The 144179-nt window shown below is 46.7% G+C and overlaps 1 protein-coding gene across 9 annotated transcripts; it reads left to right on the forward strand.

The window, feature by feature from the left end:
• The first annotated feature begins 28442 nt into the window (after positions 1 to 28442).
• Positions 28443 to 98708, forward strand: lmo3 (LIM domain only 3). 9 transcript variants are annotated; one of them, XM_038811119.1, is made up of 4 exons: positions 28443 to 28817; positions 33557 to 33770; positions 84806 to 84931; positions 97897 to 98708. In XM_038811119.1, the coding sequence occupies exons 2-4, from the start codon at positions 33565 to 33567 to the stop codon at positions 98000 to 98002; spliced, it is 438 nt and encodes a 145-aa protein (XP_038667047.1). In that variant the 5' UTR covers positions 28443 to 28817; positions 33557 to 33564; the 3' UTR covers positions 98003 to 98708. The 9 variants fall into 9 exon arrangements, with proteins under 9 accessions (XP_038667047.1, XP_038667050.1, XP_038667045.1 ...); XM_038811122.1 differs by lacking the exon at positions 28443 to 28817 and adding an exon at positions 30010 to 30336; XM_038811117.1 differs by lacking the exon at positions 28443 to 28817 and adding an exon at positions 30011 to 30306.
• The last annotated feature ends 45471 nt before the right edge of the window (positions 98709 to 144179 follow it).

A 144179-nucleotide genomic window follows, 5' to 3' on the forward strand; every position in this document is an offset into this window, starting at 1 on the left:
CCTCTTAATGTTGAAAGATATGGCAAGGGAGTGAGGGCAGGGAATCTTCTTTGGGGTGCCCCTGTGCTCATTGGAGGCACTTCCCAAAAGATGATGCTTCCACTTAGCCTAGATCTCAAGCCCATCTCCCCACCATCCCCTTCACTAAATCCTGCCAGCCAGGTTCTGCCAATACCCCAGAGGGAGGTTTGGGGGGGGGGGGGGGGGGGGGTTGGGGAGGAGGCAGGGAACACAGTTGTCATGAGAATGTCGCTTTAAGAAATGTTCGGCTGCTCATGTTACTGCAGTGATGTCAGAGTGTGGGTGGAGCTGAGCTCTGGCTCTGCTTTTTAGTTTCACTTTGAGTAAAGCTTGGGTGTGTCTGTGTTTTTTTGGTTTCGTTTTCAGTGTTGGAGCTGAAGCCAGTCAAAGCAGTTCTACTGCTTTTCTCTCTGCCATGAAAAGACTGATCATTTGGCGAATTCAGAATTATAAATGTTCTGAGTAGTGACTTTAACCTGATGTGCTTCTGTTAAAGGTTATGTTTTTTGTAAGTCTTTTGGATGTTAAAAGGACAGCGTATGCATTACTTAGTGTTGTATTCTTTGGGTGTTGTATTTGAATTAATGGTTGCTAAAATGTTCACTGTTTGTTTTAAAAAGGTTAACTTAGTTAATAGTATAAACATTGTTTTGCTTTAAAAAATACTTTTCCATTTCTGCTGTACCATACCTGTAGAGTTGGCCGTGTGCTCCCTATACCACAATCTATTAAAAGTTGTGGGTCAGGTGAACTCCATGATACACTTTGTGGATCTCTAAACCATGGCCTATAACACAGTGCCCTGTAAACCTCACCCCAAGGAATCAGAAAAGGCAATCTGCCATATCCAGAATGGTGCATCCACATATACCAAAGGTTTGTGCCCCAATCATGTGCAAAAAATGCTTGTTCCTCAAGGGTCCATCCAATTTCACCCTGAGACTTTTGTTCATTTTAAATCATTTTTGATCATTTAAAAATCCCCAGGAAAAAAATAACATCCACAGGCATTGATGCCTCTCCAAGGTTTCCAACAGTCTTCCACCAAAACAATGGCAGGAGATCAGGAACTTCCAAGAGAAATTTTATTCACAGGTTCTAACCATTGGAGTTCTTATTGCAACCAACCAGATGGATTGAAGAGACTTTGCTGGTCCTGTACTTTCCAATGTTCTGGTTTAATATGCAGATCAATGGTTATGTCTCTGTATAGCACCTCATATGGAGGTGGTGCTGGGGATACAATGCTTTGTGTTTATTTCTCTTACTTTTTGCAATCTTGTTAGTCCCATCCTGCTTCAACTACGAGGTTAGAAAGGTGGGGCATTTTGGGATGTGTTTCTTGATTGCACAAAAGCAGTACAAGTCAAGTGTCAGCCTTGCCCTTCCAATCTTGTTCATCCACAATCTTAGGTTGTTTCCTAAAGTAAATTTGTACAATTCCCCTATATTGGCACTGCTCGGGAAAAAGTATACAGGGTGGGATTCTCTCATCCCGGGGCCGGGCCGGAGAATCCCGCAACCGGCGCGAATCGCGCCATGCTGCCCCGGCGCCGGCACACGATCCTCCACAGAGCAGAGAATCGGCGCCATTGGCGGCGGCGTGGTTGGCGCGGCTCCAGTCGGGGGCCGCTCCACGCGGCCGGCCCGCCAATTCTCGGACCGGGATGGGCCGAGCAGCCATCGTAAAAACGGTGAGTCCCCCGGCGCCATCCACACCAGCTCTCAGCCGGCGGAACCTCGGCATTGCAGGGTCCGGGGGAGGCCTGTGGGGCGAAGAGGGGGTCTGACCCCGGGGGGGGCCTCCGATGTGGCCTGGCCAGCGATTATGGCCCACCGATCGGCGGGCCGGCCTCTCTGGCTGGAGGCCTCGTTTCTTCCGCGCGGCCCCTGCAGTCCTGTTCCATGTTGCATCGTGTCGGCTCATTGAAGGAAGCCACTGCGCGTGCGCACGTTGGCGCCGGTGCCCCTGCGCATGTGCGGATCCTGAGACACCCATTTGACACCAGGATCAGCAGCTGGAGCAGCTTAACTGCTCTAGTGCCGAATTGCTGACCCTGAGGCCGTGTTGACGCCGTCGGGAAACGTGACGGCGTTTCCGACGGTGTCAACATTTAGCCTGAGGGTCACAGAATCCCGCCTAGTGTCCCAGTGGTGCCCATTTAAGGAGAATGAAAATGTTGCATTTTATCACTCGTCTAGACATATGTCAATATTTTAGAGATATTTTGAAGTGGGTGGGGACATGCATTTGCAATTGATTTTCAAATACCCCCAAAATGTTTTTTTTAAATAAGGCTTACTTTGATTCAACACTTTTACCCCCATTAATTAGGTCAGCCTGAGTCACTCAGTATAAGCACCCAACTTGCCCTGAAACCACCCTCACGAGGTAAAAAAAAATGGCTATTAAGGTAATCGGCAAGCCACATGGAAAAAGATAAAGAAAGATGGGCCAAGACGCTCACAAATATTCCTAGGAACGATTTCAGGATGAAAAAAGGCTAGCAATATGGGGAAATTAAGCTCCGACTTCTGCACACACAATCCCAGCGTTACAATTCGATTGTCACAGACAACAATAAATACTCTTTTTCACTATCCAAAATAACTTGCAGGTGTAAAAGTCATAGAGTTGCAAAACAAAACTGTAGCATATGCACTGGAGCAAAAGGGGGGAGTTGGCGGGGGTGTGGTGGCGGGGGGGTGGCTGGGGGGAGTTGAGGTCACTGTAATTTAATGAAAACACTTCTTTTTAGCCTTGGAGCATAGGTTAAATCAGACAAATATAATAAAATTATTACAAAGGAAAGTCACGGGTACAGTACAATACCTGAACGTAGTGCAATTCTGTAATCTTTGAATAATAATGAGGTACTTTATCTGTGTTGAAGTAGAATACCTAAAGAACAATAATTCTTCAAATATCCAGCTGAAGCTCCATAGAAATCTTCTTGTCCTTGGTCATTTTTGATAAAAGAGCCCCTGAGAAATCTGCCTTCCTCCTTCTTCATTTGCAGCCCTGTAAAATATTAAAGGGAAGGATTGTGCATTCGACTAGTACCTACTGCTAGGGGACATTGCTAAATTGTCCTATGTCTAGTGGGGGGGGGGGGGGGAGGGGGGGGGGGGGGGGGGAGAAGAAACATCAGCGATGTACATGGAATAGAACACAGAAACCTAATTCAAGACTCCAGTACAGAGGCCGAGCATTTTGAAATAAGCATCGCTGGGGCAAACAGGATTTTGGCCATGTGCACATGGTCCTTGCACACAGAAGTATAAAGGGAAAGCGACTGGATAATTGATCTAAATATACATCGGTAATACAGAAAGACGAATGACTACTTTCCATTTCTGCTTTTAAAAATCAATCTTGAAAGATTAAAAATGTAAATCCAGATCTCTCTCACTTCACGTACCAAGGATGTAAATCATTAGGAAAAGTGAAACCTGAATCAATGGCTGAGAAATGGACATTTAAAATAAAAAGATTTATATCATATAATATGTGTATTATGTATATTCACTAGATAATAAGATAGAGATATATTAGGCAAAGAACCAAAACCACGACAATCGCCCGAGGCACCCAAAATGGCGATTCTCCGGAACCCCCGCTATTCTCCGGCCCGGATGGGCCGAAGTCCCGACGGCGTGACCCCAGTTCACGCCGTCGCCGTCCACACCTGCTTTTTAAAGTCGTCAGCCAGTCGTGCTGGCTGACACGAGCAGTGAGGAGGTGAGCGGACCGTCCCGGAGTCTTCGCAGACTGGGGAAGGCATCGCCGAGAACGCTGCGGGAGGGGTTGGGGGGGGGAGGAGGAGAGAGGGAGCAAGTAGTGGGGGGGGGAGAGCGAGTAGTGGGGGGGAGTGCAAGTAGTGGGAGGGGGGGAGTAGAGTAGAGGGGGGAGAGGGAGTAGTGGAGGGCGGAGAGGGAGCAGTGGGAGGGAGGGGGAGAGGGAGTGAGTAGAGTGGGTCGGTCACCCCTGGATGCAACATGTCAGCCGCCCTGCCATGGCAGGACGGTGACGAGGACACGGCTGCTGGTTGCCCTGTGGCTGATGGCCACAGCCCACTGACGCACCGGTGAGGAGGACTTTCTTAACTGACCGTTGGACGCAGAAAGTGACCAGGGATTAGGCTGGCCGCGTGTCAGCAGCGTGACCAGGCCACCGGGACACACAGGTATCCCGTGGCAGGCGACTGCCGAGGTGTCGAATAACCTCCGTCTAACATGTCGTTTCTCTGCCCCCCACCACCCTTCTGTAGGTGACCAGAATGTATTCGAACCGATCGGCGATGTTCACCACAGTGGTTGGGGCCGCTGCACTGCAGTTGGACATCCAGCAACATCCACAGCCACATCCCACAGTGGATGTAGGGGCAGCTGCAGCAGCAGAGGGAATGGCCGCGGAGTGGCCCACCGTCGCCGTACAGGCCGCAGGCACCCATGGCCGGTATGTCCAGGGGGATGCCGATGGGAACATTGACCCCCAAACGCTGAGGACGGCACAGGATGCGGGCACTGATGTCGAGCAGCATCGGGGGGAGGAGGAGGAGGAGACACTGATGGTGGAGCCAGAGCGCCAGAGGCGACAATCGAGGGCTAGGGTGTACCGTGCCCGGATCTTTCGAGACACTGCCGGACATCACCTGCAGGAGGAGACTCCGGTTCAGCAGCGAGATGGTCGCACATATCTGCCACCTCGTGGCGCACCTCGCCCCAAATGGAACAGGAGGAGGACACGTGATACCGGTTGCCGTCAAGGTGACGGTGGCACTTAACGTCTATGCTACCGGTTCGTTCCAGTCTCCGAGTGGGGACCTATCCGGGATATCGCAGGCATCGGTCCACAGGTGCATCCGGGATGTCCTGTTCGCCATCGCGGACCGCTACATAACCTTTCCCAAGGACCGAGCAAATCAAGAAGCACGAGCCCGTGGATTTGCCAACGTGGCCGGGATACCGATGGTCCAGGGAGTGATTGATGGTGTTCACGTCCCCATGCGCCCGCCTGCAGGCAACAGGGAAGTGTTCACAAACAGGAAGGGGATTTACTCCATGAACATCCACGTGGTATGCGACCCCCACATGAAGAACATGCACATGTGCGCAAGGTTCCCAGGGAGTGTGCATGATGCGTACATTCTTGCGCAGTCATTCATCCCCGCTATGTTTGAGGGACGGCCCCCCCCCCCGGCTGAGGGGCTGGTTGCTGGGCGACAGGGGTTATTCACTGAGGTCATGGCTGATGACGCCCGTACGGAGGCTTCAGACCAAGGCGGAGACCCTTTACAATGAGGCCCATGCAGCAACCAGGGGTGGGGTGGAGCGCTGATTCGGTCTGCTGAAAATGAGATTCAGGTGCCTGGACCGCTCCGGAGGGGTCCTGCAGTACCAGCCCGACAGGGTCGCTCGCATTGTTGTGGTCTGCTGTGCGCTGCACAACATCGCGATGCAGAGGGGAGATGCCCTGGTGGAGGAGTCGGAGGGAGAAACCACTGGCAGTGGTGCCAACACGGAGGAGGAGGAAGAGGTGGAGGAGGAGGAGGAGGTGGAGGAGGTTGGTGGTGCGTCATGCGCAGCACACAGACACGACCCGAGTGCTGGTAATGTCCAGGAGGCTGCACGACGGCACCGGCAAGGACAGCGGGCACGTGACGTGTTGGTGGCTGCAAGATTCGACGGCATCGCTGAACACTACCACTACCACCTGCATCGCCAGTTGTGCAGACAGACAGCACACAACTCCCATCACCACCCAACCCTCCCCCCCCGCACTCCCGCTCCGCGTACACTGCTCCACTTCGAGATCACCCTTACCACTGTAGCACAACGGTATGGCACGACATTGATGGCTGTGTCAGCGGGTGTGATCAGTGCCATGTTGAATGTTGACAGCCCGCTCTATGAAGAGCTGTGAGCTCAGAATCGTTAGACAAAGTCTGACTCATGGCAATAGCTGAACCATCCATCTCGGTGGTCGCAGAGTTCGTCAGGGACACTCCATCACGTGCCCGCGTGGGGTAGCTGGCGTCGGAGTGCCGAGGACTACGGTGTCCGACTGCGGGAGGGGGGGAGAGGAAGGGACTGCACACCCGGCACCGACGTTTCACCGCTCGTCAACCCCAGCGACACTCAGTCACCATCACGATCCCCGTGGCAACGGAAAAATCACACAGTCTTACAAGTTAGGTGCAACTGTGAGTTTAATGGAGAATATTATGTACAGGTGCCCTAGCCCCTACAACTAAACTGTGCCGTTCACCCGTGCCAACTTACTCTGTGTCCCTCTTCATTGCCTACCACTATATCTAAGTGAATCCCCAGATGGCACAGCAGGAGTGGAGGCGGACTGCTAAGAATCACGCCCCGCGACATGTCTCCCCATCGGCACTCGTTTCCTGGGGCGACCCGGCCTTGATGGGCCAGACTGCTCCACGGGCGTTTCAGACGATGTGGTGCCACCCTGTTCTGCCCGCTGCCCACCCGATGTACCAGGGATGGGACGGGGGGAGGCCGAGCGTTCAGGGACGTCCCGTGATGGAGTTAATGGGACGGGCCCCGGAACCTCCTCCTCCTTCGGGGAGCCCGGTGGCCCCCGGGCCTCACTGTGGGACGGAGGTGCGAGCGGGGAGGTGCCCCATCGCCCCACCTACACCTGGCGCTGCCAGTCCTGGAGGCCTGCAACGGTATCGACCAGGGTCCGAACGTTCGCAGAGACGGAGTCCAGGGAGTGAGACATTCCCGCCAGGGACTGTGCGACCTCAACCTGTGAGTGCGCGACGCCATCCAGCACGTGCGTCAGGCGGTCGATGCTCTCCATGACTGACTACTGGGACTGTGCCATGGCCTGCTGGGACTGTGCCATGGCGTGCTGGGGCTGTGCCATGATGTGCTGGGACTGGGCCATGGCCTGCTGGGACTGTGCCATGATGTGCTGGGACTGGGCCATGGCCTGGTGAGACTCGGCCAGGGCCCGTAGCGCGCCGGCAATGTCATGTTGGCTCTGGCGCATTGCTGCCTGTGAGAGGGCAGCCCTCTCCAGGGCCATGGATGACGCGTGCACGTGAAGCCCAATGCCTTGCAGAACCTGACCCATGGCCTAAACCGTTTCAACCATTGCCTCGACCGCGGACGCCACCCGTGCGATGTAGGCCTGGGTGGCTGCCATGAGCGGCACCACTCCCTGCTCCTGGACGCGGTTTGACTCCTCTAACTGCGTCTGCAGCTGCTGGAAGACGGCCCTCATCCCGTCATTGTGTCCCTGGGTTTCAAAATGCATCGGCTGTCCAGGTGGGTCGAGTAAATCCAGGAACCCGGGAAAGTCTTGGAGCCAGCTGAATGCTGGGCCTGGGCTGCCCTCTGACCGTCCAGCCCCTCGGCTGCTCCGACCTCCACCTGCTGTACTGGCTCAGCTGTGTGGTGCACACCAGACCGTGACTCAGGAGCCTCATCACTTAATTGCCCAACCGAGGTGAGTGTCTCTGGGATGGTGGATGGTGTGGGAGACAGCAGTGCCGCAAGCTCTAGGTCCTCGTCCGTCAGAAATTCAGCAGTGTCCTGGTCCCAGTCATGTCCCAGAGCAGGGCGCACGCAGCCCATGTACGGTTCAGCGTCAGGTGAGTCCGTTGACTGCGTCGCTGTCCTCTGTGCGTCTGGGTCCACTGACCCCATCCTGTTCTGTCTCACGGCCCGATCTTCGGGCAACGCACAGCCATGAAAGTCGTCACTGTCCGTCCTCTGTACGTCCCGCTCGAGAGTCCCGGATTTGGAGGATGGCACTCCTGGCCGTCCTCCTGCCACCCTCTGGCGTGCAACCCTGGGCGCGGTGGTCATCGTGGATGGTCGCCTGTGTGTGGCACCAGACAGCCCTGGACGTTCGTCAGCTGGCCCTGGGGAACAGAATGATACGGGGTTAGTTAGACACGCTCGGCTGGGTGTAGAATGGTCTAGTGGGCAGAGTGTGAGGGGACAGAGGATGGGGGGGCCCAGTGGGTAGAGTGTGAGGGGAGAGAGGATGGGGGGGTCCAGTGGGTAGAGTGTGAGGGGAGAGAGGATGGGGGGGCCCAGTGGGTAGAGTGTGAGGGGAGAGAGGATGGGGGGGTCCAGTGGGTAGAGTGTGAGGGGAGAGAGGATGGGGGGTCCAGTGGGTAGAGTGTGAGGGGACAGAGGATGGGGGTTTAGTGGGTAGAGTGTGAGGGGACAGAGGATGGGGGGGTCCAGTGGGCAGAGTGTGAGGGGACAGAGGATGGGGGGTCCAGTGGGTAGAGTGTGAGGGGACAGAGGATGGGGGGTCCAGTGGGTAGAGTGTGAGGGGACAGAGGATGGGGGGTTTAGTGGGTAGAGTGTGAGGGGCAGAGGATGGGGGGTCCAGTGGGTAGAGTGTGAGGGGACAGAGGATGGGTTGGGGGGGGGGGGAGGGTGGGGTGTCGTGCAGGGTTGTCTCACTTGGTTCTGCACCTCCAACCTCGCATTGCGCGACCTCCCGGGTGGCAGATCCCCCAGCAAGGTCCAGTGCCCTCTGCTCGAACACTGTCAGGGGGTGCAGAATGGGTGAACCCCCTCCGGTTCTGTTGCGCTCCCGGTTGTTGTGGGCAGTCTTGTCCTGTTTGGGGGGGGGCATAGATTAGATCATCACAATTCGGCAGGTATCATCAGGGAGTTCAGATATTGGCACAGGTTGGGGGCAAAGTTGCAGCCACACCATGGCATCTCTCCAGGGGGGTCACAGCGCTCATGTGGGTCTGTGACAACTTGGTTAACCACCCTCCACTCACTCTCGCCCCCCCCTCCCTCCCGTGCCCGCGGGGGTGGGGGGGGGGGGTGATGAGGGACATCGGGGGGGGGGATGGTTGTGACCCGGGGGCACCCTCGTGGCACTTACCCTGGCAGTCCTGGTGAGGTCGTGGAGCTTCTTGCGGCACTGCTCCCCAGACCGAGGGGTCTGCCCCACAGCACTGACTGCCGTGCCCACCTCACGCCAAGCCTGCCACACAACGCTGGAAGGGTGGCGAAGCTCTCGCCTTGGGCAGAGGATGCCCCTGTGCTGCTCCACCTCATCGAGGAGGGTCTCCAGGTCCGTATCATGGAACCTTGGAGCAGCCCTCCGTGGCTCCGACATTTCCCTCCCTCCTTTCCGTGCGTGGATCGCGCCCTTTTACGATGCGGAGCGGCATCATTCGATGCGCATTCGACATCACACCCCTCCCGTGTTCCGCGCGGCCCCGATGCTAGCCCATTCTTGGGGCCAGAATCGATCGCGATCGGGGCTGTTTCGCGCCGTTGTTGAACTCGACCGAGTTCACGACGGCTTTCTCGATGCGGCGTGACATCGGAGAATCGCGCCCTATGTTTCTGTCACGACAGATGTTGTCAGACGTATTAAGCATTTCCAACAGGTAGCAGTGCTAGCCACTGTGCTACCATACTGCCCCAGAGAAAAGCCCAATCTTGTCTGAATATTGTGCTTGAATACATACACACATCACTGTGAGGAGGGACGATATGATAGAAGGAGGCCATGTGGTTTGAACTGAGGAACTAAGAAAAGGAGCAACTACACTTTTAGGAGTGTACTGTAGACCCCCAAACAGTCCGAGGCAGATATAGGAGCAAATACATAGGCAAATTTCAAGGAAGTAAAATAATGTAGGCCATTTCACCAATCCTAATTAGGATAAAATCAGTAAAAAAGATACAGAGAACATAACATTCTCAAGGTGCATTCAGGAAACCTTTTTCAGCTAGTATGTAGATAGCCCAACAAGAGCAGTAAATCTGGACCTCGATTTAAGGAATGACGATGGCTTTGTGGGAGGGCTCTCAGTGCAAGAGTATTTTGGTAATAGTGATCATAATTCAGTTAGATTTAGTGTGGTTATGGAAAGGGACCTCGATGAAAGGAGAAAACATTTTTAATTAGGGAACGGCCAATTTTACGAAACTGTGATTCAGTCAAAGTGGGTGGGATTAGTTGAAGCAGTGGAAGACAATCTTGGAGGAAATTGGGAGGATTCAGGACACATACGTTCCTACAAAAAATGTGAGAGGAACTCCCACATCAAAACAGCCCCAAGACTATAAACAATAACATAAGTTAAAAAGGAGAACATTTGTTAAATATTCAATGCTACAGAAAGCCTACAGGCGTTTTAAGGGGCAAATTTAATAAGAAAATTAGGAAGGCAAAGAAATAACATGAAAAAAATGCAGGGAAATACAATCAAGAAAAATTACAGATGTTTTATGAGTGCATAAAGAACTATAGGATTGCCAGTGAAAGATTAGGAACTAAATCAAAAGCATAATATAGTGGGAGCTGTAAATTTGAAATGAAAGAGGAAAGTGTTGGAAGTAAGTCCGGCAACATCTGTAGAGATGGAAACATAGGGCGGGATTCTCCGACCCCCCGGCGGGTGTCGGGTGGGGACGGGGTTTACGCCACGCTGTTGGCAGTAGGCCCCCCCCCCCGGCAATTTCCGGCCCCCCATGGGCCGAGCGGCCGCCTGTTTTCGGCCATTCCCCCCGGCATGGAATGGACATGGCCATCACGGTGGGACCTAGCTTTTAGGCCATCTACTGGAGTCCTCGGGGGGGGGGGGGGGGGGCGCAGGAAGATCCGGCCCCAGGGGGCCCAGGCCCAGGTAGTCTGGCCCATGATCGGGGCCCACCAATCTGTGGGCGGGCCTGTGCCATGGGGGCACTCTTTCCCTCAGTGCCGTCTTCTGTAGGGCTCCGCCATGGCCGGCACAGAGAAGACACCCCCTGTGCATGCGCCAGAACACTCCGGCGGTTCTGTGCATGCGCTTGACACACGGCGGCCATTCGCCACTGGTTGGTGCGACGCCAACCCCTCCGGCACCGGACTACCCCCCGGAAGTGCGGAGGATTCCACAACTTCCGGGTGGCCCGACGCCAGCGTGCTTTGCGCCGGGCCATCCTGCTGATTGCAGGAGAATCCCACCCATAATGTTTCAGTTCAATAACCTTTCATCAGAACAGCAAACGTAAAACCTATTGGAGACTAAAATAGGAACACATGAAATAGGAGTAAAAGTAGGCCATTCCGCCCTTCAAGCCTGCTCCGCCATTTAATAGGATCATGGCTGACCATGTTAGTACAGGTGTAGAGGCAGAAGATGTAGGTTTAGTTCTTAAGAAATACCTTGGGGAGGATTTTCATGCACCAATGGAAGCAGATAGGGATTGAAAAGAGCAGTGCCAGCTGCCACGTTGGTTTGCCAACACCGTCCCTGGCACCAGCCAGTTTAGGAGAGGTGGGTTTGGGCTCAACAAGGCTGCCTGCCTCCACTAGGTTAGCAGCCAATTAGGCTCATTAAGAGTCTTCTCAACAGCACTGACAGAAGGCTGACTGGAATTTTCTGATTGGCCTCCAACTTCCCCATGTGATGGGCGAACAGTTCCACTGGCTGGAGGTGGGCACCTAAATTTAGTCCAGGCTGCTAGCACTCCAGCAGGCCCACATGCCATCCTGCCTGCCTGTGTATGGGTATTTCCAAAGCTGCCCTGTTGAGGGATCTCATGTTGAAGCGTCCTCTCAGATTGTTACATTTTACTGCAGGTCATTGCTCCTTGAATTCTGGATTTTCTGATTGGCTCTCCGGCTTTGAGATCCCTCCTGACTACTTTAATTGGTCAGGGAACCTGACTCCATACCAATTAAGACAGCGCCTCCAAATATCCAGTCACTGTGTCCCGGGGGCAGATTTGGGACAAGGAACCTGCCCCAACTCTTATTTCCTGATTCCAAAGTGAAAATTCAGTCCTTTGTTTCCAAGTTCACGAAAGATTGTGCAGACATTTCAGTTAAAGAGGAACTTGTAATATTGGCTGAAATGAACATAGTAAAAGAGGAAATGTTAAGAGGCTCAGCACATTTGAACATAAATAAATTGCCAAGTCCTGTTGTAATATGTACCCAAGCTGTTAAGAGAAGCAAGGGAGGAAACAGGGGAGGCTCCAACCATAATTTTCAAATCATCTCTGGCTGCAAGTATGACCCTGGAGGACTGGAGGACTTCTCAGGTGTACCATTCTTTAAAAGTAGGAAGCAAAAAATGGACAGAGTAATTAGAGGCCAGGCAGCCTAATCTTGGTGCTGGGCAAATTATTGGGCGCACTGCTGATGGACAGTACAGATGGTCATTTAAAAAGGCCCAAAAGAACCAAGGGCGTTCAGCATGGGTTGGGTAAGAAAAGACAGTCTGATTAACTTGACTGAACCTTTTGAGGAAGTAGCAAAGAAACGCAATGAGGGTAGCGCATTTGATGTCGACAGGGCTTAAGTGGGTCGGTGCAGACTTGATGGGCCGAATGGCCTCCTTCTGCACTGTATGTTCTATGTTCTATGGATCTTAGAAAGGATTTTGACAAGGTATGACATGGCAGGCTAGTCAGACAAATAAAAGTGCTGGGATCTATTGGGACGTGGCAAGGTTTGGGACCAAAATTGGCTTAGTCTCGGAAGAAAGGATCATTGTCAATGATTGTTTCGATGATGAAGGCTGTTTTCCAGTGGCTCAGTACTGCCTCCCTTGCCTTTAATGGTTCATATCAGTTATTTAGCATGAATGTAGGGGGAGGAATGAAGACATTTTCAGAGGAGACAAAAATTGCTAGAGTGGCTGATAATGAGGAAGAAGGATGTTTACCGAGCCGAAGATACCAATGATCAGACAGGCAGAAAAGTGGCAATAGAGGCTAGTGTAGCACAGTAGGCTAAATAGCTGGCTTGTATTGCAGAACAAGGCCAGCAGCGTGGGTTCAATTCCCGTACCGGCTTACCCGAACAAGCGCCGGAATGTGGCGACCAGGGGCTTTTCACAGTAACTTCATTGAAGCCTACTTCTGACAAGTGATTATTATTATTATTGTAACTTGACTGCAATCTGGAGAAGTGTAAGGCAATGTATTCGGGGATAGAAAACAAGGCAGGGGAAAACACAATAAATGGTGGGATACGGAAAGGAGTAGAGGAACAGGCATGGACATTGAGCGGAATTCTGCAGGAAGATCGTGATGGGAATCACGCCAGCCATCTGCACCTATTCTCACGTGCAAAATGAAATGAAAATGAAAATTGCTTATTGTCACATGTAGTGACAATATGAAGTTACTGTGAGAAGCCCCTAGTCGCCACATTCCGGTGCCTATTCGAGGAGGCTGTTACGGGAATTGAACCGTGCTGCTGGCCTGCCTTGGTCTATTTTCAAAGCCAGCAATTTAGCCCTGTGCTAAACAGCCCTTGCTGCTTGGCCACTTAGTCAGTTTTCGGGAGAATTTCGCCCAGGCATACCTACCAAGATATGCAAAATGAAGATCAGGCTGACCTGTAACAGAGTAAGAACAGAAACTAACCCAAACTGAGATAGCCGTTTCACAGACACGATGGACTAAGTGGCTTCTTTATGAACTTTTAAAATTAATTGGTCTTCTGCATTTCTACATTTCACTGTGGTACTTGATGAGGTTGAGACCAGAAAACTCCCACAGGCCAGGAAACAAAACTTGGACGTTTCCTGGTCAATGCGCCTCAGTGGCTCACTGACCATATTTGCCAAACCGTACAGTCCATATTCCTGGTAAGTGAAGTACTCCAAAACTAAAAGCACACCAGCTTGGTTATGAAATCTCACGACAGCATCAAGGAACTGCAGTAACAAGGAATGCAAACAAAGTGTTGGAGTATTTCACTTAACAGTAATGAGCGCTCCATTTGCAAAGAAAGGTAGGAACAAATGAGTGGCCACATGCAGAGTAAATTACCATTAGTTACTGTCAAATGTTTACATTGATACAAATGGTTTTGAAAAATGCTAGCATGGTATAACATTTCCAGCAATGTAGTGCAGTAGGGAGCGATTCAGTGCAATTGTGCTATGTGTTCACAGCCTGTGTCGCACTGAACACATAAGATTAGATTTTCCTTCTTTCTAGAATAAGGACAAACGCCCATTTGTCATTATAATTAAGGATCATTAACAGAATTGCTGGATAGCATGAATATAGAATTTTTTTTCGCAGTAATGAAAAAATAGTATCCAATTATAACACACCAGTAATGATCCTTTAGTAATTCTCAAGCAACTAGCAGGCCACTTAACCAACTAAATGTCACAAAATATATTGGATATGGAGTGTGTCATTTTGGAGGAAATGGTTCAACAGCAAGTTGATCGAAAAAGATTAACAAGGACATTGCTAAACGCCTCACATCCAACTATTATGGCTGATGCATAGAAACGGTTGCACCGGCAACTGTTGCATTCATTGTTGCTAGGTGTTTCTTTTACTTAATTGCTCTGTTTAATAACCTTTGCTCTAGAGTCGCCAGGTATCTTTCTGATACCACCACGAGGTCCAAAGCCAAGTGCTGATCAATAACTCAATACACCAGTTAGTAAGTTTCAAATCAAAACACATTTATTATACACAGTCAATCACTATTCATGCATAAAACTCTACTTACTAGACTATCATTACAACTAAAGGCCTATACGTAGCTTTCAAATGGCCCACCAGGTCAGAGGAACAATGGCCTTTGTCCGGTTCTGAGTCTGCAGGCTTCAAGCTGGTATGGAATAGTAGCTAGGAGCACCTATCTCGTAGCGTGCGTTGACTGGAAACTTACTTGGTTGGTGCAGCTGCTAGGCAGGTCTCTCCTTGTTGAGAGTCACGGTCAAGAGTTCTTTGAGAGTTGCCAAGAGAGCGAACTAAACTTGGGGACTCTACTTTATAGTCCCCAGGGGTTTCACGCCCTTTTGGGCGGACCCCAGACTTGGTCCCAATTAATTGGACCATGTCCCAATCATTTCAATCAATTTCTCCAATACTGGAGCTGTTCCCTGATCGTTGGGCGGGCCCTATGTGTCCGTTGGCCTGCCTTTGTCCTGGCTCCCGCTGGCGCCGGGGAGTCTGTCTTCGTCCCGATTGATTCAATGTTTCTAATTGCTCCTGGGGATTGCTCATTAGTATGTAGATGGCTATTGGTTTCGGTTCTGTCTGGGTTCTGCAAGTCTTAATACACAGGAAACCTTGCACCTGTATGTTTTCCTGTGGCTGGCCAATTTTCCCTGTATTCTTTGCGGGCATCCGTTTTGGAATCGGGAAGTGGCCACCCCAGGTGGCTACATCATTTTGCACAGAATGGTCAATTCATCTGTTTCTGGAGGTGTTGGTTAAGGAAGAAACGCTGGACAGGGCACTGGGAAAATTCCCTAATCTTCTTTCTGAGTTGTGCCACGAGAACTTTTGCATCCACGTGCAGAGGCAGATAGAACGGGCTGGATTCTCCAGTTCCCCTGCCGCATGGTTCTTTGTGCCGCTGTCTTCCCCACTGCTTGTCAATGGGATTTGCCATTGAAGCCACCCCACGTTGCCAGGAAACTCGGAGGGAAAAGTGAATCGCAATGGGCAGAGAATTCCAGCCAATATTTCACCTCAAAAGCAGCACCTCCGATGGTAAAAGTCTCCCTCAGCACAGCACTGAAAAGTCAACCTGGACAAAACACACATGTTAGGTTTGAACACTACTGACTCAGAGCCAGGAATGCTGGCAAGTGAGCCAAATGAAGAAGCAGTCGCCTGTACCAGGGGCCAGCAGGTAAGTGGGGCCTAATAACTTCGACATATGCAAGGGGGACAGTGTGTGCAATATTTCACCTCAAGGAGTGAATTTGGCATCTGAAATTCAGTGACAGTGTGAAAGAAGTTCCACAAATCGAAGAGCAGAAAGGAGAGTACATCTGGCAATGATGTGTGCATGAGGTAAGTAACAAATATTAAAAATAACATAAGGAAATTGCTTCACCGTCATAGGGAATAGCAGCAACGATGTAGGGCAACATTTTCAGGTGCTGTTCGTCACGGACGTAAATCCCATTTGGCCGCTAACTCTCGTAAGAAGGTCATAGTGGGATTGATGGCGGCAAGATCTTAGTTTGAGATCTTCCCCGACCTCCCCACCGGCAGCGTAATCAGGTTCACGCACAGCGAGGGTTTTCACCTAGTTATTATGGATTTTAATTGATTTTAATATTCATGATCAATTTATTGCCATTGCTCCCAGGATCGTCAAATGTTCCCCCTCCGCCGGTGTGATGTGATGCCAGTGGGAATCACTACCGGTTTCCAAAAATGGAAACTAGTCATGATAACCAAGCTGGGAACTCGAAGGTGAATATTGCCACCGGGTGGTGAGGTGCATGGCTGGACAGTGGCCTGGCACAGCCACCTGGCACTGGCACCTGGTAGTGCCATTTGACAGTGCCGACTTGACAGTGTAATGTTGGTAGTGCTAGGGGGAGTGCCAGGGGCAGAACCATGGGGTGGAGACAAAGTTGGTAAATCTATAGAGCCCCATGGGGGGAAATGGTGGAGGGGAGAGTTATGCCTGCATGGCAGCGGGGTGAGGGGAGCGGACACTTAGAATGGGGGGTTGACACAGGGATGCAGTGGTTAGCACTGCTGCCTCATGGAGCCGAGGACCCAGGTTCGATCTCGGCCCTGGGCCACTGTCCGTGTGGAGTTTGCACATTCTCCCCGTGTCTGGGTGGATCTCACCCCCACAATCCAAAAGATGTGCAGGATAGGTGGATTGGCCATGCTAAATTGCCCTGTAATTGGGGAAAATAAAGAATGGGGGGGGTGCTCCAATGCCGGTGAGGAAGGGGGTCTGACTGCTGTCCGACAATAACAGTGTGGCTTCTACAATAGACATTATATTTGTCCAGGTTATCACAGTACCTCTTATGGCTGTTCCCACTGTTGCCATGGAACAGTTAAGAACATAAAAACACAAGAAAGGGGCAGCACGGTGGCACAGTGGTTAGCATTGCTGCCTCACAGCGCCAAGGACCCAGGTTCAATCCCGGCACTGTCCGTGTGGAATTTGCACATTCTCCCCGTGTTTGCTTGGGTTTCGCCCCCCACAACCTAAAGATGTGCAGGGTCGGTCAATTGGCCACGCTAAATTGCCCCTTAATCGGAAAAAATGAATTGGGTACTCTAAAATTTAAAAAATATAAAAACAAAAACACAAGAAATAGGAGCTAGAGCAGGCCATACAGCCTCTCAAGCCTGCTCTGCCATTCAATGGAACCATGGTTGACCTTTTACCACAACCCTCCTGTCTGCTCCCCATATCCCTTTATCATCTCAGAGATCAAAGGTTTTTCATGGTTTTCCATATATTCAATAATGGAGCATCCACAATCCTCTGGGAAAGACAATTACAAAGATTTACAGCTCTCTAAATCAAGAAATTTCTCCTCATTTCAGTGCAAAGTGATTGACCCCTTAGCCAGGGGCTGTGCAGCCCCTCTCCCTCTCAAGTCACCAAGCAGGGGAAACAGATTCTCAGTGTCTTGCTTGTAAAGCCCCATCAGACTTGTATACATTTCAATGAGACCGCCTCTGACTCTTCAAAACCCCAGCAATTAAAGGCCCAATTTACTCAGCCTCTCATCATAGGACAATTCTCCCTAACCAGGAACCAATTTACGGAATCTTCTCTGTACCATCACCAAGTCAAAAATTCACTTCCTTAGATATGGCGACCAAATCTAACTTTATACTGTCAAAACTCCAGAACCACTGCTGATCAACTCCAACATGCTTGGTGTGTGGCAATAAGCAACTATAAGGAACGGGATCTTGAGACCTCATTAGTGTCCACCATTCCATGCTGAAAGAGATCTGTGGGGGGTTTAAGCAGTTGCTCCCAGTCATGGCATATATGGATGAACAAAAAGAATCCAAGTGGCCCCATGCAGCAGTCCTGCACCATCACATGCCCCTGCACAATTGACAGTATATGTTGCTTTCAAAAGCAAGATGACAACTGTGATGGAACTACTCTTGTGCTTTCTGCACCTCACCAGCCACCAACTGCCAATGCTAAAATAAATGGTTGCTGGAAATCTGAAGTAAAAACAGAGCATACTGGAAAATCGCAGCATGTCTGGCAGCATCTGCAGAGAGAGAAACAGAGTTACGGTTTGGAGTCCAATAATAGTGGAGTGACACGGTGGCTCAATGGTTACAGCTGCTGCTTCACAGACTCTGGTTCAATTCCAGCCTTGGATGACTGTTTGTGTGTGGCTTGTACTTTCTCCCATGCCTGTGTGGGTTTCCTTTGGGTGTTCTGGTTTCCTCCAAAGATGGGCAGGTTAGGTGGATGGGCCATGCTAAATTGGTCCTTAAGTGTCCAAAGATGTGCAGGTTAAGTGAGGTTACGGGGATAGGGTGTGGGAGTGGGCCTAGGTAAGGTGCTCTTTCAGAGGGTCAGTGCAAACTCAATTGGCCGAATGGCCTCCTTCTGCACTGTAGGAATTCTATGGTTCTCTGAATGTTCTTCGGAATTGAAGTTCCGAACAGTTCTGAAGAGGAGTCATATGCACTCAAACGTTAATTCTGTTTATCTCTCCACTGATGCTGCCAGGTCCACTGAGTTTATCCAGCATGTTCTGCTTTAATTATGTGGACATTATATCCAATGCTATATCCTCCACTAGCAAACTATTTAGTTATCAGGACCTCCACCGGCAAAAGGAAGGCGTTCCTCTCTGACAAGGGACCAATTCTGGTGCAAAGTATATTAAGCATCAACTTAGTGGAGTGCCTGCGGCGACCGAACAAAACATATTCAACAAAATACTGTTGTAACCAAATAAATGAAACAAATATCAATCCTATGATTGTAGACATCTCTAGTCGGAAGTACCAGTACCCATTTGCAGGGATCCTTAACAGGTTTGGGCAGTTAGACCTGCATGTTGTGTTCTGCTATCTTGCCGAAGCAATGATGTACACAGAATACCTAGTTGTTTAACTAGAACAATGATTTATTGATGAACACGTGGAAAGATAACAAACAGATTACTGTACAGACAAGGTTATTAAATGGGTTCGGTGATGTCTCTTGGAGCTACCTTATATGCGACTGTCCTGTTGTATGTCTTACTACCAACTGGTGAGATGCTAAATTAGAAGTCACGTGACTGACGTCTGATGCCGCCAGCTGGCCGGAGGGCGCATTACTAACTATGTACGAAACTATTCACAGGCAAATCACCACATCTTCCTTCCTTTGGAGATGCTAACATTTATATACAAAAACATGATTTGTATTATTCTTTAACACAAGTTATGTATTATTTTATGCAGATGCAACTGTGCAGCAATCAACATGAAATGCCTGATGAATGTGTCCCTGATGCACAGCTCATTGTGCATCTCTGACAAAATCACCCCGTTGATATTCTAGGCTTTTATCAGCTTCCCGTCGTCTCTTTTGTTTCTGGAAGACTGATTTCCGCACAGATCTATTTTGTCTTCGCCTTTTGACGCGATACGTCCTGAAGACAGGCATCCTCGCTGGCATCACCAGTTTCTTTTGTTCTTAACACATTGCTTTTTGCTGCGTTGTCATGTACCTTCTGGCCTGTCGGCCACATTGCCAATGACTTCTAGTTTAGCATCAATGCCGATATCTTCTTGTTTAGCATCACAGGTGGTGGGACTCACGGTATCTTCTCTTCCTCTTCTTTTTCATAAGAGTGATTTTGTGACTGATTTTGTGACTGCTCCTCTTTGACTGCTTGGCTTTGGTAGCACCCGTCTTGTTGCTTACTTGTGCTCTGGGCGTGGTTGCTTGTAGATCGTCTGCTGAGATGTCTTGTGTTGGCATACTTCTGAGGGACTTTGGGGTTGTGGTCAAGTCTGCATCTTCAGTAGCGGCTGCAGAGCCTCACACTCTGGTGTCTGGGGTGGATCCACATCCCCAGGGTTGGGTGTTCCATCTGCTTTATAGGGCATCGAGTTTGTCATTACTGTTGTCACTCCTGGTCTGTATAACTTCTTAACTTTTTCTGATCAGACTCATCATGTCCTTGGTTGAAATGAGATCAATGAAGAGCTGTTCTTCCGGGGACATCTCATCAACTGCATTGACTGATCTTGATTGGTCCACTGGAGGACGCAAAAAATATTGTTTTGTAAAATGATTTGTGAGGCCACACCTGGAGCATATTTTTCCATATGTTGGAAATTGCCATGGCCCATGATGATTGCCACATTTCTGGGACAAAATGGCTGACCAGGTCGGCTGCTTAAAATTGCTGCCTGCTCTGAGACCACGTTTTTTATTGAACTGCGTCACAGTGCTGATGGCACTGGCGTCTTCTTCCATGTTGGCGCCAAAATGTTTCAAGCTGAGTGTGCTCACTCGCGTGGCAGATCGTAATAACATTTTGCAATTTCATATCTTCTTCCCGTAACAATCTCTCACGGAGTTTATCATTCGATAACACAAACGCTATTGGTCATGTATCATCAATAACCCAAGATTACTGAAATTGCAGGACCGGGCCTTCAGCCTCAAGTCAGTTACAAAGCTATCAAAAGATTTGCCTGTTTTTTGGGTACACGTATGAAATATGTATCTTTCAAATGTTTCATTGTTTTTCAGAGAGCAATGCCAATTGAAGTACTTTATCACCTCATCATGGCCGGGATTCTCCGGTATCTGGTGGGGCGGGCGCTACGGGCGCCAAAGAGTGGCGTGAACCACTCCGGCATTGGGGCGCCCGGAAGGTGCGGAGGCAGGCGCTGGAGTGGTTGGCGCCGCGCCAACCGGCGCCGAAGGGCCTCCGCCGGCCGGCGCGTGTTGGCGCATGCAGACGAGCGCCAGCGTGTTCCCAGAATGGCTGCCGTGATTCCTGCGCATGCGCAGGGGGTTTTTTCTCCACGCCGGCCATGGCGGAGCTTTACACCGGCCAGCGCACAGGGAAAGAGTGGCCCCATGGCACAGGCTCGCCCGCAGATCGATGGACCCTGATCACAGGCCAGGCCACGGTGGGGGCCCCCGCCCGGGGCCGGATCCCCCCCCCACCGAGGACTCCGCAGGCCTCCCTCAGAGACAGGTGCAGCGGGTACGGACCTGGTCTAATCCCTGCCAACGGGACTGGCTGGAAACGGGCGGCCGCTCAGCCCATCAGGGAGCGGACAATTGCTGGGGGAGGGGGGGGGCATTGCCAACGGCCCCCGACCGGCGTGGTGCGATCCCCGCCCCGCCAAAAAACAGCGCCGGAGAATTCGGCAGCCGGCGTCAGAGCGGCAGGGCGGGATTCGCACTGCCCCCCAGCAATTCTCCGACCCGGTGTAGGTCGGAGAATCCAGGTCCATAGCTCTTGCTTTCCTCTTAGCTATTATAAGCAATGGTATTGTCAATTTTGACTGCTTGAGGACCTGCTACCGTGAGCAGCAATGCAATACACCTCTCTTCTAAACATGGAGTTTAAACTGTTGTTTGAAAACACGCCAGTTTTCGGTTATGCTACGCAGATATGAATCTGGTGTGGTGCCTTTAAACCTTCCATCTTGAAATTCACCGTCATTCGTCGTGTTGAGTCGCACATGATCGTATTTCACCAGGTCAGTCTCTATTTCGTTCTTCAGTCTATTTTACTTTGTCTTTTCTGTTGTTACCTTTAAATGTTCTCCAATATTGGTACCATGTTGTGTTCTGCTATTTTGCCGATGCAATGATGTAAACAGAACATCTAGTTGTTTAATTAGAACGATGATTTATTGATGAACACGTGCAAAGATAACAAACAGATTACTATACAAAGCTACTAAATGAGTTCCGTGAACTTTCCTGGAGCTACCCTATGTGCTGTCCTGTTGTATTCCTTACTACCAACTGGCAAGGTAGTCTCAAGTCACATGACCGATGTCTGATGCCACCAGCTGGCCGGAGGTTGCATTATTAACTATGTACTGAACTATTCACAGGCATATTACCACACATGCCTGTTTCCCTCACTGTAATGGCCAGCCTACTCCTTCACCTTACTCTCCTGGCCCTCCACAACTTACAGCTGGCTGGGAAGTCCTCTGTCCATGGAAATAATGATGTGGAGATGCCGGCATTGGACTGGGGTGAGCACAGTAAGAAGTCTTACAACACCAGGTTAAAGTCCAATGTTCAGCACTCAGAAAACCAGCCTAATTCTGGAGATCTCCTCGGGTGCATATTGTATATCTTATTGATCATTTTAAGGATTGTGTTAACATACTGATGAATGCTGAAGTATTTTAGTCGGTTGCATCTTTTCTGTGTCTAGTTTTAAAGAAGGAGGGATAAAGGTGTGGATACATCCTGCTCACAGATGCCAGTCACGCATTGAAACATTGTAATGATAGCACTGCTGTGGCACGGCCCCAAGGACCCGGGTTCGATTCCGGCCCCAGGTTACTGTCCGTGTGGAGTTTGCACAATCTGCATGGGTCTCACTCCCACAATCCAAAGATGTACAGGGTAGGTGACTTGGACACACTAAATTGCCCATTAATTTGATTTTTTTTTTAAAGAAACATTGTAATATGACTGCATAACTCAGACTGGGGCAGGACATTCAAGGCAAGGGAATACATGATAAATGGCTGGACCCTGGAAAGCATCGAGGATCAGAGGAACCTTGGTGTGCATGTAGAATTTTTTGAAGAGATGACAAAATTAATTGATAAGGGAAAGGCTGTGGATGTCGTCTACATGGATTTTAGCAAGGCGTTTGACAAGGTCCCTCATGGCAGACTGATATAAAAGGTAAAGTCGCATGGGATTCGGAGTGTGCGAGCGAGATGGACAGAGAACTGACCTGGCAACAGGAGACAGAAAGTACAAGTTGAAAGGTGTTTTTCAAAATGGATATCTGTGACTAGTGGTGTTCCACAGGGATCAGTGCTGAGACCACTGTTGTTTGTAATACATAAAATAATCTGGAGGAAAATGTAGATGGTCTGATTAGCAAGTTTGCAGATGACAGTAAGACAGGTGGAGTTGCAGATAGTGAAGGGGACTGTCATAGAATACAGCAGAATTTAGATAGATTGGAGAGTTGGGCAGAGAAACGGCAGATGGAGTTCAATCCAGACAAATGCGAGGTGATGCATTTTGGAAGATCAAATTCAGGTGTGAATTATACAGTAAATGGCAGAACCCTTAGGAACATTGACACACAGAGGGATCTGGGCATTCACGTCCATAGTTCCATGACAGTGGCAATGCAGGTGGATAAGGTGGTCAAGAAGACATTCAGCATGCTTGCCTTCATCTGCCAGGGCATTGAGCACAGGAATCGGCAGATCATGTTACAGTTGTATAAAACTGTACGTCAGACACATTTGGAATATTGCATGCAGTTCTGGTCGCCACACTACCAGAAGCACATGGATGCTTTGGAGAGAGTGCAAACATGGTTTCCCAGGATGTTACCTGGTATGTAGGGTGTAAGCTATGAATAAACTCAGATTGTTTTTTTTGGAAAGATGGAGGCTGAGAGGAGACCTGATTGAGGTCTACAGCATTACGAGAGGTATGGACAGTGTGAATGGTCAAAAGCTTTTACCCAGGGTGGAAGACTCAATTACAAGGGGGCACAGGTTCAGGATGAGAGGGGGAAAGTTTCGGAGAGATGTGCGGGGAAAGTTTTTCACACAGAGGGTGGTGGGTGCCTGGAACGTGTTGTCAGTGGAGGTGGTGGAGGCAGGCACGAAAGCAACATTTAAGATATATCTTGACAGACACCTGAACAGGCGGGATAAAATGGAGGGATACAGATCATTTGTGCAATAAGTAGAAGGTCTTAGTAAGGAATCTGGATCGGCACAGGCTTGGTGGGCCGAAGGGCCTGTCGTTGTGCTTTAATGTCCTTTGTTCCCTAAAGGTAACAGAGCAAGTGGATACAATGGTTAAGAAGGCATATGATATACTTGCCTTTATTCGTCGAGGCGTAGAGTTTAAGAGCTGGGAGGTTATGCTGGAACTGTATAAAATGTTGATTAGGTCACAGCTAGAGTATTGTGTGCAGTTGTGCTGTTCTGGAATCTACATTATAGGAGGGATGTGATAGCACTGGAAAAGGTGTAGTGGAGATTTACCAGGGTATTGCCTGGGCTGAAGAGTTTTAGTAATGAAGAGAGATTGGATAGACTTGTTAGCTCCCTTCTCTCTCCACAGATGCTGTCAGACCTGCTGTGATTGTCCAGTATTTTCTGTTTTTGTTTCATATTTCAGCATCTGCAGTAATTTGCTTTTATCATTGGATACACTGGGGTTGTTTCCTTGGAGCAGAGGAGACTGAGGGGGGGACATGATTGACATGCATAAAATTATGAGGGACATAGATAGAGTAGAGAGGAATAAACTTTTCCCCTTGGTGGAGAGATCAATGGCCAGGGAACATAGATTTAAGGTAAGGGGCAGGAGGTTTAGAGGGGATGTGAAGAAAAACCTTTACACCCAGAGGGTGGTGGGAGTTTGGAAATCACTGCCTGAAAGGGTGGTGGAGGCAAAGACCTTCATAATATTTAAGAAGTATTTAGATGTGCACTTGCGATGCCAAGGCGTACAAGGCTGTGGGCCAAGTGCTAGAAAATGAGATTAGAATAAGTAAGTGGTTGTTTTTGACTGGCGCAGATGAGATGGATCAAAGGGCCTTCTCTGTACTGTAGGACTCTATAACTTTCTCTCTCCCCCAGCTTTATTGCTGGCCAAACAGATTTTTGGGGCTTCTAGAAACCTGGCAACTAAAGGGAAGCAAAAACTGCTGGGTGAAAGAGGTACACTTACATAGAACATAGAACAGTACAGCACAGAACAGGCCCTTCGGCCCTCGATGTTGTACTGAGCCATGATCACCCTACTCAAACCCACGTAGCCACCCTATACCCGTAACCCAATAACCCCCCCTTAACCTTACTTTATTAGGACACTACGGGCAATTTAGCATGGCCAATCCACCTAACCCGCACATCTTTGGACTGTGGGAGGAAACCGGAGCACCCGGAGGAAACCCACGCACACACGGTGAGGACGTGCAGACTCCGCACAGACAGTGACCCAGCCGGGAATCGAACCTGGGACCATGGAGCTGTGAAGCATTTATGCTAACCACCATGCTACCGTGCTGCCCCTTGTTATAGAAGGAGGAAGATTGCTTCCCCCAGAACCCTGAAAAACCTGTTCCTCCATTCAGTCAGACCCCCTCACCAGTGATAGGGTCTACCATGTTCATGATCACAGAAACCCAGAATCTGAATCTTGGCCCAACGTTTCTCTGAACCTTGCCCACTATCACCCTCCCTCCCTGCTCCCCAAAACTGCACCATAATCCCTTCATTCTATCCCTTGAAATCTCTACTCTGTGATGCAGGTACCCTACATATTCTTGCATTGTGGTCTCTGCTGCAGAGAGCCCCAACAGTCAGGGAAACAAGCCAGTCAATCAGGTGGGCTTTACAACAAATAACCTGTGAAAAAACACACACACACACACACAAAGAGTGTTCCAATCAGACTACTTGCTGCGTTTGGAAATCCCAACCCATCAAGATCAGGGTGATTGTATTGTTGTGGAGTTGGGTATAACACAGTAGCATATGGGTACACTGTTGCTTCACAGCGCCAGGGTCTCAGGTTCAATTCCCAGTTTGGCTCACTGTCTGTGCGGAGTCTGCACGTTCTCCCTGTGTTTGCGTCGGTTTCCTCCGGGTGCTCCAGTTTCCTCCCACAAGTCCCAAAAGACGTGCTTGTTAGGACATTCGAAATTCTCCCTCTGTGTGCCCAAACAGGTGCGGAATGTGGTGACTAGGGGCTTTTCACAGTAACTTCATTGCAGTGTTAATGTAAACCTACTTGTGACAATAAAGATGCTGATTATTAGATTATTATTAACACGTATGCCGTCAATTATGCCACTTACCTTAGAGAAGGCAAATATGATGTTTTCTACTGAGGTGTATGTAGCTAGGTTTGTAACAACAGCAGGTTTCAGATGGAGCAGTGCACAGTGAACTAGCTATCTTCTGAGATCTTTTTAATGTGTGTCTGGATTGTCCTCATGTCCTGGCATTTCAGGATGCTGGTGATCTTTAGTCCTGCTGGCAGGAGAGGACAGTCCAAATCAATGAATGTCCATTTTAGTTTTCTTAGACCAGTTAGCATGTCTCATACCTCTGTGCTGTCCCAAACATATAATTCCAAATCAGCTCATGCACTACTCCACCACTGGGGGGATTGCTCAGCTCAGTTGGCTGGATGGCTGGTTCATGCTGCAGAATGCCACCAAAAGCGTGGGTTCAATTCTTGGATCGGCTGAGGTTATTCATGATGGCCCCACCTTCTTAACATTACCTGAGGTGTGGTGACCCCCAGGTTAAATCAGTGCCAGTCAGCTGTCAATGGGGAAAGCAGCCCTCTGGGACTGACGGCATTTATATTCACTCCTCCATTATGTACAGGCAGTCTTTTTTCTTGTCATAGACCTTGAGCTTGCACTTGTTGTGCATTGCACTTCTCTTAAGCCTCTCTACACCTGAACTGACCTCTTCTCTTCCATTGCAATATTCCCACCAGTGGCCACTACACGGATGTTCTTCATACCATGAAAATACCTCAATGTTATTCAGTTCCCTTGTTGAAGTGGTGAGGCTTTGAAATGTTTCTCTGTAATATGCGTGCTATAATCAGGAGTACTGTATTATATTCTCTCTGATGTTCTTGCAGAAGTTTTTATATTCTTTCACAGAATATGGCCAATGCTGGCTGGGCCAGTATTCATTGTCTGACCTGAATTGCCCTCAAGAAGTTGCTGGTGAGCTGCTGTCTTCTGCAGTCCCTGAGCGATAGTTACACACTCAGTATTAAAGGGGAATCCCAGGAGTCCCAGTGGCAGTTAAGAAACAGTGACACAGGCTTGGGTTTGCCAATCTCATTTCCAGTGCCTAGATCGATGCCGGGTGGGTGGTCCATTCGATTTCATTCCTTTTTTAAGACTTTGTAGCAATTTGGTACCACTGGGTGGCTTGTTAGGCCACTTCAGAGTCAACCACATTGCTGTAGGTCTGGAGTCAAATGCAGACCAGACAAGGATGGCAGATTTCCTTCCCTAAAGGACAGTAGCGAAACAGATGGGTTTGTACAAAAAGTTACAATAGTTTCATGGTCACCATTGCTAAGACTAGCTTTACATTCCAGATTTATAATTGAATTTAGGCTCCACCAGCTGCTGCCATGGTGGGATTTGAACCCGTGTCTCCAGGGGCATTAACCTGGACCTCTGGATTACTAATCCACTGACATTACCACGACAGCACAACCTCCTCCTTAAGTGCTTAGTGACACATGGGTTCATCCTTCATGACCCTGACAAGCCCTTAGCAAGTGAAAATATGTATATCAACCTAACATTCATAAGAAGCATGAATGTTCACACCAGCAGTACGTACTGACAATGCATAGAGTTGCTTAATTCAGACTGAAAATTAACTCCACCAATGTTACAATGTGTTATGGCCTTTAACTCCCTTGAGACTATCAAAGTTCTTTCGGCCAATTCTTTGGCAACGTCTTCTCTTTTGTTTAAGGGGAAAAAGTACACAGCAAACCTTATCTATTAGTGAAAGGATTGTCAGTGCCAATCCAGGATTCTACAGCAGAGGAAATGTCTCCTCTTTCAAGTGCAAAACCATAGCATTACCATTTCCCAAAGTGCTCTCTGTTTTAGGCTGTTTTCCTAATTAGCGGGATGATAACAGCCTCGCTGATTGGCATTATAAAAGCATTGGTTTGGCTTCATCTGTCCCAGGTGTGCGGTATTTTTTTTTCTCCTCGCTGTTTCAGAGCAGCACCTCTCTCCTTCACTGCTCCTTAAACTTTCTATCTGAGGAATTAAAACAGGTTCTGAAAAAAAGACCTTAAAACAGAACTTCCCCTGCCAAGGCTGATCATTAGTAGCTTTTATCAAAAAGTACAAACTCTACAAAGTTCCTTTATCTTCCCTGCCCCCCCCCCCACCCCCCCCCCCTCCCCCTCTTCCCCCTTTGTTATGAGAGTGGAATGAAAAGTGTAGGGAAAAGGGAAAAAATGATGGAGCTCTGTCAGTGAACTGAATGTGCTATTAAAACTGGCGTCACTACAAAGGTTAGCAGATCTAACTGTCAATACTATGAGCGAGTGGAGTCCAGTAAGGGGGGGAGGAGGAGGAGGAGGGGGGGCTTTGTGAGAAAGAGATACTTTGATATTTTGGAATGTTAGAAGGGTGAATGTGAAAAATTGGAGGTTGGGGATCTAATTACCCAACCGTAATTGGGGGCTGGGGAATAAGTTGCAGTCCTCTCAACTCACCACAGATCAATTATGTTAAGAGAACATCTGTAAGTAGAACTTAATGAGGTCCATTAGAGCAACATGTACAGCCTCCTCTAACAGTACTTGTCAGCTTCTTGGATGAGCTGAAGGAAGCTGCTAACTAGGGACCTGGTGAGGTGCTTAAATAGTGGAGGAAAAGGAGCTGGCCCACTCAGCTTTTGTGCTTAGCTCGAGAAGAGAGAGAGAGGGGGAGAGAGAGAGAGAGAGAGAGAGAGACAGGTGGCCCTTTCATCCTTGCTGTCGCGGTTTGAAGGAACAAGTAACTCGTTCTGCCGTCATTCCCATGAAAAGAAATTTACTCTTTCTGTCTTCCTTGGAAACTGAGGTGTTTTTTTTAAAAGAGGGTGAAAAAAAAAACAACACTTAATTCTTGCCTCAACAGCACCCTTTTGTCTAGTATTTCTATTTGTGAGTATAGGATTTCTGTTTGTTTTATTTTTATTGAGGAAAAGGGAAGACCTCAGAACAACATAATAGTGTGCAGCAGGAGAAAAAGTGAAAACTTGGACCGGGTTTTTTTTTTAAACCAACCCCACCAGCAGTGATTTAATATAAGGTGAGTTTGATAATTGTCTTGTGTTGGTGCATTTGATTTTAAAGTATGTTTGAAAAACCAGGGGATTAAGTACACTATTTGATGGATGGAAACCTTGCAATGGGTTTTGGAGGAACAGCTTGGGCTGGAACATTAAAAGTAAGAAATAGCCATCTCCTCTTTTTTTTTGCAAGGGGTTTCTTGAGAGTCTTCAAGTAAGCCCTTAATTTTAACTCATTATGAAGGAAAATGCTTGCCTAGTTTTGAAACAAGCTGGCAGCTTGATCCAGAGAGTAAATGCACAAATTTCTCTTTGAAATGGGAGGGTTGGGGGGGGGGGGGGGGGGGGCAGTGGACGAATTTGTGGAGGTTATGAATTGAGGTGTTTTTTTTTAATATCTGGAGAATATCAACTGATGATTAAATTCCACCTCTTGTTCACCCAATCACTTTTGTGTGTATTAGTATTTCATCGCTGGTAATCATTGCTGATCACATCTGTGCAATGCATTAAGTGGTGGGCCTCTTCAACTATGTTTTTTTTTGTGATGATTCTGTGAATAATTCATATGATTATGAAGGGGGGGGGGGAAGAGAGGGAGAGAAATTCTATTTTCTGTCTCTCTTTTTAGTCTGACCAAAAAAAAAATCCCTGAAAATTGCATGATTGGGAAGATAGTCCGCATTCAAATAATTTAATTCATGACAAAACCTAATTACTGTCAGGTAATACCCTGTCAGCTTTAATGCATTTCATCAGTCATAATGTAAAGAGGAGCATTTTATGATCCATCTAATTATCATTACATTTTTTGGTGGGGAGCGGACTAGAAATTAGAGAAATGGCATGGAGCTGAATGTTAACTATTGACTCTTGTGTGTGTGTGTGTGTGTGTTTTTATCAAATGTGGTTGTAGCATATTATTCGCCGAGATGATGAAAGAACAACATATAAATCGGGATTTGGGCACATGGTCACAGGCGTGTGAAGAAAGTGGTTAAATGTCTGCAGATCGCTGGTGTTACTAAGAATCTATTGCCACGGTCTAAATACAGTACTAATTACTGGGAAATGATGTCACTGTAGGCAGAAGAATAATCCTATCATTTAATTAGTTGAATGATTCAAACAAAGATTTGCATAGATGCACTAATCAGTTGCCATGAATTACAGAGTAGTCATTGCAAGCGAGGGGTAGCAGATCATAGTTTTTTTTTAAACTCATCTTCTTGAACATAATTAATTTAATTGTCTTCATTAGCTGTTCCATTTGTTTTGATTCTTGTTTCTCCCTCGCTTCTTCCTCTCTCTGTGCATTGGCTAACAAAAGACGTTGATATTTCATAGCAGTTTGGAGAAAGGTGAAAGGAAAATAAGAGGGGGATATTTATTTTTTTGTGAAACGTGAGAGGGGGCACTGCTCTGCTACACTTTTTTTTTCTCAAACGGTTAAATCGATAGGAAAGCTCTCATTAATCCGCAGTCTCTGGCACTGGACGAACTCGAGAGGTTGGTTCTGATTGCTGTACCGCGGTTCTGGTAAGGGAGGGTGGTAGTGGGGAAGCGTGTGTGTGTGTGACTGCGTGTGGTATAGCCAAAGCTTGCGGCTGGTTGTAAATGTCACCATTGGGGAGGGGAGGGGGGGGTGAAATTAGCCATTGAGGCATGATCCATCCCAGAGCTGCCTGGGCTCGTCAGTAAGTGTGCCTGTGGTTTAAAATGCCCCCGAAGTGTGGGGAGCGCTGCCGTGTGCCTTGAGTGAGCTCTGTCTTGTGTGCGTGTGTGTCTGTGTGCATTCGCAGCCGCGCTTCCTCGCTAATAATTGAATGACCTTTTACTGCATTGTGTCTCGCTGGCGAAGGATTGAATTTGTAGATGATGAAGCTGAATTCGTTTAGGACAATTCTCATAAGCTGATAGGTAAGTTGTCCTCAATCAATCCGCGCAGGGAAAGGTTACGCTGCCGGTACCCACACAGAACACCTGTAGCTGCGAGTTGCGACCAACTCAAATTACTGGCAGCTCCTTAAGGACCGCATTATCTTAAACTTTTACGGTACATTCCGGGCCCCTCCAGTGGTGTTGACCTTGTCTTTGGAAGGAGGTACACGCTGTTAGACTTGAGCATTTGGAGTCGGTTTCTTTTTCATGTTTAATAGGGACGGTAAGTGAATAAATGTCCTCTGGCTATTTTACAGCTACTTCTGCTGCATTTTCTCCAAGAGTGTATGTATTTGTCTCTGAATGGTTCGCAATTGATGTTGTTTTAATGTTGTCATTGCGCCCTGTGTGTGTGTGTGTGTGTGTGTGTGGTATAGTTCTGACAGATATAGACACTGAATTGAGCATCTCCGGCTCCCCTGGTAAGTTGGCCTGTCCACGAGTTAACATTCAAGGGTTCTCCTTTTGTGTGCTGTGTTTAAAAGTTGAAACGCCGGAGCTTTTGCCACTGCAATCCAGCACCGGGAAAAGAGAGGGTGGGTTATAAGATTACAGCCTAGATTTCTTTCTTGGTTTATCTTTTCCCTCTTTCTATCCCCTTTTCGCCCCCCCCCCCCCCCAAAGCATGAAGCTGTGGCATTCTCTCTCTCTCTCACACACACACAGTGCCAGCCTGATTAGTGGTGGAAGGTGAGGTGGTGTTTCTGCAGTGTGGACAATGAGCAGCTTCGGGGTGTGTGTATGTGTGTGTGTTCCGAGGCCACCCCTTCACCCTGCCTGTGTCTGCCAAGAACACTCCTCTCTTCTGGGAATGGAATTGGTAAAGGGGCGCTTTGGCGTCAAATGAGAGGGGGGGGGGTGTTGAGGGGGAGGAGGAGGAAAGTTCTTGGATAGCTGCAAATGTCATTTTTTTTTTGTTTGCAATTCGACACAGCAGAAGAGCTTTTAGTCTTTTTTTTAAGCATCAGCGTGACGCTCTGCTACTTTAGCGCTTTCTGAAGGATGCCCTTCTCTGCCAATTAACGTTGTCAGGTTTAAATTGATACCTTGGCATTATTCCGTCTGAATCTTCTTGAGGAAAAGACATTAGCACGGGGTATGTTAACGGTGAGAGTGGATTTTTCTCTTCCCCCCCCCACCCCCCCCCCCCCCCCCTGTTGTTTTGTATGCTGCCTGCATCAGAAATTGGGCTTGCTGTTGCAAATCTCTCATTGGCCTTTGCCAAGCACCAGCACTTTGCTGCCATGGAAACTGTAATTAAACTGATAAGAGTGGAAAAATGTCAGTATCTCTCAGCCTTACAGCTGCATCTGAGAGAGAGAATCAAATTGGTTCCCAGGTCCGCTGCTTCAAAAGCTATTCCCATCCCCGGGAACTGTGGACATTTATTTGCATTGTCTCTTGAGGGGGTAACAGCCCACGGGGACGCCTTGAGCCACTGAGAAAACGGCCTTTCGGTTTGATCCCAGCTTTCAACGTTTTTAAAAAAAAAATCTTTTGTTTGCCATCCCTCAAAGATCTAATGACTGTGTGTGTGTTGGCAAAAGAAATCTTTTAATTTGCCTCAGCCATTCCCCCAGCTGTGAATCCCAAACTCCCAATTCGCCCAAATCCATCCATCCCCTGGCACAAGCGATTTAACAATCCGCTTGGGAGCCGGCAATGAGGCAACATATATTCTGCGGGAATGAAACTCTTGCTAATCTGGAGGCTGATAATGAGTCTGGGCACTTTCTCTCTGTCCCTCTCTCTCCTGTTAACTGTTGAGGCTGTTTTATTTGGGGGGGGGGGGGGGGGGGGGGGTCAGTGGCACTCGGGTAAGAGAATGGAGGAAATCAACCGTGGGCTCTCTTCACAACGAAATGCAAGCAATTTAACAGTGACCACAGTTTTAAATGGAATGAAGTGGGCTCTTACTCAATGTAAACACTATGTGGGCCGTGCCTAACCCTTCATTTGGAAATTCTGCTTTCTGTCAAATGGATGTTTGTGTGAGAAGCTATTGAGAGGGGAAGAGGACAATGTAGTAATTGCAGTTTTGATCTGATCTCTCCTTGCTAATGGGCTCTCTTCCAGCTATTTTCTCTTCCTCCACAATATAATGGACCTCTTTATAGCACGCCTGTTAAGATCTCAATGCGCGACCTGGGGGAGGGTATTTCTCACTGAGGCAAAGAGGTTAATCCCTCCAACATTTAAAAAAAAAATCGGCTCAAAAAAACGTGCTGCCCTGTAATTATTGGGAGGAAAGCTATATCGACCCTCTTGTGATTTAAGGACGGTCAATGATGGTGGTGGGGGGGGGAGGCTTCGGTAGAGTTGAGGTGGAGTGGTGAATGGGAGAGTTTGATGGCTTGGATGGAAATATGAAAAGTGAGTGAATTCTCGTGAGCAGAGGTTGGAAGGTTTCCCCTTCTGTTTTGCTGTCGCTCCGATCGGGTCGGGTGAATTCGAGCGAGTGTCTCCTGTAATGTCACATGGAAGGAAATTGCTCCTTGCCTGGCGTGGGAGTGGGTAGAGAGAGCTGGCACCCCCTCTGGAGGCCACAACTGTTTTTGGAGAAACTGGCTTTCCCCCTCGGTGTCAGAACCGTGGACGGGAATGAAAATGGACAGTACATAAAGCAGCATTTTTAAAAATCGTTTTACGCACTTTCATGCAGAATATTGTCCAGATGGAAATTGAATATTCAACTGATTAGCTGAACGCTAGCAATTTAATGTACTGCGGTTTAAAACACACACACATCACTCTGCTCTGCCAGTAACTGATCTCCCCCCCCCCCCCCCCCCCCCCCTACCTGTTCTCTTTCGCCTAGGTATACAAATGCTCTCAGCCCAGCCAGACACCAAGCCGAAGGGTTGTGCTGGCTGCAACCGCAAGATTAAAGACCGCTACCTTCTCAAGGCGCTGGATAAGTACTGGCATGAGGACTGTCTGAAATGTGCCTGCTGTGACTGCCGCCTGGGCGAGGTGGGCTCAACGCTGTACACCAAGGCCAACCTCATCCTCTGTCGCAGAGACTATCTGAGGTATGGCTTTCTTTGGCGGGAGGGAGCAAAATAAACCTTAAAGCTGGCCATTCCGCACCCCCCCCCCCCCCCCTTCCCAAGCACCCGTGTGAATTCATGGTTAAATGTATCCCAGTGCGTGTTCGAGTTTCGGAACACTTGTTTTGAATGTTCGGGGTGGCATGGTAGATTCCAGTCGCGAGTCCTGTAAATTACTTTGAGCCAAGTGTGGAAGCTATTGATTTGTGTGTGTGTGTGTGTATGGTTTCCCCCCTTGGAATAAAACCTACATTAATAAAACCGATGTATCTGCATTCCTCCTTTTGCATTCCTCCTCTTCCCAATCCATCGGGCGAAAGAAAAGACCATTATTAAAGTAATTCTGGCGGTGACTTCATTTACAGGAGTCTGTATTGAGTGACGCCCTTGGCCGCTACAAAGTTAGATGAGGGGAGTTAAAATCACAGGAAAGTGTTTTTTTTCCAGATATATAAATATCTTTAGGTCACAGCTCTTCCAGCCAGTGTTTAATCTCCGCAGTCGTATTTCAGTTTAAGTAACCTTGGCTACTGTGGAACTTTTGTTAACTGGTTTTATTTTTCAACAAAATTCTGCAGCATTTAGTAACTTTTACCCTCTCCAGCTGCTGCGCTGCCCTCTAGAGGATGTTCCGCTTTCAAAGAGCTGAAGACAAATCGACAGCATGAAAATGTTGTTTTGAGTTCTGGGTTGGGTCATTCATTTATCAGTGGGCCACCATTTGTGCTTGTTCTCCAGGCACTTGGGCATATTGAAGTGTAAAGTGTTTATTTTTCTTTGGGGGTTGGTAGAGAAAGCTTCGTGTTTTGTACGTTTTACAAAAGTGATTCTCAAGTGCTCAAAGCTACACTTTTTTTTGAAGGCATGTTTTGTGCAGAATGATTCCTCCACGTCTACCTTCTAAGAAAAGTTGATCTTGAGCAACACACTTTAGAGGACACACTTTGTTTTTCCTCTATGCCTTTTGGAATTGACTTTGTTTAAAGTTACAGCGCCTTTTGAGTTGGTTCAGGGCAGTTTTGTTTATTATATGCCAAGCATCGGATTCTATCGCTGTTCAACCCATTTGCAGCATCCTTTGCTTTTTACTTTGCTCGTTGTCCCGTTTGTTTTCCCAGAACCAAAGCTGGACTCGCACACCTAAAGCTTCTAGTTGGCGAGAGGCCTGGGCAGACCAAAGCACCTCTTAAGCGCTTTTCTACCATTCCTATCCCTTCCCACAACAACTGTGTGGGAGTTGTTGCCTCCCCACCACATTGTGGGTGGAACTGCATTAGAATAACTAGCAGATAGTTGGTCGGGGAAGTATCTGATATTTGACCATAGTGGAGCCAGCAATGCATAGGTGTGTGAGTTCTTGTTTAGCAGCCAGACCAGGAAAAGGTTGTTCCTTTTTAATCCATACAATACCAAATTGCCAATTGTCTCACTCCGATAATCTACATCTATGAATTTTGTGACTAAATGTTTCTATTAACTGCAACTGTACGATATTATGCCCATGGCTTTCAAAGTTGTATTTTGTCGTGATGTGCCTGCAGAATTATTAGGCCAATTGTTAAAGATAACATTGCTCTAGAAATTTGAGATACTTTTTTGTTCTTGCTATATGTTTTGGACATTTTTTAATCAAACCAATGCTCCTCTGATGCATAAGCAGACCAATAATTACTTTTCATGGCTGTGTACTGATCGCACACCTTTTTTAGTTAACTGCAGAAATGTATCCTAAACTGGCTGTATTGGACATTAAGCAAGCACACGCCATTGGTTTCCTCATGTATTCTGTCTCAAAATTGACCTTTTGAATTTGATATGAAACTAATAATGGGGAGAAGGCAACATTCTGATACTACTTTATAATTCACAGTACCATCGGAATATTTTGTTGACTTTGGATACTCCATCTTCTCTCGCTCAAATTTAGTCTCCTGGTACTAGATTCTATCGATGCACTGTAGATAAACCATAGGTTTTTAATTCTTGAAGAAAATTTAAATAGGGATCAGATTCGGATGGCACGAGACTAAATCCCCTCTATGGTAGAAGTGGTTGGTACACTATAGCATCATCATCAAAAGTATTTATTTTTTTTAAAGATCTATTGTGGGCTCTTCACAGAGCTATAGGCCAGCACTGGGGAATATTTTTCTCCTCCAGGATTAGATGCAGCACAATCTGAAGTCTGAATTGAATAAATTAACTGATACCGACCCAATTCAAGTCCGTTCAAGTCGTCGATTTAGTTTGGCTCTGGTAATTAAGGCTGCACATTGGAGTTTGCAGAGAATGGAGATATTTTTTAGCTGTATGTTTGTTTAAATTGCCCAGAGAAAATATCTCAGTACAGTTAGTGAAGGAATCCCAATTGCTAACTGAAGTGAAACACCTTTTATTATTGAGTCCAGTTTGTCGCCAAGTAGTAGCCGTTCTATTCAACCTATCTGTGCTTTGCTATATATTGTCTAGTGAAAATAGTATAAACTATTCACTGCAGACTTGTAATCTGTCATCGCCCAATACATTTCCAAAATGGAATGTTTGCTTTCAAAATGGATGCCTTTTAGGAGGTCATGTATAAACGTCCTACAGTAATAAAAATTGCAAAATCTATTTGAACTTTGTATGGGTTTTGAAATAGTTTTGAGCTTTCTCCTTCGTCACCACTCTTGTCTCCTGAATTTAAAACTGAAACTTTAAATGACGTTTTATTTTCACTGGGAGGAAGTATTGACAGGACAGAACCAAGTGGCTGGTGATTGGGGTCGTATTTGGGATATTTGCACTTTGCTTCAGTAAGCATGATTTTCACTGAATTCAGCAATCACGCTTCCCTCCTCTTCACCATTAGCCAGTATTTAGTAATACTTTTGTTTGCAAAGCATTTGTTCAATGTGTCTAGGATTTTCTGAGTAAATTCACCAATAGCTTATGAAGGAACATCACTCACTAAAGTGAAAGGACATATTTCAACACTTGGCATCAAATGTTTAAATGATCATGATTCCAATTGAGCCGACTTCACTGCCACCTCCCTTGAATTATACAGTCAATGTTTGCATTGGAAGACCTCCTTGTCTTTTTAATCTAAATGGCAGCATTACATGACGAAATGCATGTCACACACACCCCACAGCTATGTCGAATGTGGATGCACAATGACGTCTGGAGTTAACTGGACCACGCACACCCCAAAATCATATCTGTTATTATCCACTGCAGGGTGAAGTCAAAGCAGCATATTGAGAATAAATCTGAATTTGACTCCACACCATTGTGATAATGTAGTTTGAAGCTGTAAATGCGCACCGTTTTTATTTTTAAACTGCAATAAATCTCAACCCTTTCGGGGGGGAACTTGGCTGAAGCTGGAATTTCAAATTTCCAAAATGGCTGATGCCAGTTTGGATTTCTTCGACGGTTATTCATTCCACCTAACTTCAAATTGATTATTCCATTCCCCCCCCCTCCCCCCCACCCACAGATTGTAGAATGTGTTTTCACTTTGGTTATAGAACCTGATCATCTGATGTGCAATAGATTAATTTTCATCTGATTGAAATGTGGGCTGCAATCTACACTGACCTTACCCAAGAGAAGTCTGGCTTTAACCATGCCCTCCTGTGTCCTGTTCTCCATTTAACCAGGTTCTATGTATCCTAATAATTGATATGTAACATAACCTTTTATAAATGCCTTATGATTATTCATGCACATGTTTTGGCTACAAATTGCCAAACCCAATGCTTCAAATCTGAGCATCACTTCTAATTCTACTTTTGTTCTTCCTTTTTTTTTGTACTTTTCTTTACCCCTCCTAGACCCTTCACTTGTTGTTCTGTCTGTTTTCATTTCTCTCTTTTTGGATACTCTGCTCTTCCATATCCCTGCCCTAAACCTTCTCTGCTACTTGACCTTGCTGTTCTCCTGCTGTTGCCTTTGGCTTAGCTTCCTCTCGGAATCCTCGCTGGAGAGCTCTGGCCCATTGAGGTCAGTCAGCGCTGCCTCTTTGTAAGCAGCATCTTCAAATGCCACCAGCCTTCCATCAGCATGATCGCTGGAAATGACCTTGATCTCCTCCCCATCTGACTCTCTCCTCCCAGTGGATTCTGCCAGGAGATCAGCTATTACCATGTCTCTTCCAGGAAGGTTTTTCACCAGCACAACTGTACCTTCATCATGGTCTGGCAAGGGTGATGCATTTTCTCTCGCTTCCCCACCCCCCCCAAAAAACAAATTAAGCCTCACTGTCGTAACACTGTGGTTAACACTGTGGCTTCACAGCGCCAAGATCCAAGGTTCGATTCCCAGCTTGGGTCACTGTCTGTGAGGAGTCTGCACGTTCTCCCCGTGTCAAATGTGGGTTTCCTCCCACAAGTCCTGAAAGAGTCGAGGGTAATTTGGGCATTCTGAATTCTCCCTCGGCGTACCCGAACAGGTGCCAGAATGTGGTGACTAGGGGCTTTTCACAGTAACTTCATTGCAGTGTTAATGCAAGCCTACTTGTGACAATAAAGATTATTATTATGTATTATCTCGTTGGCCGCTGGCCCTATCAAGACTGCTGCTGGGGCTTTTAAAACCCAATCTCCATCTTCACTCCATCAGTCATTTTAAAAATTCTCCTTCTCCACCATCCACCCAAGTACCATAATGTGTTATCTTCCCTGTTTTCCTCTCCATCTGTATTGCACTTATCCTTGGTGATTGCAACCTCCTGTCACAATTCATCTGCTCTACTTGAAGTTCACTCTCCCTTGGGTAAACTCCCCATATTCACGACCATCCACTTACCTTGCTATCTCTCATCTTTCATATGCACATTCCTCCCAACCTAGCAATCCATATAGAATAGCATCATGGGTTACTTCCTTGTATCGCTGACAACCTACATCTCTCCCTCCCTGTGACACCTTTCCTTGTCTGTCCGTGTTTTTTTTTAAAGCACTCTCCTTGTCTGCTCAATCAAACATTTAGCTGATAGTAATTGTTATCTCTTCAGATCTTGCCTCCCTCCCACCTCCTCAAAAAAAATTCTTGGTCTTAATGTTCTCACAAACTGCCACCCCATCGCCAACCGTTCTCTCGTTCTTGAACATGTCCATCGTTCTTAGAGCTCCATGTTCAAATCTCTCCAATCTAGTTTCTGTTCCTGCTGCAGTACTGAAATTGTCCTTGACCAATACACATGATGTCCTATGTGATTAACAAAAGATAAACTATCCATTAATCTGTCTGAAACGTTTGACACCACTGTGGATGATTTTTCATGACAGTAGCCAGAGAATCAACTGCAATCGCTTCTCTCCCTGCTTCCATATTATTAGCTCTGGTGTTCCCCAACGATCGGTCCTTCTGCCCCCTCATTTGCATCTATATGCTGCCCCTTGGCAACATATTGCAAAAACTCACCCGTTTCCACCGTATGCTATGTAGAGCTCTCTTTCACCACCACTTGCCACGCCACCCTCCCCCCACCAAACCGTCTCTAAATTTAGATCACTTACCAAGCATCCAATACTAAGTGAAAAGGAATTTCCTCAAGCTAAATATTGGGAAGACATTGTCTTCAGTCATCACTGCCAGCTCCATTTCTTTGCTCATGCTCCTTTCACAGCTGTCCGAAGCTGAACCAGACTTCACAACCTTAATGTCATATTTAACCCTGAGACAAGCTTCCGATCATATGTTTTGCCTATTTCCACATCCCGAACATTACCTTCACTCCTGCTTCAGCCCTTCTGCTGTGGAAGGCCACAACCATGCCTTTATTACTGGGCCTAAGTTATTCCAATGCTCTCCTATCTGATCTCCCTGCCCTTATCTGTAACTTCCTTCAGCATGAATGACTACACACTTGGACCTCTGCATTTTGCCAGTAATGACGCTTTTTATGCTCTGACCAGTGCCACAAGGACACCCAAAAAACACTAACCTAAATCTGGAGTGACTTGATGACCACCTAAAACATGCTGTTGGCTCCTCATTAGTAGATGGCACTGACCTAATACCTGTCTTAGAAAAAGCAACTACCAGCAAAAGGAAGTTTTAACACTTTTTTAATGAATATTTCTCTTGATCCCAGTTGATATAACTGGCTGGGAAGATACCAGAATAGAATGCTGGCTCAAGACTAACTTTTACTTTTCTTTATGGAAGAACAGAGTCGCAGGACTGCTACTCAACAAGAAAATAAACATTTATTAGACATGAAAAGTTGGATGATGCAATGCTCCTTTACTCTTCCCTGAGTACTCACATATTTTAAGACTAACGCAGATGACAAAGTACATCTTGAGCTACAATGGTCTCATTAACACACCGTCCCCTTGAGCACACCAAGACAATTGTGTCAAAATCACCCACTCGGCTCTGGACCCATGTCTGTGAACTTCGCCTGTGTATCCCCCCACATGATTGTCACATGAGTTTCCAAGCTCCACTCCCAAAAAAGACGCTTGAAAATCTTCTTTCACAAAACTGCTTCAACAGCAATTGTTCCAAAATCCAGTCCAGGTTTTCCAAGTAACTCATTTAAATAAAGCTCATGCTCCACTTTTAACAGTGAATCCAGTCAGGATTTATTTGTCCTGACTGCTGTACAAACTGCTGTTCACAATTGCCTTAAAAATTCCCAGAAGCCATTAAAATGGCATCAAATTTACCTCTGAATTCTGCTTTCTCACTTTAAATCTGGTTACTGCAATTGTCTCTTTAAATCTGGTTACTGCAATTGTCTCTAACTTCAAACACTTTGTTTGCTCTTCCTATTTTTTCACAATACCTTTGTGTCTTAACTTCAATCACATCTCAAGCCATTCTTTCTGTTTCAATTCCCTTGTTATATGGACACAGAAGCCTACCTCTTTGCAGCTCCTTTGTCCTGTCCAGTCCCAGTCTTCTGGCAGAGTTGAAGTGATCACTCCCATTGTTCTATCTTCAAATTCAGCGAAAACTAAAAACAGGGAAACCCCCTCTCTTTGGAATCTATAGCTAAGCAACTACTTCCCGTTATTTACTCTTCATACCAAAGCACAACAGAAACAGTTGAAATTTAACGATCCCGTACATATTCAAAACACCTTTGCCCAGCATTAATTTAACTAGAGGTTTTTCCCTTCAGGCACAACTAAAGTAATCCCACTTAACTATTTCCATATTTCAAATGTTACCAGTATAAATCCCTTAAAACTACCTTTTATTCTCCTAACACTGTGCAAATAGGGAATAAGACATGTGTCTGTTTGGTTTGTTTTTCTCCCTCATTAACCCACCCCAGTCAATGTAATTCTGATGGTCAATGATGAAGCCCTGCCAGACAGCTGAAGATATGACTGGTGTAACTATCTTCACAAACTCAACAAATTTTGGGTGTGCATTCTGGGCCCATGTTCAGTTGTGTGCTGCCTCTGGAGCAGCAATTTGGTACTCAGTGGGAGCTCCGACAAATTCTCATTGCAATGGAAATTTATGATGGCAAAAGTTTCTGATTGTTCGGGTTTCTATCTGCACAAGTGCATGAAACATTAATCTCAAGACTGAATATGCATCCCACTCAAAAGCAGAATGAGTCAAATAAAGTTAGTTATGATGATATTTAAGTTTGTCAAGATGAATGCAATTAAATAGTTCTTTGATCACTCGGTCCTGTTCACTTGAAGCAAATAAATACAAGTTTACAAAAGAATATGGATTTTGCTGTGCTTTTGTTCAGGATTAAATGGTTTTGTATATTTCTGGTAGTTTTAATTTGCATTTTGTGGGTTTAGGAGGAGCTGCATTTGTGTAACGTCATTTGGAACTTAGCATGGAGGAGCATAAATGCCAGTTTGGAGCAGTTGAGGAGAATGGCCTGTAGCCTGTTTCTGCGCGTGACTTTGTGCAAAGGTCCAAATGATGTCTTGTGAATTCTGTTACAGGACAGCACAACAGTTTCTACTGATTGGTGCACTAACAAGTGAAATAAACAATTGTCTAAATGCTGTGCGCTTGCCAACATCTACAATACCCTGCTGTTTTCTGGAAATTAAACTGTGTTCAGGTGGAGATGATTAACGTTTTAAATCCTGCTATTAAATGGATAAAAATCTTGCTGGTTACAGTTTTCCCAATTGACTGAGGTTAAATGTCATGCAGAATATTAGCTCCCCGAGTTCAGTCTTTGATCAGTGTTGAATTTGCTGCCGTCTTGGCAGAGATTAACTGAGTGCTGCAGTTAGCCTGGCTGGGGTGGACAGTGAGTCCATTCGCCAATGTTTGGGTGGATACAGGAGTAGGTTTGATTGTGACACTCCCTTTGCACAGAGTGTTAGCTGTTTGGGGTTAATATTGGATGACTGATCCAGCTGTTGCCCCAGTCAATGACTTGCTGAGGAGAAACAAAATAGAATTTAACCTATCATGCCAGCACTGACTAGCAATTTACCACCTTACTGAAGTACTAAAGTACAGTCCTGAAAAGTGGCAGACAAATTATGCAGAGTAAGATCCCATAAATAGTGATACATAATGGATAACCATTGGAATCTCTTCCGATTAGATCATGTCACTAGTTCTTTGGCATATGTCTTAAAGTTATAATTTTATTATTTGAACAGATTTGAGCATCAGCTGGTAGGAAAGCCTTTTATTGCCAATTCCTCTTGGCTTCTTGAAGGTGGTGGTTAGCCACTTTCTTAAGCGCTACAGTCCACATGGTGTGTGTAGTGCTGAATGCAAGGTGGTTCCAGGCTTTTACCCAGTGATATTGAAGAAATGGTGATCTATTTCTAAGTCCGGATGGTGTGTGATGTTGAGGGGATCTTGCAGGTGATGATGCTCCCATGCATCTACTGCTCTTTTCCTTTTTTATTTAGATGGGAGTCATCACTGGTTTGGAAGGTGCTGTAAAAGAAGCCTTGGTGAGTTGCTGCAGTGCATCTTTTTAGATGGTACGCACTGGTAAACCAAGCCGGCTGCTTTGTCCTGTATTGTTGAGCTATTTGTATTGTTGGAGCTGCACACACCAGGATGAGGGAAGGGTATATCCATGTGTTGATGGTGGACAGGAATCGGGGAATTTGGTGAGTTATTGGCCACAAAATAGCCAGCTTCTTACCAGTTCTTGTAGCCACAATATGTATATGGCTGGTCCAAATCACTTTCTGGTCAATAGTAATCCCCACAATGTTGATAGTGGGGGGATTCAGCAATGATAATGCTGTTTGACCATCAAGGAGAGATGGTTCGATTTTCTGTTGAATACGGTCATTTCCTTTACACAAGTGGCAGGTAATGTTATTTACCACTTAATAGCCTAAGCCAGAGTTTTTCCCAGGTCTTGCTGCATGTGGGCATAGACTGTGGAATCTTGAATGATACTGAGCATTGCAATCATCGGTGATCATCTCCGTTTCTGATGATGTGAAGAAGGGAAGGTTATTGAAGCAGATGAAGATGGCTAGGCCTACGACACTGCCCTGAGGCTACCAAGTGGCAATCTCCTTGGTCTACCATAACCATCTTCCTGTTAGATTAGGCATACAGTCATATATCCCATTTGAAACACAGAGCCATTCGTCAGTGTCACTTCAGGAGACACCCAAGTCTCTTAAGTAGAGCTCAAACCCATGGCCTCTGACAATTCTGAAATGAAAGTGCTACCAATGGACTGAGGCTAACACAATGCAGGTGTTGATATTCACGGAGTTGGTTTGCAATGGGACTTTTATTTCTCTCCTCTTCTATGAATATTAGAATTTCGAGAATCCCTGGGTCAAGGTGGTTTGAGTACACAGAGCCTGCTTCTCTGCAATTAACTTTCTCGACATAACTCTGAATGTATTTAGACGGTACTGGTGTGTAAAAGGAAATGTTTTAACAAGAGACCTTAACACACCACCTGTTAGATTTCTAGGAATTCATACTCTGGGGCTTTTTGCTAATTGAATCATGATTTGCTTAAATATTATGACTTGTACACCTTAATTTCACTGTTATACTGGACTATATTTTTAATCCAGCTTGTGGGTTGAATTTTGCGAACCTTCTTCCTTGGCACATGACTATTTCTTAACTTTGAACATTGACACTCCGCTCTCCAAATGTCTACTTGTCTTCAGTGGAATTGGCCTCCCAAGTATATTAGCCAGAATCCTCCAGTCGCTCCCATCTGTGGGATCTTCCAGTCCTGCCGATGGTGAATCCCTGCCGTGGGTTTCCCATAGACCCCCTATAACAACAGGAAAGCCATGTAGGACCAGAGGATCCCACTACCGGCCAATGACAAGTTGCCTATATTACCTTGGGAGGGAGGTGTGGAAAGTCCCACCCAATATTCATTTGAGTCATTCAAATTTGAGATGCAATGATAATAAGGTTAATGCTTCTGATTTTAGATGTTCCCCTGCCAAATAAAATTACTTCAGGTTTTGGTGCACATCTGTGCAATTTGTGGTCCAGTTTTTGACCTGCAGATTGCAGTAGGGAGACATTTATAGAAAAGGCTGAATAAATAGTCCAATATACTGTTATTTATACAAGATGCACTGTACTAGCCAAAACAAATGTTAAGTATTCTGGAAATTTAAATTAAAATCTCTGAAATGCCATGGTGTCCTTTTTTTTAATAGATTTTTGGAAAATGTTTAGTGCTTAGTTGCTGAGGGATACCCTTTACAGCCTGGATCGTTCAGGTTTACTTGCACAGCTTGCGTTCACATGCAACAAACTGCTTGTGGTAATAGCAGCATTTTTTTCTGAAAAAGTAGCATTTTTGTGCTGGTAAACATGTTCAAAATATAATTTTTGCCTACTATCTAGAAGGCTAAATTCTCAAACTGCTCTAACTAATCAGATAGGCATAGAAAAATTAATATAGCAAGATAAATTGATTCACATCTAAAAAGACTACTGGTGAGAATATAATGCGGGATATTTAAATATTAGTCAGTTCAATAAGAAAATATTTGATGTACTCCGAAAACTGGAAACGCCAATAATATCCAACGTTTAGCACTTTTTAGACGTGTTGTTGCTAGATTTGTGAATGCAGAATATTGGCCAGTTGCGTGTGCACAACCAAATGACAGAATTGTTAGGAAAATATTGTTAAATGGGGTAAGTGACGATGTGTGAAATGATGCAAAAAGAAATCACTGCAGCCATTTGTTAATTAGCTGCTCGAATCAATGCCTGTGTCGCACTCCATTAACATCCTCCCAGGTAGTGTCACTAACTGGAGAACAAAATTGACACCCTGGAAATCCTTTTGGTTCTGCTCACCACTGCAGGTTCTCCTGTAGCTGTCAGCATTTCTGACAAAAGGAAAACTGACTCCTGAACTGAATTGTAAAACACTGCTTACCTGTTCTATGCTCTGATGCGTATAAGTCAGAAATAATCGCACTTTAGACACCTGCTGGAACTTCATAGGGATTTCTTGCATTATGCAGCTGTACTGTGTGGTACCCTGGGTGTTAACAGTTAATTCCTATTCCTTCTTGAATACTCGAAGTGCCTCACGGCACTGAGGTCCCAGGTTCGATCCCGGCCCCTGGTCACTGCCCATGTGGAGTTTGCACGTTCTCCCCGTGTTTGCGTGGGTCTCGCCCCCACAGCCCAATGATGTGCAGGGGAGGTGCATTGGCCATGCTAAATTGCCCCTTAATTGGGAAAAATAAATAATTTTTATTCGTTTCCTGCAGAGAGCTCAGTACCTCAGCCTTGAAATCTGCAAAACAGTGCAGGAGAGCAGCTTGCTGCTCCTGGGCCCACTGCTTCCACTCCTCTGGTGCTCCGCCGGCCGCCATCTTGGAATCCTTCCCCCATTTTTTCTGGGGAGCTGCTGCCGTTTTTTTCCCCCTTTCCACTCCGAGTTCGAGTCATGAAATGCAGAGAAAGTCGATCAGCACACCTTTTCCCACCGGGAGACGTCGAAAAAATTCCGTTTTGGGCTCTAAAAAGAGCCGAAAAGTCCGTTTGAATCGGGAGCTCCCAAATGTGTGGCTTCCTATGTAATCGCCGCCACCGGAAGTCCCGGAAAAATAAATAATTGAGTACTCTAAAAAAAAAATTTTTTAATGAATACTAGAACAACCTCCCACTTTTTAAAAAGGGGGAACGCCTTTAACAAAAGTATTCCTAACTTTTAACTAAAGAGTAACAATCTTTAAAAATAAACTAATAGAATTTTTTTTCTCATATGATTCACATTCCTCATGTGGCGGAATATTGTGCCTCCACCTTGTATATTTGTCATTCATCACTTTCAGTGGTGAGTTGGTACCTTGAGTGTACTCTGTTACTAATATGTCACTTGCTGGCGACAAGAACAGCTTCTTCCCTACTGCCATCAGACTTTTGAATGGACCTACCTCATATTAAGTTGATCTTTTCTCTACACCTTGCTATAACTGTAACATTATATTCTGCAGTCTCTCCTTCCCTCCCTTCCCTATGTACAGTATGCATGGTTTGTACAGCATGCAAGAAACAAACTTTTCACTGTATACTAATACATGAGACAATAATCAATCAAATCAAATCCAACATTGTTGATGTTTCCCAATTTGCTGATGATGCTCTTGGTGTCTCACTGGTTAGTAAAGTTGTTTATATCTGGACTCTGCCTTTTCATTTGCTTCCTGGTTTTAGTCTCTGTGATATGTGACTTGAGGAGTCTCGGTTTGACCCAACAACTATCACTGTGTTACAGGTTTTCATTATTGGATCCAGTTTTTTTATTCTTTGTCCTTTCAGCATCTCAGACAGGGATTTAGTGCTTGTTAAGCTGTTCAGCATCCAAGTGAGTTGTTGCCTAAACTTCCTCCTGGTCACTTGGATGGAGTATCTTGCTTGGCAGAATTGTCTGATGCTTTCTTCATTCTTGTCAGCCTTGAGAGGTATGGATCAGAGTGACTAGGCAAGATTTGGGATCCCCTTGTCTCCGCAGTTCTTGAGGAGTTCTCTTGAATATCTGGAGTGCCTTTCTATTAGCCCTTGTGTTGGATAATGTGATGTTGCACGCATGTTGTTAAGCAAATTCCTTAATTCTCTGGAAGTGAATTGGGTTCCATTGTTACTTTTGGAATCTCTTGCTCAGCGAATAGAACTTGTACAGCTGAGATGATTGGTGCAACCAAAATCTTTCAGATAAAAGTGAACTTTTGAGCAACAGTCTGCAGCTATGTGATACCATTCTTGATTGTATATGAATAAATTGGCTCCCATGGTTTGGGTGGTATCTCCAGTTGCTATCATCTCCTTCTTTCTGCTGTGTATTTCTGCACTTCTGTCATAGATTGTATCTGAAAACCATTCTTTCCATATCTTTGTAAATTTCTATCCCGTACGCAGCTCATCTGGCTCTGGGTTTACAACTTTTCCATTTTCATATACCTGCCAGAAAAGTTCTTCCTGCATAACTTTGGCATGATTCTGGATCGGAATACCATATTTCCCAGTGGCATTTATCTGATAGACTAGTACTGCCATATTGCTATCTTATCAAGCCATCCTGGGAGAGCGCATTCGTAACTCTTTCTCTTGCTGCTCTCCTCTCTAATTTGCGTACAGGTGATGGATCTTTGTACTTGGATCTCTAGGTTTACTGGGATAAGTTGCAGGTCTTTGAAACTGCTCAACCCCAGGATAGCAGAACAAAAACCATGCAGTTAACCTCATTTTTCCCCCACTTTGTGTCCTTTTTGATTTTGAGTGTTCTTAGCTGCTGACCTTCTCTCCTGCCCACAAGTGTATAGCTGACCCTCTTCTCTTCACAAGTGCATCTTTGCTGCTAACTAGCAGTCCGTACCTGAAATGCATCTCCAAAGTTATCAGTCTCCCAGTTCATCACCAGCTGAAACTGTGGGCAGGATTCTCTCAACCCGTGGCCTGGCTGGAGAATCCCCGTGACCGGCGCGAATCGTGGCACGCAGCCCCGACGCCGGCACGCGATTCTCCGCAGAATGGAAAATTGGCGTCATTGGCGCAGGCGTGGTTGGCGTGGCGCCGGTCAGGAGCCCCCGCTCAACGCGGCTAGCCTGCTGATTCTCGGCCTGGGATGAGCCGAGCGGCGGTCGTAAAAAAGCAGAGTCTCGCCGGCACCTTCCACACCTGCTCTCAGCAGTGTTGAAGAGTCGGGGGGTGGCATGTGGGCAAGGTGGGTCTGACCCTCGATGGGGTGGGGGGTGCCTCTGATGTGGTCTGGCCCGCGATCGGGGCCCACCAATCAGCGGGCCGGCCTCTCTGGCTGGGGGCCTCCTTTCTTCTGCACCGACCCTTGTAGTCGTGCACCATGGTGTTTCGGTGCTGGCGCGTTGAAGGAAGCCACTGCGCATGCGCACGTTGGCGCCATTGCCACTGCACATGTGCGGATACTGTGGCACCCAGTTGATGCTGGGATCAGCAGCTGGAGCAGCGTGAACCGCTCCAGTGCCATGTTGGCACCCTGTAAGGGCCAAAATTGCTGATCTCCCACCCGGTATGTCTATTGTTGCAGATTCAAGAGTGAAACTAATTTGGTTGACTTTTTTATCAAACTAATTCGGCATCAAGTTTAAAATGTTTGGGTTTTTTACACAACCACCTATCTTTCACCACCCTATTTTTTATTTCTGCTTGTGGTTACAAATAATGGCACTTCTGGAGCTTCATAGTGTATTTCTTGCATCCGTGTTCAGCGAACTGATGCATGTTACTTGGCGCATGGCTGCAGCAAGCAGTAATATGTGGCACCCTTGATGTACGTAGGATACAAAATCTATGCAACGTTGCAAAATCTATGCAACGTTGCAAAATCTATGCGACGTTGATCAAAAGAGGATAAAAGTCTCAAGTATTCCCATTGTACTTTCCACAACCCTGTCCTTTGAACCATTGGATTCAACGGCTTTTGGTTGAGGTTGCAAGGTTTCCGACACTGACTAGTAACATTGTCCAGATGCAAAGCATTCTTGTGTTTGTCACAATCTCTTTAGTTTTTTTGATTACAATTCAGGCTACAGTTGTCATGGTTACCAAGTAACTATTTTGGATGTTTTTTTATAACTCTAGCGGCATGACAATTGCACCTCCGTATACTACAATTTTTCTGTAAATGTTCAATTAAGCCTCCTGTGACAACACATTGAAGTCTCATCGCCTTTGGCAATCAATAAATAAAAAGTTGCACATAAGTAGCCTTTTTTCTTAGTCCGTTACAATGAAATCTAGAGATGAATCTTGAAAAGAAATGAGCACCACTGTTTTCCATAAGTAATATGCTTCGCCATTTGTCTCCTGTTGTGAAATCCTTTCTTCCATGCTGAGAAATCTACTGCCTGTGACAAAGCAATGCTCAAACTGGTGGGTTTAATGTTGGTATCACAGACTGCCTCCATTAGTTCATATGGATTACTGAAAATATTACCCTGAACAAAAAAAAATGCTTGCATGAGTTTTCTGCAGAATTTTGACTTTGTACACAACTCGGGTCTATTTTCTAGTGAATAATTGACACAGATGTGATTCAGCCTTTTGGCAGAGTTATAAATTGACTGGTCAATATTGAGGTTTGTTTCCAAGCATGCATGCTCACTCATTTTTTCTCTTTCCCTTGCTCTCTTTCACCCCCTTCCCACTCCAGCTATGTCCTTTTATCTCCCGACTTCGTCCCTTGGATCTCTGCATGAACTAACCATTTTTTTCTTTCATTATCGTCAAGTTAAAGTATCTGCTATATATGTCATGTTGTTTTCATTGTGGACTAGTTGCAAGACCAAAATTGGTCTTGTTTCAAATGCAATTCATGGGGAATTATATGTTTGGTGAAAGGCGGTAAACCCAAATTATAACTCAAATTGGATGAATCTAAATGTGGCAAAAGATAGAAGCAGCAAATCTGCAAATAATACAAAACGCTGGGAATTCGGTTGGCTCGCCAGCGGAGAGAAAATGTGGAATGCTATTAATTTTAATCCTGTGCCTTTACCCCAAACACTTGGGGCGGGATTCTCTGAGCCCAGGGTCAGGCCAAAGAATCCCCGCGACCGACGCCGGGACGTGATTCCAGAGCGGCAAATTAGCGCCGGTGTGAGTGGTGCGGTGCCGGTCGGGGGCCGCTCTATGCGGCCCTCCCGCCGATTCTCGGCCCGGGATGGGCCGTGCGGCCGTCGTAAAATACCCGAGTCCCGCCGCCGCTGTTCACACCTGCTCTCAGCCGGCGGGACCTCAGCGTTGAAGGGTCCAGGGATGGCCTGTGGGGGGGGAGGGGGGTCCGACCCGGGGCGAGGTCTCCGATGTGGCCTGGCCCATGATCGGGGCCTCCTTTCTTCCGCGCCGGTCCCTGTAGCCCTGCACCATGTTTCATCGGGGCCGGAGCGTTCAAGGGAGCCACTGTGCATGTGCGTTGGCGTCTGTGCCACTGCACATGCGCGGACCTCGCAGCGCCCAGTTCACGCCAGGATCAGCAGCTGGAGTGCCATCGAGTCCGCTCCAGTGCCATACTGGCCCCCTGTAGGGGCCAAATTGCTGATCCTAAGGCCGTGTTGATGCCGTTGAGAAATGCGACAAGAGTTTCCGACGGCGTCAACACTTAGCCTCAGGATCACAGAATCCCGCCCGTGATCTGTGAATTTCCAGCATTTTTCGATCTTTTGCTTCAGTTTGAGACTGTCCTTCCATGTTAATGGCCAGAAATGCACGAGACTGAGGTTGCTGGAAATGTGAAGTTAAATGCAGAAAATGCTGTCAGTACTCAGTGGGTCAGGCTGCACCAAAGGTGATGGAAGCAGAATAACATTGTACCAATGACCTTTCATCCAACAGTCAGCTGTTTCTCTCCTTTCTCTCCTCCCTCGTGGGTGCTTCATTTGTTAGTATTGTTATATAAGCCATGGATGGCATCTAGCACTGAAGCCACAATACCGAAGGCAATCTTTACACAAAATTGTCAATAGGCTCACCTGATTTATCATTCAGGCCTTCCAGGTCTATGGATCTGATGATTTGCTTTTTTTTGATGGAGATGTGTGTTGAAAAGCAAAACATTTGCCTCCTTGCTTAGGCCTCCTGTTGATCCTCGATTGGCCGTAAATCCTCCTTCTTGAGCCCCAGACATCTAGGTTTCTTCTCATTTGCATCCCTTTGAAAAGCCCGGAAAACTCATTCATCTAAAGAACGTGATGCATGCCATGTTAGAAAATAGCCTAGTCCAGAAACAATACATTCCTGAAGTTGAACCAGGATGGAATGTTATCTGTAAATGCTCAACTTGTATAGCTCATGCACCCTCACTGCCCACAACAATGGGAGCACAGCCAAAACCCAACAGACATCATTAGAGCAGCTAAGAATGTTATAATGCAGAAAGTGGTAACAATGAGTAATCTCTGATTATCCATGACCCAAGGAATGTCCAACTCATGCATAGCTCAAGCTATACTATTGCGCAAATATATGGAAAAGAGATCCTGCCTGTGCTTTTGGTGCTGAATGTTGCACAAATTGGAATTGTGTGCATACCGCTGGAATGGATGGTGCATGCATTGAACTTCCCAATAGTTTTTCCCAGACTTGCAACTGGAGCAGGATAATTGGCCAATTAATCATGCATACTGGAATGAAAACTAATTCAGAACAATTATGCTGGAAATCTTCGGCCATTGCTTCACCTTTCCCGCCAATAATGCACCCCCGGCAGCGTGGGATGGCTTCAAAGGAAAATCCCATTGATGGTGTCGAATTTCACTGCCTGCGAGCTGCGTACCAGGAAACATGTTGCTGGGAGACCGGAGAATCCAGTCCAACATGTCGATCCTTGCCATTTGGTAGTTATTTCCTATTTTTGTTTCACCTGTTGCTGGTGGATGATGTGCCAATAACAGTTTGGATGGAAGTGCATTTGTTTCCAAGCTAAGGGTTTAATGAAATGAAATGAAAATGAAAATCGCTTATTGTCACAAGTAGGCTTCAAATGAAGTTACTGTGAAAAGCCCCTAGTCGCCACATTCCGGCCCCTGTTCGGGGAGGCTGGTACAGGAATTGAACCGTGCTGCTGGCCTGCCTTGGTCTGCTTTCAAAGCCAGCGATTTAGCCCTGTGCTAAACCAGCTAATGCCCTGCTCCAGAACAAAAATATGTATTCTATTCTAAATGTTTTATTCAGTTGAGGGAATGAAATGCAATGTTGTACCTTTGGCCTATTCGGGTATATTAAAATTCTATTAAGGGGAGCAGGGAGCTCCCTGATATTCACTGGTCATTTCCTGTTGCACTTGCCTAATTGCACTTCCAAAAGTAAAGCCATAAGATGTCTTCCAAATTGTGACACTAATGGTAGTTAGAAGACACAGGAAAGTAGGAAAAGGTGATGGATGGCTCTGTTGATAAAGGATGCCTTTTGTAAATTTAGTGATTGCTTTAGTTGTAGAATCAGTTTGGATCAAGATGCTAAATAGCGAAGGTCAGGAGTCACTTGTCGGAGTAGCTTGTAGACCTATGCTGTAGAATGGCGCACAATGGATGGAACAATAGTAGATTATGAGAAAGGCACCGCAATAATGGGTGATTTTAATCTGCACATTGAACAAATCAAATCAGCAGATGTAGATTTGATGTGTTTTCAGGACAATTTCTTAAAGCTAACCAGGTTTGATTAATGACCTTTTCATGTTAAATTAGCCTCTAGGTAGCAGTGATCATAACATGATAGAGGGAGAGATGGGTGAGAAGCGTGGATCTGAGACTACTATCTTGGGTTAAATGGTAGGACAAGAGATTTAAGGAAATACTCCATAAAGAAATATTCCATTGAGGAAGAAAATCTCTAGGAGATGGCTACACATCTGTGGCTAACAAAGATAAAGCACCAAATTGAAAGAAAAGGCATACGATACTCTGAAGGTTGACTACATAGGACTCTGCTCCTTGACATAGAGCAAGGTGCATTTTCCTGTACAATCAAAGCTCCTAAGTGAAGAGCATATCCAGGTTATTAGTAATAAGTCAGAAGATTGGACAGGTTTTATAAATCAGGAGGAATGACTTGAAAAATTAGACAAAAAGTGTGCTAGAAATATGACGGTTGCCAGAGTTAGGGCATCAGTTGGCACCTGCCTGACCTGAATTTGGGTGAAAAGACGTTTAACACAATTCCAGATGTCATGGCACATTCACGTCATGTTTCGATCGGGCAGGTGCAAGAAGCTTGCCCGCCGGCAATTGAAAGGGACATTAAGCATGTAACTGGCCTTACTTTTACATGGCCTGTGCCCTTTTGCACTTGGTGCACAAGCCAGGAGATGTTCATGATTTTTCACCATTCCCGATCTGAGGCAGGATAAAACGTCCAGGGTGAAAATAAAAAAAAATGGTTGAGGTGTTTGATATGCAGCCGGTTGCTTGTTTCTGCATGGTAAGAATTTGCAACACTTCTTTGGTGCAATTCATGTTTTGGGTGCTGCTGTGGTTGGCATAATGCTGTCTCTCAGGGACTCGAGTTCGAATCTGACCTTGGGTGGCTCACTGTCTATGTGGAATTTGCACATTCTCCCTATGTCTGTGTGGGTTTCCTCCTGGTGCTCCGGTTTCCTCCCACAGTCCAAAGATGTGCGGGTTAGGTGGATTGACCATATTAGATTGCCCCTTAGTGTCCAGGGGTTGAGTGAGATTACAGGGATGGGGTGGGAGACTGGGCCCTGGTGTGGTGCTCTTTCAGCGGGTTGGTGCAGACTTGATGGGATGAATGGCGTCTTTCTGCACTGTAGGGATTCCATGATTGCTTTAAAAGGATTCCATTAAATGCATTCGAAAAATGCTGCATGCAGCTCCCTAAGGCAGCTGTCAGTCTTCAGTGAGCTTGTGGAAATGCCCGCTTGCACCGTCACTTCTCTCTGTGCCCACCCTGCCCAAGAGTGCTCAGCTTTTCCGAATGTGTTTCAGGCTAGCTATTGATTTTGTTCCTACTTCCAGGCTCGGAATGCATGCCCAACAGGTGAAAAAGCCGGGCCACAGTTTCTATAATTAAAGGGTGACTAAAGCTACTGTTAATCCTATAGAGTGGAGGGATAATAATGGGACATAAGGCTGTACCAGAAGTGTTAAACAGGTATTTTGTGTCTGTCTTCACTGTAAAATACACACAACATGACAAGAGTATTTGGAAAATCAAGAGATAAAAAGGATGAAGGAACCTGAAACAATTTCAATCACTAAGGAAAAGGAACTGGGCAAACTACTTGAACTTTGGCAAGGCCCATGGGACCTGATAGCTTTCATCCTATGATCTTGAGGTAGTACAGACATTGGCAATAAAAAAAATCCTTAATCGGAAAAGGTTCCAGTGGTTCGAAACATTGCTGGTGTAAACGCCTTAAAGGAAGTAGAAGTGGAAACAAAATGTCAGCTAGCCTAAAGTCCTGTCATCGAGGCAATTCTGGAATCCTTTAATAAGGAGGTAGTCTGACATTTGCAAAATTGTAATAAAATTGGACAGAGTCAAAATGGTTTTTCTGAAAGGAAAACAGTTTTATTTGAGTTCTTCCAGGAAACACAGATGTGCTGCATTTGGATTTCGAAAAGGTATCAAGGTAGCATATCAAATTTTACTCGTGCTCATGGTGTCGGGGGTAACGTATATTAGCATGGACAGAGGCTTATTCGGTAACAGGAAGCAGAGTAGGGATAAATGAGTCCTTTTTTGGTTGGTAAGCTGTTACTAGTGGCATGCTGGGATCTGCATCAATGATTTGGAAGCAGCTGGATTTTCTGATAAAAATATAGATAAAAGTAGAGTATGAAAGTCAAAGTTGTGCTGCAGTTGTACAGGACTTTGGTGAGAACCCACAGTACTGTACACAGTTGGTCCCATAATTTTATTAGAAGCAGCTGAGAGAATGTTCTTTCAACTTGTTCCTGGCTTGCAAAGGTTATCTTCTGAAGGGTTGATCAGATTGGACCCATAACCATTTGGAAGAATTCTATTGAAACACATAAGACCCTGATGGAGCTTAACAGAATTTGTGGACCCCTGAGATGCCTGCCTTTTTTTCGGCCTTGTGGAGTCTGTGGATCGTGTGTGTATATAAGTTGTTTTAGGCTGCACCCCCTTTTTAAAATTTGAGAACTTTTGTTACAGTTTTGTTTACACCAGCCCCACGCTCCTGATCGATGGGAACCTGGTGCAGGAGATGTGGTGAAGGAGGAAGACTTCCTCATGAACCTGGGCCTGGTGAAACATGCCATCAACAGGTCCAGGCAGTGGGCGACTGAGGGAACATAGAACATAGAACATAGAACGATACAGCGCAGTACAGGCCCTTCGACCCTCAATGTTGCACCGACATGGAAAAAACTAAAGGCCATCTAACCTACACTTTGCCCTTATCATCCATATGCTTATCCAATAAACTTTTAAATGCCCTCAATGTTGGTGAGTTCACTACTGTTGCAGGTAGGGCATTCCACGGCCTCACCACTCTTTGCGTAAAAAACCCACCTCTGACCTCTGTCCTATATCTATTACCCCTCAATTTAAGGCTATGTCCCCTCGTGCTAGCCACCTCCATCCGCGGGAGAAGGCTCTCGCTGTCCACCCTATCTAACCCTCTGGTCATTTTGTATGCCTCTATTAGGTCACCTCTTAACCTTCTCTCTAACGAAAACAACCTCAAGTCCATCAGCCTTTCCTCATAAGATTTTCCCTCCATACCAGGCAACATCCTGGTAAATCTCCTCTGCACCCGTTCCAAAGCTTCCACGTCCTTCCTATAATGAGGCGACCAGAACTGTACGCAATACTCCAAATGCGGCCGTACTAGAGTTTTGTACAACTGCAACATGAAGTCGTCCAACCGCACCGTCTGCCCCTCTCCTGTGGCTACATTCCCGGCTGGGTGTCCCTTGTGAGTGAGCATGTGGTGTGTTCAAAGTGCAAATGGCCCACTCCTGTTTATGTTCATGGACTGTATTTTGAGAAGCGTTGAAAAGGTAGACGAATGCTTAAGTAGATACAATCTAGGCATGATGTCTAATAAGGTTGACTACATAGGACTCTACTCCTTGACATAGAGCAAGGTGCATTTTCCTTTCCAATCAAAGCTCCTGTGAAGAGCATATCCGGATTACCCATGGGATGACCCCATGCACACATTGTTTTCACTCCTCTAATTGTGGTGGTGTATCTCGGGCTTTGAGAGCCACATTTAACTCAAAAAGGATAAACTGCAAAAGCACCAATTTTGATGGTCTTCAGTACTTCACCATTCAACACCCAGGCATGTATCAGTACCTCCAACCTGACCCACCGAACTAGCAATTTTAGCTAGTGAGAGAATTCTTAGTTGAGGGGTTTTGAATTTAAATTGCATGTGTACACGTGATGAATGTAGGACTTGGATATATTGTCTTCTAGGTATTTGATGCAGTAAGGGTAAAAGTCTGTTTGTGTGTGCGTATGACTGCTGCAGTCTTATTTTAAAACTAAATCCTAGTTTGAAAAGTGAGTATTGCTGAATGCCACTGGTATTTAAACAGTGGATTGAGAGCTGAGATTTTTTTTCCCCTAGTCAAGTGGGAATAAAATAGCAGTTAAGGGTATTGTATTCACAGTATTGAGTACTATTGTTTAAGGGGTAATTGTCTGGTGCAATGCTAAAGATATTTTAATACAGTCAGCAATAAAGTTTATTTTAATATACAATGTCCCTTTTTTTTGTGCAATCACTCTCGGAGTGAGGTATCCTTTCCGCACAGTCTGAAAAAATGAAAAATAAAATATTGGGGTTTCAGTCCAGTACCCTAGCCACCGTTGGAGTCTGCTCTGGAATCGTAATATGCATTAAAACTCTGACCTTGTCTTTGTGACGAAAGTGCTTCAAGATAGAAGGTGGAAAAAAGCCCTCTTTTGCACAAGAATAAGTATGCCTGTGAATACTTCAAATGTACAACATACCTCTTAAAGATACTTTGATGGTATGCTGGAACATTGAGAGAGTGTAATGCAGTGACTTTAATCACCATTTGCAGTACCTCACTTGTAATGCTAAACCACTTTAAGTGTCACAGGAAAATGCTAGTGTTCGCCTCGATAGAAAATGTCAGTAATCATGCTGCCAGCCTTTTTTCTGACCATACTGCGAAAGTGCATATCCAAATGATTCTTCGAGCCACTCTAAATGGAGCCCAAAAGCCCATTCCTGACACTGAATGCTATTTTCACACCAGATTCAGGAAAAGGAAAATCCAAATTGAACAAGCCCGAATTGACTTGCAACCATTTGCACATTAATGGTAAGGCAGCCAATTTTTCGTAAGGGTAGCAATACCCTCCACACTGCTACCATTAAAACTGATTACAATTGTTTCAAAATCTGCTTATTGATCTCGGTTCACGTTAAAGCAGCCTCGTTGGAAACTACCCAAGTTACTGTGGAAGTGCAACATCAACTTGAAGCAAAGATGTCTTTGTAAAATTTCACATGCTTAAATTTAACCTTTCAAACAAAGCTAAAATGTGAAAACCTAATCTGCCGAGGTTACGTGAAGGGCCCTTTAACAGTCTGGTACTCACAGCTGTCATTTTTAAAGATTGATTTTCCAATTCTGTGGCTCAAGCTTTCCAATTTTCACCCTATTGTTGGGGAGGGGGAAAGTACTGACAAAGAAGGTACTGACTGACCTGTGGGCAGCACAGTGGTTACCACAGTTTCTTCACAGCTCCAGTGTCCCAGGTTCGCTTCCCGGCTGGGTCACTGTGCAGAGTCCGCACGTCTCCCCATGTCTGCCTGGGTTTCCTCGGAGTCCTCCGGTTTCTTCCCACAGTCCAAAGATGTGCAGGTTAGGTGGATTGGCCATGCTAAATTTCCCTTAGTGTCCAAAAAGATTGAGTGGGGTTATTGGGTTATGGAGATAGGAGCTCCACCCTAAGTAGGCTGCTCTTTCCAAGGGCCGGTGCAGACTCGATGGGCCGAATGACCACCTTCTGCACTGTAAATTGTATTGATTCTACAAGAGCCACCTCCGCAAATAGCAGCTGTGTTCAAAGCCAAGTGCTGTACCCTGGTTCAATATGAAATCGAGGACAACTGGATTTAATCAGGGACGCCTTTCTCCATTTATTCCCATGTTTGGCTGTTGCAATAAAGGGATACTTGATCTTTCCTGTCATTTTCCTCATCTTGGCAGATTGTGAGCAGTGCGACCAGATTTAGGTGAGGGGTGGCAGATTGTGAGCAGTGCGACCAGATTTAGGTGAGGGGTGGCTGATTGTGAGCAGTGCGACCAGATTTAGGTGAAGGGTGGCAGATTGTGAGCAATGTGACCAGCTTTAGGTGAGGGGTGGCAGATTGTGAGCAATGTGACCAGATTTAGGTGAGGGGTGGCAGATTGTGAGCAATGTGACCAGCTTTAGGTGAGGGGTGGGCAGGGATGTATCGGTCAATTCTTGCTCCTTTTGTGTGTTTCTGCAATATGTTCAAGATATTGGAGGTACAAACAAGAGTGGAGAGAAAATGGTACGTGATATGTAAATGGTATGTAAATGAAATGAAAAATGAATGAAAATTGCTTATTGTCACAAGTAGGCTTCAAATGAAGTTACTGTGAAAATCCCCTAGTCGCCACATTCCGGCGCCTGTTCGGGAAGGCTGGTACGGGAATTGAACTGTGCTGCTGGCCTGCCTGGGTCTGCTTTCAAAACCAAACTCCGTTTATATTGCTCACTTTTACTCCTCCAAAAGCCAATGTTCCAATTCAAATTGAAATAACTGTGTAAATGAACCTCTTTTGTTTTCTAACAGGACTAATGCAGCAAATACCTCCAAGTGAGTAATTTGACTGCCAAACAAATTACTCTGAAGGCTTGGCCTGCACTCTGTTATACATTCCTTTTTTAATGTGACTTGATGTAGGCTTGATGTAGATAGAGTGGGGGCCTATCAGGTGTGAAAAGCCCTGCTGCTTCCGACTTGGAGTGGCCTCTAGGCAGTGATTTGGGGATGTCAATCCAGTCATGGTTGATTTCAACACTTAACGCGGTAAAGCAGGATTTCTCAACCCCTGATCAACTTCTCAATTAGTGAGCTGCCTTGTGTAACGGCCTTGTTCCTCGATCCCTGAGGGCTGCTTCAGGGGTCATTAAGGTGTAAAAAAAAACTTTTTATCGAGTGCGAGTCGCAGTCGCGAAAGAGTTGGGAGAGGTTTTTTTTGGAACCAGAATAATCTGCTCAAATATGACCTCTTGAGTGATGATTACACTATTGGTGCACTTGCAGTTGAGATTTTAAGTTTCTCAAGACTGGGAATTCCTTTAAATTTTACACCTGAAGAAAACCAATCCATAGTTTGAAGTAAAAGAGAAATACTAATTTGCCGGTTTTGTGTTGCTTTGCTTTTACACCAGAACTGTACTGTCACTGCTGCACAGGTGGGCATTCGGGCTTAATTTAACTTTCGAGCACTCTGGGTGCCCTTACATCATGATGGCACTATGTAAGTAGGAGGCTCTTCCTCGCCCTTGTCTCCAGAACTGGGAGCAACTTTTAACAGGCTTCATAGAAGTTGGTGTGAAGCTGAGACCGCTTTGTACCGTGACTACGCTTGTGAAATCCATCCTGACAGCTACTTAGCCAAGCCACTAGTCAATACTTGCCCCAAAAATAAAATATTTAAGACTTAATGTGCTGTACATAGCTATAATTTGTAGAAAAATATTTTCACTTTCAATGCATTTAACAGTCTATTACTTGGCAATTGTTCATATGAATCATCAATAATTGCTTTCACTTTTTTAAAACACTCCCATTATTCCACTCTTGAGTTCTCCCATTTTCCCTCGCTGCAGGTTTCAATGTATTTTCTCATAATTGCACATTACTTCACATCTTGCTCTACATGCTCTGACCTGTAATGTGCACACGACTGAGGATAAATTTTCCACCTCTGGTCCAGATTGACTCCTGCTAGCAACAGATATTTGAATTCACCTATCATTTTCCATCTGTGTGTGCACAGTGACTGATGTTTCAGCAACCAGTGCTAATTTATAAACTTCCAACAAGTCTCCTATTTCCTGGGGTATGGGCCCTTTGTTTTTGAGGTGTGATGGGTAAGAATCTCTGTACTAATTTAAAATTGAGGAATCTATATTTCTGAAGTAAACCACAGCTGGATATTAAATTGATTGAAAAGGAAGTTCTGGAAAACTAAGGAAGATTTTTGGTCAACCATCTCAACATTTTGGGGCATTGTTCTGAAGAATTCCTGCATCAATCTCGAGCCCAACCATCATCATTTGCATCACTCTCCTTTATAGTTGGGATGCTCACTGATTTTCATACCTACAGCGCAGGAAGAGGCCATTTGGCCTCTGGCAGAGTATTCTAACAAGACCCACTCCCCTGTCCTATCCCATAACCCTATCTAATCTGCACATCTTTGTACTGTGGGAGGAAGCCCATGCAGACGCAGGAGAACATGTAAACTCCACACACAGTCACCCAATGCTGTGAGTCACCAGAGCTAACCACTGTGTCACCATTCATGGGGAAAATGGCAAGTAACATTCTCAATTACGATTTTAGGATGGCAAGCGATCGATGCTCACCATCCTGTGAGTCAGCGTCTAACGCTCAGCCATTCATTTTAATGCTAAAGTGTTGATTGGCAGTTGGCAGGACTTTGTCTGCCTTTAGAAGGAAGTCCTGACCAGCTTCTTAATCTGGTCAAGCATGGTGCTGCAGTGGCCAGGAGCAGTACTGCAGTGCTGTGCCTGGAACAAAGTCCAGAGAACGTTTTAAAAGGCAAGTCCTGCAGGATCCCAGTGGAGCGGGGTAGGGGACACCAGGGTAGGGGGAGGTGGGGTGGGTGGTGAAGGGGTGGGGGGGATTCAATGTCCCTGTTGGGGGGGGGGGGGGGAGCACCCCACCCCTGAGGGGGCCTTCATTCCTGCTCGAGATGGTGAAAAATGTTTAATATCTCTTTCCTGCCCTATCTTCATTCGCCAGCCTAAAGTTTTACGGCTGGTGGGATAAGACCCTTCAGTGGTCATATAAGGGCCTTAATGTGAAATTTGCATCTGGATGTGGGCAGGTGAGTTCCGAGGAGGAATCTTGCTCATTCAATCTTTGTCCTCCTTTAACCCCCTTCCCGCCTTTCTCTCCCTCCCTCCCCCCCACCCCCCTGCCCCACATACATTTAGAGCCTGCCTCAGGATAGGGGAGGGGGGGGGGGGGGGGGGGGTGCAGAAGACTAATATTCTACCTATGTTATCGTTCAACTATGTTACTGTCTCCCACAATCCCGGATGACCAGAAACTTCACTAGACAAGCCATGTGATAAATACTTTGATTTCAAGAGCAGGTCAGTCAAAACTGAACTCTGCAGGGAGTAATTTTCACCTCCTGATTTCAAAGCCTGTCCACCAACCACGAGGCACAAGTCAGGAGTGTGAATCAATACACTCCATTTTCCCAGAGTAAGCTCCAACAACACTCCCATGAGGATCCAAGGCAAAACATCAGTGTGCAGCACAAAAGGTTTCAGACGTGATATCCTGACCAATGAGCTTGCGGCTTTGCCAAATATGAGGCGAAAAACGCAAGGCAAGAGCACAGCTATGTTATAAACTGAATCAGCATACTTTGTCAACACTGAGAAAGCAACATTTTGTACTAATCTTTAATGTATGGCATTGTTGGACTGCTTCAGTTTAAGGAAGCTCAATAACTTGGGCATTTAGGGAATGGCAATAGTGACATTGCCAGTGATGCCCACCCACATCCTTTGAGTGATTTTTTTTTGCTTGTTTAGCAAAATGACCAAGGCGCTGGTGGTGCAAATATATTTAGTAAATGACTGCTTTCAAAGTTGAGGTTAGGGAACAGTGATCCTTTTGCTTGGCGGAAACATTGTGATGCCCAAAAGTTGCCTCATCAAACAGCAGAATTGCAACTGTTTCTTCAATTTTGTATAAAATAGACATTTCCCGTGACCTTCACATTTCTGTTGGAATACTTGGTTCCATCATGGCGAACGTGAATTTTCACGCCAGTGTCTGAAATTTTTTGTTGCCATCGATTGATGGTTGTGATCAATGTTGAGATGGCATCTGCAGTTACATAGGAGTAACTGCTTACTCTTCTGACTTGTTTCCACACCAGTGATTTCTAGCTATCCTTTCCAGCATTTCTATTTCTATTATACGTTAACTTTGTCTCAATCTTTTTAATATCAAGTTCTTTTTGGTGTGATAAATATTATATCTGTATTGATTTATCCCAGTTTTAATGGACACTGGACATGATATTAGTAGAATGTCAGAACCAGCGTGGGCTATCCATCCACTTGTTTGATCATGGCTGGTCTGTGCCTCCACTCCCATGTTCTCCATTTCCTTCCTGCTGTTCACACCAGCAGGACCTTCTGGTCTTGTCAAATGGAGCACCCCTGCTGTGGGTTTCTCAGCGGCGTGGGGTGGATTCAACGGGAAATCCCATTGACCGTGGCGAGACCAGAAGATTCTGCGTCCTGAGAAACACGCCGCAAGGAGTCTAGAGAACCTCCCCTTTTCTAGTCAAGATCAACTTCAATCTTGGCGGTTTTAATTGACTCGGTGTTTTCAGAGACTTGGACTAGTAGTCATTCTCCTTTTTCATTACGTTGATTTGCTGCAAGAGATCTGGGGCCATCCTAATTCGGCCTTGGATGCAACTGAAGCAGATTCTGGAGAATGTCAAAAGTGTGGCTTGACCACACAGGTCAACTGTGAATTTCACCAGCAGGGAAACTAGGTGTACAAATGAGGAAAGATATGAGATAGGAGAAACTGTTCCAATGTCAATCCAACTACAAGGATGCCAATTTGTACCTGGGTTGTGTTTTTGTACAAATTAATATACAATTAGTGGGACACAAATTTTCACTTTGTCAGTCTCCCCTTGTCCTATTCCTGACTTTGATATAAAAATTACCATTTTACCAATCTGTGCCCAATTTCAAGCTCCAGTCCTAATTTGTATAATATAATTCCTCACCCCCGCAACTCATTTGCCTTGTACCTCACCATGAATACTTGATGAAGTTCTATTTGTAACATCTTGGGCGGGATTCTCCGAGCCCCGCACCGGACAGGAGAATCGGCGCAACCACGCTGCCCCAACGCCGGCACGCGATTCTCCAAGGAGCGGAGAATTGGTGCCATTTGTCTGGCACGTTTGGCGCAGCACCAGTCGCAGGCCGCTATCCGCTGCCGGGCTGTCGATTCTCCGGCTGTGATGGGCCAAACGGCCGCACGGAAACGGCAGAGTCCTGCCGGCGTCATTCGCACCTGCTCGCAGTCGGCGGGAACTCTGCGTGTAGGGTCAGGGGGGCAGCTTGTGGTGGGAGAAGGGGGGCTCCTTCACCAGGGGAGGCCTCCAATGGGGTCTGGCGCGCGATCGGGGCCCACCGATCATGAGCCGGCCTCTTCAGCCCCTGCCCTATTTTGTTACGCGGCCGGCCCCTGAACCCCCACGCCATGTTGCGTCGGGGACGGCGCATTGAAGTCCCCCGTGCATTCGTGGGTTGGCGCAGCACCACTGTGCATGCGCGGGTTGGCTTGGCGCCGGGAAGGGAGGCTGGAGCGGCGTGAACCGTTCCAGCGCCATGCTGTCCCCCCTGTGGGGGCCACAATCGGTAGTGCCCGCGTCAGTTTCACTCTGCCTCCATTTCATTGTTGAGAAAATGTTCTCTTGTTTTAACTGCAAAAATGCCAGTCTGTCTGTCTGATCTTGATACTAAAAGTGAACACAGGAGGTGCAAGGCTACTCAAGAAGTTGCTTGACAAGAGCTTGAAGAGGGAGTATGCTATCCTTGTGCAAAGGCAGAATGGTGATTTGGACTGGCAGACATGCATTAAAAACCACAGGGCAAGCAGTATTGGAAAACTATTTAATGAAACATGCAAGATCACTGGCAAATAAAAATCACCTTGCAGGCATATCTAGTATCAATGGCTCTCGCATTTGGTAGACTAAAATAGAACAAGTGTACTGCAAAATCCTTTTGGCCCAAGTGATGGGACTCTTCGTCTGAGTTCACAAATTTCAGCAGAGACTAAAAACATGAGCCAAGCTGACACTCCAGTGAATACTGAGGGGAGTATAGCACAGTTAGATATGTCATCTTACAGCCCTGTCTGTCTGCCTCTCGATCATGTAAGTGATCCCTTGGCACTAATTTGAAGAGTACAGAAAGCTTTCTCCCTGACCAATATTCAACAATGAACCTAAATCACTTTTACTTTAAAGAAACATTATCTTGTCCTTATCTCATGGCAGTTTCTGGGACCTTGTGTGCAAATTGGCTGCCATGTCTCCTACAATAGGGACTACCAAGTAGCGGGACAACGCTTCAAAGTGCGGTTGTTATAAAATTATTTGTGTCCTGGGCTTACTATAAATACAAACCTACTTCATGCACCAGAAAACTAGCAAGGAAATAGAATGGAATAAATCTTCCTGTAATTGGGTTCAATTATTTTCTAGAAAGGACTCCCTACTCTTTCTTTTCGCAAATTATAACAGGAAAGTGTGTGTGTGTGTGTGTGTGTGTGTGTGTGTGTGTGTGTGGGGGGGGGGGGGGGGGGGGGGGGTCGGTAGGTCTGTGATGTCTCATTTGAAAAACCACACCTTCAATAATGCAGTCCTCAAGATGGCGCTGAGGATCAGCCTGAATCATGTGCTCTAGTCACTGGAGTGGTACATAACCTTGTGATTTGAGGAGAAGGTGCTGCCTATTGTGCCCAAGGCGGAACCCTTTCAAAACATGCCGAAAATGGCAACGTATAGGTGCAAGGAAGGATGTGGGATTCTGCCCAGTGTGGGGAATGGAGTAAATTGCCTCATCTGATAGTTCCACCATTCCTGACTAATTTGTCTAACGTTGCTGTGCGTCTAGGTGATGCCACGTTCGGTTGGCACTGATGCGCACACCAAAAATAGTACTGACAGGATTTTGACAAATAATGAAGTCCTCCTGGGGTTTTCTGGAAGGACTTGAGGCCAGATCTGTTCCTCTAATCTCCAGGCGTTTTCTCCTCCGTCGTCGTCTTTGCTAAAATGGTGATAGGTTCTTGGAGAACTTCCAAAGGAGGTGTGGGAGAATTGCCTTGGAGACCAGAAGGAATATTTTTATGAACTGGTCTCTGCCTACATTGCAGGTACAGTAACTAGAAGACGGATAGCCAATGATATATATTTTTAGTGCAAACTATGCTTGAGATACATGATGATTTGCAGGGTTTTGCCAATGAACCTGTATGTTCATGATTTTTAAATGAGGTCATGTCATTGTGAAACCAAGGTGACAATTTTGCCAGAATACTGGGGAATATTAAGTGCAGGAAGGATGGGGGTATTGTAATATTTTTTTACATGGAACAGATTTGAAAGCAGTCTCTTGACGAAACTGTAAAGTAACAGATACATTTTTTAGATTGGTGAATATGAGAGCAGCACACTGATTTTGCCTGTCATTAATTTCAGTGGCCAAAAATCAAGCACTTGCTATTTGATATTAATGTTCACCTGTTTGGCTCAAATCTGTTCCAAATCCAAAAAGTATATTTCTGTGTCACTTGTGCTTATGTTTCATATAAATGTTGATCCAAAATATGACCTAAGTATGATGGAAAAAATGCTCTCCAATGTTCAGGAAATGTGAATATCTCTCTTTGGATGTTGATGGCAATTCAGAGGATCTACTGTAAAAATTGGGAGTTACACCATCGAAACATAAAAATAAAGTGACGACTAAAACTATAAAATGCCACTCTTCTGCCCCTCATCCTGCTGAACAGTGAAATAAGTTTCTTGCAATAGTTAATTTGGTGAACACGCAGTCAAAGATTCAGACAGATTGCAGGTATAATTGCCAAACAGTCTTGCACAGGGTGGGAGCACCATGTTAGATGGCTTGAACTCTTTTGAAAATTGGATTTATTTCTAAGCAACTTCTGTTTCATTTATTTTCTGCCGCTTGATTGTATTCTCGCCATGACCCAATACCTCCCATCCTTCCTCATAATTCAGGATTTGTATTCTACCTGCTTCCTTTTAATTTTCCCCCTTCCCTCCTTCCTGGCCCTAGTTTGTGTGCTTGTCATATATTGTGCATTTTCCAATCATTGATGCAGGCTGAGAGAATTTCTCAATTGAATCAGATCACAGTGTGTTGGGAGTAGATGTCCGTTAAAACTAAAGAGTACTGGGTCTGAGAACTTGGACATGACTCTGAAAAACAGGTTTGGGTTATAGAAACTGGCCTCAGAAAAAATGCAGGTGTTTAAAAACAGTAGCTTCAGCTACATTTCAATATTAATTTAAAGTGAAATTTTGATTGGAAACCAAGATGGCCACACAGCAGACTGAATCTGATGCTCTACTGAAATTTGAGGGAATTAACTTTTGATTAGCAGACTTCACAAGTTGCTACTACATTCTTCTGATCTATACCTTGATATTTCCGTGTTTCATTTGCTAGCATTTTTTATTTTGCAAATCTGTGGGGCGCGATTCTCCGCCCCCCCACGCTTGGTGGGAGAATAGCGGGAGGGCCTCCTGACATTTTTCACGCCCTTCCGCTATTCTCCCCCCCCCACCCCACACCCGACCCACGCCACGAATCACCGCTCGCCGTTTTTTACGGCGAGCGGCAATTCTCCGAGGCCGATGGGCCGAGCGGCCGGGCTATCACGCCCGTTTCAACACGGCAGCAAACACACCTGCTCGCTGCCGTCGTGAAATGGGTGTCAGATACCCATTTGGGGCTTCTGGGGGCCCGATTGGCATGGCAGCACCACGGCCGTGCCAAGGGGGGCATAGGTCCGCGATCGGTGCCCACCAATTGCGGGCCGTGCGTCCATATCGGACGCACTCTTTTCCTGCCGCCACCCCGCAAGATCAAGCCGCCATGTCTTGCGGGGTGGCTGAGGGAAAAGATGCCAACTGCGGGTTGGCGTTGTCCAACATGCGCATGCGCGGCTGACGTCATCGGCCGCGTCAGCCGGCGTGATGCTTGACCTGCGGTCTTGACGACCATTGTTAAGGCCGCGCCGCCGTGACGCACGGGGCCGCGCTCCTAGCCCCGCCCGGGGAAGAGAATCGGCCCCGGAAGTGGGCGTGAAGGCTGCCGTGGGTCACGGCCAGTCCCACGGCAGCCTTTACGATTCTCCGCATTTGCAGAGAATCTCGCCCGTGATGTATTGATGCTTTTTGAATGAAATTTGAACCAACCCACCAGTGGAAGTGTATTACACACATTTGCATATAGGCAGAATGGTTTCTGAAGTGTAGTGTACCTCAAATGTATGACATGGACCATCTCGGTGCAGCATGGCATCACACGTGGCTAGCACGGTGGCTTCACAGTGCCAGGGTCCCAGGTTCGATTTTCCCGCTGGGTCAATGTCTGTGCGGCGTCTGCACGTTCTCCTCGTGTCTGCGTGGGTTTCCTCTGGGTGCTCCGGTTTCCTCCCACAGTCCAAAGACGTGCAGGTTAGATGTATTGGCCATGCTAAATTGCCCTTCACGTCCAAAAAAGGTTAGGAGGGTTATTGGGTTATAGGGATGGGGTGGAAGTGAGGGCTTAAGTGGGTCGGTGCAGACCCGGATGGGCCGAATGACCTCCTTCTGCACTATGTTCTATGTATCTATGTATGTATCTCCATTACTCTCCAGAATTCAAATATGCTTAATTCCCTTGAGCAGAATGTCGAAGGCCCCTTTTTGTTATTCTGATGTAAGGATCTCTGTGGAAAGAAAGTCTTGCGATTAAATCGCACCGCTCATAGCCACCAGACATTTCAAAAGTGCTTTACAGACAATTGAGCACTTTAGTGGAGTCGAGCTATTTTCCCATAAGAAAGATTTTTTTTTTTAAAACAGCCTGCACAGATTGAGTAGCTCAACTCAGTTGGTAGCACGAGTCAGAAGCTTACAGGTTTTGAAAATCATTCCAGGACTTCACTACATAATCTAAGCAATACTGTAGTGCTGTCTTTCATCTAATGTTGAACCAACGTTTTCACCTGCCTGTTTTTTGCGTGTGAAAGATTTAGTGGCATAATCTTTTTGTTTTTGAGGCAAAGATACTTGTGTTCTGGCAGGCCTATCTTCCCCCTAACCAAATCAGACTTCCAGGGGATGTTTGTGTATAGTGTCCTGGCATCCAAAGAAATCCATTCTGTATGAAGCACTGAGATGTAAGGTGTATATTAATGAAATATCCTTTATTCTTTCGAATCCCTTCGGACACCTGATCTTATGGCAAATAGCCCCTTACGTAATTTCCAGAACAGCAGATTTAACTTAATGAAACATATTTTTTATTCCAAACATAGACACGTCTACATAGCATAAAATTAACAAAGTATATTTAGTTCAAATCCACCACCACCATCCCTGCCCCCCACCCCGCCACACACACACATACACAGACAGAAACCACCTCCAACACATAAAACCCCTCCTCTGATCCCCAAGGGTGAACTTTATCTTCTCCAGCCTAAAGAAATTCATACAGATCTCCCAACTAAGCCATGAACCCTGGCAGCGCAGTCGACCTCCAACTCAATAGTATCCGTCGCTAGGAAACCAGGGAGGTGAAGACCACCACATCGGCCTCATTCCCTTCCCGCAGCCCCGGCACCTCTGACACCCTAAATATCGCCATCATCCTCGCCCTCACAACCCCAACAGACTCTCAAATACTACCTCCCAGAATCTATCCAACTTTGCACTCTTTCTCTTTCCCCCCCCCCCCCCCCCCCCCCCCCCCCCCAGGTTGTTTGTTAGCCCTCTCTAACATCCTTTTCGCCCAGAAAGAACCCACTCATCCAGGCACGAGTTATGTGAACCCTAGGCACCACCTTGAACTAAATAAGGATCATCTCACACAGGTGGTAAAGTTGAGTTGATACATTATCTTGCTCCAGATTCCCCCACCCCATTCTGATCCCCAACTTTACTCCCACTTTTGCTTGATCCCTTCCGCTAGGGCTGACCCCCACACCCCTCCCCTCCGCCACTCATTCGGGACCAACAACATCTCCAGTAGCGTATGGTCCGGCAGCTGAGGGAACTAGAGCAACCCATTCTGAGCCAAAACCCCTCACCTGCCATTATCTAAACTTGTTCCCCCTCAGCAACTCAGAACCTCTCTCGTACTTGCTCCAACCCCGCAAACGTATACTCAGCAAAGGGGTGCCTACACCTGCTCCATAGCAGGCTTAATTTCATGTATTGCTGCACTAAAATGAGCAATTCTGTTTTTCATATTTTGCTATTTAGTATAAATTGCTTCTGCGTGGTTACAAACTGGTACAAACCATGCCGAAGTGATGCTAAATTATGACAATTTTCCAGGTGCAGATGTGATCTGTTTTGAATGAGTCGAGTGAACTTGACACAAAATTTGCATTGACATTTAAAGACATACAGAAATTGGAGAGAGATGGGGGCAAACCAGGGTCCTTACAGCCTGGTAGCAATTATCAAGGCTGAAAGAAGACTGCATTACAGAACACTTTATTAAAAAAAAAGCCGGCGCAAGTTTGCAGACAAAAGTGCTGCCCATGCCTCTGTATTGTAGATGCTGCTGCTACTGTGGCTGGGAGGGAATTGCGACACTGCTTTCCAACCCACAACATCACCTTCATTTAGATGGTTCCTCGGTGGTTCTTAAGACAAGCTTGTGACTGCCATTGACTTGGAGTGGTGTAACCCTGCACTGCATGGTTGTACTTGCAGAGGGCCTTTATGAAGGCAGTGATCCACAGTGATGACTTGCTTGGTAAGAGATCTCTATGCTTGTGCATGGGGTTGAAGATAGCAAATCAGGCTAGGTCATCCTGGTATGAATGCTGTCATACAATGCCACTGAAGCGCAATGTATATAACATGGATTGATTCCAAAGAAACATTGCCATTATTGTGGCATTTTTAAAGGATGGGCTTGCAGACCCAGAAGGTACAAACAAGATCTTTATTGGCAAGTGTTTAATCCAAAGGCTGTTGGGCTAGACTGCCCATTTGCCCGTGCAAACGGTCAATGGCGTCATTAATACGTCACATGATCAGACTCTTAAAGAGATCTTGTTCCAATTAGGAACACATATGGATACACAATTACAGTTATCCCAGCTTCCTTTGGAATGATATCGTGCGTGTACACAATATTGTTGTGCCAAAATCAGAGATGTATACATGGGTACAGAAATTAACCTAGTTCTCCAAAGAAATTCTAATTTTCAGCAGTGCTTGCACCTGCAGATTGAAAAGGAACAACATAGCCAGGTGTTCAATGCCAAAAAGGAGCTTATCTGACAATATGCGGGGAAGGTCTTTTAACATGAAAACCAGCTTGCATAATCGACTATACTATGGGGGAAATAGTGACCTAGTAGTAATGTCAGTGGGCTAGTAATCCAGAGGTCCATGAAGCTCTGGGCACAAGGGTTCAGTTCTGCCACACAGGAGTTTAATTAATCTGGAATTGGTTAGTTTTGGGCGAGGCGGGGGAAGAGAGGAGAGGGCGGTGGGAAGACAGGGTGGGCCAAAAGTCTAGACTTCTTCACCATAAAATGATTGTTGTAAAACCTCCCTTCATCTTCAGGGAAAGAAATCTTGCCATCCTTAACCTGGCCTACATGTGACTTCAGACCCACAGCAAAGTGGTGGACACTTAACTTCCCTTGGATATGTCCCAGCAAGCCACTCCCAAGGACAGCTGGCCCACATTCCCTGAAAGAATAAATGGTGTAAAGCTTGAAAATAGTCAAACCTTGTGGATAGGTATTTCATTAGTAATAGCTAAATTCAATGGTTTATAATTAAGTGGGGGGTGAGAATCAATTCAAAATGTATACTTGCAGCACAAGAGTATTGTGATAGATATGGGGGAGAGCTAGCTTTCGAGGCATATTGTGTGCAGCTGCGTTATGTCTTCCAGTTCCCATAATGTGGAAATAATCACACTCTAATGCGAGAGCTTCTACATGTTTATCTTGCTCTCCCATGTGGCTGATTGACTTGGTGTTACTCTGCACATGATTCCAGTGCAACAGTCAAATATGGCACCCCAGATGTATGTTCTCAGTCTTCCCAAATTGGGAACCCCCATTCCAGCCTGGTAGTGCTGGTGTGCCAGGATACCAATCACCCAGATGCCTCCAATTGTCTGGGAGACCTATCTCTTGCCCCCCCCCCCCCCCCCCCCCCCCAACAGAATGCGACATCCTGCAAGATCACAGTAGTTGTCGGGAATCCCAGAAGAGGTCTCTCCCAGGATCTACCGGTCCCGATTCCGGCATTATGTGGCTGGTAAATCGCACTTACTAATTTAGAATTAAAAGCCCTTCTAACCTCTGGGTAAACACCAAAGCCAATTCTATTTGCCAATCCGCTTTCTCTTTTGTCCACCCCCCTCTTTGCCCCGGCCACCCAAATCTTATCCACTTGTTTCAAACACTTGGCTCCTCCCTAGCCTGTCAATTTCACTTACTTGCTTTGCGGCTGCTATTGCAGCAAAATAGGAGACATGGCCTCCTTGGATCCACCAGACTACACTGGGGCCTGTGAGGAGGTTTTCAATGCAGAGCAGCCTTTGTAAATTGACTCAACTGTGACTTAATTGGTCTTGAAAATGGCACAGAAACATTTACAGTGTAAATTCCATTGGGAAACCCCTGGAAGTAGTAGACGGTAGAGGAAGGAGAGACAAAAAATTCCTGCAAACCTTTGGGGGAAGATGGTGGCATAGTGTTACTCTGGACTAGTAACCCAGAGGCTGGAGCTAATGCACTGGGGAACATTGGTTCAAATCCTACCATGGCAGTTGACACTTTGAATTCAATTAATAAATCTGGAATGTGAAGTTCATAGTGATAACCATGAAACTATTAGCTATTTGTCACGAAAACCCAAGTGATTCATTAATGCCCTTTAGTGAAGGAAATCTGCCATTCTTCCCTGGTCTGACCAACATGTGACTCCTGACCACCAGCAGTGTGGTAGAATCTTAACTGGCCTCTGACCTGTTCAGTACAAGGGCAATTAGGGATGGCCAACAACTGCTGACCAAGCGATGTCCATATTCCTGCAAAAAATAAAACATCGAGGGATTCCGATGAATGGCTTTTCAATCTGCTTTTATGGCGGTGGCTGAGGGATGAAGGGTGGTCCCCAAGGTATCGGGAGAATTTCCTGTTCTTCAAATAATGCCTTGCGATCCTTTTCAACCTAATGAGGCAGAAAAGCTCTAACATCTCATCCAAAAGGTTGTAACTCCTGTAATGCGGCATTCCCTCTGCTGCACTGATGCTGATTATTGGGCTTGCTCAAGTCTTGGAGCACAGCTCAAATCCATAATGTTCAGAAGCCAGCAATGCCGCAGTAACTGAACCAAACGTACAGAAGTCAAACACACTTCCTACTTTTGCATCTTAAGTGCCACAGCTAATGTTTGAGCAAAAATTATGTTGTGCTGCATGGTAAAAGGACCGAACAAGTGTAATGTAAAGAAGGCTATAGAATTAATAATCTGTACTCATTCACTTTGAAATTAGTAGGACAGTGAGTTACTGAAGCAGAGGGATGTTGGTTGAATGGCATCCTTTTATTACCTTGCATTTTCAAATAAATCTGAGTGTTTCAGTGGGTATTTCCAGAACTCCAAAAATAAAATCACTTCAAATGTTTACTATTGAGAACCTTCTCTTTTTTTTTATGCAGACATGTCCCTTGGATAAGCTCAATGATGTATTCTATTGCAAAATCAACTCTTGAGTGTTCTGTTGTTTTGGTTTAATGTCTTTGCTTTTCCTTGATCACGATGGCCCGATCTAACACAAGGCTGGTGTAGAGAATATATGGCATTTATCCTTCCACAAACATTCTGAATTGCAGAAAGTTGATACCTTTTGTGATGTCATGGGAAGACCAATAAATACTCCAAAGTTTTAAAGACTGTCAGTACAAAAATCTTTTGATTCATTCTTGCAGTGCTCAAACCTCTGCGTGGTGAAAACCCAACAGAATTACAAAGCCTCCTATCCACCAAGTATTACACGTTGCCCTTGTTTCAAACTCCAGGAGCCAGGCACATTGTCCCATGTGTGACTAATGTCCCAGGTTTCTAGCTTCGATCGTGCCGAGAGGAGATGTAAAATTTATTTTTCATTTTTCATAAAATTGATTCTGGTGCCAAGCCCCTTAACCAACGTCAGTCAGTCAACTTGGGTTTACAACTACAAATATTGCTGGTTTAAATCTTGCTTAATTGAAGTTGTGCGCCCTTTAGAAAAGTCTGGCGCCCTTAAGTGTAGGCATTGTGCTAATGCTGAAAAGCTCTGATTAAAGAACTGTTTAAATCATTTTGTAATTGCAATATGTTGTGACTAAAACTGCTGCATACTAATTTCAGAATTGTGGTACAATTTATTGCCTAAATATCTACTAATAGAATGGGTTGAGTGATTATCGCAGTTCCTCAACCAAAACAAAGGAGTGCACTAGCGTCTTTTGTGCAAATGTCTGCGTGAAAATGCTCAAGGTAAAAACAAACAACTGTACCTTGTACAAGGGGTGGAGCTGAAATGCCTTTGTTGTTTGGTCAGTTGTAAATGAAAGTAGTGGAGTGGGGGCAGAAGCAAGTGCTCTTCGATTGCCTCCGAAGAACTGTCTGCAAGAGCATTGACTTACAGCTAATTAAATCAGGTTCCAGCACCTCCGCACCCAAGTTTGAAAGCTGACAGTTTGGTAAAATGTACCCTTGTAAGGTTTGCCCTCTGAGGGAAAGGGGCAATAATTCATCATTAGGATATCAGAGTCCAGGTGTAGATGAAAACTGATGGAGCCTCCAGTGAGGCCCAGAATGTGCAAGAAGGAAGAGAATTTTATCTGAAGTGCAATTCCCTGGTCGCAGCAGAGAATAATTAAGATAATATTGCTTCAAGAGTTGTTTAATGATTAAAAATCACATATGCAGAATCCATAAATTGGAGGGCAACAAATTGGAAGGATGGAGCTTCACAAGATCGCCTGGCAGAGCTGTGTTCTGTGCAGTGCACTGGAAATCGTACTAGCAGAACGGCAGCTGAAGAGGCCACGAGAGACTAGGCTTATTCCAAGGACTTTGTTTAGATGCAACAAATCATTTGTCTGTTATTAACCCAGAGCTTGTAATTATGCAGATTGCCATAGATTTTCCTCGGCCTGGAAGTTAGATTGAGGGTTGTTCACACTATAGCAGGCAGCTCAGGGCTGGCCATGCATTACTGAACTTGCCACATTTATCATGTTGACTGATGGCAGGAGAAGCAGGTCTCGGGTCCCAGTGGTTAATGTAGTGGGTAATTAACTGTCATTTGCCTAGTAATAGGCTGATGATCAATGGTTTGTGTGGAAACAAATTCTAATCAGGTAGCTGATAAATGCTTGGGGAACCAGAGCAATTTAAATGGGCTGGATCGGGGAAAAGGGGACTGCGGATGCTGAAATTTAATAACGGAATTAATCTTTTTTTTATTTTGAGGCAAATGTTTTTTAAAATTGTTCCAAATTTTTATGAAAACAAAGTATTTGAATGTGTCCTGAAGCTGTAAACCTATCCTGGGATGGGCTATAATGCTACGGATAGAGCTGCCCTTCTCTTTTATCCCAAATCTACTTTTTTAAAATAATAGTACATGCCAGTTGCATGCTTCAAACTATACAAAATGGGATCAAATTTTGATTCTAAAATAAAGTATTTTGTTATCTGATGTTGGATTCTGTAGACGGTATCTTTTTTTTTGATTGACCGCATTCTCTTGACAACCCCCACTGCCAAATCCCAGACAATCTGTTTTGGCAAATATTTCGCAATTCAAAACTTCAATACATTGGCCCAGGATTTGCTGTGAAAATCAGTGAGTTTAATGACACTCCATTATTGCTGCGCAAATACTTCCAATTTTTAGAGCAAAAATTATGAGTTACATTGGGTGGTGTGCGCCACTCTGCTGTTAATCTCGTGTCAACAGCAGGTCACAGTCCCAGTGAGTGCCGGAAGTTGCTGCATTGTCCTGCAAGCGCTCACCACCGTCCCCACCAGGGCAATTGGGGATGAGTGAATTTAAAAATTAGTCGAGCCAGCAACGCCCATGTTCCATGCAAAAATTTTAAATTACAATTCGTGATTTTCTCAGTATTATTTGCAGCAGGTCTGCAGTTTCTTAGCTGAGTTGATGTTTTAGTTGACGGTCCTGTAACGCACAGGATTCTCAATAAGCTGTGAAGCTTCTTATAGTTAAAGGTTGTATTTTTGGGTGAACTTAGAACAGGTAGGGACGTGGGGGAGTCCTTCTCCTGCGTTCAAGGTTTTCTGTTTATTACCTTGGCTGTTTAGATGGTTTGGAATACTGTCTGCAGAACAGCAGTTTTTATTGTGATAGCTAGTGCCATGTGATTTGTATAGGTTCAAAGTCCTTCCAAAAAAAGGGTGGTGTTGATTACACATGCTGTGTCTTTTGTCAGCTGGTTATTCACCCATTTGGTTTCAATGAGGGCCATCATAATGATGGAAAGTTGATGGGATCGGTTCACATTCGTCTAACACATTTGTGAAGCTATAATTCTTTGGTTGATGATCCAAAGCGATGTTTGAATTCCCTCCATGGCTCTGAATGTCCATATTTGAGTATTTGCTCGAGACTCTGGACTGTTTGAAGCTCAAAATGTCATCAGATGATTTTCACCTGTTTTTGCTCGGGGTTTTTTTCTCCAAAGCTCTTTATATACTGCAACATTCCTCCTTAGTTTTTGATTTGTTTCTCATTCACTCTCTCCATTATTCCTGCTTCTTTCCTGATCCATAGAACCACACTGTTAAACAGATGGGCGACACAACCCATCATTCAGCAAGGTCCCAGATGTTCTGTTGCTTTCTATATGCCATTGCTACTTCAAGCAATCTGTGGAAACCTTTTGATCTTAAAAGGGGGTGTGTAATCTAACAAAAGAAAATTCCAGGCTTTAGTCTTAATTGATTGTGATACTGAAAATCATGTACATGTCTTCTCATCCCTGGTCCGTATGGAGGATTCAAGAGTTCCTAACATTAGGAGTCTTTCAAATTTGAGAAATTTGGTGTACTGTCATTTCTGAAAGAAGTGCAGCTGATATTTGGGAGTAGAGGTATGTGGCCACATGTGGAACAATAATTGCCGGATTTTGCTGCCAGATATGATTATGGCGATGGTAAAACAAGTAAACCACACGTGCTATGAATATGTGATCTGCTGACTAATCTCCTGTCTGAGATGACTGTGAAAATGCTCCCCTTTTTTATGGTGGAGGGGATTTGGGAACATTAAGGTATACCTCGTGGACTGAGCATTCTGCTTGCCACAAGATATTGCTTGGGAATGATGCATTTTCAAGTTGCAGCTTGCCATTGGAAAACTTGGCATGTTTTGAGAAGACTTCATCCAAGCCCATAGCAGCACAACCCTAGCTGCATGGTATATTTATACTGGATTGACTGCAAGTTGGGTGCACCCATGTCACTATGCCTGTGAACTACCACTCTGAACTGGAACTCTGCTGACTAGTTTTCGTTTGAGGCAGCAGGCCCAAATTGGAAAAATTACAAGCTCTCCAATATTCTAGACGTGGTGGCCAATGATGTAAGAGTAGGGGTCAGTCAAACATCAACTTTGGAGCTAATATTTTTCCCTAGTCACTCACTCTGAAGCCATTCTTGCAACAATATCATAAATGCTGCAAGCTTTCCTTAAAGACATGACTTGGAAGTAGGAGTCTAATTTCTGATGGGCGCAGTTTGACAGATTTCATGATTCCTCACAACCTCAATCTCCAATATTTCCCAAACAATTGCTAATTTACATGCATTCCAAAATACAGCCAATGAACAGCATTGGTTAAATCAGTGGACAAGTGAGAGGCAGCAAGTGGCAGTGGCCTTGGGTGAGTGGCTGTTGTGAAACTCTTCATATTCTGAAAAATGCAGCTGTGCGGTAAAACTAGATGGCTATGTCATGCTGTAGGGAAATGAGATGATAACCTATCCATCAGTTATCCGTTCAATATAAGTGTTGACTGATATTGTGTTCCCTATCCTAGCCTGGGGTGCTGATGGAGATAGAAATGGAGAGCTGTGTCCTTGACTGCCAGCAAAGGTGGCATTGTTAGTTTTCTGTGAAGTAGATGATCTGTTCTGCCACTGGCTCTGTACACTGCACAACCTTTAGGTTATCTACGCCCCCCACCCCCCTCCCCCTGCCCCTTGGTCATTGCCAGTTAAATGAGTTGAAGCCCACTGCAGCATAAAGGTAGCTCTGGCTGTAGTTTGTCCAGTTACCATTCACATGCATTTGGGAATGTTGTAAAACCGACTCCAATCATTCATTTTAGCGACATGCACTTCTGAGTCGGTGAGCAGACAGACAGGGAATAAGGTCACCAATTGTTGCCAATTGAATGGAAGTTCTTGGGGGCACTGCTAATTGGATGGCAATTTTGCTGCCCCTTTGGCACAGCCCAAGCTGGCAAGGCTATTTCTGCCAATTCAAATTTAGATGCCAGGTTTAAGCGTTTTTAAATCTGTGGCCTTGGAGCTCATTGCCTCGCTTGGGCTACATGTTCTAGGTCATTTTTAACTCATTCAATTAGTTCAATTGACTTTAGTCCTTTTTTATAGAGCATGTTTAAGGAATATCGCTACTTTAATAGAGAACCAGGGGGTCTAGTTGGAGGTGACTTGGTACTGTTTGTAAAGTGCATTTCACATCAGACTTGAAGCATTTTGTGTTCAAAAATGTATTTTTGAGAAGTGCAGTTGTATCTGTTCTGTAGGCAGAGTAAGTTGCCACTAACACCAATGAGTAATAACCAACGATCAACTCCTGGTTGGATAACAGTTTGCAGAACCCCCCCCCCCCAATCAGTCTGCAAACATGACGCCAAGCTTTCAGTGGCCAGCCATTTTAATGCTCCATTTGACCTCCTGCTGATCAATATCAGCTCAAGGAACAGCAACTCGTCTGAATAGGCGCCTTGGGAGCTTTCCAAACTCGGCATTCGAGTTGAACAATTTCAGAACGTAACTGCCACCGCAATTTTGTTGCCTTATCCTTGCATGTTCCAATCTTGTCCAGAATTAACAAATGAGCTCAGAATCTGGGAAACATGACTGGATATATTTCCAGTTGGCTCTGAGAGAAGCTTGCTAGCATCAATTTGGAAGATTTTTCCTTCATTATACCGACATGGGTAGGTGTGTGGTGATGCAGGATACTTCAATCCTCCTGCAAGGTTCCAACAAGCTGCTATGGTGACCTTCACTGTCATTGGTAATATAATGAAGTTGGTTGACTTTTCTTGCAGGTTCTTTTGAAACAGCTCACTTTCAAGTATAAACCCCTTGTGGCTGAGTTGGACCTATTGTGTGCTATCTGGGAATAATAATACTTGGGCACACTGATCTATAAGTAAATAACCTTCCCCGTGTATAATTAAGCATGGTCAACTTTAACACGCAAAAATTGATTCTTTCTAATATTATTATTTGCGGTTGATCCACCACAATTTATTTAACTAAAATTTGATTGTTCTAATTCCATCAAGTGCAGGATCCGTAATTCGGTGAAAGAAAGATTTCTGTCGTGTTGCTCAAATGTTTTGTGGGGGAAATTGTAGAAAGAATCTGGGAAGCTGATCTGCAGGGCTCGAGGTTGGATTTTGGCATCATGTTATTTCATTATATTCCAAATGGGAGGCACAGTAGCACAGTGGTTAACACTGTTGCTTCACAGCGCCGTGGTCTCCGGTTCGATTCCCAGCTTGGGTCACTGTCTGTGAGGAGTCTAAGTTCTCCCCGTGTCTGCATGGGTTTCCTCCGGGTGCTCGAGTTTCCTCCCACAAGTCCCAAAAGACGTACTTGTTACGTGAATTGGACATTCTGAATTCTCCCTCTGTGTACCAGAACAGGGGCCGGAATGTGGCGACTTGGGGATTTTCACAGTAACTTCATTGCAGTGTTAAAGTAAGCCTGCTTGTGACAATAATAAATATGATTATATCCGCTTAAAATGTGTGGTGCAATTTCCATTCCCCAAGTATGGCCGCATTAGTTGGCACAATGCAGAGCAGAAGGAGAAAAGATCGAGACAGCTTAGCCATAGTGCCAACATAAATGGCATTCCAGGTATTTTCACTGCTCAAAATGGAGGAAGGTCTTTCAAAGTCGTACCAGGGAGCTCTCAGGGTAACCATGTGACTTCTAGAGGCAGGAATATGATATGATGCACCCCTCTGCCCCAATATTGGAAAAGCCCATTGTGACATAGTTGTGTTTTTGTGTACATCTTAGGACTAGATTAAAGGAGAATTTTCAAAAGGGGGAACTACTTTCGAACACTCGCGGAATTCACTTTGAAAGATTGAATCTGATGTTTCCAATGATTTGGGTCAAGTGCAAACGCTTCTCAGAAAGGATCTGGTCTGAAAGCTTTATGTTTAGTATTAAGCTTCTGATTGAAGTAATCTGCAAAGATTTTGGGCAATGAATGACCTTTTTCTTCATTGCAGTCACTTGGAGTGAGTTTCCACCAAAGGCACCAGATTTTCTGGTGAATAGCTAGACACGCAGTCCAAACAAAGTTGCAGGTTTGCACCCTGTTTTGTGCTCTGGTTAGTTGATGTCTGCTGTACTGAAATGACTGTACTTCAACTGACCTAGACTCCTTTTTTGGGCTTGGGGAGAGCAATGGGCCTAGTTTGCTGTAACTGTTTGCTCATAGGATGAGCCCTATTGAAAAAGGACATTGCAACTGTGCCAATCGTGTCCTTGGTCAATGTCTTTAATGGTCACCTTTGACTAATGCTAAGTGCTTTTGCGAAGAATGGAGACTTGTTGAATGCACTGTTGCCATCTAAGTACTTTGGGCAGGAAGAAAATTAATTGCAGATGAAGTATAGTAATGGTGGCAGTTAGCGTTTTGAGTGTGAACAGAGCGAAAGAAGATAGCTTGCTTTGTTCACTTAGAAATTCAGTTGGGGGCATATTGTGTTCTGTATCCATCCAGATAAATATATAATGTTGTCTCCTTTTCTAATTTGCTACTCAGCTTTATTATTCAATACAGTGGCATTTTAGATGAGCAAGTACATGGCTGACTACTTTTAATATTCATTTATTTCACTTTGTGGTCCCAGCACTGCTGTCCAGTTAGTGAAACCGTGAAATTGCTACCTTGGACAGGCAAGATGGCTGAATTCAGCTTGTTTATCACCACACTTTATAGCAAATGATCAAAGTGCTAACAGTATATGCAAGAATAGAGTTGAGCTTTTTTTCCTTTTTTTTGTTTCCACAATGTGCTGGCAGTTAGGCTACATGATCAAAATGCAAACAGCTAATTTCACTAACTAATTATATTCTGCAGTATATGCACCATATGTTTCTCAAGACTGGAGGTGCTGTTGTGGCCCATTTCATATTGCAGTGCTCCCCAGTGTAATGATGCCTGTTCTATGATTACAATTACTAGTACAATCGGGGGACAGCTGGAAAATTGCCACAACCATTCAATGCAGGCCCTCCAATCTCTTTTGCTGTGGAAAATGTGCATGGAGACCTCCGTAAAGAGATGTATTTTTGTGCATTGATCCCAGCCTCACTAGCAAACCTTGCAGCCCAGAGAAGCTATAAAATGTTACTCAATATTCTGCAACACCCCTCAGCTGAACATTCTCTAATTAGGGTAACTTTACGAGGCTCTCTCTCAGTATGGAACGCTGCTAGCTGGAAGCACAGGTTGGACATGGCTTTTATAACACAGAACTATCCCTGCACCCTCGGCCAAATCTAACCCATAGCAGTAGGCAAATCCTGAGTGGCAATTTACTGAGCTAAGAGTGCAGTCTTGAAGTACATCTCCCTATCTTATAGCAGTGCACCATTTTTCCTTTGTAGCTTTCTCAATAGAGTAAAACATATTTGCAGAAATTGAGGCATTTTCATATAATTTTGCTAAAACTTTTAAAATCATATCAAGTTGAGTGCCAATTAGACCTTAAGTTGACTATAATGCCTACATCTGATCACATTACTCGTTCTCAGCTCTTATTTTTCTGATTTGTTTTAATGTTGACCAAGAAACTTGAACTTGCGAGAAATGTGCTACCTGAAAGCTCTTTGCAAGCAGGTTTCATTCTTTCCCTGCTCTCGGGAAACCCCAATGTCATTTTCCTTCACCGAAGTCTGGACTAGTGGTCACTCCAGTTCTGAGTATACAGCAGACAAATAGAAGGTTGTCTGAATAGAAGGGCAGCACGGTAGCATGGTGGGTAGCATAAATGCTTCACAGCTCCAGGGTCCCAGGTTCGATTCCCGGCTGGGTCACTGTCTGTGTGGAGTCTGCACGTCCTCCCCGTGTGTGCGTGGGTTTCCTCCGGGTGCTCCGGTTTCCTCCCACAGTCCAAAGATGTGCGGGTTAGGTGGATTGGCCATGCTAAATTGCCCGTAGTGTCCTAATAGTAAGGTTAAGGGGGGGAGTTATTAGGTTACGGGTATAGGGTGGATACGTGGGTTTGAGTAGGGTGATCATTGCTCGGCACAACATCGAGGGCCGAAGTGCCTGTTCTGTGCTGTACTGTTCTAAGGTTAGTGCTGCACCCACATTGCAAAAACTAACTAGCCTTTATGTCTTTAAAACATTACAGCACAGCATCCGAGAATAACTTCCACTCATGCTGCTAGGTGGGTGCTTTATCTGAATCAAATGTTGAGAAATGGCATGGTCAGCCATTGTTTTCTGTCCTTTTATTATATTTTCCAAAAATTGTGGACTGTCCATATGTCGTTCCTTGGTACCCGAAACAAAAGGCAATTAGATGAATGAGGGCTGAGCAGGCTTGGAAAAGGAAAAGATGTAAGAAGTGGCTAACGGAGGCTGAGTGCAAAGATTGAACAGCAAGTGATGGAGTTTTGAGATTTGAGTCTCTTAAGCAGATGGTGAGCAGAATTGTGATGGCTTCGTCTGTGCTAAACTATAGATAGCTCCAGTTTATTGACCGTGTTTCACTAGTAATGTAACCAAACATTAATCTCTGCCTTGTGTTGGGGAGTTAATTTTTGAAGACCTACCGAATATCTCCGATGAGCAAACTGCACCCTTCAGCTTTTTGGGTAGACTTTCGTATTGGACGAGACACGGTAGCACAATGGTTAGCACTGTTGCTTCACTATGTTCTGTCTTCTAACTCCAGGGTCACTGTCTGTGTGGAGTCTGCACGTTCTCCCCATGTCTACATGGGTTTCCTCCGGGTGCTCCGGTTTCCTCCCACAATCCAAAGATGTGCAGGTTAGGTGGGTTGGCCGTGCGCGATTGCCCCTTAGTGTGCAGGGGTTGGGTTGGGAGACTGGGCCCTGGTGGGGTGCTCTTTCAGCGCCATGCTAAATTACCCTTAGTGTCCAAAAAAAGGTTTAGGTGGGGTTACTGGTTTACATGGATAGGCTGGAAGTGTGGGTTTAAGTAGTGTGCTCCGTCCAAGCGCCTGTGCAGATTCGATGGGCCGAATGGCCTCCTTCTGCACTGTAGAATCTGAGACAATGCAGCCTGCTTGATTGGCACCTCATCCACCACAGTAAACAGCAAGTCCCTCCACCGCTGACACATAGTATGTACCATCGACAAGATGCAGTGCAGCAACTCGCCAAAGCTCCTTCAACAGTACCCTCCAAACCTGCGACCTCTATCACCCTAGAAAGACAAGAGTAGTAATGACGGGAACACCACCTGGATGTTCCTCTCCTCTGCCATCCCAACTTCAAAATACATCGCCATTCCTTCACTATCGCTGGGTGAAAATTATGGAGCTCCCTTCCTAATTTTGGGTATACTTGCACCACATGGATTGCAGCAGTTCAAAGAAGGCAACTCACCACCTTCCCAAGGGCAATTAAGTGCAATTAGGGATGCCCATATCCCATGAATGCATGTAGAAAAAAAAAGTTACTAACGAGGAACATGTCTGCTTGGACTTCTTACTTTTGTAGTGAGTGAAGGAATGAGGAACATAACTATACATTAGCTTTAAATAGCAAAACAACAGGGACTAGGTGGCATGGTTGCGCAGTGGTTAGTTCTGCTGCCTCACAACACCAAGGACCTAGGTTTGATCCCGGCCCTGGGTCACTGTCCATGTGGAGTTTCCACATTCCTCCATGTCTGTGTGGGTCTCACCCCCACAACCCAAAAAGATGTGCAGGGTAGGTGAATTGGCCACGCTAAAGTGCCCCTTAATTGGAAAAAAACACAGCCTTCCCACCTTTAAGGCTCTGGATTAATTTCCTATCCTTGACCTCTTCTCTGTTAGGTGCCTTCAGTGTCTCTGCATCTACCTTGATGCCTGACATGTGCTGAAGTCCTTGTGCTTGTCACTTTCTGTCCTCCTTAGTGATTTCTGGAGACTGTCACTAGGAGGCAGCCTCTTATTTATGATGTAGAAGTGGTCTATTCTCTATAGTATAAAGAGTATACCTGTTTCATATGATTTTGGGGAGATGGAGGGGGGAGAGAGAACACTACAAGAATAGCCACATCTTCCATAACCTCCTGATTGCAATGTAGGAATAAATAACATGGGAGCAGCTGAGATGAAGTGGCTCAGTTGGAAAAGCATATGACGGATGTGAGATTATGATGGATAAGGAGATTTTTCTCATTTTTTTCTTTTGTACTTGTTTCTAATATTTTGTTACAAATGACATTGGTAATATTTGTTCATTTGCCTTGAGTTACATAATACATACCCAGTGCGGTATGTGGGTTTCTGGCAAAGCTGTGGTTATAATACTTCCTTTTTATAGGGTTGGATGTGGGGTTTTCTCCTTCGCTGTCTGGGTTAGAGGTGACTGATGTTTTTTGTTTCATTTGTCAGCAGTAACCACCCTCTCCTTGTTCCCCACACACAAATAATTGCATATTGGCAGATGAGTAATTTGACTTGGTATGGCCTACTTTATCGTTTTATATCCAAATAAGCTACTGTTTCCCAAGGCACCCTGTAGAGATGTTGGTCTTTTTAAATGTAAATATGAATAATAGCATTTACTGGTGCAATATTAAAATCAGAGTTGGAGAATGGGGTGTTGGAATCCATATGGAAGCACTAACTATCTCCAAACTGGTTTGCTATATGAGTTACCATTATCAAGGTCAGTGATTCATATACTTGCTTTGGAGATAGTTATTAAGAGATCATTGTCAGTGTGTCAATTTCTCCTAGTGTTGTTCCCCTCAATGACTGAGATAGCTTACTCTCTCTGACTAGAATCCAATGACAAAGAGCTTACACTCAAAGTAGAAATGGCCAATGACAGAGAACGTATACTCAAAGTAGAAAACGTGTTGAAATATTTCATGCGCAGTCATAAGCGTTTTTGAAGGGTAACATTCAGCCCATTGTCAATGCCGGTACATCGAGCTATCCAATTATTCCTGCTTTGTCCCAGCCCAAGAAATTTCCACTTGTGTTTGCCCAATCCCATTACTGCTTCCAGCACCCTTTCAAGCAATGGATGATCAATCCTATCTTGCTGCATTCATATATATGTTTTTAAATTCTCATTTATTGTCCCTTTGTTTGTTTTTTTTTGCCAATTAGCTGTGACCTTTGGTTACTGATCAACTCCCTTCATAAAATTGGGCACCTCTATTAAATCTCCCCTTCTGCAGTCTGTTTTAATCTCCAGTTTCTTTCCGTATAACCGCAGCGTTGCATCCCTGGTGTCACTTGAGCCGAGCACAAAGTGTGATTCGAGTAGCATAAGAAGTTGTGCTCCATTGGACGCGTGGACAAGGGTTGAGTAGAGGTTTTCTACCAGGGTTGGGAGGGGGGTGGTTGCAAATAGATACGATGCTGCCTTTGACAGAAGGAAGGAGGCATGTTCTCGCTGTGGATTTGCTCATGATGCTGATTTTTATTTTTGTGTTGGTTATTTCTTCTGCATTTTTGCAGGTTGTTCGGTGTGACGGGGAATTGTGCGGCGTGCAGCAAGCTGATCCCTGCCTTTGAGATGGTAATGAGAGCCAAGGACAATGTTTATCACCTGGACTGTTTTGCTTGTCAGCTCTGTAATCAAAGGTACAGTTTTTTTTTGATCAAAACTCCACGTTGTCGATGATGCACATGGAAACGCAATTAGTTAAAAGAATGTAACATCTGTTACTCACTGTAAATTCATATCATTTTTCTGAAACCCATCTGCTTTATATTAAATTTTTGACGATAGAAAATGTTGTCCATTAATCACCTCAAAGTCTGCCTTGACTATATAATGCCACCCCCCCCCCCCAAAAAAAAGGATTTGAGCATTCTTCAAGCAACTTAATATGCCAGAGTTAACAGCACAAAGTATTAATTGAAAAATTCATTCCGAATAACCAATAATGTTCATGGGGTTAAACAAATTAATAGTAAAGCATGTTTAAATAGTGATGGAGATACCAGTACTTGCCAAGAAGCCAGCTCCGCACATTAATAGGAAAATTCATTAACGTTTCCACAGCCTTTGGGGGCCTTCCTGCCAACTGAAAGCCCCTGAGGATAATAATTGTATTGAAGTCTATAAATATGTAAGATCTAATATAAAATGATACATTGAAGACTGTTTGTTCATTAGCTTGTGGCTGAGGTGCACGTATATTAAATTAATATTTTAGGAAATGAATGGAAACAGTATTGTATTTTGATCGTGAAATTGCTGTTTTCTTGGGGAATTGAAATCATTTGACTTTTTCTTAAGTGGCAGAAAGGTAGCAGGTAAGACACCGAGCTGCTTCTGTGTTGGTGTCATTATGTATTGTTTATCAATATTGAGAGAGAATGTTTCGATCCAATAAATTGGGAGTGCTCAATTTGGATAACTAGCTTTTGGCTGGTCTGATAGCGGGGAGAAATGGGTAAGATAGCTACCTCAACAGAGCTATTTTGCCCATTGTGTTTGACCGCACAGCATGGTGGGAGGATTCACTGCTCCGGGGTGTGGAGGACACTGGCTGCACCATCCATGCCACAAATCAACCCAGTCAATGATCTACCATTTGGCACTATGCAGTGCATAATGGGGCTCTGATTCAGTAAATGATTCTTGTTTTGTTGCACGGGATAATTGATGGGCACGTCTCTTTGAAGGCAAGCAGCCTGTATCTTTAATTCAAGCAGAAGGATCCAGGCTGTACAGGAGAAATAACTTTGCTAGCCTGTGCGGTGGAGTTTAGAAGGATGAGGGATAATCTTATTGAAACTTGCAGTGTATTGAGAGCCTAGATAGAGTGGAGAACACGAGAACACAGGTGATCCTTTAGAACTGAGATGAGGAGGAATTTCTTCAGCCAGAGAGTGGTGATTCTGTGGTTCTCTTTGTCGCGTGAGTGTCTTTAAGACCAAGATAGGTCGTCTATGTCCTGATGTTTCATTCTTTTAGGGAGGGAGGTATGCAAGGGTCCATCTGGTTTATTCCCTTTATTTCCCCTTTCTTTCTTGTTGCTGTTCTTATTTTGATCTATGGATGATTAATGGACAGGTCTCATTAAGGCAAGAAGTGTCTTTAATTCAAACAGAAGAATCCAGAAGTTACAGGAGAAATCAATTTGCTAGTCTGTGCTAGTTTGAACAGGGGAATCACTAAGGCTTGTCGGCACCAGTGAGAGATGGGTTGGGACTCAGTCACCAGCTGATTTGTTAGCTGGTGGCCAATGATTAGCCCAGAAAGCTGTACTCTGCCTGGTAATAGGTGTTGATTGGATTATATCTCAGTGAAATGCTTTTCAGAGTCCCAAGGAGGTTTAATTTTGATTCTAGCAGCCCAGGGGTAGGAACGTGTGAACTCTCCCCAAAAATGTGAATGCTATCTCTCTCTCACCATAAAGGCTGTATTCTTGAAACTAGAGGCCTGAATGCAAACCCATGAACTGAAAGCAAAGTTTGAAGAGAAGTAAGGTCCCTCTTCAGAAAAGCTGAGAGTAGTGCATTACTAAACTACAGAGAACCTGAATGATTCTACAGAGAAGACCATTCCAGGCTGCAAACGACTTTAACCTGCAAACTTGCAGTGAAGAAAAGTGTGTTAAAAACCATCTGAAACAAGGATTTATTTTCCTTTCTCTCTTTTTTCCATCTTTCCACCCCTCTGTTTGTCTGCCATGTGTGTAAGGGGGTGGGGGGGGAGAGAGAGAGTTAAAAGTGGGGAATTAGGAATTAGTTAATAATTAACCAGTTGTATTTGCTGCATAGTTCATTGTAGTTCTTGTGATAAATAAACCGTAGTTGTGTTTAAACTTATAAACCTGGTGACTGTAATTAGTGGGCAGCCAATGGCCAAAGAAGAGTATTTTTCTGAGAATAATTTGTTAATTCACCTGTATTGTGACTCTGGGACCAGTGGGCCTGGAATTGACCGTGCATTTGCCCGGAGTGTCATTAGATGGCATATTGCAGGCACTCATCAGGAGTTATTTTGCTAAACAATTGCAAGCTCGCTGCAGTCCTGTTTTGCCATTTACCCACCCACATGTGCTGAAGATTCAAGTTTTGAACATCCTATCGTATAAGTGCGTTGCTTTCTGAGGTGGGTGCGAGAAGCTTGGATTCAAGGGAAATTAAACACTACTCTTTGAACGAGGAAGAATGATCAACGACTGTGTCCTCTTTGTGCCCTCTATATATTGAACTAGATGGTGCAACTGTTGCACAACTCTGCTGATGGGCGAACGTAGGACTCTGACCAGACCATAAAGGGGGTTAGGAAACAGTTTGGGTGGTAGATACCATCTCAATTATTTTGTGCCAAACCTGAATTGTTATGAATGAATGGTGGAAAAAGCTTCAAGGATTACATGGCTGACTCCTAATTTCTACCACATACTGCAGAAATTAGATGCAATGAATAAAATGAAGGAACTCGAGGGCTGATTATTAAGGTGCCAAAGCAGTGCCCCACATGCCTGCATTGATTGCAGTGATCAAAAGCTCTTTTTCCAGAGAAAGTTAGCAAAGCTATAACTGTACTGCATTATGGGTAATGTGACCAGGGTGGTTGTCGTCTGTGTTTCATTGAGGAGAGTTGTAATATGGAAAACTGGGCCGTTGATGGTGGGTGATGGTGTTGCTTTGAGATCCGCAAGAGACCCTGTTATTCGCTGTTTGGACTGACTTTTGAACTACTCTGCAATAATGAATGATGGACTGCATGTGTTTCCCTGGTACATCAGCTGTCTCTTGTTTTAAAAACACTTGCATGTACTTCTACATTGAAATTTTTGCCTGATGAGGATATGGGGAGTATTAATGTGTACAGCTTGTAGAACTGACTGATTATTGCATTTCACTTGCTCAATCTACTTCACTGCCATTTTTCTTAGGTTCTTTGGTTTTGAAATCCACTTTTGGTTATCACCTAGCACTAAGAAATGAATTGGCATGTGTGAAATTTGTGTTTGTCTTCCCCTTTTGTTTCTGACACTGAAGAGTATCTTCTCCTGAGCGTAGAACAATGGAAATACAGCTTCTCTGGATATTTGAGAGAGAGATTCACAAAGCTATTTCTAAGGGTGATAAAACCGTCTATGATTGCTTGTCCAGACTGGTCAAGATATGTAGTACTACATTACTGAGATCAATAATTGCTCAGCGTGGTGCTTTGAAAATCTGGATCACTGCTCATTAACTAATGATGCTCAGGAACGCAATCCAAAACTTGCTTTCCACCTCCCTGGTATTTGCAGCTCTTGCTCAGCTGCAAGGCACGTGCCGCACCCAATGCTCTTCTGATCTTCTGGAGAAGAGGTGGTGGTGAAAGAGTTAAAGAACTGTTGCTGCAGACCTTCCAACATTGACAGCAGCTTGGAGGACAGGAGTGCTGGACTCATCCATCATTGAGGATGGGGATCTTTGTGGAGCCTTCTCCTCCAGTGAGTTATTTAATAGTCCACTACCATTCCTGGCTGGATGTGGTAAGATTACAGAGCTTAGATCTGATGTGTTTGTTATGTAATCGCTTAGCTCTGTCTATTACTTGCTGCTTATGCTGTTTGGCACACAAGTAGTCCTGTGTTGGAGCTTCACCAGGCTGACGCCTCATTTTTCGGTATGGCTGATGTTGCTCCTGACATGCTCTTCTGCGCTCTTCATTGAACCAGGGTTGATCCTCTGGCTTGGTGGTAATGATAGATTGGGGGATATGCCCAGCCATGAGATTGTAATTTGTGATTGAATACAATTCTGCTGTTGTTGCTGATGGCCCACAGCACCTTGTTTATGCCCATTCTTGAGTTGCTAGATCTGTTCGAAGTTTTTCCCATGTAGCACGGTGGTAGTGCTGCACAAAACATGCCAGTATGCGTCACCCAATGCCGGTGTCTATGTATTTACGTTGTGTACCTTGTGTTGCCCTATTACGTATTTTATTTTTGTTTTATTTTCATGTACTAAATGATCTGTTTGAGCTGCTTGCAGAATAGTACTTTTCTGTACTGAGTGACAATAAACAAATCCAAATGTGAAGGACTATGCGGTGGTCACTTCTACCGATACTATCATGGGCAGATACATCTGCAGCAGGCAGATTGGCGAGGATGAGGTCAAGTATGTTTTTCCTCTTGTTGGTTCTCTCGCCACCTGCTGCAGTCCCAGTCTAGCAGCTATGTCCTTCAGGACGTGGCCAGCTCTGTCCGTGGTGGTACTACCCAGCCACTTTGTATGGCTGACCAGCAGTCTCTCCCGATCCTGCCACCAGCCATTGGTGTGTGGGAAGGATTTTATAGATTGATTTTTAACCTGTTTTGACTGCGTTGTGAACGCACCTTCATAAGCTATCAAGTCCTGGGGTAGAACTTAAACCCAAAGCTTCTGGCTCAGAGACAGGGACACCACCACTGCACCACAAGACCTCTACAATAATGTACCTTTTTCAAATTGGTCTTTCAGAACCCCACAACCATGCGTCCACATAGAACATAGAACAGTACAGGCCCTTCAGCCCACGATGTTGTGCCGGACATTTATCCTAATCTAAGATCAACCTGACCTACACCCCTTCAATTTACTGCTGTCCATTTGCCTGTCCAAAAGTCGCTTAAATGTCCTTAATGATTCTGACTCCATTACCTCTGCTGGCAGTGCATTCCATGCACCCACCACTCTCTATGTAAAGAACCTACCTCTGACATCTCCCCGATACCTTCCCCCAATCACCTTAAAATGATGTCCCCTCGTGACAGCCATTTCCACCCTGGGGAAACGGCTCTGGCTATCCACTCTATCCATGCCTCTTATCACCTAGTACACCTCTATCAAGTCACCTCTCTTCCTTCTTCGATCCAGTGAGAAAAGCCCTAGCTCCCTCAACCTTTCTTCATAAGACATGCCTTCCAGTCCAGGCAGCATCCTGGTAAATCTCCTCTGTACCCTCTCCAGAGCATCCACATCCTTCCTATAATGAGGCGACCAGAACTGGACACAATATTCTAAGTGTGGTCTGATTAAGTTTTTATAAAGCTGCAGCAAAACCTCACGGCTCTTAAACTCAATCCCCCTGTTAATGAAAGCCAACATACTATACGCCTTTTCAACAACCCTATCAACCTGGGTGCGAACTTTGAGGGACCTATGTACATGGACCCTAAGATCCCTCTGTTCCTCCACACTTCCAAGAATCCTGCCTTTAGGGGCCTCACGGTAGCATGGTGGTTAGCATCAATGCTTCACAGCTCCAGGGTCCCAGGTTCGATTCCCGGCTGGGTCACTGTCTGTGTGGAGTCTGCACGTCCTCCTCGTGTGTGCGTGGGTTTCCTCCGGGTGCTCCGGTTTCCTCCCACAGTCCAAAGATGTGCGGGTTAGGTGGATTGGCCATGCTAAATTGCCCGTAGTGTAAGGTTAATGGGGAGATTGTTGGGTTACGGGTATACGGGTTACCTGGGTTTAAAGTAGGGTGATCATTGTTCGGCACAACATTGAGGGCCGAAGGGCCTGTTCTGTGCTGTACTGTTAAAAAGGGCAGCATGGTAGCATGGTGGTTAGCATCAATGCTTCACAGCTCCAGGGTCCCAGGTTCGATTCCCGGCTGGGTCACTGTCTGTGTGGAGTCTGCACGTCCTCCTCGTGTGTGCGTGGGTTTCCTCCGGGTGCTCCGGTTTCCTCCCACAGTCCAAAGATGTGCGGGTTAGGTTGATTGGCCATGGTAAATTGGCCGTAGTGTCCTAATAGTAAGGTTAAGGGGGGGAGGAGTTGTTGGGTTACGGGTATAGGGTGTAGGGTGGATATGTGGATTTGAGTAGGGTGATCATTGCTCGGCACAACATCGAGGGCCGAAGGGCCTGTTCTGTGCTGTACTGTTCTATGTAACTCTATGTAACCTGTATTCAGCATTCAAATTTGAGGTTCCAAAATGAATCACTTCACATTTATTTAGGTTGAACTCCATCTGCCACTTCTCAGCGCAGCCCTGCATCCTGTCAATGTCCTGTTGTAACCTGCAACACTATCTACAGCTCCACCAACCTTCGTGTCATCGGCAAACTTACTAACCCACCCTTCCAATTCCTCATCCAAGAAATTTTATAAAAACCACAAAGAGCAGAGATCCCAGAACAGATACCTGCGGGGCACCACTGGTCACCGACCTCCAAGCTGAATACTTTCCATCCACTACCACTCGCTGTCTTCTTTCGGCCAGCCAATTCTGTATCCAGACAGCCAAATTTCCCTGTATTCCATGTCCCCTAACTTTCTGAATGAGTCTACCATGGGGAACCTTATCAAATGCCTTACTGAAATCCATATACACCACATCCACTGCCCAACCTTCATGAATATTTCTCATCACATAGTACATAGTACATAGAACATACAGTGCAGAAGGAGGCCATTCGGTTCATCGAGTCTGCACCGACGCACTTAAGCCCTCACTTCCACCCTATCCCCGTAACCCAAGAACCCCTCCTAATCTTTATGGTCACTAAAGGGACTTTATCACGGCCAATCCACCTAACCTGCACGTCTTTGGATATCCTCAAAGAATTCAATGAGGCTTGTGAGGCATGACCTGCCCCTCACAAAGCCATGCTGACTATCTTTAATCAAACTATGTTTTTCTAAATAATCATAAATCCTATCTCTCGGAATCCTTTCCAATATGTTGCTCATCAGAGACATAAGACTGACTGGTCTGTAATTCCCAGGGGGGGGGGGGGGGGGGGGCACGTTGGCCAGGCCCCCGATTGGGGCCCACCGATCTGCGGGCGGGCTTGTTCCACGGGGGCACTTCTTTTTTACGTGCCACACCCCTGTAGGGCTCCGCCATGGCCGGCGTGGAGAAGAGAACCCTCCGCGCATGCGGCAAAATACGCGGCCAATCTGCGCATGCGCGAGATCATGCCAGCCCTTCGGCACATGCGTGAACTCGCATCGCCCCTTTGGCACCCGCTGGGGCGGCGCCAACCACTCTGCAGTCCATCTCATCCCCGAAAGTGCGTAGAATTCCGCACTTTAGGGGGCTGTTGACGCCGGAGTGTTTGGCGCCGAATCTCCCGCCGGCGTGGGGACTTAGTCCCTAGAAAGGAGAATGTCGGCCTGAGTTTCGGTACTTGAGACATTTTGTACCTGTTGTGATTAGGTGGACATTTTATTTTGTTATATTTTATACTGGTTTTAATGGCTGTTGAAAAATGTAGCAGAATTACAGCAAGTGAGTCAGGCTTGGCTAGTTTTCAGTCAGTCCTGTTCATGAAATTATGTTGCGCAAATTTTCTCAACCAGCCACTTTTGTCTGTGAAAGTGACTAGGTCGCATGGAAGTTCTGTTGTTTTGGCCAATAGAACATAGAACATAGAACAGTACAGCACAGAACAGGCCCTTCGGCCCTCAATGTTGTGCCGAGCAATGATCACCCTACTCAAACCCACGTATCCACCCTATACCTGTAACCCAACAACCCCCCTTCAATTTACCCTTCAAACCAACATCACTGAAACCGATTGATCACTCTATCACTCTACATAGATACATAGAAGATAGGAGCAGGAGGAGGCCTTTGGCCCTTCGAGCCTGCTCCGCCATTCGTCACGATCGTGGCTGATCATCCAACTCAATAGCCTAATCCTGCTTTCTCCCCATAGCCTTTGATCCCTTTTTTCCCCAAGTGTTATATCTAGCCGCCTCTTGAATATATTCAATGTTTTAGCATCAACTACTTCCTGTGGTAATGAATTCCACAGGCTCACCACACTGTGAAGAAATATCTCCTTATCTCTGTCCGAAATGGTTTACCCTGAACCCCTGGTTCTGGACACACCCATCATTGGTAACATCTTGCCTGCATCTACCCTAGTCCTGTTAGAATTTTAGAAGTCTCATTGAGATCCCACTTCATTCTTCTGAACTTCAGCGAGAACATTCCCAACCTAATCACTCTCTTCTCGTCTGACAATCCCTGGAATCAGTCTGGTAAACCTTTGCTGCACTCCCTCGAGAGCAAGAACATCCTTCCTCAGAGAAGGAGACCAAAACTGCTCACAATACTCCAGGTGTGGCCTCACCAAGGCCCTGTACAATTGCAGCAACACATCCCTGCTTCTATACTCTCAACCTCACGCAATGAAGGCCAACATACCATTAGCCTTCTTTACCGCCTGCTGCACCTGCATGCTTAGCTCCCGCTGCACACTCCCAATTTACAACCAGTTCAGGTCGGAATCTGCCTTCCTGTTTTCGCTTCCAAAGTGAATAACTTCACACAGTACTGTGAAAACATTATCTGCCACATTTTCCCAAATGGCAAACAAATATTTATGTAGTCGCCTGTTGTAATGGAGTCCTTTGGGACATCCTGAGGTCTTGCATTAGTAAGTAAATGTAGATTTTCTTTTTGTTAGAAACCCATTTTTTTGATACAAAGAGAGACTGAGTACTGGCAGGCAATGTAGAACCCTGCTATCTGGTGTGCACCATCAGTGAGTGAGTCTATTGTCTTTCAGCATTCATTCTGAAAATTTAGTCCTCTGGCCAGATTCTGTCTTGCTCAATGGTAATATTAGGCACGGAATTGAGGGCGTGTTCTTCTAACTTGTGGCTTCACTGAAGCTGCCCCTTGAGTTGCAATAAACACACCACCCAGTATGATGCTACATTGTACAGGCTGGTAAAATCCCTGGCTTGTGACAATTTGTCTCGGCCAGCGACTCGAGCCCTGTCTCACTCTTCTCCCAATGCGCCCTCACCCCCCCCCCCCCCCCCCAGCCCTGTTGTCTCTTCCTACTCCTTAGTGCTCTGGTTTACAACCATTCTTATGCAGATCATTTTAACCTTCTAATAGGGAATTTGAGTGTTTTTAATTCCAATTAGGGTCTGTTTTATACTTGGCCGAAGCAGTCAGTCTGCTACGTTTGTTTCAGGCTGAGAAATTGATATTGCAAGATTGTCAATGCTATTGAATTCCTGCCTTTGCAGAACACACAAGAATAGATGTATTCCCCAATCCATCCCAATTTTGAAAACGAGAGTAGTCTTCCATATGCCTCATAATAGAACATAGAACATAGAACAGTACAGCACAGAACAGGCCCTTCGGCCATCGATGTTGTGCCGAGCAATGATCACCCCACTCAAACCCACTTATCCACCCTATACCCATAACCCAACAACCCCCCCCCCCTTAAACTTAAGTTGCTGTTCACCAGATTGCACTTGTGTCCCTTGTACCATTCTCCTTCCTTCCAATTCAAACATTGGGTCTGCTATCTATAGCATTGACTTGCTCGTTCTCATTTCCCCCTTCCACATCCACCCTTCAACAACCACCATCCTCCTTTCATGGCTAATGCATTCCTCAACTTGATCACCATCCCCCACCTGAAGTTTGGCATTGTCTGCAAATTGAACCAGTATCCATTGAAATTTTATCTGGTCTCCTAACATTCCTGAACATAACTGCAAGGGCTTCCCTGGGTGTTACCACTATTAACCATGGCTTCACAAAATAATGAGAGCTTGGGAACGGTTCTATTCCTTTTTGTTTGTTTAATTCATGATGTGCAGGTGTCCCTTATGAAGCCAGACAATTGTCCTTGCAAAGATGGTGGTGAGCTATGACTTTAAATGTAGTGACTTGCTAGATCTTTTCTGTGGTAAATTCCCCAGCTGCTAAAATAGTGGGTGGGAATCTCTCACCCCGGGGCCTGGCCAGAGAATCGCTGAGACCGGCGTGAATCGCGCCATGCCGCCCCGATGCCGGTCCATCGATTCTCCGGATCCTCTACTGTGGCCTGGCCCGCAATTGGGGCCCACCGATCGGCAGCCCATGTACGCCATGTTGTGTCGGGGCTGACGCGGAGAAGGGAGCCACCGCGCATGCACAGTAATCGTGCCAGTCCCACTGCGCATGCACACATTGGTGCCAGGGCCACTGCGCATGCGCAGACCCCATGCCCCCCATCTGACTCCGGGATTGGGAGCTGGAACGGCGTGGGTCGCTCCACTAACGTGTTGGCCCCCTGTATGGGTCAGAATTTCTGCTCCTGAGGCCATGTTGACGGCGTCGAGAAACGCGACGGCGTTTACGACGGCGTCAACACTTAGCCTCAGGATCAGAGAATCCCGCCCAGGATTTGAAATGGTTCACGCCGCTGGATTAATAGCTCAGTGACACAACCACTGGAACCATTTTCCCCCACTTTCAGTGCTTGCCTTGACCAGAAGGGCCCTGTACAGTACAGGTTAATGCAGTAATGGGGCTCAATTGCAATGGCATCCATGATTGAATGACTGTCTCACTCTGGAAGCTTGCAAATACTAAATAGTTATAAATGTGAAAGCTGCCACTTGAGATGCAAGAAGACTTACAACACCAGGTTAAAGTCCAACAGGTTTGTTTCGAGTCAGTGAAGAGGTGGGTTCCAGAAACATCTCTACAGACAAAGTCAAAGATGCCATACGATACTTTGAATGTGAGTCTTTGCAGGTAATTAGTCTACAGGTCCAGGTAGAGCAACTGGAGAGAGGGATAATCACAGGTTGAAGAGGTGTGAATTGTCTCAAGCCAGGACAGTTAGCAGGATTTTGTAAACCCAGGCCAGATTGAGGGGGGGGGGGGGGGGGGGCGGGGGGGGGGGGGGGGGGGGGGGGGGGGGGGGGGGCGGGGGGGGGGGGGGGGGGGGGGGGGGGGGGGGGGGCGGGGGGGGGAGGGGGGGTGGGGGGGGGTGAATGTAATGCGACATGAATCCAAGGTCCCGGTTGAGGCCGTACTCATGTGTGCGGAACTTGGCTATAAGTTTCTGCTTGGCAATTCTGCCGAACCCACCTATTCATTCACCTGAGGAAGGAGCAGTGCTCCGAAAGCTAGTGATTCGAAACAAACCTGTTGGTGTTGTAAGACTTCTTACTGTGCTCACCCCAGTCCAATGCCGGCGTCTCCACATCACTGAGATGCAAGGAGGAGAGTTGAGAAGGCAAAAGAGGTTTTCTTGGATTAGGCAAAAGTTACAGTAAAATGCAGCGATGTTGCACAGGTCAGGAGCCCTTGATAATTGACCCCCTCCCCACCCTATCAAGAGGGCAAAACTGAATTACTACTTCTCTTTCTCCATCACCGCTCAACCCACATTCAAATCTGAACTTTCATATCTATTTATCAGTTGGATTCTACAATGCAATCACTATCAAAATATTCTAACATTTTAAAATCTAACAATATGAAGCAATATTTACAACTCCAAGCAATACAAAGCTGTTGGAAAATGTCACAGCTGAACCGTCTCTTAATCATAGTCACAGCCTCTGTTCAAAAATATTTTGGTTATCAAGTCGATGAATGGTTTGAGATATTTCACATATTGGACTAAGGTGAGACTGAACGCATAGATTTTCGAACAAGTCTTGTAAAAAATGCTGCATCAGTGATATTGCACAGATAATGTGTAGATTGAATAATGTGGAATGCTTTCTGAATTAAATTTACGTCAAGCGATTTTGAGATGGATTGAGCACATCAGAATCTAGATGATCATTTAATACAAATTGAGGCAAAACCAGGCAGCTATAAAATGTAAGGTTGACACCAAAAATAAAATCCAACTAATTCGGGTGAAATGTCTTTATTCGTGTGGTTACAAATTGGAGCAGAGCCACGAGTAGGTGAGGTGACGATCTGGTTTCATGTTTTAAATACATCTATGTTAAATACTTGAGGGAGATTATCCTGAGAGGATTAGGAGTTAGATGAACCAAGATGGCTGGAGACTTTTGTAGAGGATAAAAACCCCTACAGACATTCTGGGCCGAATGGCCTGTTTTTCTGGTGTACATTCGATGCAAGTTTAATTCTTCACTTCCACAAAATATATGACCTTAAAAATTGATGCCAGAAAGATTGAGTTGTTTGCAAACGTTAGTACAACATGATCCAGATTTTTATGAATAAGGTCGGAAGCTCTTTACCAAAAAAAACATAGTTTTTTTAATTTCTGCTCTTCAGTTCCAATTTGTGTAGTCAACATGGTGGAGCAAATGCAGAAACTCGATTGAGGAGGGACTAGGTTCACAATTTGTCTGGAATTAATATCAGCGAATGTTTCTAATTCAACACTGGAGGATCACAGAACATTGTGTTGCGTTCAATATTAAATCTAATCTGTTTAACATTATTACCAAAGGGAATTCTGGCAGTACATTGGAACATCATCAGTAAACAGCTTGCTAAATAACAAAAGTCTGCTATTCAGGGTCACCTGGGTTGCTATGTGTAATTATGCGTGGTTTTACTGGATTTGGTAGAGTAGGCATTAGAGCTTCTGAAGGTTAAATTGATACGGTCAAAAGTACTGCAATTTGCTTAAAAGCCTCCAGTTTTATATATTAGACATTTTTTTTTTTGTTCGAATCCACGCCCAACATGCTGCCAAAATGTCTTGGCTCAGTGAAGTAGTTCTCGAAGTATAATAGCAATGTATGGGCAGATTATATGCTAATAGCTTTTATTTCTATTTAAAGACACTCTCTCTTTTGAGCTCTCCTGCATATTCACCGCACTTATTTTATATTCCCTGTTATCTCTTCAGGTTTTGTGTTGGTGATAAATTTTTCCTCAAGAACAATATGATTCTGTGCCAGACAGACTATGAGGAAGGTTTGATGAAAGAAGGCTACACATCCCAGGTTCGCTGATTCCATGGCCACGTGTGTCAACTTAGTTTTAAGCACTAACTTCTGTACTGTTTACTTAACATGTAAATATGAATTGAAACAGGAACTAATAGAATAGACATACAACAGTATCCAGAGCTGGTGGCCATGTTTGGAGTATGGTGGGAGGAAAACGGTATATAGTTATTTTGTTCCTGTTCTAAATTGAATGTCTCTTAGAGCCTACTGTATATATTGAGCTTTGTCATGAGGGAATCACACTTTTTTTGTTTGCTGCTTACAGTTTATAATTTTGTTTGTGTCATTTGGCATGAGATGTTTATTTTGGATGACTCTTGTATATACTATATTGTAATATTTGAAGCACAAATGTAATACAGTTTTATTGTGTTAACATTTGTGTTCATTCCTTTGTTTCTTGGTACCGTTGCATTTAGTACAATCAGTGTTCAGATTTATTGTATAACTATGCTTTCTGTATTAACTATTTTAACTAAGCTGTAACTTTCTATTAAAATAATCAAACCGCAATTCTATGCACTTTAATTTGTCTGCCAATACAATGTGTTTAAAAATTTTGGAGGTCTAAGCGTAGCCAAATATATAATCTCCTCGCATTTAGAGGTTGGCATTAGAAATTACCGTTAACTTTGCCAGCAACTCTGATGCAAATGTTTTGTCTACCAGATCAGAAATCCGTTTGTTCAATAAACCATTTTACACCATGGTTTTGTGGAACATGAACTTTTTTTTTCTCACTCTCTTCTTCCGAACTGGAATTGATACATTTTCCTGTTCGCACACGTTTGACAGTGTCATCCAGATTGCACAAAATCTAGATCCAAGCAGCATACACTTCTGATAAGTTACTGTATTGAGAAATAGTTTAACCTCCAAAGGATTTGAAGAATGGAAGCTTGTTTTTCTTTGTGTGTTTTTGTGACTCTTTTGATGTACCTCGGTAATGACTAGCAGCTGAATGACTGACTGTTATCTGCAATTTGGCAGCCCTTAACAGGCAGTTTAATGGCTCTGAAGCATTAGTCAACTTTACTCTGCTCTCTTGATAACTACGATCTTTAAAATAACTGCAAATATGTGCTTTTAAAAAGGTACATGACACACAAAATAAATTAACCTACAAAAGCAGCTCAAGGTTGATGTAGATTAATCTGTTTCTGTTAAAAAGAAATATAGTCAAACCCACTTTTGAAAGGAACCAAATGCTTCTAACATCTGAACTCCAATTTGTGTTCACAAAAACATGCATGGGGTGGTGTTTAAAAAGTTGGGTATTGGTTGCACATTTAAAATAATTGGATTTGGGTTGTTTCATTTGACTCCATCCACATTTCGTAATAGGAAAGGGACCACCTACCAACATCTGACATTCTGAATACCATTGGCATTCAAATTAGTTCCAGATTACTTTAAGGACCCTGGATGTTCTACAAGTATATCAACAATATGTGCTGATTTACATGGTAGAAAATATATCTCTTAGCACTTGCTGCCTTGTAAGTACATCAAACATAAAATGTTCCCAGTATGCTCTGCAGCATAGCAGCTATGTTGCATTGTCTGTAAAGATCGGTTTAGCAAAATGAAAACATTGTTAATGGGATAGTCTAACTTGCGGCCAGAGTAGGGAGAGGAGCTAAATGTGTCAGTTAAACTGTGGAAACATTCCTTTTACTCTGGGCTTGAAGTGCCGAGTGGAAAAGTTCCCTATCCTGACGAGAAGTTTATACTCGCCCATCACCTTGCAAATTTCTTTTGAAATGTGGTCAGCTGTAGGGGGAAATGTATTGCGCTGCTGGATTTGAAGTCCTGGCCAGCAGGTATCTCCCATGTGTTACTGAACCATTCACAGCAGGAAGATCCTAAAATTAGTCCTTTGTCTATACCTTAATCTGGTCAAATGATGGGGAATAATTGCTCTGGCAGCTAGATAAGGGAATGGGGAACAACACTTCAGAAATAGCAGGCCCTCAAGCCTGCTCCACCAACTCGATAGAACCATGACTTAAACTTTCATCTACCTACCTCAAACCCACCTTCCCAAAACACTTGATTCCTTTTGTCTAAAATATTGTCTTCAATATACTCACTGTGCTCTGGGATAAAGTTCCAAAGATTCACAACCCTTTTACGGAGGTTTCTCCTCTACTCAGTCCTCAGCCCTTATTCTGAAACTCCCCAGGGGAAACATTAACCCAACAATTACTCACTCAAGCCCCTTAAAGTTTCAATGTCGTCACCTCTCACTCATCTAAATTCAGGTTAATATAGATCTCTAGTCTACTCCCATTCTTTCTCATGGGCTAAGTATTTCCATCCTGGGGAGAAACTAGAACTAAGGATATTATGCCAGGTGTGGTCTTGCCAAGATGTAATTACATGAAGACTTCTTAATCTTGGCCATTATTAAGGAGCAACTTGAATATAGCATTTGTTTTCCTAAATGTTTGCACCTACATGTTAGCTTCCTGTGATTTGTGTGCAAGGACAAAATGAATGCCCATGACAGTTTTTAAAATTTCCACCGAAGTGGATAACTTCGCACTTCTTGCTATATTCCATCTGTCATGTTCTTGCTCGCTTACTTCATCTGTCTGTATTTATGTCCCCCTTACAACTTACTTGCCCAACTAGTTTTGTATCATCGGCAAACTTTAATACATTATACTTGCTTCCCCTCTAAAGTCATTGCTATAGGTTATTAATAGCTGAAGCCCAAGCAACTTGCCGTATAGAGACTTACAAAATTTTAATAGGACTCGACAGGGTAGATGCAGGGAGGACGTTCCTGATGGTGGCTGTGTCCAGAACATGGGGTCACAGGCTGAGGATTCGGGGTCAACCATTTCAGACAGAGATGAGGAGACATTTCTTCACCCAAAGAGCGGTGAGCCTGTGGAATCCATTACCACAGGAAGTAGTTAATGCTAAAATATTGAATATATTCAAGAGGCAGCTAGATATAGCACTGGGGACTTCCACTTGTGACCATGGAGGGATTAGTCACATAAAGGGCTGTTCCTGTTCAAAGTCACAGAAAAGGGCTCTTTATACCCAGATCCGGGTGGAATTTTGATGAAAAGGCGTAGGTGAATGTTAGAGGAGTAGTTTACCCCTGGAATGGTCTGTCTTCTGATCACCGGACCCAGCAGAAAACAGTGAGAGGTTTGGCTGGAAAGTTGAAACAGTCCTATGCTTCACAGACAGTCTCTTCCAGCATGCAGGCGTGGAAGTGGCAAGCTATAAGTCCCCAGATACAGGAACTGATGACTTTTATCAAGGAGGAATTCCATAAACAGAGGATAGAAATGCATGACGATCATGCAAAGGCCATTGCAGAAGCTGTGGCACCCCTGAAGAGTACTTTGGAGTGGATGGAGAGGTGTTTGGAGGTGCAGGGGTCACAGATTCGGGAGATTGAAGGAGTGATCTCTGACCACAGCGATCGTGTGGTGGCTCTGGAGGTGGAGGTGGGGCTCCTAGGAGACCTCTGTAAAATGCTGAGGGCAAAGGTGGAAGAGCAGGAGAATGCCGCAAGAAGGCAGAACATGTGAATAGTAGGCCTGCCTGAAGGAGTAGAAGATGGGAGTGCCACAAGGTATGTCTTGAGGATGCTGGCGGGACTGGTGGCAGAAGGGGTGCTAGATAAGGCACCTGAAGTGGACCGAGCACTTAGGTCTCTGAGGCAGAAGCCTAGAGCAGGGGAGCCGCCGCGGGCGGTGATCGTGAGACTCCATAAATTTGTGGAGAAAGAGAAAATTCTATGGTGGGCCAGGGAGAAGCGTAGCTGCGAATGGGAGGGAAATAACGTCTGGATTTATCAGGACATCGGAGCCAAGTTGGCAAAATGGCGGGCAGGTTTCAACAAGGGCAAGGCGGTGCTGTACTGGCGGCAGATCAGGTTTGGGATGCTCTCCCCAGCAAAATTATGGGTGACGTTTGGAGGTTGGGAGTATTATTTTGAGACCCCAGAAGCGACCAAAGACTTAATTCAGGAGCATAAACTGGGGGAGAACTGAGCGGACAATGCTTGGGAACTGGGGTGCTGGCACTATGTAATGGTCGTGAGCACGTTTGTAGTGGGGGTAGGGATTGGGGGATTTCCACCTTTTTTGTGGGGGGGCAGTTTCTGTTCAATGTTAAGATTGTAGGGAGTTGTAGGAGTGAAAATGTCATGTGGGGATGGATGTTCCCATTCCCCCCTGCTGTTTTATGGGACTGTTTGTGTTTAACATCTGTTTGTTTGCTTTTGGAGAAGGCTACCTGTAGTTCAGGAGAAGTCCTTGTTTGGGTTGGGGAGGGTAAGGCCAGCAGGAGGCCTTCTTCTTTGAGCTGAGGAGTGGGGGTGGGGGGGGTGGGGAGAGGGAGGGGTGTTCATTAGGATGTGCCTTTGGGCAGGGGCAGCCACGCTAGCAGGTTATGCTGGTGAACGGAAGTGAGGTGGTGGGGGAGAAGACCGAGGGGTGGCCGGGGGGGGAAAGGGGAAGTGGGTGGGGGCACAGAAGGGGAAGGGGAAAAGCGGGGGGGGGGGGGTTTCTGCGACATGGCAGGGGGTGAGAGATGGCATGGTCAAGGGCGAAGAAAGGGGCCATCTGGGATTGGCTAGGTACAGAGCGGAATTAAAGGGGCAGGAGTTATGTGGGGAAGATGACGGACGGTAGAGGGGATTGGAGGCGCAACCCTCCGGTAAGGTTGGTAACGTGGAACGTCCGGGGACTGAATGGGCCGGTTAAAAGGTCGCGGGTGTTTGCGCACCTCAGGAGCTTGAAAGTGGGGGTTGTCTTTTCGAGAGGTGTGGCATTTTAATGAGCAAAAAAATGGGATTCGTGAGTGCGAAGGAGGTGTGGGATCCAGGTGGGAGATTTGTGAGTGGGGTATTGGAAGGGACACCGGTAGTGTTGGTAAATGTGTATGCCCTAAATTGGGATGATGTGGGTTTTATGAGGGGATTGCTAGCAGCGGATTTGGCCACGTACCAGTTGATCATAGGAGGAGATTTTAACTGTGCCCTGGAGCCGAGGGTGGATAGATTGATCCCCAGGTCGATGGGTAGGGTACGAATGGCAAGGGAGCTGGCGGGGTGTATGGAGAGGATGGGTATGGTGGATCCATGGCGCTTTCAGAACTCAGGGGGAAGGGAATATTCCTTCTTTTCACACGTTTATAAGGTGTATTCGAGGATTGATTACTTTGTAGTGAGTCTGGAGATTTGGGTTGGGGTGGAGGGAGCAGAGTATCTGGGGATAGTTATCTTGGACCATGTACCCCACTGGCTGGATATTCGGTTCTGTACGGTACGAGAGCAGAGGCCAGAGTGTAGGTTTGACTCGGGATTGTTGACGGATGGAGATATTTTGCGATAAGGTGCAGTTGGCGATTAGGGATTATGTGGAGTCCAATCAGAATGGGAAGGTGTCGGCGGGCATTTTTTGGGAAGCACAGAAGACAGTGCTCCAGGGAGAAATTATCTCATTTACGGGTCGTGCGAATAAGGAAAGGAGGGCGGAACATGGCCATCTAGTGAGCGAGATAGTGGAGGTGGACAGGGAATATTCGAGGGTGCCCACCGTGGAGGGATTGGCGAGGAAGAAAAAGTTGCAGGGGCAATTTAACAGGCTGACAATGGGGAGGGCGGTAGGGCAACTGCGTAGGGCAAGAGGGGTGCAATACGAGTATGGGGAGCAGGCGAGCCACATGCTGTGCATCAGCTGCGGAGGCAGGCTGTGTCCAGGGAAGTATTGAAGATCCGGACTGGGGCTGGGGATGTGATGTCAGAGCCAGGGAAGATAAATGAGGCATTTAGAGAGTATTACCAGGGACTTTTTGAGGCAGATCCAGGAGGAGAGGAGGGGAACATGGGGTGGTTTCTGGACGAGCTGGAATTTCCCCAGGTGGAGGAAGCAAAGAGGCAGGTGTTGGAGGAGCCCCTGGGGTTGAGGGAGGTGCTGGATCGTATCAGGGGTATGAAGTCGGGGAAGGCCCCTGGGCCGGATGGGTATCCGGCAGAATTGTATAAGGAATTTGCGGCGGACCTGGCACCACATCTGTTGGGGGCGTTTAATAAAGCACTGGAGAAGGGGGAGTTGCAGTAGACGATGAAGCAGGCAGTAATCACACTATTCCCAAAAAAAGGGAAGGATCCGGTGGAATGTGGGTTATGTAGACCCATATCCCTATTGAACACGGATGTGAAAGTGTTGGCGGGGAGGATGGAGGATTGCGTCCCGGGGGTGAATGCAGAAGATCAAACAGGCTTTGTGAAGGGCAGGCAGCTCTCGAGTAATATAAGATGGCTGTTGACAGTGATGATGAATCCGTCAAGAGCTCTGATACTGGAGCAGGTGGTCCATGGACGCGGAGAAAGCATTTGATCGGGTGGAGTGGCGGTACTTGTTCGAAGTTTTGGGAAGGTTTGAGTTCGGGCCGAGATAACTGGGGCTGGTTTAGCACAGAGCTAAATCGCTGGCTTTGAAAGCAGACCAAGGCAGGCCAGCAGCACGGTTCAATTCCCGTACCAGCCTCCCCGAACAGGCGCCGGAATGTAACGACTAGGGGTTTTCACAGTAACTTCATTTGAAGCCTATTTGTGACAATAAGCGATTTTCATTTAATTTCATTTGTGGCATGGCTGCGGTTGCTGTATGTGATGCCAAGAGCGAGAGTGAAGACGAATGATATGAGCTCACGAAGCTTTGATTTACAGGGGTGCCCGCTGTCGCCGCTGCTGTTTGCGCTGGCCATAGAGCAATTGGCGATGGCTCTCAGGAGGTCAGCAGAGTGGTAGGGGATAATGAGGGGACAGAGGGAGCATTGGATGTCGCTCTATGCCGATGACCTTTTGCTGTATGCTTTGGATCCGTTGGAGAGTATGGAAAGGATTATGGGCCTGTTGGGGAGGTTTGGAGGGTTCTCAGGATACAAGCTGAATGTAGGGAAAAGCGCGGTATTCCCAGTGAATGAGCTGGCACAGCGGGCTAATTTAGGGGGGATACCATTTATGGTAGTGTGGGATAGGTTTAGGTACTTGGGGATTCAGTTGGCAAAGGAATGTATGTGTCTCCATAAATGGAACTTAACGAAGCTGATGGAGGAGGCCAGGGTGGATCTTAAGAGGTGGGATACACTGCACTTAACGTTGGCGGGGAGGGTCCAAGTGGTGAAAATGAATATTCTGCCGAGGTTCTTGTTTATCTTTCAGGCTCTCCCGATCTTTATACCAAAGGCCTTTTTTCGGAAAGTGGACACAATAATTTCTGACTTTGTATGGGCGGGCAAGGTGCCGAGGGTGGGGAGGGCCCTGCTAGAGAGGCAGAGGCAGCAGGGGGGGTTCGTGTTGCCAAACTTGCTTCATTATTATTGGGCGGCGAATGTGGACAAGGTGCGGTGGTGGTGGGAAGGAGAAGGGGTAGAGTGGGTTAGGATGGAGGAGGAATCTTATAAGGGGTCTAATTTGAGATCTATGGTGATGGCAGCATTGCCAATGCCTCCGAGTAGGTATTCAGGGAGCCCAGTGGTGCCGTCCACGATGAAGATATGGAATCAGCTGAGGAGGCATTTTAGGGTGGAAGGGATGTCGGTGCCAACGCCGCTGTGCATGAATCAAGGGTTTGAGCCGGGGGGGGGGGGGGGGGGGGGGGGGGGTTGGATAGTGTATACAGGAGGTGGAGGGAAATGAGGCTGGTCAAGGTGAGGGATTTGGAGGAAGGGTTCGCCAGTCTGGAGGAGCTAAGGGAGAGGGTAGAGCTGCCGAGGGGTAGTGAGTTCAGGTATCTACAGGTTAGGGACTTTGCACGAAAGGTCTGGAAGGGCTTCCCTAGATTGCCGGGTTACACCCTGCTTGAGCGACTGCTACTTCCGGATGTGGAAGGGGAGGGAAGAATTGGGGATATATATAAGTGGCTGGGGCAGCAGGGAGGCGAGCAGGTAGTGAAGATCAAGGAGAAATGGGTAGCGGAGTTGGGAGTGGAGATCAATTAGGGAATATGGAGTGAGGTACTGCATAGGGTAAACGAGAGCTCCTCTTGTGAAAGGATGAGCCTGATACAGTTTAGGGTGGTGCACAGGGTGCATATGACTCGGGCAAGAATGAGTGGGTTCTTTCAGGGGGTAGCAGATGAGTGTGAGAGGTGTGGCTGGGGGCCAGTGAATCGTGCGCACATGTTTTGGGGTTGTGAAAAATTGGGAAGATTCGGGGCGGGAGTGTTTGCAGTCTTAGCCAGGGTAGGGAGGAGGGAGTGGACCCGGACCCTTTGGTGGCGATATTTAGGGTTTCAGAGGCGAGGAGTAAGGCCAATGTCATGGCCTTCACCTCTCTGATTGCACGATGACGAATTTTGCTGGCGTGGCGGCCGGCATCGCCACTGGGGGTAGCAGCATGGTTGGGTGACCTGTATAACTCACTGCGGTTAGAGAAGATAAAGTGTGAGTTAAGGGGCTTAGCAGGGGAGTTTGAGAAAAGGTGGGGGATGTTTGTGACCGTGTTTGGGGAGCTGTCCGTCGCAGGGGGTGGGGGGGTGGGTGATGGGGAGGGAGGATGAAAAAGGAGAAAAATCTGTGTGGTGAATGTATAAGCACTAGTAATTCACCAGTATACTGTGTTGCGTTATGCCATGCCATTAACCCTGTGGGCTCCATCTATGGGCCATTGTGTGGCTTCACCCACAGGGGGAGATGTGGAGCATGTACGGGCTCCGCCCCTTATAGGAAGTATAAGAGCAGCTGACCTGCGGGACCGCCTTCAGTATCATACCGGTCGCAGGCAGGCAAAGTTGTAAGCTGATTAAAACCACTGTTTACTTCGACTCGAGTCTCCGAGTGAATTGATGGTCGCACCAATCTGTACAAACTGCATAGTTGATTGTTGGGAAGAATGTTTCCCGGTGTGTTTATTTGCTGTCACCTACTTTGATACAAGTTTGAATAAAATGCGTTTTAAAAAAAAGATATAGCACTTGGGGTGAATGGGATCAAAGGTTATGGGGAGAAAGCAGGATTAGTTGGATGATCAGCCATGATCGTGAAGAATGGCGGAGCAGGCTTGAAGTCCAAAAGGCCTCCCCCCAGCTCCTATCTTCTACGTATCTATGCAGTTGCAGCCTGCCAACCTGAAAATGACTCACTTTATTCCTCCTTTTCAGGTTTCTGCTTGTTGACGTTCAGCTTTTACCTTGGAGAAGAAGAAATCCTCCCCCTCCCCCACCTACTTCTTTCATGTTGGACGCCATCAGCCTGCCTCCATTGCTGCCTCATAGTTTACAAAGTAAATGTTGGGCTAACGTTTCCCTCAGATGGGAGTTTCACAAGAAGCTTTGCCTTTGAGGACCAAAATGAGGAGAAAGGATTGTGAGCCTTGGAGCTGTGGATACTCAGTTGTTGAGAATTTTGAGTACGGAATGAATCCAGTGGTGTGGGAAGGTGGAGTTGAGGTAGATGCTGAGCCACTGTCTGAAGGAAGTATTTTTCCCATTCCATTATCCCATAGAGCAATTTTTCTCCATCATTGGTTTGGCTAAGATCGGTGTAATACAGACTAAGGACTTATTCTGGGATCTCCTTGTCGTGAATGGTTCAGTCCATCCTACCCCTGACTTCTTGGGACAAAACAATTGTGGTCAGGACCTGTAACCCTTGTCGGGGGGTTTCTTGACTTGACCTTCCTCCCACCTCCATGAAAATCCGGCCCTCTGTCTCTTCCACTTTATTTAACTTGTTAACCTTGGTTGGACTGTTCCTGAGGCAGTAATAGTGGGTATTTCCTTTCTTGAATCTATATCCATTTTGAATGGTAGTCTTGATGTGGAGATGCTGGCATTGGACTGGGGTGGGCACAGTAAGAAGTCTTACAACACCAGGTTAAAGTCCAACAAGTTTGTTTCGAATCACTAGATTTCGGAGCGCAGCTCCTTCCTCAGGTGAATGAGGAAGGAGCAGTGCTCCAAAAGCTAGTGATTCGAAACAAACCTGTTGGACTTTAACCTGGTGTTGTAAGACTTCTTACTGTGAATGGTGTTTGCTGTTGCTTCTCTCCTCTCATATCTTTGTCAATCTGCCTTGATCAACTCTTCCCTCTTGCCTCGATTGGTTTCCTCATTCCGATTTTAAGGCCGTAGTTATTCAATTTACTCAGACACTGGTCCCTGTCCTAATGGAACGGTTCCCTCTTTCACTAATGCTGGTGCCAACCACCTTCCAATTGAAACTGTTCCATCACACACCACTCAGCCATGCATTTAACCATTAAAGCCCTTATTATGATCTTGGACCAGACCCCAACAGTTGCTAGGATATCAGGCAGAACCCCAATAGTTTAACTTTGTAAGACTGTGAGGAAAGGATACTTTTCTGCCGGAGTGATTTTCACACACAAAAATCAGGATATGGTATATTAAAACAAACATTTGCTAACTTTAACATCATAAAGACATAGCTTTCACTGCTATCTTTTCTCCATTCAAACAAAACCCATCTCTGGTCACAATCGGCTGTTAAATACTTGCTGTAAAGAGATGTCTTGGATAAACCAATTGAGAAAGCGATATCCTTCAGGACCCAGCTTGCAGATTCTTGCTGTTTGAAAATACTGTTTAAAGGGCCAACCTGAGAGGCTGCTTCTGGCCTGTACACAGGCAAATCTTGTCTGGTGAACAGGTGCTTGTCTGGTCTGTCCCCAGTCTATTCTTTAACTGAACTGTATTTCCAGAAACTGTTGGTTTGCTCACAAACAGATCTTAGCATCACTGCATTGAGAGCACAATTTGTCTATTCACATCCCAACTAAAACTACATTTCTTTTAAACTGCAACCTCAACATCTGACTGCTTCAGCTCTTTTCTCCTCCCATTTCTTACATCATCTTATTAAAACTAAACATAATGGGCAGGATTCTGCACTGCGAGTTTGCCTCGCTACCACTGTCAGCGAGGACGGAGAATTTGGCACTCAGCCAAGTCTCCATTCACTGCAGTGGAAATGGGAGAATCAAAATCACTGGGCAAGATTTAATGGAACTATAACAGAGTCCCATGTCGACTGCGTTTAGTCAAGTGTTGCCTGACAATGGCAGCGCAGAGACTATCCCTCGCTAGTGCAGGAAGAGATTGGGGCAGTATTTGTCTTTAAACACCACACCACAACATCAGGACCTCCCCAATAGGGGCTTCATCAAGCCCCTCGCACCCCACCTCATAAGGGCAGGGCACCTCCAGGCTCAATCGCTGGCATAGGCATGTTGCCACCTTGGCACACCACCCTGGAATTGCCAGGTGCATGGATGGCCCTGGCAGTGCCACAGTGCCCAGGTGGGATTGGGGTGCCAGGGTACCAACCTGTCCAGAGCCTGACCACCATCTTGCAGGGGAGACCAACTGAAGTGCTGGTCCACATTTGTAGAAACCAGTGATAAATGGTGCCTGCTCGCTGTCTCTGAGGCAAGGCAACGAGATCCCGGGTGCAAGGTAGATCTAGTGTAAACATATTCAAGTGAGACTAACTGCTCATTGAATATACAAATCTGGGTCCCAAACTCAAATGCTCGGGATTCAGATTGCGACTCCTCGTGAGATCTTAGATCTCGTGAGGCATAATGAGGCCAGTAAATCTCACGATGCCTCTCATGAGATTTACTGGCCTTGTCATGTCCCAGATTGAGCATGGCAAGGTCGATAGATCGCGCCCAATGTCTCAATCTACCAACCAGAGAACATTATATAAACAAAACTCCATTAGTCTAATCTTTTTATAAACAAAACTCCATTAGCCCAATCTCTTACTATGCTTTAATTATCCCTTGAAGCCACAAAGACTGGCTCATCACAAAGCATGATTGTTTTAAATTTGACCGTCGCAGTCATTTTAATCCTTACTGCACCAAATGCTTATCATACATTATATCTGAAATTCCTATGTTCATCACACCTTCACCCTCTGTCAAGTCAATTTGGCTGAGATGCCAAACCAAAAAAATTATCATTATGCATCTGAATTTCGACCCTGGTACCTCAAACATTATTAGTCCTATCTTTGTTGTTTGTTCCTATGTCGACCAAATGAAATGGGATTCATTCCAAGGTCTTCTCCAACTGTAAGGACTTGTAATTAACACTGATTAATAATAATCTTTATTGTCACAAGTAGGCTTACATTAACACTGCAATTAACTTTCTGTGAAAAGCTCCTAGTCGCCATATTCCGACGCCTGTTCGGGTACCCTGAGGGAGAATTCAGAATGTCGAATTCACCTAACATGCACGTCTTTCGGGACTTGTGGGAGGAAACTGGAGCACTCAGAGGAAACCCATGCAGACACGGGAAGAATATGCAGACTCGGCACAGACAGTGACCCAAGCCGGGAATCGAACCTGGAACCCTGACACTGTGAAACCACAGTGCTAACCACTGTGCTACCATGCTGCCCATGTCCACCCAACACAGCTGTCAGACTCCTGTCAAAGCTACAGAGAACAGTATACCTATGTCTGATCACTGGTCTGTCCTGCCAATTCCGGACTATGATGAGGAGTGAATTTAGTTCACCTGTGATATTCCTCTTCCTGCTGTAATCAGATAGTTGGCTTGTAGGTAATAATTAGTTGGAAGGGCAGCTGAGTGTTTTTGGAACCTGTGAATCACTGTACAGGTTCCTCCCTTCAAATAATATAGAAGGAAAATGAAAAAGCAAAAACAAAGTGTTCTTTAGAGCTGCACCATCCATAATCCCAAGTACCACAACAACTTGTGTTTATGAAGTGCCTTTAACACAATTAATCATCCCAAAGGGCGTCGCAGGAAGTTAATCAGGTGCAAACATTGGTACCAGGCCGAAGAAACGGATGTTTAGACCAGGTGACCAAAACCTTAGTCAAAGAGAGTGTTTAGGAGCATTGTAAAAGAAAAGGAGAGCTGGAGGTTGAGGTTAAAAAAGTATAGTGCAAAGTCAACTGAAAGCGTAGCCACTAACGTTGGGGCACAGGAAATGAGGGCAAAGGAAATGGGGGGTGGGTGCAGAAGAGGCTTGGATTGGTGGAGTGCCAGTGTCTCAGAGGGTTGTAGGAGGTTACAGAAATAGCTTGAGTTAGAACACTCACACTAGCACAATAAGGAGGGGGAGGGGAAGGGGGTGGCGGTGGTCTGTTGCAGTCATTTCCAAAGATTGACATGTCTCCCAAGTGGGCAAAGCCTGTCTTCCAGTTCCATACTTTACTGTTCCATAAAGCACTTTGGTTGCCATTTGTCTTTGTGATTGGTGATTGGTAAAAGATACTTCTTCCCCATTCTTGTAAATGCCTTGGCTGTTTCAAGATTGAGTTTTACATGCCTTTGTGAAGATGAGGTTTGGGGGCACAACACCACACAGACTAATCTGGTTCTTCACTTCAACATGAACCCACTGCAGACTTATATGGCAGGAACTGGTTCCCCAAGTATGTACTGCTGGTGAGGAGTCTATGTGTTCGTAGCATGCCTCGGAAAATCATGCACATTGAGCTGAGTGGCTTGTGGTCAAGGGTCCCTTGCAGCATCACAACAGGAAGAAAAATCACTCTTGCCTGTATAGCTTCTAACTCACCCAATGGTGCCTACGTTGAATATGATAGGACCGTGCAGCCATCGAGTGGGCAAAATTAGCAAATCAGTAAAACTCTGAGTGTTCCATAACCCTCAAAGGTTCTCCCCGATTTTTTCCCCTCTTCAATCTAGAGAGCCGGTAATAGCTCTCCATCACTCTTGTTCCAATATCCTAATTACTTGTTATTGGAATTTAGTTAAAAGTTGCACTTAAAGCAGACATTTCCATTTAAAGACTTTTATGATTATCAGGAGTAGCATCTGCGTGGGTATCTTGTACCCAATGCTCATTAATTCAATAGCAATGAAACAAAGAGAAGCACCAATTAATTAGTGAGTCATGCAGCCTCAGATTACTTTGATCAAACTGTAGCAGCACTGAGCTGAATGAAACAAGCTCACTCCAATCAGTGCACAGTACCACCCCTTTAGTTAAATAGGGCCATCTCCATAGCTGAGCCGGAGGCTGATTGTGTGATTAGATGTTTAGAAGAGAGAAAGATTGAGATTTGCGTCTGAGATTTGATATAGAGGAAGATTGTGTGGAGCTGAGCGACTGGCTGTGTTCAGTTCTGCCGACAGATGAAAGCTAGCTCGAGATCAGTACCAAGGGATGGAAGAACTTAAGTCAATGAAAATAACTCATTGCTATTACATCGTCTAAACTGGACACTTAATATTTCATTTTAAAATGTAGATTTTTGTTGTTAGGTTTTGGTATCAAGAATTACAGAGCTACTGCAGGTAAACACAAAAACACAATTAAGATGCCGATAAACCATGATTGAATGGGATAGCAGAGCAGGAAGTGAAGGGCTCAATAACCAATACCTGTTTCTGTGCTCCTATGTACCAACACGCCAGTGCAGCACTTGAGTAAATGTTATCCCATTTACAACCTTTTTAAAAATAAATTTAGAGTGCTTAATTTTTTGTTCCAATTAAGGGGCAATTTAACGTGGCCAATCCACCTAACCTGGGTTGCAGGGGTGAGACCCATGCAGACACGGGACAAACTCCACACGGACAGTGACCCAGGGCCGGGATCGAACCCGGGTCCTCAGCGCATTGAGGCAGCAGTGCTAACCACTGCCCCGCCGTGCTGCCCCATTCCATTTGCAACCTATATCACCTTCTGCGGTCCATCCATGGCCAGATAAACACCACCATTGAACTTATCACACTTGGTCAAATAAACTTTCTCCTTCTCAGAGCATAAGGCTAGGCGAAGGACTTGGCTTAGACCTGCTGAAATCTGATTTTCAACTTGGCAGACATTTGCACCATACCTGAGATGCACCGCATCCAAAAGAGAAAGGGAGCATCCTGATTTAAGAGACTGGGTTATTTGAGTAGCCTAAGTATACAGCTAGCCCAGACCTACTCCCTGGCAGGTTTACAGTTGGGGGTGGGGTTTCTCAGTGCCTGGTTTCTTTGAATGTTCTTCGGTTGGGGCACACAGCAAGCAGCTGAGCAGGAAAGTGAGACAGATAGTGGGGACCGCTATGGTCAATCTTTACAACAAATTGTGTGTGAATTTATCTGAAAAAATGTAAACATAGTAATTTACTCAAAGGGTAATATATTTTTTGACATGCTAAAACTCAATAAAAAGATAGAAAATTACTTCAAATTATGAACGATGTATAAATGTATGTACATAATGAGAAGAAATTTATTAAATTAGAAGATTGGAATTGACCTCAGGAAAGTGAAAATAATCTTTCAAGTTGGAAGGGTTTCAGAAATTGCTTCAAAGATATTGTAAGGATTTGAACTAATAACATAGAAATTGCCCGACATGATAGAAAATGTGGTAATTGTGCAAGTTCATTTAAAGCAAAGACAATGACAGCATTCACAAAGATAGTACAGAAACTCACATAGCAAAGATGATGTAGGAATGAATTAATGTAAGGACAGGCAGGTATTCAGTCAGAATGATAATGCAAAAATCAAATTAGTTGAAGATTAGAACAGAAATTCGCTTTCAATCAGATTATCATGGAATACGTGTGTATGTGTATATATATATATACATATATATTTATGTTAAAGCTTTTTTGGAAAATCCAGGAATTCATTTAAAGTATAAATCTTGGAAAGATTCAATTCAAGTAGGGTAAGGGATTCGCTTATTGTAGAAATTATTGAGGGATTCACTTAAAGTAGAAATTCTGTACGAATTCAACACAATGGTTAGCACTGTTGCTAGGGACCCAGGTTCGATTCCCAGCATTGGTCACTGTCTGTGCCAAGTCTGCACGCTCTCCCTGTGTCTCCGTGGGTTTCCTCCCACAAGTCCTGAAAGACGTGAGTTAGATGAAAAGGGCATTCTGAATTCTCCCTCTGTGTACCGGAACAGGCGCTGGAATGTGGCGACTAGGAGCTTTTCACAGTAACTTCATTGCAGTGTTAATGTAAGCCTACTTGTGACAATAAAGATTATTATTATTATTATTATTATTATTATTAATAAAGTTTAGAAGGATTGTGCAGGAATTCACTAAGCAGGGATGGTGTTGTGTTTTATTTAAAGTAAGGATAGGTTAGGATGTTAAAATGTGAATATTACATGAATTCATTAAAGTGTGTTTCATGTAGCAATTCATTTACAATTTGAGCAGTGCCAAATCAAGGGCGCGATTCTCCGCACCCGCGGAAAATCGCGAAGTCGGCCGTGAAAACGGCCGACTTTTGCAACGGCCCGACACAGCCCCGTTCCCGACGTATTCACGTCCGGGAAATGGGCTAGGAACGGGGCCGCGTCAATCACGTGCGCGATGATGCCGGAACACGACGACGACACGAACACGCCCACGTGAGGCCGCCCAACGCCGTAAAAACTGTAGGCCAGGATGTCGGAGCAAAGGAGAGCAGCCCCGCGATTCGTGGAGGCTGACGTCGAGACGCTGCTCGATTCAATCGAGCAGAGGAGGGGCATCATCTGCCCGCGTAGAGGGCATCGCCACCCTGCCAGCGCGGTGCGCCAGGCCTGGCGTGAAGTGGCTGCTGCCATCAGTGCTGTGGGGCAGACCCCTCGCTCTGCAGAGCAATGTCGGAAGAAGATGCACAACCTCACCAGGGCTGCCAGGGTAAGTGCCAAGAGGGTGCCCCCGGGTCACAACCATCCCTCCCCCCTTTACTTAATCACCCACCTCCCCCCCCCCCCCCCCCCTCCCCCCGGCATGGGGAGTGGAGGGGGATTGGGGCAGAGTGAGTTGAGGGTGGTTCACAAAGTAGTCACAGACCCAGCGCTCTGGCCCCCGTGGAGAGATGCAATGGTCTTATTACAACTTGACCCCCAAACTGTGCCAGTATCTGAACGGACTGCTGATACCTGCCTTATTGTAATGATATACCTATGCCCCCTCCCCCAACAGGACAAGACCGCTCACAACACTCGTGAGCGGAACAAGACTGGAGGGGGTTCGCCCATCCTGCACCCCCTCACCACGTTTGAGCAGAGGGCCCTGGACCTTGTTGGGAGATCTGCCACCCGGGGGATCGCGCAATGCGAGGTTGGCGGAGCTGCAACAAGTGAGACAACCCTGCATGACAAACACCACCCCCTCCCCCATCTTATGTCCCTTCACACACCCTGCCCACTTGGACGCCTCCCCCATCCTCTGTCCCTTCACACCCTGCACACTTGGACACCTCCCCCATCCTCTGTCCCTTCACACACCCTACCCACTTGGACACCTCCCCCATCCTCTGTCCCTTCACACACCCTGCCCACTTCGACACCTCCCCCATCCTCTGTCCCTTCACACCCTGCCCACTGGGACCGTCCAGCGCCCGGCTGAGCGTCTCTAAATAACTTGTTTCATTCTCTTCCCTAGGACATGATGCCGAACGACCAGGGCCGTCTGCCTCCAGGCGGACACAGGCATCTGCCCCCACCACACCCAGGGCCGCATGACAGAGGGTGCCCGATCAGCAGGGAGTCCCATCCTCCCCAACCGAATCTGTGGAGCAGGACGCCCAGAGGGCGGCGAGAGAGCAAGAGAGAGAAATGGCCCGCGAACGCCCTGCGGCCTCTCAGCGGGCCGATGACATAGAGGAGGCGTCCGCCCAAGACGACCTCGAGCTTGCGGCACAGCTATCTCCCACACCATCCACCATCCCAGAGACACTCACTGTTGGGCTATTTAGTGATGAGGCTCCTGGGTCACAGTCTGGGTTGCACATCACAGCTGAGCAGGTACAGCAGGTGGAGGTTGGAGCAGCCGAGAGCCCGGAATGGCGGAGGGCAGGCCAGGCCCAGCATGCAGCTGGCTCCCAGACGTTTTCCGAGTTCCTGGAGTTTCTCAACCCACCCACACAGCCGATGCATCAAGAAACCCAGGGACAAAATGACGGGATGAGTGCTGTCTTCCAGACTCTGCAGACCCTGTTAGAGGAGTTGAACCGCGTCCACGAGCAGGGAGTGGTGCCGCCCATGGCAGCAACCCAGGCCGACACCGCACGGGTGGCATCCGCGGTGGAGGCAATGGGTCAGGTTATGCAAGGTGTTGGGCTTAATGTGCACGCGTCATCCTCGGCCCTGGATAGGGTTGCCCTCTCACAGGCAGCAATGCGCCAGAGCCAACACGACATTGCCGGCGCGCTGCGGGCCTTGGCCGAGTCTCAACAGGCCATGGCCCAGTCGCAGCAGTCGATGGCACAGTCCCAGCTGTGAGTCGCGGAGAGCATCAACCGCCTGACACATGTGCTGGATGGTGTCGTGCACTCACAGGTTGAGATCGCACAGTCCCTGGCGGGAATGTCTAACTCCCTGGACTCTGTCTCTGCAAACCTTCGGATCCTGGTGGATACCGTTGCAGGCCTCCAGGACTGGCAGCGCCAGGTGTCGGTGGCGCGACGGGGCACCTCCCCACTCGCACCTCTGTCCCAAAGTGAGGCCCGGGGGCCACCGGGCTCCCCGAGGGAGGAGGAGGTTTCGGGGCCCGTCCCATTAACTCCATCACGGGACGTCCCGGAATTCTCGGCCTCCTCCCGCCCCATCCCTGGTGCATCGGGTGGGCAGCAGGGAGAGCAGGGTGGCACAACGTCACCCAAGATGCCCGCAGAGCAGCCTGGCCCATCAAGGCAGATCGCCCCAGGAAACGCTTGCCGAAGGAGAAACGAGTCGAAGGGGGCGATTCGCAGCAGTCCTCCTCCACTCCTGCTGTATCATCTGGGGAATCACTTAGACGTAGTGGTAGGGCCCGTAAGGCAACAAAGAGAGACACTGAGTAAGTTGGCACGGGTGAAGAGCACAGTTTAGTTGTAGGGGCTAGGGCACCTGTAAATTAAACGCACTGTTCCACCTTACTTGTAATACCGTGTGATTGTTCCACAGCCACAGGAATCGTGATGGTGACCGAGTGTCGCTGGGGGTGACGAGCGGTGAAACTTCGGTGCCGCGTGTGCAGTCCCTGCCCCTCCCCCCACCCCCTCCCACAGCTAGCCCACACGGGCACGTGATGGAGTGTCCGTGACGAACTCAGCGGCCACCAAGGTGGATGGTTCAGCTATTGCCATGGGTCAGACTCTCTCTAACGATTCTGAGCTTACAGCTCATCGCAGAGCGGGCTGTCATTGTTCCACATGGCACTGATCACACCCGCTGACACAGCCATCAATGTTGTGCCAGACCATCTGGACCCAGTGGTAAGGGTGATGTCAAAGTGGAGCAGTGTACACTGAGAGGGGGGGGGGGGGGGGGGGGGGTTGTGGTGTGGCAGTTGTGTGTTGAACCTCTGCACGACTAGCGATGCAGGTGGTGGTTTGGTGTTCAGCGGGGGCGTCGCATGCGACGCGTGAACCGTGCTGCCACCAAGGCGTTGCATGCCCGCTGTCCTCGCCGGGTCCGTCGTGCCGCCTCCTGGACATCACCAGCACCTGGGTCATGTCTGCGTGCTGCGCCCGCCACTCCGCCAACCTCCTCCTCCTCCTCCTCCTCCTCCTCCTCCTCTGTGCTGGCACCACTGCCACTGGCTTCTCCCTCCGCCTCCTGCAGCAGGTCATCTCCCCTCTGCATCGCGATGTTGTGCAGCGCACAGCAGACCACAACAATGCGAGTGACCCTGTCGGCCTGGTACTGCAGGGCCCCTCCGGAGCGGTCCAGGCACCTGAATCTCATCTTCAGGAGGTCAAGGCAGCGCTCCACCACACCCCTGGTTGCTGCATGGGCCTCGTTGTATCTGGTTTCCGCATTGGTCTGAGGTCTCCGTATAGGCGTCATCAGCCAAGACCTCAGAGGATAACCCCTGTCGCCTAGCAACCAGCCCCTCAGCCGGGGGGGACGTCCCTCAAACATCACAGAGATGTACGACTGCGCCAGTATGTAGGAGTCATGCACACTCCCTGGGAACCTTGCACAGACGTTCATGAACGTCATGTGGGGGTCGCATACCACCTGGATATTCATAGAGTATGTCCCCCTCCTGTTTGTGAACACCTCCCTGTCCCCTGCAGGCGGGCGCATGGGGACGTGAACACAATCGATTGCCCCCTGCACCATCGGTATCCCAGCCACGCTGGCAAATCCACGAGCTCGTGAGTTTTGAGTTGTTCGGTCCTCGGGAAAGGTGATGTAGTGGTCCGCGATGGCATAGAGGGCGTCGGTCACATCCCGGATGCACCTGTGCACCGATGACTGGGAGATCCCGGAGAGGTGCCCACTCGGAGACTGGAAGGAGCCGGTCGCATAGAAGTTAAGAGCGACCGTCACCTTGATGGCAACCGGGATCGCGTGTCCTCTCCCCGTTCCACGTGGGGCGAGGTGCGCCACGAGGTGACAGATATGTATCACCGTCCGCCTACTCAGCCGGAGTCTCCTCCTGCAGGTGACGTCCGTCATTGTTAGGAAAGAGATCCGGGCACGGTACACCCTCGGCCTTGGTCGTCGCCTCTGGTGCCGTGGCTGCACCCTCACTCTCTCCTCCCCCCCCTCCTCGTCCTCCCCCCATGCTGCTCGACGACTGGCAACTCCTCGGCCCTTCCCTCTGCTGCTGCAGCTGGCCCTGTATCCACTGCGGGTTGTGGCTGTGGATGCTGCTCCATCTCCAAATGCAGGGCAGCGGCCCCAACCACTGCGCTGAACATAGCTGTTCTGTTCACAGACATTGTGCTAACCTACAGAAGGGTGGTGGGGGGCAGAGAAACGGGACATGTTAGACGGAGGTTAGTCGACACCTCGGCAGCCGCCTGCCACGGGATACCTGTGTGTCCCGGTGGCCTGGTCGCGCTGCTGACACGGGCAGCCTAACCCCTGGTCACTTTCTGCATCCAACGGGCAGTTAACTACGTTCTCTTCACCGGTGCGCCAGTGGCCTGTGGCCGTAAGCCACAGGGCAACCAGCGGCCGTGTCCTCGTGACCGGCACGCCATGGCATGGTGGCAGACATTTTGTAACCGGGGGTGGACGAGTCACTCGCTCACTCTCTCCCTACCCCCCCCCCACTCCCACTCCCCCCCAATCCGTCTCCCCCACTCCCCCCTCAGTCTCCCCCACTCCCCCCTCAGTCTCCCCCACTCCCCCCTCCGTCTCCCCCACTCCCCCCTCAGTCTCCCCACTCCCCCCTCCGTCTCCCCCACTCCCCCCCCGTCTCCCCCACTCCCCCCTCCATCTCCCCCACTCCCCCCTCCGTCTCCCCCACTCCCCCCTCTGTCTCCCCCACTCCCCCCTCCGTCTCCCCCACTCCCCCCCGTCTCCCCCACTCCCCCCTCCATCTCCCCCACTCCCCCCTCCGTCTCCCCCACTCCCCCCTCAGTCTCCCCCACTCCCCCCTCCGTCTCCCCCACTCCCCCTCTGTCTCCCCCACTCCCCCCTCAGTCTCCCCCACTCCCCCCTCCGTCTCCCCCACTCCCCCCTCCGTCTCCCCCACTCCCCCCTCCGTCTCCCCCACTCCCCCCTCCGTCTCCCCACTCCCCCCTCTGTCTCCCCCAGTCCCCCCTCCGTCTCCCCCACTCCCCCCCGCTCTGGACCCCCTCCCGTTCTCGGGGATGCCTTCCCCGTTGTGGCCAGACTCCAGCAGTGCGCTGAGCGGTGCGCTGAGCGGAGCGCTCACCTACTCGAAGCTCTCGTCAGCCAGCACGACTGGTTGACGAACTTCAAAAGCAGGTGTGTTGGCCGGCGTGAAAACATGGCGTGATGACGTCGGGACTTCGGCCCATCCGGGCCGGAGAATAGCGGGGGGCCAATAAGTCGGGATTCTGGTCGGAGAATAGCGGGAGGGCGTAGGACCGGCGTTGCCGTGTAAATATGCGCGGCCCGCTATTCTCCGAACCGGCGTGAGAGCGGAGAATCGCGCCCCAAGAGCTTGGGCTGCTGATTCACATTTAAATATCTTTAAATTAGGTGGGCAGGGACTTCCAGACAGTCATGTTAAGAAATTTGGGGATCAGTTTTTGGAACGAAAGCCTGTCATAAACTGCTGCTCCTCCCAATTTCAACGCAAAGAAAAATCAAAAACACTATCGAGTTTGGGAGCCAAGACTTTAAATAAACAACTAAATTGCCTGGGCTACATTCATATTGCAACCAATATGGGACATACTAGAAACTTACACTGTAGAGCCATCTTGTGCTCAGAATCGACAATCACACCATGACAGTTGACACAGAAAAATTGGATGAGAAATGATGACATAGCAATATGCAATATAAAATGTTAATAGCAATGCGCAATGAACAACCATGGTTAAAAGAAGTAAGGTTTATAAGCAGGAACCATATGTCCAACAGAAAGTTTTTGATAATAGATAACATTGCGGACAGATCTACTAGAGATGCTTAGTGTTTTACAACAATACAGACAATGACAGGAAGAAAGTGTGTCATTTACAGGAAGTGCATCCTCAAAGACTTTTCATATATTAAGGCTAAGTACTTGCATACCTATCTATAGATGACTACTTCTATTCAGGTTGCCTCTCATTTGCTAAAGTTATTGATATACCTATTAACCTTGAGCCCATTTCAATGTAGGAGTCTTTCCTGTTTATTTCCTTTGTTTCCATTTCTTTTCTTTTATTATTTTTGATCCGTTGACCCATAATCAGAATGTGCCTTTAAGCAGAAGACTGCTTGCCAGGACAGTGTGTTACCAGGTTTTGTATTTTGGAGAGAATTAACGAGGCTCATTGGCGCCGGATGAATCTTAGGAGCCAGCTTTGGAGGAAGGTGGTTCGATTGGTTGGCTTGCAATGGGCGGATTGGCCAGGGACAGTGTTCTACCTGACAACAGTCAATGATTGGTTCCTGCATGATGCTTTCTGAGAAAGTTTGGAAGAAGTGATTAGACCTTGGAAGGAGAAGGAATGCACTCTCTCTCTATTTCTTGCTGAAGTGACAGAACTGCTTTATTGCTCCAAAACCAGTCAGTGTCTGGCACATCTTTGCTGTAAATATGAAATGATCCTGAATCCACAAAGAAATTAGACACCCTTGCCAGATGCCTCTAGACCCGCGAAGGAAGAGGAGCTGTGTGTTCTCCCTCTCTCTGCAACCCGTTGCTTGCTGTCTTTATGAGTTTGCAGTGAAGATCATTACAAGCTGAAGCAAAAGAAAGTACCTAAATGAAGCCCCAACCTTCAGAAAGAAGCCAACTGGAAGACATCCATCTGAATCATAGAGCCTTTATCCTTTTATTTTATTATAATTTCTTTACCTCGCAGCCACTCTTTTCCTTCCTGTAGAGAGGCGGGATAGTTAGAAAGGAGAGGGGGGGGGGGGGGGGAGAATCAGAATAATAGATAGTCAGTTGTATAGTTTGCCTATTTAATTATAATTACTGTCAATAATAAAAGTTTACTTGTGTTTAAATTTTATAAACCTGATTACTGTAGTCAATTTAACTCAACCAAAACTTATGGGCATTAATTTGAAATATAATTTCACTTGTATTGCAACGTCAGGTCAAATAGAGCTGGAATTGACTGCACACTAGCCCAGGGTGTTGTAACAATTGTGACCAGGTGAGAAAAGGTGAACTGGCTCCCTCTATTCAAACTCGTCAGCTGGCCACAAGAAAGGTTTAAGTTCCCTGTTACTTACAACCTGTCTGCCTTGAAATACTTCACCCATTGTGTATTTCCAAGAGGTTTTAGGTGTGTCTGCCTGTGGTAGCCATTGTTTCAATATCCAGTACCTTGCATTTTTAATGTCCCTTACTTAGACAGCTATGAGTTATGATGGGCTTCCGGATTACAGGAAATATCTCTCTCTTCACGCGCCCCCCCCCCCCCCCCCCCCCAATATGATTTGTTTGTTTCTCATCTTCCTTTTAGAATTTGGCCTTTCATCGTTAAGCAGTTTGCTCTGTCTCAGTTCAAATTGCAACAATTCCAATCAATTGAAAGTTGAAAAATCATATTTTAAAAAATAAATGGGGATAGCCACATGACAGCCTTAAATTGTAAACTGAACATTGTTATCCATGCCACGAATCTTGAGAATGCTGCATTGGGCCATCTACTATTAAGTTGGAGAAGAAAAGGCAGTCAGTCTAGCTAGCACAGATTCAGCAACTAAAAACATTCCTTCAGGCACCCTCGGAATCAGTGGAATGTAGCTTGCTTCTGTATTTAATTGCATTCCAATTTCAATAGCTTTGCCCTTCAAACCACCAATACATTTAACAATGTAGGAATGCGAAAATGTAATATGAACAAGTCCACAATGACAGTGACTAACAGGTTAACAGGAAAAATGATGGAGTGTTTCACACATATATTAAAAGGATTTAATATGGTTAAGAAGATTTTGAAAGATGAACTGACTGTTGTTGTTTCTAATGCAAGGAGCGCTGGGAATAAACTATTGGAGGAAGAGATATAATCAGACAGCAAACGGATCAGTATTATAGGCATCAAACAAACATGGTTTGAACTTGAGATTGACATAAGATAAAAGGATAGAAATTTGTTTCAAAAGTTCACCTGGCAAACTAAGAAAAGGAATTATTGGGAAGGAGTAGCATAAGAGCTACCAAAATATTTCATACATCGGAAAGGGAGATGGGAGACGTATCTGGAGTTGACATCAGTGACAATAAGCGTAACTGAACAATAATTAATGACTGTTACCAATCCACAAGCTTAAGGTGAATATCGAGATTGTGAGTTGCTTAGACGAGTAAGAGATGATACAGCAGTGGCAACATGATAAACGTTGAAGCTTTCAACACCTAGAGGCAAACTGTGACAGATCAGGGACCACCAATGGAAGCGTTGAATTTATAAGCAAATTTAAACAGGTAATTCCTTTCAATACATGAAGCAGATAGTATGTCCAATGCTAGGCATTAGATTTAATATTTATCAGCATGCCAGAAACGATTGGTAACTTGGATTGCACAGATTTGCTAATGAAATAATCATTAAAGCCAAAAATTTTAAAGTAGTGTAAAAATGTACATAATAGTATCTTGGGGAAAGAAAATTATTTCCAGGAGAATTGAGTGGATAACTTCATATTTCCCACAGTACATTCTATCTGCCATGTTCTCATGGACTCACTGAAGATGTCTTTTTATCTTCCCTCATTGCCTACTTTCCCACTTAACTTGATATCGTCAGCAAAATTAAATGCATTACACTTGGTTTCCTCATCTACATCATTGATTGGATTATAAATAGGTGAGGCCGAAGTACTGATCCTAGCAACACCCTACTATTTACAGTAAACCAAAGATCACTGTTTTTTCCCACTCTCTGTTTTTTGAGCATTAATCAATCCTCTGTCGATGTTCATAAATTACACCCAGTCCCATGAACCCTTGTTTGTGTAATTACCTCTTGTGGATTTACCTCTCGTACCTTATGGAATACGTTTTTTAAAAATCCAAACACACTACATCCACTTCTCTCCCTTTTTTACCCTGCTTATTATAATCCCCAAAAAGGCCTTTAACAGATTTGTTGGCCACAACTTAATGGCTCTGCCCAATCATGTCATGCCATTAGTGCCCAATTATCTCATCCTAAATAATAGATTCTAGCATCTCCTGCTATTTATTTCAGGCTGACTTGCCTTTAGTTCCCATTTTCTTTCTCCTTCCTTTCTTCAAAACTGGGAATATATTTACCATCTTCCTAGCCATGGGAACCATCTAAAATCTAGGGAATCATCTGAGATCCAAAACTATGCATCCATGATTTCTGTGGCCACGCCTTTCGCAAGCCTGGGCTGCCATTAGGCCTGGGTGGAATTTCAGACCGTACCCTTCGGAGGGGGAAGGGGGGGGGGGGGTCTCCCGGTCCCGCCGAAGGTGACCCCCCTCCACGATGGCGTTCCCAATGGCAGGGTAGGCAAGTCATGCAAAGCGCCATAGACCTCGGTAGGACTCGGTAGGGCAGCACGGTAGCATAGTGGTTAGCACAAATGCTTCACAGCTCCAGGGTCCCAGGTTCGATTCCGGCTTGGGTCACTGTCTGTGTGGAGTCTACACGTTCTCCCCGTGTGCACGTGGGTTTCCTCCGGGTGCTCCGGTTTCCTCCCACAGTACAAAGATGTGCCGGTTAGGTGGATTGGCCAGGCTAAATTGCCCTCAGGGTCCAAATTGCCCTTAGTGTTAGGTGGGGCTACTGGGTTATGGCGATAGGGTGGAGGTATGGGCTTGGGTAGGGTGCTCTTTCCAAGAGCTGGTGCAGACCTGATGGGCCAAATGGCCTCCTTCTGCACTGTAAATTCTATGAAAAATTCTATGACTGGAAGATCACACTGCCAGTCAATGGCAAGCTGCCTCAGCTGCCTAAAAACATGCTGCAAATGGGCCGGAAATTCCAGGCCCTTAGGTTCTTCATTTTCACTAGTTCCTTGGTTTCCCACTCCTTTCAAAAATGTGTCGTCTGTCTTCTATTGTGGAAATAGATTTTTAAAAATTACTTGTTTAATGTCTCTGTTATTTCCTTGTTCCCCATTATAATTTCTCCCATCATGCCACTGAGCAACCGTGTTCACTTTCTATCTCCTTTTCCATTTCACATAGCTATTGAAAATGTTAAAATCTTTTTCATGCTTCATGCTTCTTTACTCTTCTCACAAATGTAAAGTTTTTAAGATTGCTATGTTTTAGAACTGTAGGTTTAATTTAGGGTAGAAAGATGGGATGATGGGTGGTCATGTGAATTGTGCTGAATTCAGCTGACCTGGATGGATTGATTGCCAAAGATTAATGGGGAGTTGGGGAAGAAGATGCAAAGTACTCACACCTCTGGGCAATGGCAGAAACATTTATGCATATGGTGGATAGATTGTTAGACCCTAATTTACAGAGTATTGAAGAGTCTGTGGAGTTTCCAGAATGGCACGTGGACCCAGGATCCAGATATCCCACCCTAGATATACCGAAACCATTTTTTATGGAGGGCTTCAGGGCAGGAAGTGACTCCCAAACATGGAAAATCCAAACTCAACAAGTTCATTTCATCATAGTGTCAATTCTGCATTTCGAACAATGCAAACAACAGTAGCTTGCAATAGTATAATACTTTTAGCACAATAGAGCATCCCAGGGCCCTTCATAAGAAGCAGCATCAGTGTCGTAAGGGGGAAGAGAGGTGTGGAATGGTGGACAGGTTTAGCAAAAGAATTCCAAAGGTTCGGGTCTCGGCAACCGAGGGATAAATCCATTGATCCCACACTAACAGTAGGGTGGGGGTGGCATGAGAAGCAGTAGGATTTGGAGATATAAAACTATAGGGTTGATTCTCTGACTTCCACTTCAAATGTGGGTTTATGCTGGAAACTAGGATTCATGGGCGCGATTCTCCGCAAATGCGGCGAGTCGTAAAGGCTGCCGTGAAACTAGCCATGTTTCACGGCAGCCTCCGCGCCCCCTCCCGGGACCCGATTCTCCCCCCGGGCGGGGCTAGCAGCGCGGCCCCATGAAGCACGGCATTGCGGGCTTAGCGACCGTCGCTAAGCCCGCGCGCCAAGCGTCACTGCTGACGCGCACGATGACGTCAGCTGCGCATGCACGGGTTGGACGGCTCCAACCCGCGCATGCGCGGATGATGTCATCACGCAGATGCGTCAAACCCGCGCATGCGCGGACTGTCATGCCCCTCAGCCACCCCGTGGACTGATCCTGCGGGGCGGCGGAGGAACAAATAGTGCGCGGGTATCGGACCTGCTGCCCGCGAACGGTGCCCACCGATCGCAGGCCCATGCCACCCTTGGCACGGCCGTGGTGCGGCCGTGCCAATCGGTGCCATGGTTGTCCGGGACGGCACTTTGCGGCCGTTTTCACGAACGGTGAGAGCAGGTGTGATTGCGTTCGTGAAAACGGCCGTAAAGGCCTGGGAACTCGGCCCATCGGCCTGGGGAGAATCGCTGTTCGCCGTAAAAAACGGCGAGCAGCGATTCATGTCGTAGGGCGGCCATGGGGGGAGGGGAGAATAGCGGGAGGGCTGGAAAAATGTCAGGAAGGCCCTCCCACTATTCTCCGACCTGTCGTGGGCAGCGGAGAATCGCGCCACATAAGTCTGTCCCACATAACGCAGGCGGCAAGGCGGTACATTGCTGCCTCAAAGCGCCAAGGACACAAGTTCAATTCCACATGTCTGTGTGGGGTTTCCACGATGGCGGAAGAGAATCCCCCAGCTGCCGCTGACGTCACCACCGGCGCATGCGCGAACCGGCGAAGGCCTTTTGGCCAGCCGGTGGGTTGGGGGGAGAGGGAGAGAGAGGGAGATCACAGAGTGCGGGTGCCGGTGGGTTGGGGGATGGGGGGAGAGGGAGAGAGAGATCACAGAGTGCGGGTGCCGGTGGGTTGTGGGGTGGGGGGAGAGGGAGAGATCACAGAGTGCGGGTGCCGGTGGGTTGTGGGGTGGGGGGAGAGGGAGAGATCACAGAGTGCGGGTGCCGGTGGGTTGTGGGGGGGAGAGAGATCACAGAGTGTGGGTGCCGGTGGGTTGGTGGGGGGGGGGGGAGAGATCACAGAGTGCGGGTGCCGGTGGGTTGAGGGGAGAGGGAGAGAGAGATCACAGAGTGTGAGTGCCGGTGGGTTGGGGGGAGAGGGAGAGAGAGATCACAGAGTGCGGGTGCGGTGGGTGGGGGGGGGGGGGGGGGGGGGGGGGGAGAGATCACAGAGTGCGGGTGCCGGTGGGTTGGGGAGAGAGGGAGAGATCACAGAGTGCGAGTGCCGGTGGGTTGGGGGGTGGGGGGTGGGGGGGGGGGGGTGGAGAGAGAGATCACAGAGTGCGGGTGCCGGTGGGTTGTGGGGGGGGGGGGGGGGGGGGAGAGATCACAGAGTGCGGGTGCCGGTGGGTTGGGGGGGGGGGGAGAGATCACAGAGTGCGGGTGCCGGTGGGTTGGGGGGGGGAGAGAGAGAGAGATCACAGAGTGCGGGTGCCGGTGGGTTGGGGGGGGGGGGGGGGGCAGAGATCACAGAGTGCGGGTGGCGGGGGGGTGGGGGGGGGGGAGAGATCACAGAGTGCGGGTGCGGTGGGTTGGGGGGGGAGAGAGAGATCACAGAGTGCGGGTTCCGGTGGGTTGTGGGGGGGGGGGGGAGAGATCACAGAGTGCGGGTGCGGTGGGTTGTGGGGGGGGGGGGAGAGATCACAGAGTGCGGGTGCCGGTGGGTTGGGGGGTGGGGTGTGGGGGGGGGGGTGGAGAGAGAGATCACAGAGTGCGGGTGCCGGTGGGTGGGGGGGGGGGGGGGAGAGATCACAGAGTGCAGGTGCCGGTGGGTTGGGGAGAGAGGGAGAGATCACAGAGTGCGGGTGCGGTGGGTTGTGGGGGGGGGGGGGGGGGGGAGAGATCACAGAGTGCGGGTGCCGGTGGGTTGTGGGGGGGAGAGAGAGAGAGATCACAGAGTGCGGGTGCCGGTGGGTTGGGGAGAGAGGGAGAGATCACAGAGTGCGGGTGCCGGTGGGTTGTGGGGGGGGGGGGGGGGGGGGGGAGAGATCACAGAGTGCGGGTGCCGGTGGGTTGTGGGGGGGTGGGGCGGAGAGAGATCACAGAGTGCGAGTGCCGGTGGGTTGGGGGGAGAGGGAGAGATCACAGAGTGCGGGTGCCGGTGGGTTGGGGGGTGGGGGGGGGGGGCGGGGGGGGTGGAGAGAGAGATCACAGAGTGCGGGTGCCGGTGGGTTGTGGGGGGGGGGGGGAGAGATCACAGAGTGCGGGTGCCGGTGGGTTGTGGGGGGGGGGGGGGGGAGAGATCACAGAGTGCGGGTGCCGGTGGGTTGGGGGGGGGGAGAGATCACAGAGTGCGGGTGCCGGTGGGTTGTGGGGGGGGAGAGATCACAGAGTGCGGGTGCCGGTGGGGGGGGGGCTCTTTTGTGTAGTCACGCCGGGAGGCATTAATTACGTCGCCCGACGTCAGAGGGTGACGCTGACGTGAATGGCGTAACGCCGCTGGTGGCCCATTCGGGCCCGGAGAATACGCGATGTTTCGCGGGGCACGAAGCCGGTGTCATCAGGGCCGCTTTTGGCGCCGGGTCCCGGGCATCGCGACGGTCACCAGAGAATTTCGCCCAAGAAAAACTGTATGGTTACAACATTTCAGTTCAGGATGATTTAGCATGGCCAATCCACCCAACCTGCACATCTTTGGACTGTAGGGGCTTTCCACAGTAACTTCACTGCAATGTTAATGTAAGCCTACTTTTGACAATAAAGATTATTATTATTATAAACCAGAGCATCCGGAGGAAACTCATGCGGATTCAAGGAGAATGTGCAAACTCCACACAGAAAGTCACCCGAGTTCGAAATCAAACTCGGGTCCCTGCCGCTGTAAGGCAGAGGTGCTGACAACTGTGCCACCCTCAGTAGAATATGCAAAATGCTTGGTTTTTAAGGTCTGCTTTATAATGAGTGTGCCATGCATTTACAGAGGAAATCAGTGACTGTACTAACTTCCCCTTTAAATTGAAGCATCACAAACTCGTTAAGTATTGGACCAATTTATAATAACTCCTTGTTCAACCCCAGTGCAAAATTGGGGAAATGTGACCATCATGACTAAATACAGCTATTTGTAATAAATAATGACAACATTATGGTGACCACTTCTAATTATCATGAATGGTATTAGCGCTAAAATATGTATATTGCAGCGTACTCAAAGAAAGACTTATTATTGGGCCCCAAAGACTGATTGTACTGCTTACCTGCTGGATATCACAATACCCCGCAACAGTTCTCTATTCTGTAGATCGTAGCGTGGCATCTCACATGTTAATAAGTTCTTCTACTGCTGGCATGACAGCTGGATGGCATTAACTGTGCAATTCAATCAAATAAATTGTGGAAGAAATGAGATAAAAGAAAATATAACCTAAAGCTAATCAAAAATGTAAACCTTAACAAACATCTAGCACCCTCCTTCAGTAATTATATCGAGCCATGATGAGTCTGACAGCACCAGCTTCAGGCGTCAGAACAACTGTGCAAACGCAGTACTGCCCATCACTGTGTATAGCCTGCATTGCCATTCAACGCGACCATGGCTAGTCTTGGGCCTCAACTCCATTTTCCCACCCACTACCTAATAGCCATTGATTCCCCGAGAGACCAAAACTCTGTCCATCCAAACCTTAAATGGATTCAACGCTGGCACACCCATAACCCTCTGGGATAAATAATACCAAAGATTCGCAATCCTTTGGGTGGAGAAATCTCCCCTCGTCTCTGTCTTAAATGATTCCCTGACCAGTGGAAGCAATGTCTTGACCCTGTCAAGCCCCTTTAGAATCTTATATGTTTCAATGACAGCCTCCCCGAACAGGCGCCGGAATGTGGCGACTAGGGGCTTTTCACAGTAACTTCATTTGAAGCCTACATGTGACAATAAGTGATTTTCATTTCATTTCATGAGATTGTCTCTCATTCCTCTGCACTCCAGAGAATATAGGCCCAATTTATTCAGCCTCTCATCAGAGGGCAACCCTTTTACCCTGGAAGGGACCAATTTAGTGAACCTTCACTGTACACCTCCATTGCAAGTATGTCCTCCCTGAAAGGTGGGGGGCCAAAATCGTACACAGTATTCCAGATGTGGTCATAAACCGGTTCTACAATGAGAACCATTTCTTGACAAAAAAAATTGACTGAACTGAGCTGACAGCTCAGCGATCTTGCAAATTTTGAATAATTCTAGTTGTCGTACTTAAAGGTGCTCAAAAGTGCAGAATAAAAGCTTCCAGATGTGCAGAAAAATCATAAACGGGAATTGGTAAAGAAAAAGCCAAATACCCCATCCTATTTATTCAGTTGGACGTGATTTTCAGCATGTCTGATGGAAGGTCACCAATCTAAAATGTTAACGATTTTCTCGTTCCAGATCCTGCCAGACCTGCAAAGTATTTCCAGCATTTTCTGTTTTTATCTCATATTTCCAGTATCTGCAGTATTTTGCTTTTGTATGGGTGTCATCTTGTTTATTTGAGCTCGGTCCCATTACTTGACCTTTTTCACAAGTGGCAGAGGTCAGTATTTAGCATACATTTGTCACGAACAGTGCACGCAACAATTCAGTATTGAGATCCTGAATTATTGATGCCAGGGTTCAACAAGCTAGGAAGCAGGTTCTTATTGGTGGCCTTTTTACACATCAATGAAGCCATGCTGATTTATTACAAGTTTAATCGCTGGTGATCCCATATTCCCATGATGAACACCACGGCAGATGGAGCAGTTGAGGTAGTTTCCTCTCATAGTGATTGCATAGCTATAAACATAAAAACATAGGATCAGGATTAGGCCATTCAGTCCTTCGAGCCTGCTCTGTCATTCGATAAGATCATGACTCATCTGCTTTTGGTCTCAACTCCACTTTCCTGTCTGTCCCCACATAACTCTTGACGCCCTTGTCTCTCAAAAATCTATTAAACTTAGCCTTCTGTAAACTCAATGGCCCAGCCTCAACTGCTTTCTGGGGAACCAAATTCCAAAGACTAGACACCCTCAGACGGAAAAAAGTTCTCCTCAACTCCATCTCAGAAGGTAGACCTCTTGTTTTTAAACTGTACCCCTTAGTTCTCAACCCCCCCTATGAGGAGTCATCCTCCCTGTATCCATTCTGTCAAGTTCCCTCAGGATATATGTGTTTTAAGAAGACCACCTCTCTGTTCTTCTCAACTCCAATTGGCATCGGCTCAACTAGTCCAACCTTTCTTCATTAGGTAAGTCCTTCATCCCAGGAATGAGTCGAGTGAACCTTCTCTGAACTGTCTTTTTTTCCTGTCTTTCTAGTCACAAAGGCTGGAAGAAATGACCGTTAATGGACATGCCCCAAACCAGTTGTCCATGACTACCACTGTAGTCAATTCTTGCACTCAGAAGATAAATGGCTACCTCAATCCCATCAAATGGGACGGGCAGCACGGTAGCACGGTAGCCCATCAGACGGGCAGCACGGTAGCATTGTGGATAGCACAATTGCTTCACAGCTCCAGGGTCCCAGGTTCGATTCCGGCTTGGGTCACTGTCTGTGCGGAGTCTGCACATCCTCCCCGTGTGTGCGTGGGTTTCGTCCGGGTGCTCCGGTTTCCTCCCACAGTCCAAAGATGTGCGGGTTAGGTGGATTGGCCATGATAAATTGTCCTTAGTGTCCAAAATTGCCCTTAGTGTTGGGTGGGGTTACTGAGTTATGGGGATAGGGTGGAGGTGTTGACCTTGGGTAGGGGGTAGTGTGCTCTTTCCAAGAGCCGGTGCAGGCTCGATGGGCCGAATGGCCTCCTTCTGCACTGTAAATTCTATGTAATTCTATGTAAATCCACATAGAAAAACAAGACCTTCTGCCATGTTCCTCCCCACTTGAGACACATTTGGCTATAGCATCTTATTAGGAATAGAAACAGCTGTGTACCAGTCAAAGGTAGAAGGCCAGGAGAGTGTAGAATTTGGCCTCAATTTGGGAGCAAGTAGTTGGGGAAATGGAGTCCTGCCAACTTAAAAAGATTTATTTAACTGCACTTTGTCAGTAAATTAGTTAATTTTAGCTGTTCAATACCAGAAAATATTTAGGAATGGTATACGCTAGTTTATTTGGTCCCTTGCTTGTTGCCTGGTTTAAGCTGATTATAAATTAACTGACTGATCGCACCAGTAAGATGGTTCACCTTTCCTTGACCAAACAAACTGATTTTCTTACATAAGCATACAGCTGACCCCGCCTCCGCCTCCATTCAACAGATCTGATTCCCAATAGCTGCTAAATCAGTGGTGGGCAGCCGGGGGCCACATGTGACCCATCAGTGTTCTGAGTGCGGCCCATAAGACATTTTGTTGACCATTACTCATGCGCAAAGGTCCAAGATTCCACTGGTTTCCAGATGCGTATTGTTTTCCTACCAGTAGTAATAAAGTGATACGCATGCAAAGCAAGGGCAGATGAAGTGAGATTGAAAACAACATTGACTGCGAGAGCTGTGCACATCCCCTTTAGTCCAATCAAACCACACTGCCCAGAAGAAAAAAAACAGTCCGGACCAGTATTCTTTTTTCCCCACTTTACTGGGCAAATTTGATGCAAATAATGTGAGCGTAAATATTTATTTTGTTCTTACGAATTGAAGTTGATGGTAGTTCTATTCATATGTGAATGATTAAGCATTTTCTATAACTCATTCTGAAATATTCAGCGTGTATTAAATGTATTTCATCTTATTCATGGTGAACTGGTTAGTGAACAAGCCTGATTTCAATCTTGAGGCCCACAGAGTTGAAGGAGGGCCTCTCATCCGGCCCACTCACTAGTCTTGGTTGCCCATCACTGTACTAACGTCTCACCACCTTGATAAAGATTTTCAAAATTTTTGTGGGTGTATGAACCCACAATGGTGCTAAATACCTTATTAATAAGAGTGCGCCTGTTTCAAAGTCTGCTCCTTCCCTGGCCCTCAGGTGGAGGTCGGAAATGGAGGAGGGAATCCCTACCACGTTCCTCGGTGGCCATGTTTTCTGCTGTCACCCCTCCATTCCCGTCTCATCAGGTCTGAGAACATCCAGCCCAAATTGTTTAAAGCATTCAATCAACCCATTTAACATACTTAAAGGATATACATTTTTAAGTATACCCCCTCCCCAAATCAGCTGTTGCATGGCTCATGGAGTCATTTCACACATTTGGTTCACACTTGCAAACATTTTGCCACACAGTCGGTGAACATCAATCATCATATTGAGTATCGGAGTTCAAACTTCAGCAAATTCTGTGACGTAATAGTGCAATTCCTTCCATTTTAGCCAGGCGTCTGCCCCACAAGCAGCACGGTAGCACAGTGGTTAGCACTGTTGCTTCACAGCACCAGGGTCCCAGGTTTGATTCCCGGCTTGGGTCGCTGTCTATGCGGAGTCTGTACGTCCTCCCTGTGTCCGCGTGGGTTTCCTGTTTCCTCCCACATGTCCCGAAAGTTAGGTCATTTGGACATTCTGAATTCTCCCTGTGTGTACCCGAACAGGCGCAGGAGTGTGGTGACTAGGGGCTTTTCAGCATAACTTCATCGCAGTGTTAATTTAAGCCTACTTGTGACAATAAAGATTATTATTAAAAAAGATAGTGAAATAGGGCAGCACGCGGCACAGGGGTTAGCACTGCTGCCTACGGCGCTGAGGACACGAATTCGATCCCGGCTCTGGGTCACTGTCCGGGTGGAGTTTGCACATTCATCCCGTGTCTGCGTGGGTTTCACCCCCACAACCCAAAGGTGTACAGGTTAGGTGGATTCGCCACGCTAAATTGCCCCTTAATTGGAATAAAAATAATTGGGTACTTTAAATTTATCAAAACAAAATTAACAAAGATAGTGAAAATTAGTTTCTTGAGAAATAGGTCACATGATCTGATGAAGTTTGTTATGACACCCACAACATTGTAATAACTCAAAACCAGAGGCAGGACATTATAATGTAAATTATCTTAACAATTTTGAAATGAAAAATTGTCGACAAAAAATCAAAATAAATAAGGACATATGGAAACTATCTACTGCACTCAGGAGAGAAATTCCTGAATAACATGCTTGTACGGTTAGGCAAAATAAATTTGATATTTCCAAGCTCGTAATGAGCAAACTTGTACATTTACCACCTACACAAATGCACATATTCTTTAAAATGCTCTCTGATGACAAATCTAATTTGGGCATACCTACTAACGCAAGTCAGCAAGGAGCATATTAAAGAGATGTTGAATAGCAGCATCACTTTTAATAACCATAACATTAACATAGCTGTGATCGTAGCACTATTTGCTTCTCTCTGTTAATTGTTGAATATTTCGACTTAAACTGCAGCAATGAAATTATGTTTGGAACTAGCCAACCCCAACAGACTCAAAGACTTAAATTATTTTTAAATTAGTACAGTTGTCAAACGAAGGAACTGAATATCTTGCTAATTCAATTTGGTGTTGGATGAGGAATATAGGAACATTTTGGATATATTGTAGGACAGACATGTTCCTGTGAAAATGAAAGATAGAAATGGCAAGATTAGGGAACCATGGATGACGAGTGAAATTGTGAGACTAGCTAAGATGAAAAAGGAAGCATACATAGGATCGAGGCAACTCAAAACTGATGAAGCTTTGGAGGAATATCGGGAAAGTAGGACGAATCTCAAACGCGCAATAAAGAGGGCTAAAAGGGGTCATGAAATATCTTTGGCTAACAGGGTTGAGGAAAATCCCAAAGCCTGTTATTCGTATGTAAGGAGCAAGAGGGTAACTAGAAAAAGGATTGGCCCACTCAAAGACAAAAGAGGGAATTTATGCATGGACTCAGAGGAAATGGGTGAGATTCTTAATGAGTACTTTGCATCGGTATTCACAAAGGAGAGGGACAAGACGGATGTTGAGGCTAGGGATGGATGTTTAAATATTCTAGGTCAAGTTGTCATACGAAAGGGGGAAGTTTTGGCTGGGAGGTCCGAAGGGCCTGTTCCTGTGCTGTAATTTTCTTTGTTCTTTGTTCTTTGTATCGTGTGCCTGTTACAGTATCCAGACCAGAGCGGGATTCTCCGAGCCCCCATCGGGTCAGAGAATCCCCTGGGGGTGGCGTGAATTCTGCCCCGCCACTCCAGTGCCGGCTGCCGTATTCTCCGCCGCCGGGTTTTGGGTGGGGGCGGGGATCACACCACGCTGGTCGGGGGCCGTTGGCAGTGTCCCCCCCCCGGCAATTCCCCGGGCCCTAATGGGCCAAACAGCCGTCGGTTTCAGGCCAATCTCACCGGCGTGGATTGGACATGTCTCACACGCGGGACCTGGCAGGCTGGCAGGTAGGTTGGCTGGTGTGGTCCTCGGGGGGGGGCACGGGGGGATCGGCCTGGCCCCCGATTCAGGGCCCACCGATCTGCGGGCGGGCCTGTGCCGTGGGGGCACATCTTCCTGCCACGCCGGCCCCTGTAGGTCTTCGCCATGGCCGGTGCGGAGAAGACATCACCCTACGCATGCGCCAGAGTACGCTGGCCAGTCTGCGTATGCGCTGAACCACGCCGGCAGTTCTGCGCATGCGCTAACTCGCGCAGTCCCTTCGGTGCCGGCTGGCACGGTGCCAACCCCTCCGACACCGGCCTAGTCCCCGGAAATGCGGAGAATTCCGCAACTTCCGGTCAGCCCGACGCCGGAGTAGCTCGTGCCATTTTTTACGCCGGCGTCAGGCCATCGCGCCGATTCGGGAGAATGCCGATATGTCTGCTCAAGCTGTGATTATGGCATTAAAAGCTGGCCTGGCTGTGAGGTCACTCATGGGAGGGGCTGGGTCTATTTTTAGTTTCACTTTCAGCCCTGCCCCATGTCTGTTGTTTCTAGTTTCATTTTTAGAGTTCTGCTCTGGTTCTGAGGAAAGAAGATGTATTTCTCAGGCTGATTTCTGAAAGCTTCTCTCCCAAGGACGGCATGAAGAAATCTGGAAGCCACTGAGGTTAACTTTATTAATAAGTGGCATTTGACCTGTGTGAATGGATTTTGCTTAATTGAGATCGCAAAGTTAGCTCAAAGACCTTTCTTCGTTTAAAAAATAATATTTTTATTCAAAGCATTTTACACATATTCATGAAAATATCGGAAGACCAAACATCAATATGAACAGATTCCACCAGCCCCCAACTTCCCTGATACTGGCACCCCACCACACCTGCTTTCCTAATTTTTCCCCTTTATCACCCCCAAATCCCATGACCACCCCCCCCCCCCCCGCCCCCCACCGCACTGTCCCTCAATCCAACTTGAAGAAATCAATGAACGGTTTCCAACTCCGGGTGAAAACCCCTCCTCTGACCCCCGCAAAGATGACTTGACGTTCTCCAAAATGCAGGAATTCTGCCAGGTCACTCACCTACACCCCTGCCTTCGGCAGCTCCGGATCCCTCCGGCACAATCAGATCCGTCTCTGGGCTATCAGGGAGGCAAAGGTCAGAAGGCCAGCCTCTCTCCCCACCTGGACTCACGAATCTTCCAACACACCAAATATCGCCACCTCCAGACTCGTGGCCATCCCCACACCCAGAATCTCGGACATCACGTCCAAGAACCCCCTCCAGAACCGCTTCAACCTCAGACATGCCCAGAATATGTGGATGTGATTCGCGTGACCCCCCCCCCCCCCCCCCGCCCCGCGCACACAGCCTACACCTCTCCTCCACCCCCGTAAAGAACCAGCATATGGGCCCTATGCACCACCTTAAAGTGGATCCGGCTTAACCTCACACACGATGAGGATGTATTCATCCTCTGCAGGGCGTCTTTCCACGTCCCAGCCCGCAGTTCCCCATCCACCTCCCCCTTCCATTTACTGTTAATCTCCTCCACCGAGGTGTCAGTGCAATCACTTCTCACAGCTTACAAATTGAAAAATCCTTGGGGGTTCGTCCCGGTTTTCCTAATATAAATTGGGGTCTGGTCTGGGTAACAGTTGGGACATTTGTAGTTCAATCAAAGAAATCCACACAGTTTCTGAACCTTACACTATTCCTGTGCCTGCAAAAGAAAAATCCCCATAATTCACTCAAAACGGGCATGAAGGATGCAAGAGAATTTTTAAATTTAGCAAAGGTGTGATTCTGCTATGCAGTTGTGTGAGTCGGGAGCATCTCTTCCATGTCATTCATCTTAGAAGTAGGTGCCTGGACAAACACAACATACCAATTTAAGCATTTGGGGCACGATTCTCCGCTCCCCACGCCGCGTGGGAGAATTGCTGGAGGGCCCCACGACTAATTTCACGACCCCCTTGGCGCCCCCCGCGATTCTCCCAACCCCCGCTCGGAAGAATCGCCGCTTGCCGTTTTTCACGGCGACCGGCAATTCTCTGACCCGGATGGGCCGAGCAGCCTGCCGTTCGCGACCGTTTCACGACGGCAGCAACCACACCTGGTCACTGCCATCGTGAAATCGCCGTGGGATGCCCATTTTGGGGCTTGTAGGGGGCCTGGTGGGGAATGGGCACCACGACTGTGCTCGGGAGGGGACAGGCCTGCGATCGGTGCCTACCGATCGTCGGGCTGGCGTCTCAATCGGACGCACTATTTCCCCTCCGCCGCCCTGCAAGATCAAGCCACCACGTCTTGCGGGGCGGCTGAGGGGAAGACGGCCACCACGCATGCGCGGGTTCGAGCTGTCAGCCGTCGTGACGTCAGCCGTGCATGCGCGGGTTGGAGCCGGCCAACCTGCGCATGCGCGCCTGACGTCACATAGGCGTCGCCGTCGCTTCACTCTCGGTGCGCCGCCCGGCGGCCGAGAGTTACGGAGCGCCGCTCCTAGCCCCGCCGGGAGGGGAGAATAGGGGGCGAGGAGCGGCCTCCGAGGCCGTCGTGAAACTCGGCCGAGTTCACGACGGCCCTCCCGATTTTTCCCGGGAGCGGAGAATCGCACCCTTGATCTGTGCGGAGTCTGCACATCCTCCCCATGTGTACGTGGGTTTCCTCCGGGTGCTCCGGTTTCCTCCCACAGTCCAAATATGTGCAGGTTAGGTGGATTGGCCATGATAAATTGCCCTTAGAGTCCAAAATTGCCCTTAGTGTTGGGTGGGGCTATGGGGATAGGGTGGAGTTGTTGACCTTGGGTAGGGTGCTCTTTCCAAGAGCCGGTGCAGACTCGATGGGCTGAATGGCCTCCTTCTGCACTGTAAATTCTATGATTTAGGTGGTGAGCTTGCTTGCAACATTGTCTTCTGGCAACAACCAACACAAGGGAGATGAGTGAATGGTACGACAAAGTAGAAAGGGAAAATCCCTTGTCTTTGCCACTCAATGGGTAATGGCAGGTTGCATGCCATGATTGAAAGTAGTGGAATGCAAAATCAGTTGGAAGATCAGTTCTGTTAGATTACTACCAACGGGATGAAGTTGAAGATTTGCCCTGCTCCCAGAAGTGACTCTTGGAGGAACTCCTCAAACATTGCACAATGCTTTGCATTCAAAGTGCAGCATCTGCACAGTGACTTGAATTGCACTGCATCAAATTACAGCACAGAAACATTTGCCCTAACTGATTTATACCACACAAGCTCCACAGCCCACACCTCTCCTCCATCCCTGTAAAGAACCATTATATGCACCATCTTAAACTGGATCAGGCTTAACCTCGCACACGATGAGGACGTATTCAATACAAGCCACTCAAAATTGTGGGCACCATTTTCTGGGCCTCGTTGTGCTCTTGCTCAAGCGAAATGAGGCCGGTGATTAGTGGGAGTGCCCGAAAGCAAGAACTGTGGCAGGCACCAGTTTGCGATGCAACCGGCCCGCTCCTATAGGTGAAATCGGGGTCTCGCCATAGCAAGAAACCAATTATCACCTCTGAAGCCAGATTTACCATACAATTCACGAGAGCGACCCCATATCCAACGGCCTCCTGTTATTCATCAGCCTCCCCAGAAAGTGCTCACACTGATGCCAATTAGTACTCCTTTTGAAGAACGTGAACCTGGTGGAAGGGCTTCAGTGGGGAGCCAAGGAGGTGAGCAGCCATCTTTGTTCACAGACAAAGAGCCCAGGGGTGCTGGGCTTGCCACCCCAGCGCTCGGCAGGGGGTGGGGGAACCCTCGACTGGGTGCGAGGGAACCTCCACAGAGGTGGGCCGCCATAGGAGAGTGGGGTGGGGTTGGGGCGCTGGGGGGGAAACCGGGGGACAACCACTCGCAACACTACCATTTCCAATCTCTGCATCGTGTGTACCTATTCCTGGGGCAACCCTTGTCCCTGCCCGTCTGCCCCACCGGCTACCTATAACCCCCACTGACTGCCGAGGCCTCTGGCCGTGTGTCTGAAGTCTATTGCTAAAAGGGAATTGGAAATTGTAGTTAAGTGAGCACTTCACACAACCCTAGTGGATCCCCATTGGTGGGCCATGTAGCATGTGGGAGTCATTGCCTAGCATCCCAATCACACCTTGATGCCTGGACACAGTGTGTGAACATTGCGGGAGGCAACACCACACACACAACAGCCAACATCTGAACACCCAGGGGATAGGGCACAGCTCCGGGGCATGTCCACGGCCGTAGAATGGGTGAGTGCCATGGGCACGGGAAGATGCCTGGGGAGTTGAGCCAACGGGTCGGAGGTCGGCACACATTGTGGAAGAAGGTGACAAAGGTATCATACTGGTGTTTATTGTGCTTGACAATTTCCCATTCTCCCAATGGCACTGCCCCCTCCAGCACCAGTGCCCTCACAGATCGTCAATGTGATTTGCCCTCCTAGCTCTACCATTACGTCTAGGTGTGTCCCAGGATGCACATCTGAGATGGAAACAGCCAGCTGCTTACCACGTTCCATAGCCTTTGATGCCCCTGGTGGGTGTCCTCTGGGGGCTCTGAAGCCGGAGGGCCTCGGCTCACTTGTCAGCAGCACATCTACAGCCATGCCGCCCTAGCTGGCTGTGAGATGCAGCCTCATCAGAGGGGTGGAACTCAGGGGAGCAGGTGGCCACCGTTGCCACTCCATGAGATGGGTCCAAGTTGGTGCCCAACGCCCCCTCCACCCACTCAGTGCCCATAGGGCCCTGGGGTTCACCTGGGATTGGAATTCGAGTCCCGGCTGCCCCTGCACCATCTGGCTTGGCCAGCCCTGGCAGGTCTCCATTGTCCTCACCATCATGTTGATGCCCTCAGCGATGCTCCTCAGTGACTGGAACATGCTTTGCAGCACCTCAGCAATGCCCTCCCGTGACTGGTACAAGCTCCGCATCACCTCGGCCATTCCTATTTGAGAGTGGTACATGTCCCGCAGAACATCATCAAGGTCAGCCTGGTACTGGGAGACATCCCCAGCAAGTTGGATATTCTGTCGAGACCCTCAGCCATGGCCGTCACCGACTGTGCGACGCCTTGGACACCTTCACTAATGGTGCCGACGTTGTACATCAGGCTCTCCACTACGGTGGCCACCCTGTCAGTGTTGGTCTTGGTGCCATGCATTGCCAGCGGCATCTCCTGTGCCTGTAGCCTCTGGGACTCCTCCAGGCAGGTATGAATCTGTTGGAGTGTCACTGACGTCTCCCTATGAATGTCACGGCCGCACCCTATCATCTCCACCAGCTCCAGGACGACCTCTTCCACATGTTCAGCATCAGGCTGGGTCCCAGCTGGGTCCTGGGATCCAGCAGCTCTCCGATTGCTGTCTCGCCTGGGGGTTCCTGCCTCCACCTTATGTACATCAGCAGCAGTGTGGTGCTCACCACGTTATGGCCCAGGAGCCTGACCACTAACATTTCCCACCGAGGTGCGTGTATCTGCGCTGGTGGAGGGTGGGGATGACAGCTGTGATGTGACTATTATGGTGGCATCCTTGGAGCTCCCCTCCAAGGTGGTCCCCTGGGAGGTTGGAGAGGGAGCCTCCCAGGATGGGCCGGCGTCGTCAGCTGGAGAACTTGTGGGAGAATGGACATGTGGCCATGGGAAGGGATGGGTCAATCAGTACGCCAATAACAACTCACGTTTGACAGGTCCTCCTGGTGGGACCCAATGGTTCCTTACATCCGCCAGCCTCCGCTTTGGTGACTGTCCTGTCCTCGGCGCCATTGTTGCAAGCTGGCTGGTGTTGGCTGAGCAAGTGCAGCTTAAATGCTGCTCGATCTTATCAGCCGGGGGCTGGCAAGCACAGTTCCAGCGAATCAGCTGACGAGCCTTCATTTGCGGCAAGAAGCCTGTGAGGCCTCGTTAAGTGGACCAATTAACTTTGCTGTTCGGCCTCGCTGACCCGAACACCGGGAAGCTCGCGGCAATTCCCGCTCGCAACATACTTAGAAATCTTTCCGAAGAATCACGCCAAGAACCGTATAAAAAACCCCAAAAAAGGATTTGAAAGTCAGGTGAGTAACTAGAAAAAGTGCCATTCTTTAAAAAGTTACTAAAGAGTTACGAAAGTTTCCACACCAACCCCTGCCAAATGATGTAGCTCAAAACTGGTGCAGCACCGATTTGCTTGGGCCTAACCTTCAGGCTGGACCACGGGGAAACTCTCCAGTGAGACAACCCAGCATGACTTTGCTTTTGATGTTGGATTTTCAAAATTTTAGTTGGATCAAGTTTTTTGTTTTTGCAAAACAAAAATTGGAAAATCATGTATTTTTCAAAAGTCAAGCCTCCAGTCAGCAGATACAGCACATCAAAAGCTGTGATGTTGATTTACTTTCAGCGAACCTCCCTAATATATCTGTTCACTGGTATCTCTTGATAGTGATACTGAAGTCAAGCGTGCATCATTTGCTTTGTTCAATTAATTTTTCTCTGCGTTTTCCCTCACTGAGGACAGTTTTCAGCCTAAGGCAAAAGGAGCTATTAGAAATATTTACTTTAAAAAAAAAAATAACGCTAGATTCGGAGCAGCAGTAATGATATTCCGAAATTTGTTGCTCCAGCCGTGTGGGCTGAATTTTCCAAGCCTTGGCTTGGAAACCTGGGGAGCAGTGGGCGTGTGTGTGTGTGGAGGGGGTGGTGAGGAAGTGGTTGGGGGGGGGGGAGCCATATCAGGATGGTTTCCCAACATATTCTCACCAACAGAGAACTTTCGCAGGAGTGGGTTGCGAGTAGCTTCAACAGCCTGCTCCACAGAGGCGTGTGGTCAATTAAAGTGCTTCAGGCCTCAACAAAAGACAATTTTGTAAGATTGCTGGTATTTTTCTGCTGGTGAAATTATTCCCTTCGCCATTGTGTGGATACCAATGAAGGCAGCCTGCCTGCCGTTGGGGAGGGATGGCGGGGAAGGGGGTGTGGCTTCGGGGGGAGGGTGGTCAGTGGGGCCAGGAACCCCAAACTGGGAGACAGTTGCACCCGGTATACCAAGTGGTTCGCCTGAAGGGGTTTCCCCTCCTTTCCGAGCTTCACCCCCCCCCCCCTCATAAATAGATCCCCCTCAGTCCCCAACCTGCCTCAGCTCTGCCCACCATTGCTAAGTTGCCAGTTCCCTGCTGCCTATAGCACTGGGACATTACCCAACATCCCTAGCAAGGCACAAACCCAGAGGCAGCCAATTATGCTGTGCTGGCAACTCCAATAGCTTCACTTAAGTCAAAGTGAGAATCACTGCAAAGGCTGAGTTCCCGATAAATATTTTAGAAATTATAGAACACAGTACAAGGTGAGGCACATCATTGCTACAAAAAATATTAATAGAATTATGACTAAATAAAACATTCAAATCATTTTCCACGCATGAACTATAATCTTAACATGGTTGGAGTGCATTGAGAGGTAATGTTTAAATCCAAGCCTCATTCTGATTTCTACAGGTAAACATCCGACTTCAATAAATTGGAGCAAGTAACTGTTTTGAATAATTTAATTGCATGAGTCCCCCAGGGTTCCAGCCCGATCTTAAAGGGCCAATGCCTTAAAGGTAAGGTACCATTATATCAGCTACTGATAACATTCATCACAATTAGTAAATATTGCCACTGAACGCTAATACAGAAAGACCTACAGCACAAAAGGGGCCATTTGGCCCATCATGTTCATGCTGGCCAACAAAGAGCTATCCAGTCTAATATCACCTTCCCGCTCTTGGTCTGTAGCTAATGACATCTCACATGCTTACCAAGCATTTTTTTTTAAATGTGACGAGGGTCTCTGCCTCTACCACCCTTTCAGGCAGTAAGTTCCCCCTACTACTCTCTAAGTAGCTCTAATTCTTATACCAATTACTTTAGATCTATGCCCTCCTGTCATTGACATCTATGCTCAGAGAAATGGATCTTTCCACTCCAATCTATCCAGGTCCCTCATAATTTCAGGCCCCTTAATTAAATCTCCCCAAAACTTCCTCTGTTTCAAAGAGAGCAACATCAATCTATTCGATCTTTCTTCAAAGCTAAAATTCTCCAATCCTGGAAACTTCCTCGTAAATCTCGTCTAAACCCTGATCATATCTTTCCTGTAATACAGTGACCAGAATGGTACGCAGTACTCTAGCTGAGGTCTAACTGGTGTTTTATACCTCCCTTCACTTACCTGTTCTCCTCTAATTCCAGCCTCGTGAGCAACCACAATTGTGATCACTCACATTGATGAACATACCGTCAATTGTCCAGGCCCTAAGCTATGGAGTACCCTTCCAGAACCTCTCTGCCTCTCTACCTCACATTCCTCCTTTAGGACACTCCTTACAACCTACCTCTTTAACGAAGATTTTAAACATCTGACCAAAAATCCCCTTATGTGACTCGATGTCATATTTTGTTTTATAATGCGCCTGTGAAGTACTTTGTGCTGTTTTGATTGTTAAGCGGCACTATACAAATGTAAATTGCTCTTGTTGCTAAATTCTAGGCCACGGTCAATAAAGGAGAGTGTCCCTCCCATATGCCTTCTTGACCACCTTGCCTAGCTGTCCTGCTCCTATCAATGATTTGCCAACATATTCTCCAAGGCCTCCACTTGGCACTGGTTATCTTTGCGGCACTGCGGCAATCATTTAGCCACAACTACCCATGCTGGGTGACTCAGTAGCAACACTCTAGATCAGAGAGATCGTCCTTTGGAGAGTGAAGTTACCTTCTTTAGTGACCTGTTCAAAAACACTTGAGTCATGACATGTGGTGGATATTGGCATTGACCCTGGAAGATGTTGTCATAGTAACCTCCAAGAATAGCACACCCAGCCAGGCCTTCATAAAGAATACATTTATTTGTCAAAACTAGCCATGGAATTAATCAGGATTTGCACTCAGCCGTGGCTCTATACAACTTCACATTTACTGATCTCTGCACTACATCAAATGTCATGGATGCTGTTATAACCCACAAGAGACTTGGAGCAATAAGTCTCCCCATGAGCGTCGTTGAGTTCGAGATCCCCGGCTGAGCAGCCCATGGACAGAGTAATAGACTTTGATATATAAGTCGGCAAACTTGGAACCGACAGCTCAAACCCGGCTGGGATCTGAAGAGTAGTGTACCTATTATTACGTTGCAATAAAATTAGTTTCTCTTTATCCACTGCGCCTCTGACCCGTCTGTGGTTATGAAAGATGCACATCCTTTTCTCTGCTATTTTTAGCTTTTTACGGACAATCGGAAATAGCAAGAGAGGGCAGGGTTCAGGGAGGATCATGCCCAGAAATCTACAGCAGATTGTTTGGCTGATGTTCCACTGGTGAATTATCCACTGGTTTTGGGTGGAAGTTATGTAGTCCATTGGGCGAGCTGCGGATCAGTGGGTGAATTCGACATG

The sequence above is a fragment of the Scyliorhinus canicula genome, chromosome 11 (genome assembly GCF_902713615.1).
Source record: "Scyliorhinus canicula chromosome 11, sScyCan1.1, whole genome shotgun sequence".
Taxonomy (NCBI): domain Eukaryota; kingdom Metazoa; phylum Chordata; class Chondrichthyes; order Carcharhiniformes; family Scyliorhinidae; genus Scyliorhinus; species Scyliorhinus canicula.

Excerpts from the sequence above, each read along its gene's own strand:
- lmo3 (XM_038811114.1), top strand. The coding sequence starts at position 33,075 with ATGGGAGAGTTTGATGGCTTGGATGGAAATATGAAAA. Across the intron at positions 33,771-84,805 it reads TGTCGCAGAGACTATCTGAG|GTTGTTCGGTGTGACGGGGA; the intron begins GTATGGCTTTCT and ends GCATTTTTGCAG. Across the intron at positions 84,932-97,896 it reads TGTCAGCTCTGTAATCAAAG|GTTTTGTGTTGGTGATAAAT; the intron begins GTACAGTTTTTT and ends TTATCTCTTCAG.